This window comes from Ipomoea nil, unplaced genomic scaffold (assembly GCF_001879475.1).
Source record: "Ipomoea nil cultivar Tokyo-kokei standard unplaced genomic scaffold, Asagao_1.1 scaffold0465, whole genome shotgun sequence".
NCBI lineage: Eukaryota > Viridiplantae > Streptophyta > Magnoliopsida > Solanales > Convolvulaceae > Ipomoea > Ipomoea nil.
The window spans coordinates 1,296,966-1,424,346 of NW_017616893.1; the positions used below are offsets into that span (position 1 = coordinate 1,296,966).

Genomic DNA, 127,381 nt, shown 5'->3' on the forward strand with positions numbered 1-127,381 from the left:
AAAATGAGGTTATATAAAGAGAAGGCATTGAAGGGAGTGATAGTTTAATTTCTGACTGATCTTGCTTGACCAAAGTGTCCTCCCATCCCTGCACAACTAGCAAGAGTGAAACTACATATATATATAATAGCCAATGACTGATATTCAAACCATACAACCCAAGAGAAGAAAATGATATCAGTTTTTACAATTCCCTTTCTGAACTACTGGTGAAATTGTTTTAGCAGTATCCAGGTACATTTAGCCATTGGAATATGCATATTTGTGCATTAGGCAAGTAATGCAATGTGAAAAATCATCTCCCAAAACTCTAAAAGCGTGGACATCATGTATTAATTAAGGGAATTGTGTTTAGTTTGAGGCTGAATTCCATCTTTATATATATATATATATATATATATATATAGATCTTGGATCAGATGTGGCAGCATCCTCAGGTGCAGACAGATCTGCACCATTGGATGAGCTTAGATCAACGGCTGAAAATCAATGAAAATGGGAAAACACACGGTGGCATTTTTGTACTCAAAGCATTGGTGGAATGCTTGACAGTGCATTGGACTCAAAGCACCATCAACCATATCTAAATGCACCACTAATCATATCTAAATGCACCAGCATATCATTGAAATTACCAAAATGCCACTGCATTTTTCCCCTTTTTATTGATTTCCAGCCGTTGATCTAAATTCATCCAATGGTCCAAATCTGTACGCACCTAAGGAGGCTGCCGCACCAAAACCAAGCCCTATATATATAGGGGCAAGATCAAATGAGAACACGGTCCTCCTATAAAATGTGAGGACTGATCTCAACTGTCCATCAAGGTTCATTAATGGTTGAAGGTTTTAGTAAAAAACACAGGGTCAATTTTATAATTATTGAAAACTTTTAAGAGCGAGGTTCATTTTATAATTATTGCAAAATTAAAAGCTTAGTAATGGTAAGATCCTAGCTTTTGATTTCTCAAGATAGAGGGTGTGGATGTGTCCACACTTTTCATAGGGGGAGGTGTTCTCACCTATATATATATATATATATATAAAGTTCCTGTGCGGGTGAATGTTTCCCGTGCGGTTGTGCGGTTTTAAGGAGCGTGAGTTTTGTACTTAAGGTGCATGAGTTTTGTACTTAAGGTGTGTGAGTCTTGTGCTTAAGGTGCGTGGGTGTGTACTTAATGTGAGTAGTTGTTGAAACTTAAGGTGCATGAGTTTTGTGCTTATGGTGCGTGAGTTTTGTACTTAACGTGCGTGAGTCTTGTGCTTAAGGTGCGTGAATCTTGTGCTTAATGTGAGTAGTTGTTGAAACTTTAAGGTGCGTGTGTTTTGTGCTTAAGGTGCGTGAGTTTTGTGCTTAAGGTGCGTGAGGTTTGTGTTCTTAAGGTGTTTTGTTTGTGTGCTTAATGTGCGTGTGTTGTGTACTTAAAGTGCGTCAGTTTAATGCTTAATGTGCGTCCACCCGCACAACCGCATGGGAAGCCCTCCCCTCACCTGATCCCTTCCCTCTCTCTCTCTCTCTCTCTCTCTCTCTCTATATATATATATATATATATACATATACATATATATATATATATATGTGTGTGTGTGTGTGTGTGTGTGTGTGTGTGTGTGTGTGTGTGTGCATGTTCAACAATCTAATCAAATTTATTTTAGGAAATTTAGCCATCAAAGCAGAAGCATTGCATTGGCAACAACGGCATGTCATATTACTATCTCATTAATATTTTGTGCTATACTACCCGGTGCCCCAAAGTATGGCATATAGAGGTTATAAGAGGTATCAGTACTCTACTTATTACCAAAAGACGAAGAAAAAAAAATAAGTGTAAAGACTAAATCAGAATATTAATCTGCAGGTAAAAGAAAAAGAGGGTTGAATTATGCAATGCAGGGCACTTACTCTTAAGGGAGCAGTTGTGGATAGGGCATCATCTTGTTTGAGATTGCGAGATAAGATAACTTCAAGTTCACCAGAAACCCATGATATCCACATATTATGAGCTTTGATACAAAGTTCATGGGTTGTTTTACGTAACTCTTGAAGTTGTAGGCTTGAACTATCATCTGCTCCATACAAAGCTGAACTGGCCAATGAGCTGCGTCTTCTGGATGCAGGATCAGTGCTAGGGGAATCAAGAGTTGCCACTGAATGCCTAATTACAGTCAGTGGCTTGATTGATCCAGCAACCATAGACTCATTCACCCATGATCTTGGTGATCCAAGTACCAAAGGTATATGTTTAGAATGCTTCTGGAATGCAAACAAAAGGCGCCCAATAAACAAAGACCTCTTAACAAGTACAGCAGGTGGTGGCACCAATCCATCTCTAAAGTTTTTACTTTCTAGGTTAGTATTCAATACATCTAACTCATCCTTGAGCTCTATTAATATGGCTGACATGCTTTCATAGCATTTACTCTGTAAATATGGTGCAAGGTCCTTCAGCCTCAAGGATGCATTTGGGGATTCCAGGAAGCTTAATAGGTCTTTAAGTACAGCTTCACAGCAGCTGTCAACTGCATCCCTGATGCGACTGACTTCAGCTCCAAAATAAGCACCAAGACTGTAGTGAAAATCATCTTCATCAGCCTGCTGTGTTTTAGAAGCAAGGAGGGAACTAACTCTTTTGACATTTGGATCCATGAACCAAACCCCCCCACTATTTGGGGATCTATTCAAGTAAGCTTGAAAATCAAGCTGTTCTCCAGGAGTTCCCACAATAGACTGAACTGAATCTCTTACATTAACAACTCTACTCAAGTCATCAAATCCTTTGTCTACAATTGCCTTCATCCTCTGCACAAAAGCCTCTTCAAAAATTTCATCCCAAAGATCCGATTCACCACCCAACACAAGCTCATGTGTCCTTTTCCAAGGCATCTCAATTTCAGAACCAAAAACACTCTTAAGCCACTCCAGACTCCCTTCCAACACCTGTTTACTATCCATAGTATCCCGTATCAACTTCTCAGCCGCAGCAAGCTCTTGTCCACTGTTTATAACATCAATCAAGGACCTATTGTTGACCATGTTCATGATCTCCTTACCACAGTTTTTCAGCCAGTCAGAACACACTGTTGAAATATATTCCCTATCCAACAGTACCATCTTCAACTCCAACTCTGCCCTAGACAAGTTCCATAACCTCACTTCCTCATCAGGGTTTGGAATTCCTCCAAAGAACTGAGAAGCAGGAGGTGATCCTAGTATTGTTTTATACAATAAAGGCATATCATTCAACACTTGCAAGAAAAGCTCCCCTACTTGTCCTATAGTAACCTGAATTATCTTTATAGCTTGGCAGTAAACAGAAATCACATCAGAACTAATGGCATTAACATTTGAGATACAGCCAGCTAACTTTTGAGAAATACAAGATTTGCGCCTTTCAAGAAATAAGGTAAGAACCTGCTTGGGATCAAGGTCATCGATTACAGCCACTGCAGCAAGAGCATCAGCATAGGCATGAATGCCGAGTTCAACGGCTTGATCCAATAACCTATCACGACTCCGTTGCGAGATCTGAGCCTTGAAAGTCTCCACCATCTGCCATTGGTGCTGCAGCAGAGGGAAATTCGAGAGCACATTCTTGCTCTCCGTGTTGCTGATCACGCTGCGGTGGACGAGCTTCGCACGAATGTACCGAGCAGATGACTCGAGAAACATGGATTCATCGAGGCAGCCCCAGATATTCTCCGGCGTGTCCACCAGGTACTTGACTCGACACGCAATGCCGTACATTCGAGACTTTGCATGGTCAATTGACTTGGGGGAATCGGAGGCCGTGGCAGAGGAGAGGGAGTGAAGAATGCCGCGGTGGATGGCGGAGATGTTTGCGGAAATGGACTCGCACGAGGCCTTCATCAACACTATCGAGTCGGCGGAATCGATGAGATCGCGGTAGCGGTTGCCGACCAGCTGCCGGAGCTCTTCGCTCTTGTCCTGGATCTGCCTCCTCGTGGCGATCTCCACATTCCGGATTTCGGCAATAGGCTTCGTGCGAAAGAGCAATTCCGCGTCTTGCTGGTGGCTTCTCAATCCGCCTCCGGCACCACCGGACGACGATGGCGGTGGCGCCGATCCTACACTCATAATTGCTACAGTAGTGTTCAATGTAATTAAGCAGAGAAGTATCAGTCGCTACTCCCCTCTGATGCAGAAGAATCTGCTCTTGAATTAACAAGGGAGAAGGATATATCTATGGAGGATTTAGCTCTTTGTTTTTGTTCACTGTGCTGTTCTTGTGAAGATTAATGAATAATTACATTAACGCCCTCGGACTTTTTGTGAATGCACATTTTGTTCCCATATTTTAATCTCCCAGTTAAATTGGCCCCTCTAGTTTTAAAGCTGTCCGTTAAATGAATTAAACCCACACTTAGTCCCATAAACCCACATTTAGTCCTATAATTATACTGGTGTCTCTCCATATTGAATGCACAACTTTTAATTTGAGCAAATATAGCTCACAAAGTTATATATATATATATATATATATATATATATATATATATATATATATATATATATATATCATGGTTGCATTAGGCGCTAGGCGCTAGTCGGGCGCCCGGACAGCGCCTAGGCGGCGCTAGGTGGGCGCCAAAAAAACAGTGGTAGACTTGCAGTTTGACAATTTTAATTATGTTGTTTTCAACATTTAATCAAATAACACATCCAAATAAATAAATTAATGATAATTCATAAGTCATAACATCAAAACAATGGTTTTAAAATTAAAAAAAAAACATTAAAACAATATTAAAAATTAAAAATACTCAAATATGAAATACTCAAATACTTCAATCATCCAAAGATTCAAACTATCAAACTAGTCCACGAGTGTATATATGTCATATTATATATATGTATGCGCGCGCGCGCACACACACACACACATAATAAAAAAAATAGGGCGAGCCAATTGGGTTAACTCGACCGAAATGGACGAGTTAACTCGACTAACTTAGACGCTAGGCGGCCAAATCGGCAGAGTTAGGCGCTAGGTGGACGCCTAGGCGGCCGGTAACATAGGCGGGCGCCTAGACCGATTTTTACAACCATTATATATATATATATATATATATATATATATATATATATATATATATATATATATATATATAGTGAAAGGTTCCCGTGCGGTTGTGCGATTATTAATGTGCGTGAGATTTGTACTCAATGTGCGTGAGTGTTGTGTCTAATGTGCCTGAGATTTGTACTTAATGTGCGTGAATGTGTAAAATGCAGCAGAAAAGTTCAGTTACTCCTCAATAATGAAGATACATTGCTCTTACTTTCTCACTGCCATCTCTCCTTCTTAATTTCCCTCTTCAAGCTTCCCGTACCACAATTCATCATGGTATAGAGCGGCGGCACGGTAGCTACGCAGCCGCCGTCTCCGGCAGCGGAGAATCAAGCAAAAGACGCATCCGATGACGCCGATCAACCATTCTCCTGCTCGCACTACATCTGTGATCAGTCCACAAAAAGATTTGGCTTCAGAGAAGCAATAACCTGGAAAATATAGAAAACATCAGTCCACAGAAGAATTTGGCTTCGCAGAGAGGCAGTAACCTGGAAGATATAGAAAACATCAATCCACAGAAGAATTTGGTTTCGCAGAGAAGCAGCAACCTGGAACTACTCACGCACATTAAGCACAAATCTCACGCATATTAAGCACAACACTCACGCACATTAAGTACAAAACTCACGCATATTAACATCCCGCACATTAAGCACAAAGCTCACGCACATTAATCACAACACTCACGCACATTAAGTATAAACCTCACGCACAATAATCCACCGCACAACCGCACGGGAAGCAACAAATGCACCTGATCCCTTCCATATATATATATATATATGAAATTTCAATTTTGGTCCTATGACTATAGAGGTCTTGTTAATTTTAGTCCATGACTTTTAAAAGTGTCAATTTAGTACCTTCACTATGTAATTTTTGTCAATTTTGGTCACTCCGGTCAAATTACCAGCCAAATTTCGCCAAAAAATTTTAATTATTAAAATAGTTAGGGTATTTTGATCATTTCACGTCTCTTTTCTTCTTCCCAAGCGAGTCCATCCCTTCCTCTCCCGTTTCCGACAAATAAAATGAACTAAGTTGATGGAGAAAGGAGGCTTGATGATATTAAAGATAGGGTTTATAGGGAGAAAGAACGCCGGAAACAGGAGAGAAAGGGATAGACTTGCCGGAGAAGAAGAAAAGAGGCGTGAAACGACCAAAATACCCTTATTATTTTAATTATTAAAATTTTCCGGCGAAATTTGCCCGACAATTTGGCCGGAGTGACCAAAATTGACAAAAATTACATAATTAAGGTACTAAATTAACACTTTTAAAAGTCAGGGACTAAAATTAACAAGACTCCTATAGTCATAAGACCAAAATTGAAATTTCCTCTCTCTCTCTCTCTCTCTATATATATATATATATATATATATATATATATATATATATATATAAGTAAAAGTTCCGGTGTGAACTTCAATTATCATGTGAACTTGTGCATTTATACTGGCCGTGCATTTGAACTAATCAATGGTCATGAATTAATGTGCACGTCGACCAGGTGCACGGCATCCCATCTAGTAATTTGTACACAAGGGGTATTTTGGTCTTCTACTTAAATTGTTTTACCATTGGTCAATTTGGGAGGTGTATCCGTGTGCGGGTGAAATTAGTTTTACCCCTTTTCCTTCGCTCAGCGCCTCAGCCTTTGGGAGTGGTCTACTCGCCGGACGGTTCGCAGCCCTTATCGTCGGACGGCAGCCTCGCTATGGTGTCTGGTGCTCGCGATCGAGGGGAGAAACGGCGGCCTTCCTGGTCGTTACCTGGGGTTCGGGAGGTCCGTCTGGCGTTGCTACGGCTGATGGGGATGGTGGACGACTGACGAAGCGGCGGGTCGTAACGGTAGAAGTGGCGGAAGTCACGGCTAGAAGACGATCACAGACTGGTGGTCCATGGCCGTCATCTTGTCGGCGCCGCTCAGCTCGTCTTGCTGGTAGGGTTTCTGTGTTTGTCTGTAGTTTTTTTTTTTTATAAATATTTGAGTGTTTATTTGATCAGTTTTGCATACTCTGTGTTCCAATATTAACAATGGCATTAAATACCCTCCATGTGCAATACTACCAACATGCATATGAGAAAGATTTGTAGTTATATGACTTGTATCTTAGATACTGGCGCAATGCATTCTGTATTTTTAGGTTGCTCGAATTCAAATGCACCCCCTGCCCTTGATTCATCCAAGCCATTCATTTAGTGGGTTGGGTGTAGTATCCGTTGGTTGTCACGTTGTGCCCTCTAACATAGAATGCATTACAGTTGTGCATTCTAAATGGAATGCATTCTGTTTGTGGTATCAAATTTTAAATGATCTGTGTGTGCACTCTTCTGAAGGGTATAATCAATGCTATGGGTTGGTATTCACTGTTGGTTGTTCCGTTTGTGCAGTGTTACTTCAAATGCGGTACAGATGAGCATATACAAAGGGAATGCATTATGATTGTGCTACCCCGTTGTGCATTCTAGTTTTAAATGCATTGCAGTTGTGCATTTAGAAAACTAAAACACACTGATTATGCTATCTAATTTTAAATGCATAGTGTGTGCATTCACAAGTATGGTACATGTACTTTTGAGGGGTGGTAGTATCTATTGGCGAACCCGTTGAGCATACTTACTTCAAATGCATGACAAACTTCTCTCTATTTAGTATGAAATAATCCTATATTATGGTGATAATTGGGACATAGTAGAATTCAATATTCCACCAATTGAAAATTTTGTGGGTACAGTGTTTATAATTGGGTGTAGTGTATTACAAATGGAACAATACTCTTCCCTAATATAATTGACTGTAGTGTATTAGAAAAATGAGGACAGAGGCTCCTTCTGAAGCTCCCAAGAAACAGTGACGAAAGAAGCTCAAGGCTAATGCTTCCACTGCATCGAGGTCACCCCACACAACCAAAACAAAGTCAAAATTAGGCAACAATGAACGTATGTTCTAAACATGTTGCACTAACTTTGCAAAGATGGAAAGCAGTGAGGCGTAGAGTTAAATGTATCAATCTAGAGGGAGCAGGGAGCAGTTTGAATATGTGATTAAAGAGAGATACAGATATCACACAAAAAAAAAAAAAAAAAAAAAAAAACGACGTAGGTGCAGCGGACAGACTCCGACAGACCACAGATGACGTCAACAAGTGCGACACCAAAAAAGGAAAAGGGGGGAGGGAGGGGGGAAAGAAGGAAACCTGTGAACGCATGCGCCGCTGCTCGAACAGCCGGAAGCCCACCGCCGTGCGTATTACCCATTGCGACGAAGAAGCGACGTCCGGGAGCGTAGAGCCGTTATTATCGTAAAACAGTAAAACAAGCGCGGTAGAGTCATATCTGAAGTCCAATTCGTTCTAAAAAAATATATATATATTCTAAAAATGCCCTAAGTGCAACATGTGTGCCGGTGCATCGTAAGGGGATGCACCATTATGCAGGGTTGTCAGATGCACGAAATCAATGCACCAGATCAATGCACAAGTTCACACATTAATATGAGTGTGCACCTGAAAATTAGCACACACACACACACACACACATGTATATATATATATATATATATATATATATATATATATATATATATATATATATATTTGTGTGTGTGTGTTTAGGATCCAGTGCGAAGGCTTCTTTCTGTGCGAAAATGCGGTTAATCATGATCAATGTCTCTCTTAAAAGAAATTCTATACGAAATGTGCACTTGGATGTAAAAATTATGCACTCAAGGGTAAATAGATGTGCAATTGACGTAATTTATGGTACCAAAAGGGGAAGTTATTCAACTTAAGTGTTATTAAAATAATTACCCATACAAATCGTTTGTAAATCTCACAAATTTCATTAGAAATTTAGTTATATGTTATTGAAAAGAATGCACAAGATATAACAAATACTGTCTAGAATTGTGCACTTGAAGGCAAAAAAAAAATGCACTTGAAGGCTAGCTAAAAACATGCACTAGAAAGAAGAAGAAATAAAAAGGGTTCACTTGAATGCTAAGTATTTTTTTTTTTACACAATAGTAAGACATACATACACTTGTAGGCATGAAATTGAGCACTTGAAGGCATAAAGATGATCACTTGAAGGCAAGGGAGAAAAAAAAAAAGACACTAAAAGAGAAAATTCGAAGAAAATTAATTGTGCACTCTTAGAAAGGAAAACATGCACTTGAAGGTTACAAAATGTCCACTCGAAGGCTAAAAACTTACACTAGAAGGAAAAAAAAAAGGTTCAATGGAATGTTAAGTATTTTTTTTTTTTTTTTTTTTGTAATACAATAGTAAGTCACACATGCACTTGTAGGCATGAAATTGAGCACTTAGGGGTCGTTTGGTTCACGTAATGTTAGATTACCTTAGGGAATGTTAGATTGCTGGAATGTTAGATTACTGGGAATGTTAGATTACTGTGTTTGGTTAAAATTGGGGTATGTAATATAATCATGTTTGGTTTAGGGTTATCTTTTATCCACACACTATAATATCCTTAACATATTTTCATATATTTTAATAAATTTAAAAATTAATATAAATAAATAAGATAACGGTATCATATATAATTACATGATTTTAAAATATTAACTAAAATCTTGAACTTGAGAAACAAAATTATTTTATATGCTAACCTAACATAATAAAAATAAAAAATATATAATTACAAAAATAATTATATATATATCTGTGTGTGTGTGTGTATAATAAATTAACATAACCAAGGTTATCTTACATAACCTTAGAAATTGAAGGGAATCACATTCCCTTCAAAATCCTATGTGGAGGGAATGTGACATTCCATGGGAATGTTAGATTCCCTGAGATAATATGAACCAAACAGAGGAATGTTAGCTTTGGAATGTCACATTCCCTTGGTTATGTTATATAACCTGAACCAAACGCCCCCTTAAAAGCATAAAGAAGATTACTAGAAGGCAAGGAAAAAAAAAGGACACTAAACGGAAAAATTAGAAGAAAATTAATTGTGCACTCTTAGAAAGGAAAACATGCACTTGAAGGCTACAAAACGTGCACTTGAAGGTCAAGTTTTTGCACTCAAAGGAGAAACTAAGTACTGAAACAAAATAGATGCACTCGAAGAAGAGAAATATGCACTTGAAGAAGAAAAATGTGTACTCGAAGAAGAAAAATGTGCATTCAAATACAAAAAAAAATATGACTTACTCAAAATTACAATTATGCCACAGTATGATTTTTAATTAATATTCAATCTGGGCTGTTGATGTGGAATACATTTACACTTAGCAAGGAATATATCAAATGCAAAGCAGTTTCCATGTGAAAAATGCGCACATATCTTAACCGGTGGATCTCAACCCATATTTGATCACAGTCATTGGTTGAGAGGAGATGGGCGGTGACAAACTTGTAATTAAGTTAAACTTATAACCTGAACTAAAAAATGGCCGTCCAATTCGATGAAATGAATGTTTCAGATTATTTTGATTTTAGTATTTTTTTTACTTTACCCTCTATTATATTATTTTCTTCCCTTAAATACCCCCGCATCTCGTTAATATAAACTTTAGTTCCGTTAACTATTTATTATTCTTAACTTGTGGGTTCGAGCCTCAGTGGAGGCGGTATTGACTATTTGTGCTTCAGTATGTTGAGAAAGTAGTTATGAACATATACTACATTGTAACAGAGTTAGTAGTACTAAAAAAAACTTATTACTCATTGATTTCTATAAGAAAGGTCTTAGGTTCGAACACATCCCAATCAGAGTTGGCATAATTGCTGAACATATACTATGAATATGTTAAAGTGTATTAAAAAAAAGTACAATATAAAATTTAACATGAACTTTGGTCAAATAATTAGTCCGACTAAATACATACCATTCAAAGTTGAGCAAAAAAAATTACAAATAAGGAACATTGAAAATCATTTTCTTGCATTAAAAAAAAATTAGGTTAAGTTTTTTTTTCTTTATTTTTCGTTTAATTAATCTTCTTTTGATTATTTAGAACAAGAATCAATATTATTTCAACTATTCTTTTGTATTATTGGGAATGATTTAGGTCATTATTATTAATATTTTTTGTCCGTATTTCTATAATGGTACAATTGTACATTACTTTACAAATAGTGTACTATTTTTTTTTTATTGGACAAAATTGTTCTTACATCATTGTTAGACACTCAGACTTGCGCAACCTAACTATAAAGTTGTTGATTAGAAATATAGCTACACATAGACTCTAAACAGTATGACCATTGTCCAAAGAATTGACAATGTATGTTGACACCCAACTGGCTCTAATTGAACAAGTTTACACATCATTTTAAAAATTTTACCAATGCATGAAAACTTCTAAAGAAATTTGTAAGTTAATATTTACTATATCATTATAACAATATCTATTGTAGCCATATATTTCGAATTATTTATCCTCATTTTCTATTGGCAGCAATTGTTAATGACAAACTCCCAAAACAATTTGCCACAACAACGAATGGAAATAAAAATAAAAAATAAAAAATCAATGACTTCAATTCATTGTTGTAGATGAAAAGTAAGTACCCTACTCTATTAGTACCACTCTTGTTAAATTAAATAAATTATTAACTACAACAAAAAATAATGCATATGCATTTATTTAATTTATAATTAGATGTTTGCAATATATTTATTCAAATAAAAGAAATATGTTCATTATAAAAAATTAAATAAATTCATCATTCAATTACCTATGCATGAATACCTCCTATATAATCTTGCATTGATATATTTTAAAGTACTTATTTAAAAATAGATATTGAGCATTATCTCGCACAATACGCGTGCAAAACGTACTAGTTATATAAAATAGGCATCTATACTAAAAGCTAGTACAAATACCTACTAATTAAAAAAAAAAAAAAAAAAAACTTCACCAAAAACCCAAAAATACATCTACAAGAATGGATTTTTATGGTTAGTTTGAATAACTCATTTTTATGAATGCAATTCTTAGAAATATAAAATCAAATCAAACAACAGAATAAGTCTATTCTTAAAATATTATATTATTGGAATAATGGTCAAATAGGCCACTAAACTGCACACCAAAGTACAATATAATTAAGTCATCGAACTCAAAAATAATGCAATTGGGTTCCTGAACTATGCAATTGGGTTCCTGAACTACACAAAATCATGCAATTAGGTCCAAATTGACCTGTTTACCTGAAATGCAGGTTACCAATTTTAAAAATAATTTGTAAATATATTTTAAAATAGAATAATTAGTTAAAATTATATAATTAAAAAAAAAAAAAACTAAAACTAAAACTACCGGAGACGAATCGTCAGCAGTCTTTCGTCTCCATGGCCAGGAGACGAAGCTTCGTCTCCCTAGCCATGGAGACGAAGGTCTCTTCGTCTCCATGGCCGGAGATGAAAGCTTCGTCTCTGGCCATGGAGATGAAAGCTTCGTCTCCATGGTCAGGGAAATTGGTAACCGCCACGTCAGCACAATTTCAGGTCAACAGGTCATTTTAAACTTAATTGCATGATTTTGTGTAATTTAGAGACCCGATTACATTGTTTTTGAGTTCGATAGCCTAATTGCACTTTAATGTGCAGTTAGGTGGCCTATTTGACCCTTATTCCTATATTATTTAACTCAAGTAATTAAACTCAAGGATCAAATTCATGAGACATTGTCAAGTCATTAATCAATGTTACGTTATTCCTCAATTTTCAAACATACTGAATTCATATGACACAATCACATCGTCATGAACATTTACACAGTACAGTTAACTAGCATGAAACAATTTATTTATGTACAATAATTAATATTTATACATATGCAGCTTGTCAACACATTTACATGATCTTAGAAATTTAAACTTCAAATAGGAAAAAAAAAAACAAAACAAAACAAAAAAAAACCATAACAGTGTCTGATCCAGTTCATAAAAAGAAATACAACCAACATAAATTAAAGATTATTGAATATTCTTGCATGCTACTCCGCACCGTACATATGTAACGGTAGAAGATGCAAGTCCGGTAAGTATTATTGCAGATGGACATAATCTTGGTTTCAACCACCGTACCGAAGACATGGATAATTATACTCCTACTATATATACTAACGTACCTGCACTGTGACTCGATTCTGGATCGATCCCTATCTTGTAAAGTAATTTTTGGGGGAGAAAATTCTCCGGGGAGAGAACATCCCGTTGTATCTAGGCGAAGCCATTCCATCAATGGAACGATAATCCGGGATTGTGAAAGCGGCGACGCCATTACTGGGGCGATGATTCTTATCTCCACGGGGCATGTTGGCGCCACTGAAGGTGCTGCATTTGGCTAGCTTGCCAAACCAGGAGGACCAGGGCTTATTCCGTTGGGAGGGTGAAGAAGAAGAAGGATGGTTCATCCTCTGGCACAGGAACTCCTTGACGACGTGAAGGCCTTGGTCGAGCAGGTCGCTGGGCGGGGAAACCAGAGGGTTTCCTTCGAGCTCCAGCTTCTGGAGCTTCTTGAGGCAGCCGAGGGAGTCGGGCAAGACGGTGATGCTGTTGTAGCTGATATCCAGCTCCTGAAGTGACATGAGCATGCCGACGGAGTAGGGGAGCTTGGTGAGGTGCTGGAAGTTCTGGCTGACGTTCAACACCTGCAGGCTGACCATGTTCTCAAGATCTTCCGGGAGTTGGCGCAGGCAGTTGAGGCGGGCGTCTAGGACGCGGAGGTTGCTTAGGTGGGAGATGGAGTGTGGGAGGAAGGCTAGCTTGTTGGAGTTTATGGACAGTTTCCTCAGGGTCGTTAGCTCAAATCCGATGCTTTCTGGAAGATGGCTCAACATGTTGAAGTTTACGTTCAACTCCTCCAAACATCTGTACGCGCGTTCCAATAATAGTTATATTTTTGTTTAATTATTATAATTTAATTTCTTGTACTGTACTGTATATATTCAACCACAAAAATCTCTATTTTAATTTATTTTTTTTTATAAATTATAAAATAATCAAATAAATTAAGTGATGAAGTCTTAATTTAATTTTGAGCCTGCATGTCCGTCATCAAAAGAATATATGTCAAAATATGCCGTGTACAGTTATATAATAATAATAATAATAATAATAATAATAATAATAATAATAATAATAATAATAATAATAATAATAATAATCATAATAATAATAATAATAATAAAAGACTGGGAAATTTAATTTGTATTTTTTCATTGAGTTTTTTTTTTTAATATTCGTGATTTTTTATAAGGTAGTATTTTTTTTTATATACTTTCTCAAACATTTTCAGCTCAAAGAATCTAAGCCCTCACCATCAAGGTTGGAACCTATAATCATCCATCATTGGGATGTCAGCACACTACATGGTAGTAGTTGGATGTCCATTACTTTAAATATAAGCAAAATGTGTGTGAGATCGTCTCACGGATCATTGTTCGTGAAAAAAATTAGATCAAAATGAAAAAATGTAATAATTATACTGAAAAATGTAATACTAATTAGGAACAAATTGCTTGTTACCGAGTATTTATAAGGGAGACTATAATACTTTTACATTTTCCTTTATAATTGACACTTTATTCCTGATTAGTATTACATTTTTCAGTATAAGTATTACATTTCAATCTTGACTGGACTCGTCTTACGGATAAAAATCAGTGAGACAGTTTTACCTAGAGTCACTCTTAAATATATAGGGTGGTATGTTATATTTATAATTAATTAGTAACTTATCTTAATATCTCCCATGCATCTTTAGTCTACCAAAAGAGAGAATTAATAGCAAATAGCAAATAATATTATAACACAACTCATGCATATTGAAACCCCCAGAAAATGTAATTTTGGCATAATTAAATAAATCAAATAAATAGCATTCAAAAAAAAAAATCAAATAAATAAAGGGCATATATATACCTGCAGTTCTCAATGGTCTTAGGGAGAGATTGGAGGTTGTTTCCGGAGGCGTTCAAAATCTTGAGTCTGGACAAACAGCCGATGGAGTTGGGGAGAGACTTAAGCTGATTTGAGTGCATGTCTAATACTACTAGATTTAGCAGCCTCGCTGTCAACGACTCCGGTATTATCTGTGTCATTTTCCCACGCAACATAAATAAAAATACTAATCAATTAAAATATAATATGGTAATTTATAATTTGTGGTTATTTATTATTTCATCATCATCATAAGTCATATCCACTGCACCCCGTTTAAAATATATTAAAACAATGCGCTGCAATGAGATTTACACTTTATAAATTCAAATCTCACCCCATACATTAACTTTAAAAGTGAAGATGATTAAGATATTGATGATTAAAAATGCAATATACTGTAATATAATAATTAATTAAAAGCTATATTTAGGAATATGGATACCTAAATATCAAATATGCATTTAATTTCTCTCTGAGATAAACGGATAGAAAAAAAGAAAAGAAAAGAATAATAGTAATAGAAATATAATTTAATAGAAATTCAAATGCAAAACAGTGGAATTTGAAATTTTTTTTTTTTTAAAAAAAAAGAAAAAAAAAAAAACACAACAGATGAGATGAGATGAGATGAGAGACCTGAAGATTATTGCAGGAGAGGTCTAACTTGCTAATGGCTGCTAAGTTGAGAGAGATATCTACGGGGAGAGCCTCCAACGACAAGCCGCTAAGATCCACGATATCCAGCCTTTCTCCCTCTTCCTCGGTCGCCGAGATCGTCCTTCGCGATCGTCTCACCAATGACGACGATCTCCTCTCTCTTTCCGGCATCAATTGCAGCGATGACGATCTCCTCCCGAGCGGATCCACTGCTGCGCCCGGTCTCATGATTACTTCCGAGGCTTCGTACATCATCTCGATTGAATTGAATTGAATTATTGAAGCAAAGAGACAGAAACAAACCAAGCTAAGCTAGGGCATAAAAACAACTGAACGAGATTGGAATGATGAGGAGGAGAGAGGATGTACGATGGCGAATGATGAAAGCTAGGAATTGAAGAAAGGCGATCGATTTTGGATTTAAGCTAAGACCTCGCAACGTAACATACATATATAATATGATATGATGAAATTTGAGGTTGAGGAATCTGCTACATATACTGTTACAAATGGCTGGCGCTGCCTACACCCTATCTAGCTTAGTACACAATATAATATTATTGGTATTCATATTATAATTCAGACCAACCACTACCCACGCAACTATGGAGCTTCTTAATATTCAACACATCAAATATAAATATCCCTAGCCTCCCTCACAAAAATTACTTTTTAAATATATCTCTTATCATTTTTTGTTATTCTTGTGGGGTAAATACCTGTTAGTGGATAACTGTTAACTGATTGAGTTAGTGAGTTTGCCTAGTTGATTGTAGAAAAGTGTACGATAAATTAGCTGTTAGCGAATAGTTAATTACATGCAAAATGATTTTCTCAAAAAGTTGATAGGAAAAGCTAATTTGAACAGTTTTTGAATTCTAGCATTTAGGGCAATAAGTTGTTATAAAAAGACAAATTAATCAAACATTCATATTGATTGTTTAACCAAGTCAAATAGCTAATAGTGGTCAAATAAATCAAAATTGACTGATATGCTAGCTATGTTATCAAACATGGTCTTTATCTTTTTATTATTTAAATTTAATTATTTTGACGATAAACTCTCTTATAACATCTTTTTACGTACCTTAAAGTTTGTATAGAGTTTGATCAATTCACACATAACGAATGAAAATAAAAGTTTAATCTTTTTAAGTTTAACATAGTAAACACTATGGAGTAGTTTTAGAAAAAGAACATATCGTATCATTTTTCAAATATCAGAGAACAAAGTTCGAACCTCGGCGGCGACAGTGTGGGAATTATGTTCAAAGTGGACAGATTCTTTGTGCGCACCGACATTTGGCCATGTCTACAAACTCAATGAGTCATCTTCCCACCTGCTTTGTCAGGTCGGAGTGTGGGGGCCCTTAGGATTGGGAATTCAACCTTTTGGGGTAAGAAAAGAACATATCGTATCATTTTTCAAATATCAATAAATGTAGAGTTTATTCTACTTTTGTTTTTTTGAAAGAAAAATTCCAAATGCGTTAATCAAGACCGGAAACAAACTGAACTACGGCTCTGTATTTAAGTAAACTTACATAAATCATATCTTTTCTTATATTATTCAGTAGTAATACATTATATATTAGAGTAATATAATAAATAAATTTGATTTCATTTAAATTTTAATTAGTAAGAATTGTTAGTTATTTTCTAAAATATAAATATTAAATTTATAAAAATGATTACGTTATAATTATAAGTATTATTATTATTATATAATAATATAACTATTTAAAATTTAAATAAAAAAACATATAAGAGTAAACTAGTGTTATTATACACGATTTATATAAATATATATTTTTATACTTATTGAGTTGTATATTGCGCGATAAATATTGTACTACTCCGTATTATTTTTATCTAAAACTAGTATTTTCACTCGTGCAATGCACGGAATGAAATTGTTGTAATATATTAAGAATAATTAAATCGATATATAATTATTTAAGAGTTAATTTCACCCGAGCTCGCTTATTTTTCCTGACAATTTCAAATTTAATCCTAGACTATAATTATTAATTATTACGATTTATTCTATGTTATAATTCTTACGTTAATATTCATAGGGCATCTCCAAAAGGGGATTCTTTGCCAAATTTTGGAACAGTAAAAGTTTATTGGGTTAACTTTTAACAAATGGGAGTACCAGGTTTTATGGAGATTTTAATCCTGAAGAATAGAGATTTTGGCAGACATGGTGGGTCCCCCAACAAAGTGGAGAGTTGCGCCTCACGTTGCATGAGGCGCAACTCTCGCGCCCAGGCGGACGCGTAATTTATTTATTTTTTTTTGTTTTTTTTTTTTATTTCTAGATTTTTTTTTATTTTTTTCCTTTTCTTTTTTCTTCTCTCCCATTTTCTATTTCCTAACCACACCTGCAAAATCTCTCAAAATTTTCAACTATTGAGAATGCCCTTACTATTATTATTAACACTTAATTACTTTTAGATATTATTTTTACCACTATATATTATTATTATATTATTATTATTATTAGTTTCTTTTCAAGTTCTGTTAGTATATAATGGCCATGAGGCACAATAATAATATAACCATAATTAAATATTCTTGTATTGTATTCCGTGAGTCACAATAATAATATAACAATAATTAAATATTTTTCAATTCTATATTCTTCTAGTATTTCTATTACCATCATTAATTATTCCCTAATTTACCATAATTAAATAATTTGACCAATTATAAAGAGAGATTATTAAATAATGCACGGGATAATTTTTTAATTAAAAAATTTAAAAATTCATTAATAAAACATAAGGTTCTCATAGTTTTTTCTTAGAAATTATTTAATAAAGTATTTTTTTTAGAAATTGGTGGGCCAAACCGCCTACAGCAAGTGGATAGATCTCGAAAAAATACGCGATTTCAAAAAACATTTGTCCAAAACGGATAACCGAGTCAAAAGTTATGTCTTGCCGAACTTTTGACACTTTACAACTTTAAAAAAAAAAAATTTAATCACCGATTCCGGCCTTCCTCGCCTCGGCCAGCGGCACGATTTTTGCAACACTGATATATAGTATAGATATAGTAGGAATAGTATTACACAATTTTATAATATTAGAATAGAATTTTAACCCAAAATTATTGTACGAATTGGAAAGTAGAAATCAATATATTTTATTAAGAAAATAGATTTTTTAGGAATTGGGCGGGAAGTAAAAAGTTCAGGATTTTGTTTTTATAGATACTATAGATTACAATAGGAATTTTATTATACTATTTAATAATATTAGAATAGAATTTTAACCCAGAATTATTGTACGAATTGGGAAATAGAAATCAATATATTTTATTAGGAAGAGAGATTTTCTAGGAATTGGCGAGAAGTTAAAATTTCAGGATTTTGTTTTTATATATAGTATAGATAGTATAGATAGATATAGATTACAATAGGAATTATATTACCCTATTTTATAATATTAGAATAGAATTTTAACTCAAAATTATTGTACGAATGAGAAAGTAGAAATCAATATATTTTATTAGGAAAGAGATTTTTTAGGAATTGGGCGGGAAGTTAAAATTTAAGGATTTTGTTTTTATAGATAGTATAGATTACAATAGAATTGTATTACACTATTTTATAATATTAGAATAGAATTTTAACCCAGGATTATTGTATGAATTGGAAAGTAGAAATTAATATATTTTATTAGGAAGAGAGATTTTTTAAGAATTTGGCGGGAAGTTAAAATTTAAGGATTTTATTTTTATATATAGTACAGATATAGATTGAGTCAGGGCCGTTCGATAAAAAGTCATTCTCTACTTTTCTAATGTCAACCAGTGCTTCTGTCTAACTTGATTAATTGTGTGTTGGTTAGATTCAATTAATTATCGGAGTAATTAATTATAATTGTATGGTCAATTAAAAAGGAATAAAAGAAAAAAAACAGTACGGATAGACGTTGAATTCTAGGAAAATAATAAATAAAAGAATAGTCAGATAAGCAAAGTACAAATCCGTAACTAATTGCGTACTGGCATTACCAACTTTGCAAAAGTCAACCTTTGTCCTGTCAGTTTCAGCTGCCCCGCCCACCGCCGTGTTTTTCGCTTATTGTTTATTCCTTAACTAATTCGTGGTTTTTATATATGTTATTACATCTGACTAAATCCAATTTGCCGTTATATATTTCCTTGGGATATCTTTATTTATTATTATTATTATTTTTATTTTTAATTTAGGTCATTCCAATTTCGACAAATTAATCCTAAGCACACATAAACATGTTTTTAGAGTCACTACGAAGATAAATCGTAAGTAGTGCAATCAGTTCACCGGTTAGATCTTAACCTTTTTTATCATCATTGCGCCTTTTCCCATACATGTTTTTGTAGGATTTGAACCCCTACATTGCTGCCTCTGACCTTTAAGCAGTGGCGGAGGCATGATTAGATGTGCGGGAGGCCAATTATGATTTAAGAGTGAATAATTAAATATATTAATATTTATTTAACATATTTCAACATACACTATTATTGCATTATATTACAAATCTACTAAAACCGAGTAGTAGACTAATATTTTCTTCGTAATACTGCGCCTGCTCATAATGTATATATAATCACCATATACTTTAGCTAATCTTAATTAATTCTTTATTTGAAATTAATATTTATCTTAGCTTATATATCTAATTCTTTGTTTATGTAATCACCTTCTTCTTTGACATTGAAGACTGAAGCCGCCATTAATGCTGTTATTCATAGAATGCTGCTTGAAGAGAAATGAAAATATACAATACCAGTAATTCATCAAAAGATTCAAAGCTCCAAAGATATATGAAAAAATGACCAAGTTACTCATTGAAGAAGATAAGAATTGATATTGTGAAAAGCCAAACTTAGTCTGCAAGATTGATTGGGGGGAGTCAAATATTTTGAAAAGGGAGGACACCAAAAATAAGTATTATACTATTAAAAAATTTGGAGTGGGGAGGGGGGTGGGGGTGGCTCCTCTCCTGCCTTTAAGTCAGCCAACAAACCAACTACGCTAAACCACGGGGGTCTCCTTAGGATATCTTTATCTTGTGACAAAAGGTGGAATCGCCCACCCCATACACTCCCACACTCCGCCCCGACAGTTTATGGAGGGTTAAATCATATGCATGGTGACTCAATTGACCAACAGATGCTAGACTTTTGCTCATTGCGCACAAGGAGCCCCCCTCATTTTTTGAGAGGTTGCTCCCACACTGTCGCTGGTGAGACTCAATCATTGGTCTATTGTGACAAATTTCACCTCTGCAACTAGTTGAGTTGCTCATGCGGTCTAGGATATCTTTTGTTCACACCCTTTGTCGTGGGGTCGGATCGCATATATATATATATATATATATATATATATATATATATATATATATATATATATATATATATATATAGGTTCTATTGTTCATACTTGTAGAGCTGTTAGTAATTCCTTCTCGTCATGTGTTTTTAGTTACAGTTCATGTTCAGTAAACCAACCGGCTCAGACTCTAGCTAAGGCGGCTGGCTCTCGTGCTAGCCCTATGTATTGAGAGGCCATTCTTCCAGACTTTAATTATTATGAGTTTGTTAGAGAAAATTTCAATTTTGGTCCACTGACTATTGGTGTTGTGTTAATTGCAACACTTGACTTTCAAAAATGTTAATTAAGTACCTTGACTATGCAATTTCTTTCAATTTTGGTCACTCCGGCCAAATTACCGGTCAAATCTCACTGGAAATTTTTAATAGGTCAAATAATGAGGACTTTTTTGGTCATTTTACTTTTTCCCTTTCTTCCCCGGCGAGCAACTCCATTTCCGGCGAGCCATATGGTTGAACTCCTTAACACTAACAAGAGCAACGCCATGTTTTGCTTGCTGGTTTTAATGTGCTTTGGGGACAAGCTGGAAGAAGAGCATATTAGAAAAATCGGGGAAATACAGAGAAAATTCATTCTCAGTTTTTCCCGATTTAGTATCCTGAATTTCTGGCCCAAAGCAAGATAGATATATTATATTCATTTGAGCATGAAAATTAGAGAGCAGAAATGGTGTTCGTCTCAAGGAATGGTGAGGCCACTGTCATGGTTAAAGCCGAACTCTTCTTCGGCTTGGTGAAGCAAGGTCTAGAATTGATGGTGGGAGAGCCAAGAAATGGGGATAATATATCTGCTGCGGTGTTGTCCGACGTAGACGACGAAGTGGCCTTTTGGGACATCATTGTAGCCATCGCAAGGAATGGAGTTGCTCGCCGGAAATGGAGTTGCTCGCCGGAGAATAAAGGGAAAAAGTAAAATGACAAAAAAAACCCTCATTATTTGACCTATTAAAAATTTTCGGTGAGATTTGACCGGTAATTTGGCCGGAGTGACCAAAATTGAAAGAAATTGCATAGTCAAGGTACTTAATTAACATTTTTGAAAGTCAAGTGTTGCAATTAACACAACCCCAATAGTCAGTGGACAAAAATTGAAATTTTCTCGAGTTTGTTATAATAATAGTTTGATTTGGTGGCTTTCAAAAAAAAAAAAAAAAAAAAAAAAAACAATCATACTTTCACATCATCAAATTTATAATTTAGTAACTATTTTCTCTATATCCTTACAGTACTCTCTTACTCTCAAGAATAGTCTCACTTTCAAATCACATTATAATAGGAATAAGGTTCAAATTAGCCACTGAACATAACCTGAAAATACAATTAGGCCACTGAACGAAAAAAAAAAAGAAAGGTGCAGTTAGGCCACTGAACACTTCAAATGTATACAATTTCACCTGATAGCAAGTTACCATCAATTTTAGCAGGTTACTTGCTTACGTGACAGATGAGTTGGCATTTTTAATAATTTTTAAATAAATTTTAATAATAATTTAAAAATTAAAAAAAAAAAAAAAAACGACGGGGGGCCGCCGGCCACCCCGTCATTTTATTGTTTTTATTTTATTTATTTTTTTTCAAATTTTTTTAAATTTATTATTAAAATTTATTAAAAATGCTAACTCAACTGCCACATAAGCAGGTAACCTGCTAAAATTGATGGTAACCTGCTATCCGGTGAAATTGCATACATTTGGAGTGTTCAGTGGCGTAATTGCACGTTTCTGGAGTGTTCAGTCGCCTAATTATACTTTTTTTTTTTTTTTCGTTCAGTGGCCTAATTACATTTTTAAGTTACGTTCAGTGGCCAATTTGAACTTTTTTTTTTTTTTGAAAACCAACATCAAAGACGATATATTAAATCAACTCAGAAATAAAATGAGGGGGAACATCCTCCCAACTCATAGGACCAGGCTGAGAGCCAACCGCCTTTGCTAAAGCATGTGCGGCTTGGTTCGCTGATCTAGAAATGTAATGAAAAACGCAACGCGGTAAATCTTTAACAATCTGTTTACACTCATGAATAATGGAACCTAGATAGGTTCGATCCTCCTTTTCGCTTCGCAACACCTGTACTATATTAATGCAATCTGTCTGAACCTGCACCTCCATCACACCTCTCGTTCGAATCCAGATTAGAGCTTGTTTGCATGCCTCGGCTTCAACCATTACTGGATCCAAGACGCAATGCATGTCCCCATTTAGTGCTGCCACAAACCCTCCTACGGCATTAGTCAGAATCGCACCGAAGGTGGCCTTGTGAAAAGTAGTATCAATTCCTCCATCCACTTTGCATGTGAACATACTATAATATAATAATGTAATAATAAAAACAAATACAAGAAAAATAAAAAGTACAAAAGGCTACCAAATGGCAACCTTTTTTACCATTTGAAAGATTTCAAATTATGCAAGATTTTAAGCCATGTAGGATTAAAACAAAATTTAAAACTAAAATAAAAATTTCACATAAACTTACAATGAGAAAACTTACCGGGATAAATCTAGCCTTATGGGACGATTGATTGGGATTTTGGTGATGGCAATGACAATAACGTAATTGAATTGTTTGATGTTTGATTATATGAATTTGAATAGGATTTATGTATGATAATGTATTGAACGTTGAATTGATACATAAACGAATTTTAAAAATTGAGTCTAAAATACTAAAAAATTATTTAGTTTTTTTTTTTAGTGCCTCGATTAAAAAGGGCTTTTACACCATTTGGATAGTCTACGGAGCATTATGTTGTGTAATTGTGTGCATTATTTTTAGAGTTTTGATATTTTTTCAAGAGTAGTTAGGGAAGATTGTAGGCAGAGGGAGTCGCAACTGGAACTTATATAGAAAGTGGATTTCAAGATGACACAAAACAAGAAGTATATAAATTCCTTACTACCACCTCATCATGAAGGTCCATCCAGTCCATCGTAGCCACGGCTCTATCCAATCTTTCTTCCACCCAATCATCCGTACCCCGCCCCTTCACCCAGGTGAAACGGCCTCCAACCATTCCCAGATCTACCAAACCGCAGTCCCCCAGCGCATCATTGAAACCTTCAATGAGTGATGATGGATGGGAGTGATACCCTCTCTTCTCCGAAAGACACGCAATGTCGTTGAAATCCCCCACCGCAAGCCAAGGAAGTTGAGATTGACCCTTAAGCTGGCGTAGGAGGTCCCAAGTCACCTGTCTTCTCGATCTGTCCGGTTCCCCATAAAATCCCGTAAACCTCCACCTAGGCCGACCTGGAAGAGCAATCTCCATATCTATATGGTTTTTGGAAAAGCTCATCAAGGACGCCACTGGCTTGTCCCCCCAGTACAAAACCATGCCTCCTCCGAGGCCAACACGCTCCACACAAATTTTTCCATCGAAGCCTAGCTGTACACGAACCTGTTCCATCCGTTCTTCAGTCATCTTTGTCTCCATCAAGAAGACAAACTGGGGTCGTTGTTTGGACACAATGCCCAATAGATCCCTAACTGATCGGGTACCCCCAACGTTCCAGCTTAGTAGACTCATTTGGCGCGGCGAGCCTGGTCTGCCAGACCCGCCATCTCATTGCCTTTACCATTCCCGGACATCAAAACATCATCACCAGCCGTCTCATCCATAGTCCCGTGATCCTCTCTGTGTCTCTTCAAGTCTCCTTGCAGTCCTACCGTTTCCTCCATCTCCGCCAGTGTTGCCGGCGGCGGCCCTAATGTAGGAGTGGAGGCCAGCGCTGGATCGGATGAATGCGATAGGAGCCACTTTGCCCCGACTGGCCGGACCTGACGCTTCGGGCCAGCTCTCAGCCACGCACCGAACGGATAGTCCTCAGGCAAGATCCGTTTCTCATATGCGATCCTGCAGAATTTGTCAGAGTGACCAAGCTGGCCGCAGCAATAGCAGAAGGTGCTGAGCCTCTCATACTTGAAGGTGATCCACTGCGTAGTGCCATCACGTCGAAGCAGTTTCATGCGGCGCTTGATCGGATCTAGGATGCACAGCCGCACCCTGATCCTATAAAAGCTCTTCCATGCACCACCAAAATTGAATGGATCGGAGGTGACATAAGAGCCGATGTATTCTCCGATTTTGATGATGAAATCCAGAGAAGCATACATGGCAGGCAGACCGTGGACCTGCACCCAGAACGGAATGGAATTAAGCACGACGTCCTCTGGCCTGGATCCAGGTGGAACTGGTGCGCATAAGAGCAAATTATTTTCGAATGACCATGGCCCATCGTCCACCACCCTCTGCAGGTCCTTCGCGTGGGGGAGTTGAAAGAGAAAGAGATCGTCCGCCAAGGAGACCGCATACATACCCATCACCGGCCTCCATACCAATGCCAGGACGTGCTGCATGTGTTCAAACCGGATTGGTCGATCCGTGAGCAGGCGCCCAACCAGGTAGAGCCGTCGAAACGGTCTCGCGGGGCGGGACGGGCCGAAACACACTAAAGCCCGTCCTCGTAGCGGGACGGGCTAAAAAGCCCGCCTCTTAGCAGGCTTGGAATGTGGCCGGCCCGCCCCGCCATGCCAAAGCCCGCTGGCGGGGCGGGCTAGCCCGCCAATCAATTTTTTCACTTTGTTAATTTTTAAAAAAAAAAAATCAATGTACAATATCTTTAAAAAAAAAAAAAAAACTCATTGTACAGACGTACAGTACACTAACACAATAACACTACCTAGTATTGTATTCTTATAAATCTATAAACCTATAAGTTATAACACACTAACGCAATTACACAAACCAAAATAACATGTATTAAATACTAAATATATATAGAAAATATATATGTATTAGCAGGTCGCGGGCTAAACCCGTGACCCGCCTGACCCGCCCCGCCTGGACCCATGACCCAGGCGGGACGGGCTAAAAAGCCCGCCTCTTGGCGGATCAAAATTTGAAGAACCCGTCCCCTACCTACGGCGGTACGGGACGGGTCGACCCGGCGGGTAAAACCCATTTTTGACGGCTCTACAACCAGGTTGTTAGGGATCGTCGGATCTGGCATCGCCCTCGCCTCGGGTGCATCGAGTCCTCCAGTGTCTTCTTCAACCAAAGCCAGATTGGCGCAACGCTTCTCCAACTGTTGAATGTCCATTTGGATCCACACTGTATGCCAGAAAATAAAAATGAAAAACAGCTTTGCCAATAATCTACCCATCGGAACAAACAGAATATAAAAGCCCTAGATAGACTAGGGAGAGCACTCCTTCAGATCACGATCGAAGGAGGATTCCACGATCGGAAACAGTGATCGTAAGCACGATCGAAATCACCGAAGTTTGCGGAGCATTTTAGAGTAATTTTAACAATTATGTCTTTTTTAATTTCTTATAGGATTTATGTATGATTATGTATTGAACGTTGAATTGATACATTAACGAATTTTAAAAATTGAGTCTAAAATACTAAAAAATTATTTAGTTTTTTTTTTTAGTGCCTCCATTAAAAAGGCTTTTACACCATTTGGATAGTCGCATTATGCTGTGCAATTGTGTGCACTATTTTTAGAGTTTTGATATTTTTTCAAGAGTAGTTAGGGAAGATTGTAGGCAGTGGGAGTCGCAACTCCAACTTATATAGAAAGTGGATTTCAAGATGAAAAAAACAAGAATATGAATATGGAGTTTACCCCAGGTCCTCTTCACGTTCTCTTCAGAGTAGTAAGGAGTTGTTAAGAAAAAAAATATATATAGTGGAAAGTTGACTTCAATACGGTCTTAGATGCAGGCTTGTGATTTTATTTTCCTCTTCTTGTTCTCTTAAGAGCAGCAAGGAGTTTTTTTTTTTTTTTTTTTTTTTTTTTTTTTTTTTTTTATTGATGATTCAATCCATTTTTATTGTAACGAAAATATGAGTAGTGAAGGATAGAGGAAAATTACTGCGCATGTAATTTGAAGTGAATTTTTAAACATGTGGTTGTAGAGAGTTGATGAATTGATTAGAAAATGTCAAAGAATTTCTGATATTGAATTGTTGCAGAGATGATAAGTTCCCCTTTGAACCCAGAGCTTCATCAAGCATAATGTGTTTCCACAAGGTATAAATGCCACACCCTTGTGTCTGACCATACACACGCACGTAATAGTTGTCCAAGATGAACATTTTGTCGTTGGCAGCAAGGAGTTGTTCAGGGTAAAAATTATAGAGTGAAAAGTGGACTTCAATTTCGTCCCAAGTTAATACTCAAAATCGTCATTGACTATAGTGGTTTTTCTCAATTTCGTCCTAAACGACTTTGGTGACCTAATATCGTCCCAGACTTTTGTGTTTCGCGCAATTTAGTCCCAGACTTTTGTGTTTTTCCTCAATTTATTCCCTCATTTGTTATTCTGTCCATTTGGTGTTAAATAAATACACAATTAAGTAATTTTAATATTGGCATCTCTTTACTCATAGACATGTGAACTGCGAAATTCATTTTTTTTTTACGAATTACTCCCAGAATTACTCATAAAACTGCGAATATAAAATTTGATTTGCAGGTTCGGGAGTAATTCTGGGTGTAATTCGTACAAGAAAGAGGAATTTCGCACTTCACAAGTTGAAAATAAAGAGAGATCAATATTGACATTACTGAATTGTCCCTTTATTTAACACCAATTTGACGGAATAACAAATGGAAGACTAAATTGAGCGAAACACAAAAGTCTAGGACGATATTAGGTCACCAAAGTCGTTTAGGACGAAATTGAGAAAAACCACTATAGTCGAGGACGATTTTGGGTATTAACTCATTTGGTCCCTTTTCGATACAGGTTCGTTGTTTCATTTTCTTCTTCTTGTTCCTTTTAGAGCAGCAAGGAGTTGTTAAGAAAAAAAAATTACAGAATACTGTGTAGATAGAATTATGGAGTTAACGCCGTATGGATCCTCCGAGTATAGTGATTTTGTCACGTTTAATCCTAAATTTTCAAATTGATCATTCGTGGTTCTTCAACTTTTAAATTGTTACTATATGTGGTCCAAGTTAACCACCATTGGTCTTTCAACTATCAAAATTTAACAGCCATGAGAACCATGGAAAATCTGTATCGTTTGGTTGTGGGTTGTTGATCACAGAATATACTAACCCATTTGTATGATTATTTCAATCATGGTTAAATTGTATGTCAGGACACCATCTGAAAGTCATTATTACTGATCAGGCAATCCAAAATGCTATTGAAATTGTATTTCCAAATACAAAACATAGGTGGTGATTATGGCATACAAAGCCGGATTTTAGGTTTTTGTGGCCCTGTTCTGATAAATAACTGAGGCCCTCCAAAATCATAATTTTTAAAACTAACATATGCGAGTTTCGAACCTTTGACCTCCAAGTTAAAATATAATAAATACACATTACTACCATCTCTTCATAGAACCTTTTAAATTTAATTGAAAACTTTTAATTTTTATTTCTAAACTAGCTAGGTAAATATTAAATATTTGGCCTCTAAAATTTGGGGCCCCTCTAAAATTGGGGGCCCTGTGCGGTAGCCCTGCTTGCACAGCCTAAAATCCGGCCCTGATGGCATATCATGAAAAAGTTTCCTGAAAAGTTGAGGGGATATTCACTTCAATCAAGTTTATGATTCTTTAAATGAAAATGAGTTTGAAAATGGATGGTCACTAATGATGGGCACATATGATATCAATGAGAATGATTGGTTAGAGGGTTAAAGAAAAACAATGTTGGGTTCCAACATATATGAAATATACATTTTGGGTGGACATGTCTATGCCCAACGAAGTGAAAACATGAATGTTTTTTTTATAGATATGTCAACTCTAAAACAACTTTGAAGGTATGTATTTTTTGACAATATAAAAAAGCAATGGAAAGTAAAGTAGAGAAGAGAAAGAAACAGATTTTCATTCTTTTAACCCTAGGTATGAATGTCTTAGTAATTATAAGATATAAAAACAATTTAAAAGACTTTATACAATGAAAAATATTAAGAGTTCCAAGAGGAGTTAAAAGGAATAATTTTATTGCTATCATTCTCTAATAAAGGATGAAAATTCAAATTTTGTGTATGAAGTTGCAGAAAATGTAAAAGTTGGAGACAAAAGAAGAGATGTTAAGTTCATTGTTGATTTCAATGAAGTGTGAAGTCAAATGCATTTTACTGCTATTTTGCTATTGTAAATAGATCTATCTATTTTCTATTTTGTTGTTGTAAATAACAACATTCTATGTAACTTTTAAGAGAAACTAATTGTTGAAGTATACAAACAAATAACAAACAGGTGGCAGTACAAAATAGAAGCAAGGGCATTCCTGTATTTTGCTTTTTTCTTTTCTTTCCAATCTGTTATAACCGTTTTCTGCTCTTTGTCTCTTGTATATAATATGTTCTCTGCTATGTGTACAAGAGAGAATTCATAATGAAGAATATCCATTGTTTTCCCTTCCTTCCAAGTGATCAAGCTTCTTACCATACTGTTCAGAACTTGAATGCATGTTGAGGTGCTGATTTCATTATGGTATCAGAGCACCACCGCAGCTACGCCGCCGTAGTGAGTACGGATCGTGAAGCCGGAAACGAAGACTCCGTCAGAAACACAGCAGGAGCTTCAATTCCGGCCAGTCAGATCCATGCAAACCAGAGTCCGGTACATCGAATGGATGAAGTTGATGATTCGATGTATCTACACGTCACGGAGAATCCGAACATAGTGCTGGTCTCACCTCCCTTGTCAGAATTCAATTATGCTACATGGAGCAGGTCCATGAAGTTGGCGTTGGGGGTGAAGAACAAGTTTGGCTTCGTCAATGGCTCAATCCGAAGTCCAGGAGAGTCTGATCAAAGGTTTGCTGCCTGGAAGAGATCAAATGACATTGTATGCTCCTGGATATTAAGATCCTTAAACCCTACCATCGCTGAGAGTGTCTTATACTTCGAACAAGCAGAGGACATATGGAATGCTTTGAGGAAGAGGTACGCTCAGGCGGATTCTCACAAAATAGCAGAGATTCAAAACGAGATCTATAGAAGTCTACAAGGTAACATGTCTATTAATGAATACTTCACAAAATGTAATGCTCTTTGGGAAAAGTTGAATGCAGTAAGGCCATTACCTGTTTGTGAATGTGTACCTAGATGTGCATGTTCTCTCATGACTAAAATAAGAAAAGACAGAGAGGAGGATCAGGTCATTAGGTTTTTGGAGGGGCTAAATGATGAGTTTGAGACCATAAAGTCAGGTGTCCTGGTCATGGATCCTCTTCCAACTATGGAAAAGGTCTTAAACATGACTCTGAAGTTAGAAAGAAAGCTTAACAGTGTCAATGTTCATAAGAATAATGAAGTTACACAAGCCAATGTTGTCCAGAATCCTATAGCAGATGATGAGAATGTTGTGGTTATGGCATCAAGTAATAAGAAAAAGTTCAGCAATGTAGGAGGCAAAACTGTCCCAAAATGTACCTATTGTGGAATGAATGGCCATACTATAGATAAATGTTATAAGAAGCATGGATTTCCTCCTGGTTGGGTACAAGGATACAAATCTAAAAATAGGCAAAATCAAGGTCAAGAGACTCAACAGAATTTCAGTCAACAGAATTTCAATCCCTCTGTTAATCAAATTGGTGATGTAGGGCTCTCACCTGATCAGTTTAAGAGGTTGATATCCCTCCTGCAAGGCCAGAATCAAGGGAACCAGGCCTCCACTAGTGCTGCAGTAACAGTCACTGACACTGGAATGAAACCTAACTTCACCAAAATGTCAAATACTTCAAAGGAAGGCAAGTATTTCTGCAATTCATACATATATGCTATATTGAATTGTCCTACTGTGTGGATTTTGGATTCAGGAGCTACTGATCATATCACATACTCCTTGGATTATCTTGAAAGATGTCATGCTATCAATAATATCTCTGTAAAACTGCCAAATGGAGAAACTGTGCAGGTTACACATATGGGAGAAGTTAGGCTCTCTCCCAATCTCATATTGAAAAATGTCTTATACATACCTTCTTTCAGTTTCAACATAGTATCTGCCAGCAAGTTAATAAAGCAAAGTGGTTGTACTCTTGTCATGAGCACTGACTCTTGTGATATTCAGGGACTACATGGGATGATGGATGGTTTTGCTAAGGAAAAGGATGGGCTCTATCTTCTTAATCATCCACCTGTCAAGAGAAAGCAGTGCATTGAGCTTAGTAGTCAATGTAATAATCTGACAGTTCACATGTGGCATAATAGACTGGGGCATTATCCCATAGATAAGATTCACACTTTGAATGGAATAAAATGTGTTCAGTTTCAGAAATCTCAATCTTTTGCTTGTGACACTTGCCATTTTGCTAAACATAAGAAATCTGTGTTTCCTATCAGTGAAAATAGGGCTGCTAAATGCTTTGACCTAATTCATATGTATGTGTGGGGACCCTTTCCAGTGTCATCATTGAGAGGGGAACACTATTTTCTAACCATTGTTGATGATTGTAGCAGATTCACATGGTTACATTTGATGAAAACTAAGTCAGAAGTCAAAAGCCTATTTCAGAATTTCTATAACTATGTTGATGCACAATTTTCAACAAGGATTAAAATGATGAGATCTGACAATGGTACTAAGTTCTTTATGTCCTCTTTCTTTAATGAGAAGGGGATAGTCCACCAGAAGTCTTGTGTTAACACACCTCAACAAAATGGGGTGGCAGAAAGGAAGCATCAACACATCTTGAATGTTGCTAGGGCACTCAGGTTTCAATCTGGTGTTCCTTTGGAATTCTGGAATCATTGTGTGTTGCATGCTGTGTACCTTATTAACAGGCTACCTACTCCCATCAACAGTGGAAAATCACCCTTTGAGCTTGTGTATGGCCAGTCTGTGAACTACAACAACTTCAGGACCTTTGGTTGTTTGTGTTTTGGTGCATCAGCTTCACAAGGGAGGAATAAAATGATGCCCAGGGCTAGAAAGTGTATATTTTTGGGCTTCCCTGCTAATGTGAAGGGGTATGTACTATATGACTTGGCTGACAATTGTGTGTTCATTTCCAGGGATGTGCAGTTTTATGAAGACATATATCCTCTCAAGTCCACTCCTAGTCATGCTCCTTCTCAAGCTCAGTACTTTAATCCCACTTTACCTCTGGTTTCAATTGATGAGGACATGTTACCAATGAGGTCTCTGGACAAGTTCACAGGAAACAATAAGCCCAATGATTCACAACTCTCTAATGGTATGCCTCAGATAGCAGATTGCAGCCCCAATGCCTCAGTTCAGCCAGAAAGTCATACACCAGGACCTGATGGAGAACTTGGAAATAATAGTGAGTATGGTTTGAGTAATGAGTTGAATGATGAGAGTTCTCAAGAAGAACATTCCAGTCAGCAGGAAGAAAACACAAATCAACCACAAATTAGAAGGTCTGAAAGGCCTAGAAACATCCCTAAAAGATTGCAAGATTACTACTGTACACGTGAGGACTTCTCCACATACCCTGGACAAGGTCTTATCCTATGATTCTATGTCCCCAAATCAAAGGGTATGTGCTTCATCTATCTTAGCAGCACAAGAACCACAATCCTATGTAGAAGCAGTACAGAATGAGTCATGGAAGAGGGCAATGACTTCTGAGATTGAAGCATTAGTTGCCAACAACACTTGGACTCTAACAGATCTCCCAGCTGGCAAGATCCCAATTGGATGCAAGTGGGTGTTCAAAATCAAACATAGAGCTGATGGCTCCATAGAGAGATACAAGGCTAGACTAGTAACCAAAGGTTACACTCAGCAACTAGGAGTGGACTACACAGAGACCTTTTCACCTGTTGCTAGAATGACTACAATAAGGACCTTCTTGGCTGTGGCTGTCACCAAAGGGTGGGATGTGCAACAACTTGACATAAACAATGCATTCCTGCATGGTGATTTAGAAGAGGAAGTCTACATGCTTCCACCTCCAGGTTTTAGTACTGACAAACCAAAGCAAGTGTGCAGGTTGTTGAGATAGGCTAGCAGGCAATGGAATGCAAAATTGACTTCAGCCTTACAAAAGGTTGGCTTCCAACAATATATGGCTGATCCTTCATTGTTCACCAAGACCTCAGGAAGCTCTTTCACTGCACTTCTCATTTATGTGGATGACATTTTGATAGCTGGGAATTGTAAACCACAGATCAATGAGCTTAAAGAGTTTCTGGATAAATCCTTAAGGATTAAAGATCTTGGTCACCTGAATTTCTTCCTTGGAATAGAGGCAGTCAGAACAGCAGATGGCATTAGCTTGTTTCAGAGAAAGTACACTTTGGAAATTCTCAAAGAAAATGGGTTCCTAGAAGCTAAACCAGCAAGTACTCCAGCCACAACAGGTTTAAAGCTTGTCAGTTCAGAAGGGGTTCCTCTTGACAACCCTGAGATTTATAGAAGACTCATTGGGAAACTGTTGTACCTAACAAACACAAGGCCAGATATTTCACATGTTGTACAACAGTTAAGTCAATTTGTTGATATGCCTACCAATATTCATCTCACTGCTGCTCATAGAGTCCTTAGATATCTCAAAGGTTCCCCAGGGAAAGGTTTGTTCTACCATGCTAATTCCCATGTGCAACTGAAGAGATTTTCAGACTCTGATTGGGCTAATTGCATTGAGTCTAGAATGTCGATTACTGGCTTTTGCATATACCTTGGTGATAATTTGATCTCTTGGAAGACCAAGAAGCAGGCCACGGTTTCAAAAGTCCTCCTCAGAAGCTAAATACAGGGCCCTAGCCTCTACTGTCTGTGAAGTCCAATGGCTGCATTATCTACTAGCTGATTTGAGTGTGAAATTTGATGTTGCAACTCCTTTGTTTTGTGATAATCTATCAGCTATTGCTATTGGTGAGAATCATGTGTTCCATGAACGCACAAAACATATTGAAATTGACTGCCATATTGTCAAACAAAAGGTGCATGAAGGGCTGATCAAGCTGCTGCCAGTTTCTTCCCAAAAACAGATTGCTGATGGTTTCACTAAAGCCCTACCAAAACCTGCTTTTGAAACCTTTCACTCTAAGCTGGGCATTCATGATATTCATGTTCCAGCTTACGGGGGGTGTTGAAATAACAAACAAATAACAAACAGGTGGCAGTACAAAATAGAAGCAAGGGCATTCCTGTATTTTGCTTTCTTCTTTTCTTCCCAATCTGTTATAACCGTTTTCTGCTCTTTGTCTCTTGTATATAATATGTTCTCTGCTATCTTGTGTACAAGAGAGAATTCATAATGAAGAATATCCATTGTTTTCCCTTCCCTCCAAGTGATCAAGCTTCTTACCATACTGTTCAGAACTTGAATGCATGTTGAGGTGCTGATTTCATCACTAATAGCATCTTGAGGATTTTAGAAAGTTATATAAGTTATATTCTCTGTTGGATAATAGCAACCTATAAAGGAAGAAACAACATTCTATCTTATATAACTTTTAAAGGAAACTAATAGCATCTTGAGGACTTCAAAAAGTTATATAAGTTATATTCTCTATTATATAAGTTGTGAGAAAAAATAGCATCATGTAAAGAGAAAAAATAACATCCGGTAAAAAAAAATAGCATCTTGTAAAGGTCAAAAAAAGAACATCTGGTAAAGAAAGAAAGAAAAAATAGCATCATGTATTGGAAGAAAAGAACAACAAAGAAAAAATAGCATCATGTATAGGAAGAAAAGAACATCCTTTGTTGTATTAACATTAACTTTTTTTTTTTTTTAAACAATAACTTGTTGAGGCAAAGCCAAGTATTCACTTCAATCATCTCTTCAACCATTTCATTGAAAGACAAAATAAAATCTCTTATAATATACAAATACTCTAAAGCCAAATCTCTCCATCCATTGCAATGGAAGGCAAAGACAAAATAACATCTCTTATAACATACAAATACTCAAAATTCATACTCTTCAAGAGTTTTTCGCACTTTTGATCTCACGATTATAGTGACACTATCAGGTTTGCTCCACGACTTTCAAAACTTGCAATCTAGGTTCACGGCTATTATTTTTGTAGCAAAAATGGTCCTTTCGGTGCATTTTCCGTCAAGTTGTCACCGGAGATAAAATTAACCCCTTTACAATAGGGTTAAAATTGTCATTTTATCTGTTCATCCCGGCTGACCTGCTAAGAGAAATAGAAACAAATTGTGAACACTTTCATTTGTAAACCCTTATGGTCCATTGGTGTCAAGTTACTCTTCTATGTAGGACGTGGTGGATTCGAGCCTCGGTAGAGGCGATTATGGTAACATTTGACATTTGATGTAGTAGCTTGTACGTATGAGTATCTTCCTTCCTAATTTATAAATTTATTAATGCATATTATTATTATAAATTTAAATAAACTAAAAGAGTAAGAAACCCAATTTCGTATTTTAAGTATTTAATCTTTCTTCCCACCTCTCATTGAATTACCATTCTTAGGGGATCTTAAATTTTAATTCATCAAAATGGAAAAATTATAATTCGGTGAAAAAATAACTCCTAATCAAAGTATGAATTTTTTTGCTTTGTGAAATTTGTCCCTTACCAAACATGCCATTATATGAAATTTTGTCTAGTTTTTCCTCTTCTTTTAAAAAAAAAAAAAAAAAAAAAAAAAAAAAATTAATTATTGGTCGAATTGGATGGGGTTACGAAACTTACCCCATATTTGATTGAGTGGCCAGTGTGACGATGAATTGGGATCCAACGTCAATATCTTATTCCTTCTCCGCCCAAGGACATAGTTGCAGATGTTATCTCTTTGCAGTTGCAGATAGCAAATTTGAAATTTTGTTTTTTTTCTTCAAATTCTCTCAACAATGGAGGGTACCCTTTTCCCCAACAAACCAATATTGCCACTTCAATCAACAAAGCCGCCGAAACCGGCGCCTCCTCTGCCCTCCTCCAACCAGCAGCGCTTGAAATTAAACACCAACAACACAACACTTCCTCTCCCTCCTCTCCACCTCCACAACTTCCCTTCTCCTCAACCCTCCTTCCCTCTCGACTCTCTTCTCCAGCACCTTAACGCCACCTCACAAGATGCTCCTCATTCGCAGAAACGGATTGCAATTCCGAGAACCACTCAGGATCCCACGCTTTCGGATGATGATGATTTTCTCCCAGAGAATTGTAAGCCCATGCTCAATTCAATTCTCCAACAGCCCTTGTCCGCGTTGCGTGCATTTCTTGATTCCGTGAAATTTGAGTTGCTTGAAATGGATTTGATGAGTTTACTGAAAGGGTTGGACGTTTGGGGCAACTGGGAAAGGGCTATCTTGTTGTTTGAATGGGTTGTTATGAATTCCAATGCTGAAAGTGAAAAGCTAGATACTCAGGTTATTGAATATATGGTTAGGGTTTTGGGGAGAGAATCCCAGCACTTGTTAGCCTCCAATCTGTTTGATGTAATTCCACTTGAGGATCACTCACTGGATATTCGAGCTTGGACGACTGTTCTTCACGCTTACTCTCGTAGTGCCAAGTATGATAAGGCAATTGCATTGTATGAATATGTTAAGGAGAGAGGTTTATCCCCTAATTTAGTCATGTACAATGTTATGTTGGATGTTTATGGTAGGAAAGGGAGGTCTTGGGATAAGATATTGTGCCTTCTAGATGAGATGAGGAGCAATGGACATAAGTTTGATGAGTTCACTTGCAGCACGGTTATATCTGCGTGTGCTAGGGAAGGGTTGTTTGAAGAAGCGAAGAAGTTTTTTGATGGGTTGAAGTTGCAGGGCTATGTTCCAGGGACAGTTGCTTACAATTCCTTGCTTCAAGTTTACGGGAAGATGGGGGCGTACTCTGAGGCTATGAGTGTGCTTGAAGAAATGGAGGAAAACAATTGCCCTCCTGATTCGGTGACATATAATGAGCTTGTGGGCGCTTATGTGAGGGCGGGTTTCCATGAAGAAGGTGCTGCGCTTATAGAAACTATGTCTCAGAAGGGTTTAATGCCGAACGCCATCACTTATACCACGTTGATAGATGCTTACGGTAAAGCTGGGAAAGAGGGCAAGGCTTTTAGCTTACTGGAACAGATGAAACAGTCTGGCTGTGTTCCTAATGTGTGTACATATAATTCAATCATTGCAATGCTGGGGAAGAAATATCGGATAGAAGAGACGATGGAGGTAATCTCTGACATGAAGTTGAATGGATGTACCCCTAATCGGATTACTTGGAACACGGTGCTTGCAATGTGTGGGAATAGTGGAATGCAGAAGTATGTGAAGCGCGTTTTTCATGAGATGAAGAGATGCGGGTTTGAACCCGACAGGGACACGTTTAATGCTTTGATTTGTGCATATGCGAGGTGTGGATCAGACTTGGATGCAGGTAAAATGTATGATGAGATGATCAAAGCCGGGTTTACTCCATGTGTCAATACTTATAATGCATTTCTAAATGCCCTGGCTCATAGGGGTGATTGGAGAGCTGCTGAATCTGTTTTGTTGGACATGAAAAACAAAGGATTCAAGCCCAGTGAAACCACTTATTCTTTGATGCTCCATTGCTACTCAAAGGGAGGGAACGCAAGAGGCGTAGAAAGGATTGCAAAACAAGTTTACGACGGGCATATTTATCCTAGTTGGATGCTTATGAGAAACCTTGTTCTTTCAAATGTTAAGTGTAAATCACTGCAAGGCACAGAGAGAGCTTTTCAGGAATTGCAGAAGAATGGGTACAGACCTGATTTGGTGGTGTTCAATTCCATGCTTTCCATATTTGCGAGGAATGTGATGTATGATCGGGCAAATGAAATAATGCGATTGATTCGAGAGAATGGCCTGCAGCCAGATTTGTTAACCTATAATACCTTAATGGATATGTATGCAAGAGCTGGTGACTGTTGGAAAGCGGAAGATATCCTGAATGGAGTGGAGGAAGAAATCGGTGAAAAACCAGATCGCGTGTCGTACAACACTGTCATCAAAGGGTTTTGTAGACAAGGGCTTATGCAGGAAGCTGTGAAACATTTCTCCAACATGACAGCAGCCGGTATTCAACCTTGTATCATTACGTACAACACATTCGTTGCTGGTTATGCATCACAAGGCATGTTTTCACAAGTAAATGAACTGATCAGTTACATGATTCGGCACAACTGCAGACCGAATGAACTCACATACAAAACTGTTGTAAATGGCTACTGTAGAGCAAGAAGATATGAGGATGCTATTGATTTTGTTTCTGCAATTAGGGAAAAAGACACTTACTTTGATGAACAATCGCTGCAAAGACTTTCTGCTCTGGTAAGGGATTGTATGCAGTTCTGACTTCTTTCTGAAACTCCCACAAATACAACATGCTCAAATCCAGGTGCACCTGCTTTTTTTTTTTTTTTTAAATGTATGTAACATTTGTGCCTCTTCACAGCACAGGCTCATTCAACTTGTACGAGTTCAAACTTCCTTCAAGCTTTTTTCTTCAAAGCATTCAAATTGCTATGTCTAAGAAATAAAAGGTCCAGAAGAGTACTTGCAAATTGCAAATGCATGTTTTAGTTAAGCACTTCTCTATATTCCGGAGTCTCAGGCAGAGCATATCATGTTCAACAAATGGCTTCATGAAATGCATCAAATGATAACAACAATGTTAATGTGATATAGACAAAGGGCCTGTGACTCAAGGTAAGAAGTCAAGTTCAATTTTAAATCCTTTCAAATGTACCAACAAGAATAATTAAAAAAACAAAAAACAAAAAAAAAAAAAAAGGGGAGGGGGGGGGAGGGCGGGGAGCGCAAGACCTAGAATTACAACGAAACAAAATCATCATCTTCACCTAACCATCAAAACGTAATGCATGCTTCTGTTTCCATACTTTTTCTCTTTTCCCTTTACCTTTCACTTTGTTGCTTTGATATGCTGTCCCATGGACCTGAACCACTAACACCAGATGCCATACAGGATGAACTAAACCTAGAATTAGAAAATATTCATTCTACTCTATTGACTGTTGCTAGCTGAAAAGGGAAGATAATTCCAAGTGCAGGCATAAAAATCTATTTCAGGCAAGCCTTTTGGAGAATTATGCTCAGATGATCCACCACTTGTAATGTCCAGGAGCTGCTCAACAGTATAAATAAAAGAACAGCAACTAACCAATGGATACTGATATTCCATTTGAGGCAAGCAAAAAGGGTGTAGATAGGGTGCTTCGCTCAAAGATAATCTTTATTTCAAGCATATGGATATTGATCTCGCTTTTCTCTTCATTATATAGTAGAACTTGCTAAGGACAATTCATGCAGTTCACTTAGCATCCAGTCTTCTCCAGTCTGACCTCCTAGGACTATTGCTCTAGTTCCGCCAACTACACAAGTACTGTGTCCCCAAGCAAATCTTGGAGGTCGACCAGGCACATTCAAAATCCTCCATGTAGGCTTGTCTTCTACTGGATCTAGGATGTAGAGCTGTGAGGCCGAGTGAAGACCGGCAACAGACCCACCGAAGACCAGGATTCCACCACCAGGGAGGCTTACTGCCACATGATCAAGCCTGGGTGGAGGAGCAATGCCCCCAGGATTTCCAGCACCAGGCATTCCACTCCCTGTTACACATCTCCAACATGGTTGCTCCTCACTTAAATCCATTGTGAATACATCACTAGATCGAAAACGCAAAGGGCCACTCTTAGCAAGTCCCCCAAACATCAAAATTTTCCGGCCACCATAAACAGATAATGTGTGTCCCAAACGACAAGGTGGAGTCCATGCGACTGGTATCTCTCGCCACATAGGTTTCTCCATTGATAGATCAAGCAGGAAAGTGTCACTGAGAAGCACTCCAGAATCTGCACAACCTCCAGAAACTATCAACTTGGTCCCATCGAGTGTGCAGGAGCTATGCCAAGATCTTGGAAGTGGTGGGGCCAAACTAGAGATCTCACGCCAGGTGGGGTGTTTGGCATCCAAATCTAGCACAAAGACATCATTCAATAAGCCCTGTGTCCCACAGCCACCAAATACAACAAGATGAGATCCATTCACACATGAAAGTGTGTGACCCCATCGCCCAGGAGGAGGAGAGCTCACTTTGACATGCTTCCACTCTGGACTACTGGAATTCAAGTCCAAAACAAATGTATCATTCATGGGTTGCATATTGACCCCTTCTCCACCAAAAAGAACTACCCTATTTCCAACTGCACATGCACTGAAGTTGCAGCGTGAAGGTTCAACAGCACCTCCAACAGTTAACTTCTTCCAAGCCACTGCTTCAAGTGTAGTCAATTCCCTTGCCAATCTACCCCACCCTAATCTCTTTGCTCCAGGCACTGCCTCTAATACACAAGTTGTTTCACTACCCCATGCATTTTGACAAACCATACGCCAGAGATCTTCATTCTTTGTCATAGCATAGAGCCTTCTACATACAGAGCCAACAGATGCAATATCTCTTGGGGTCAATAGTGAAAGAATCTTGAGAGAAAGAACTTCATCACTCAGCTGTAGGATCCCACAAACTCCAGAAGCAATATTCAGGTTTCCATTAGAAATTGGCCCACAAGAGGAAAGACTAGAGCAGTGCCTAACAGATGATCTTGTAAACTCCTTGGCTGAAGACCCTGGCAGTGGGCCTAGATCAAGAATCACTTCTGTAAAAAACTGGATACCTATAACATGAGTAATTGTGTCATCATCTCCATATATAGGAGTCAAGCGCAGTCTATTCATCAACGGAGTTCCATCTTTTCTAAAATTTAATAATTCGCCTTGGAATTCAAGCCCCTCTTCAAGGCATCTTCTTATTTCAGCAACTACAGTTGAGTCCACTAATGGATGTCTTCTTTTAGCAAAAGGACCCCTACTTTGCAAAAACCGACTGCAGGAAGAAAAATTTTAAAAATAAAAAATATTGGGATTCTAGTAAAGCAGAATATGAAACAGGAAAAAGAAAAGATAGAGAAGAAAATGGAAATGATATCATTCCAAGCAAAGAAAGATTTAAACAGTAACAAACTAAAGAATTATTTAGAGCAATAAGCAAGCTCATTTAGCATTTCTAAGTAGTTGGTTAGGAAAGTTATGTATACTGTAAAATGTAAATCAGTAAATGGCATTATTCTGGACAGAAATAGTATCCAGAACATTGACTTTCGGTCTAACCACACGATGATCAACTAATGCATAGGCCATTCACAGCAGTATAATTCTATTAAGATGAGTAGGGAGTAGATAAGATATCTAGGATACAAAAAATAAGCAGGAAGAAAGAAGCAAAGAAAAGATTGACACATGAACATAAAGAAAGAGTGGTTAATGGGTTCTTCCAAGGTAGGGAGAAAGCATAAATAATCCAACAATAAATATTTAAACTGCCTATCAACAAGACTAAGGAGCTTTATAGTCCAACCTTAATATAAACCAAAGGACCAAAGATCATTAATGTCATATAACCCCCAATCAAATCATCTAAGAACTAAGAAACAACCAAAAAACATAACCCCATAATGATTCTTCATAACTATCTTCAATTCAGACACAACTAGACAAACATTAAAGGAACCTCTTAAATTCATTGTCAAGTGCTCAAATCTAAAGTCAGAACATGTTCATATAATGGGGAAAAAAAAGCCCCCAAAAAATAAAAAAACTTCAATTATATTTTGCTTTTCAATTTATTTATTTGGAGAAGTGAGAATCATGTAACTCCACAATCCTCCAATATGTCAATGTCTCATGTTGGTTTGGCCCAACTTATTTGGGAGCTCACCTGTTCGTAAAAGTAGGAGAAGGGCAAACAGCTAAAAAATTATTAAAAAAAAAAAAAAAAAAAAAAAAAAAAAAAAAAAAACAAACAAACAAACAAACAAACAAATTTAAGGCAAGACAAGGAAAAGAACTCTTGTTCAAGAAGTACAAGCTGGGACAAACACGTCCTAGAAAAACTCTGTTCTTAACAGAAGAGCTTCAAAGTGAGAGACAATGCATTTTTTGAGTAATCAAAAAAGGTCATTTGTAAGGTTAGCCCTAAACTAGGATAAGCAACATTTGTTGTAATGTTTGTTATGAATTCCTCAATCTCAGCCAAAAATGACCTCACCTCCAACTTTTGTGGTCCATCACCAGCCTTTAATCAGGTTGAAAAATTTTTGTAACAAAATTTCACTTTTTCATTTGATCTCTTTCTGTTTTGTGAAATTTTGTAAAGGGAATGAAACATAGACAGCAATTCTAGCCATAAATGATTTGTTACTGTATGTGTTACTATTTTCGGTTGTTATTGTGTTTATGTGAAAGTTTTCTCCTGTTCTTGGAGTGACAGTAGATCTACAGCATGGCCACATGGGTTTTAGTGAAGTTGGTATAGTGAGGTGGTGGGAAGTGAAAGGATAGCAAGCCTATGCCCACTTAAACTTGGGTTTCATGTTCTCAGAAGCAAAGCACATGTTAACACACAACTGTCACAAGTTCACTTATGCAAAGATACTAAGACCCAACAGTAAGATAGAAATGTTATATTCAATAATAATAACAATCAATACAGTGCATTGCAGGGCGCTATGAGGGAGGGTTTTAGACCCCCATTGAAGAAAACAAATTGGAAAGAAAAGAAGAAAAAAAATATGACAAGAAGAGATGAGGAAACAAAATATGGCATTACACCAAGTTGTTTCCTTCAGCACTTACTTCAAACCTTTGACTTCTATTTTTCATCTTTCTCATAATGATATAAAGATGTTCAACACATGGTGGAGATTCTTCTAGCAAAGAGAAGAGGAAGCAAAAGAAACACAGTAGAACCTCACAACTTTAATTGAGCCATGGGAGCCTGTAATAACCTAACAATCATATTTTCCACATCAATAATTCATAGGCATTGCACAACTTTAGAGTGTTTTACAACTCCAACAGTCCAACTTGACATGGGATAATAATAAGAATAATAATACGAGGCAAAAAAGAATGCATCCAACATAGCTGCATAATGATTTCTCCCAAACCACCTGAACAAAGTCTAGACTAAGACTCAATGAAGCAGAGAAAAAGTAAGCAGATACTGGGGGAAAGACGGAATATCTCATTTGCCATAGTGCCTAGAAAAGCCAGTGCCAATGGTGTCCTTTCCTTGAGATAAAATTAGAAACTAGCTACTCACCCTACACATATATCCTTGTGCTGCCGAGAGGGTTGAAGATTGGCTTACTTCCAATTTTATGGTCTCCCCTCAGCACCCCTCAGCATATACCTTGCAACTATCAAAAGCAAAACCTCTTCTTCCAGGTTAATTAAAAATCAACTTCACAATAAGAGTTTCCAATTTGTACAGTTAACCCCACTTCTTGGGGTAGTAATCAAAACCAACAAGAAAAAACGAACTGCAACAACACAGAAGACAGAATTCACTAGGTGAACCTTTAAATCCCCAAGGAGTTCATCAGATCATCCACAATTGACATCAAAGAAAACAGTATTCAACAAATGAAACGCATATCTTAGTGCATAGCATTTACCAGTTTCGGCCAAGGACCTCTTCGGCTCGGTAACCAGTGACCATCTCAAACACCGAATTTACATAAATAACGGGTTGATCCGGCTCGAGCATGTCGGCAACCACGAAGCCGCACGGCGCAGGCTGAAGAAGCGAATCAACCGGCAAGGGAAGTGGCGGACCGTCGCCATTGCTACTGAGCACAAACCCTAGCTTTTCTTCCTCTTCCTCCTCCAATCCCTCTTCGTCTCCGCTGAAATCCGAGTTGCTGTCCCACTCCATACCTGATCGGGATTGGGTTCACCAGTTCACCCCATAATTTGATCGAAATTTCTCCGAACTCAAAGGCAATGCGAGGAATTGTCCGAATTTCAATTCGGAAATAATTTTTCCTTTTTTCGGTTTGGGATATTTTAGCTAGAAGAGATTTCTGTTTGGGATTTTTCAGATAACGATGGTACGGACCATGTAGAAATTTTCCGGTTACAGTATAGTATTGTTATGGGGCAATTTATACCGCCTTTCTATAATTGACACAAAACACTTAACTGTAAGTACAAAATGTGTTAACTGAAAGTATATAATTTTTGTATCAGAAATCACAATACAATATGAAATCTAGTCCATAGTAAGAATTGTAGTTATGACGTATACATATATTTTGGGCTTGGGATGATGGGACAATGTTGTGGACTTGTGGTGCAAAATACGCGCACCTTAAATTTGAAAATAATTAATTTCAAATCATTGACTATTGACATTTATAAAATTTTACTAGCATTTTGTACGCGCGATGTGCGAAAACTTATGCTCAATATTAAAATATTTGTAAGTAACAAAATTTTAAAAATTAGTTAAAATTATGTTTTGCAATTTTTTAAACTGATGATACTTTTGAATTATCATATATTTGAATAATATAGTGATCAAAAAAAAAATTATACTTTTATATAATAATAATTTACAAATAATACTAAGCTAACACTCATATATATGATATATTGATATGGATACACAAATAATATACATACATATTATATATATATATATATATATATATATATATATATATAATTAATTTAACATTCATATAAATATTTAATTAAAATATAATTTATAATTAAATTAATTGTTATATGATCATTTTAATAAAATATAATGATAATTAAAAATAAGAAAAAGATATGATAGATGTAGGTGTATGGTAAGATTGGTAGATATATTAAAAACTAACGGTGTTATAACGGTGTAAGGGTGATTTTGTCCAATGCAAATGAATGTACAACAATTAAAGCACAATGTATACATTTATTAGCATATAAAAAAGGGACAAAAATCAAGGATATAACTTGTATTGACACTTATTATGTTTTTAGATATCCCCGATTTTCAATTGAATCATAATGGTCTCTTGACTATCAACTCATAATAAGTGTAAGTGTAAAAATTAAACAATAGAGCAATTAAAGTTATAAAAAAATTATACAATTCTTAATATTAATAAGTTACCACAAGTAAACATCAAATCATTTGATAATGTGGCATAAGATTAGTGTTGATGTAATATCTTTGTTTAATTCATTTTTTTTCCTTAATAATGTGACACTTATTCATTTTCCCATGCTATCCTAATTAAATACCCTGTTAATTTTAATAATAATTCGTAATAAAAATTTAAAAGTCTTATTCTTCGTTGTAATTTGACCTATCAACTAGCTCAGTTTTCGTGGCATAATTGCACGGTAGTTGTCCAGAGATTCGTGTATATGTAAAGAGTAAAGGGAGAAGAAGAAACACGAGAAATAGGGATCCACAATGTCAGTATCTCATTTCATTAGCCTTCACTCCAATATATAATGATTCATACAACCTTTCACATATTCAACAACTCAACATAAATAATGTAATAAGTAAGGCTAACAAAAGGTCACAAGATTAATGGTCATAATAATAAAATATTTATAACACTCCCCCTTGGCTATTAAATAACTATATTCATGCCTTGTTAAAAATCTCGCTAGAAAAACCATGTGGGGAAAACCTAGTAGAGGAAAAGAGTACATGTAGTATAAAGCATGTGTTGCATTGGTTGCCTCGTTAAAAACCTTAGCCTAAGGGGGTGTTTGGTTGGATGGAAAATATTTTTCATGGAAAATGTTTTCTTCAAAGTGAAGGAAAATGTTGGTTTATGTTGTTTGGTTGGATGGAAAACATTTTCCATTGAAAAATTAATTCTTTGCAAAGAGGCGAGATTTTGTTTTCCACAAGGATTTGGAAGAAAAATAACATGAATGTACCGTTTTACCCTTATAAAATTTTCTTAATTACATAGACACCTATTTATTCATTCATCTTTTTAAGGACATATTGGTCTTTATATTCATTATTCATTATCTTTCTAAACCCAACCAAACAATGGAATCCATATTCCTAGTAATTTCATTTCCACCAACCAAACAATTAATCAATTTTTCTGGATTTTATTTTTCATGGAATTTCAATTCCATTTCCCTTCAAATATTTTTCAGCAAACCAAACGAGCTTACCATAAGCCTTCCATGCATCATCTTCAAGATTTAAACGTCTCCTAGACCGTCAATTCATTTAAACTTTAGAGTTTATCGCTCCCCCTGAAGACAACAGTATTCCTAGCCTCTGCATCCCAGTTTTATAAACATACTTCTCAAAAGTGGATGTAGGCATGGATTTAGTGAATAAATCTGCTAGGTTTTTACTAGAGTAAACCTTTTCAATGAGTATCTCACAACTATTCTGGAGTTCATGTGGGTAAAAAAATTTAGGAGAAATATGTTTGGTAAGGTCTCCTTTAACATACCCATTACTCACCTGTGTAACACATGCCACATTGTCCTCATATAGGACAATAGGGGAAACAACGTTTCATTGTTCCGCATGAGTGATGGATATGATATATTAGTGATCTTAACCACACACATTCACGTGAGGTTTCATATAAAGCTATTATCTCCAAGTGATTAGATGAGGTAACAACTAAGGTCTGTTTAATAGACCTCCAAGATATATTTATACCTCCACAAAGGAAAACATAACCATTATGGGATCTAGCATTATGGGGGTCAGACATATAACCAGCGTCTGAATACCCAGTCAAGGTAATGTCCTGGTTGTTTTCAAAATAAAGACCAAGGTCTTTTGTCGCTTGGAGATATCTAAAGATATGCTTTACTCAACTCTAATGTATTCTGGTTGGAGAGACACTAAATCTAGTAAGTAAATTCACCGATAAATTTTAACAAAAAGTACTATTTATTTAGACTATCGTTTTTAGACTAAGTATTTAGACTGGAGTTATTACAAAGTTGCAAACATTTATTTTAGTAACAATTATACTCAATCTCTCATATATTATATTGCATTTATATACTTTGAATTACTGATTTAAATAAACAAATTCAACATTCAAGTATCTATGCATGAACATCTCCTATATAATCTTGCATTGATATACTTTAAAGTACTTATTTAAAAATAATCATTGGGCATTATCCCATTTGCGCAATGCGCGTGAAAAAATTAATATGTATGTGTGTGTGTGTGTGTGTATATATATATATATATATATATATATATAGTAGAGTTCCAATGAGAACACTTGCTTAGGTGAGAACGTGAGAACAAATCGTGTGCATCCATCTAATATTTTTTAATTGTCTAGATTAGATTAAGTGTGTGCGAACGCGAATTAAATGTGTGCAAACGGACTTAATCGGCCAGAAGAACCTCTTTGACCGAGAAGTGCGCCATTGGCTGTGTGACTGAGAAATAAACTTACCTTCAGCTCACAGACGAGAGTTTACTTTTCGGCTCAGTTGATAAGTTTACTGGAAAACTTACCTTTCGGTCCAACATTTTATTACATTTTGCACTCTTTGGGTGTCTAAACTAGATAAAAATAATAATGTTATTTTCAATGATAAAAATAATATTTAATGTGATACATAGTGATGGATTGTCTATTGAAATTTTAGTATATATATATATATATATATATATATATATATATATATATATATATATGAACATAAAAAGTATATGAGCATTATAATTATGAAACTTACGGAACTTATTGTAAAACTTGATAGGAATAGAGAATTTATTTATTTTTTTAATGTTTAGACATATGGAAAAAGTCTGTATAGAAAGTTTAAAAATTTGAGGTTGGATTGTGAGATTTTAACTATTTATATTTATAAGAAAAAAATTATAGAAATTCAAATTTGATAGTCTTAAAAAAATAAAAATAAATAAAAATGTAATAAATAAATGAGTTTTTTTTTTTTTTTTTCTAAAATAGTCCTTCGACTATTTTCAAAATGGTCCCTCGACTATTTCTCAGTGTATACTAGGCATATAATAGATAAATAGACAAAAATGTTCTTTATTTTACGAGTAGATGAAATTTCTAACAAATGATTTTCGGAGTAGATGAAATTTCTAACAAATGACTGAATTGGGTGAGTTTTTGAAGGTCGAAGAACTACATTTAATACAATTAAAAGTTAAAATGTAAAATTAAGAATGAGCAATAATGGAGGGACAAAAAACACTTTATAAGAGGAGCATCGATAGGATTGACTCTAGAGGGAGTATTTTGGTCAAATTTGAACACTCCACTAGCTTTTCAGCCTACGGTAGAGACTAGAGACGGATAAACTAATACACTCAAAAGCAGCAGCAGAATCCGCCGAAATTCCTCGTTACAGCCGGCGTTAGTTGCTCTTTCTTTTTCTCTCCTCCATTGATCAAATTACAAATTAATAATTCATCATTACAGCCTGCTTTAGCTGCTCTTTCTTTTTCTCTCCTCCGTTGATAAAATTACACAAATTAATAATTCATCATTACAGCCTGCTTTAGCTGCTCTTTCTTTTTCTCTCCTCCGTTGATACAATTACAAAACAACAATACTGCAGAACCTCTCTGCTGCTGTTCTCTTCCGCTTTGATACGATTCCAATCAAGTAGGATTGATTTTCAACTATCCTTCAATTTAATTTTTCTTTTCATGTATTGGTTGTTTAATTATGAAATTACATATATTGGCAGTAGTACGGTCTGTGTGGGAGTGAGGAGAAATGGGTAATCATTTGAAGGAATTATGGAGCAAGAAGACATTGTTGAGTTTGGGGTTGGGACAATTTCTGTCCCTTCTTATCACCTCCACCGGTTTCTCATCCTCTGAACTTGCCAGAAGAGGTTTTAGTGTTTTGCCCTTTAAATTACACTCTGATTCTGTGGTGGTAATATTAGTTGGGTATTAAGTTTTTACTCTGTATATATTTTCCAGGAATTAATGTCCCCACTTCTCAATCTTTCTTCAATTATGTGCTCTTGGCGTTGTTCTATGGAGCCATAATGATATACCGGAAGAAGCCGCTCAAGGTCTTCTTTCTTTCTTTAGGTTTTACTTGTTTGTATGGTGTATTTGTGTTTGTAAATATAACATTTGTTGACTCATCATCTGAGCTGAAATTAATGATTTTTAATTACACAATAAAAAGAAGAGGATCAATGATGAATTTGTGTAATTGTGTTACACTACAAAGGATGGATTAAGTTGCTTTGAAATCTCAAAAAAAAAAAAAAAAAAGCTATAGCACCATCAAATGCAAATGGCAAATCTGTTGTATAAGCGAAAGCTATGTGCTTCTCTAACTGGTTTCCTTTGGCCTTAGAGTTGTAGTTGAAAAGCAACTTGTTTGATGGACCTTTCTTGCTTTATACGTTGTTGTCTTTTCTGGTCCCCACTTTTGATTCTTGTGCTTTCAGCAACTTTTGCCTAGGGTCAAACCTTGCTCAAAACCAATGGCTCTATCTTTATGGGAGTCTAGAGGCTCCATTTTACACCTTCCAGAGAAATCTGACCAAGGCATCATTGTGTATTTGGATGATTGTGGAATATGCAGAACTGCAATTCTTTTGTTTAGATCATTACTGATCTACTCCTGTTTATCAGTTGCATCACCAAAACATTCTCTATAAGATAATCAACTTTCTCCAGTTAATCTTTGCCCACTACTTCCTCCAAACAGCCTCAAACTGGTAGAATTTCTCATATGGAAATTTGTAATCTTTTTCTTCTTTCTTTTGGTACATATGCAGTCAATCATCTTTAACTGATTTCCTTTCCGCCTTAGAATCCTCTTTGTTTGGCCACATAGTTCTGGTCATCTAATGCTTAGGGAAATAGGCAACCTGCTTTTATTTGTCTAAGATGTGCATTCATTTTAAATTCAGCTTGACATTGAATACCCATGATATATTCATTTCATTCTATTTTTATGCAGGCAAAGTGGTATTATTATGTCATTCTTGGGTTGATTGATGTGGAGGCTAATTATCTTGGTAACTAAATCCATGACCACCCTTTTTAAATATATGCTTCATGCCTTTACTCAAGTCTTATATTTTATAAAGTCTAATTTTATTAATGTTTATTTATTTTTGGGATTTCATCTGTGAATTAATTTCATTTTCTGTTTGTTAAAGTTCAGAATATGTAACTGTGCTTGATAAGTTAAAAATTTTAATGAAATATTTCTGGTACAAAGTTGTGAAATATTTCTGGTGCAACAATTGCTATAAGTTTTAGTATGTAGTCCGTAATTGATAAATGTTACTCCGTTTAATCTAAGATTGAGGGGTTAAAAATTTTAATGAAATATTTCTGGTACAAAAGTTGTGAAATATTTCTGGTGCAACAATTGCTATAAGTTTTAGTATGTACTCCGTAATTGATAAATGTTACTCCGTTTAATCTAAGATTGAGCTAGAGTCACTCAATTGGGCTATAATGCACATGTGCCAAACCACACTAAAAGATTGAATCCAACCAATTAGCTAGTCTAACCCATGGCCTTATAAACTCATATATTCTCTCTTATTTTATCAATGTGGGACTCTTAACACCGGTTGACCACTTAAAATTGGACCGGACCCTCCCTTTGAAACGAAAGCTTTGGACGCCACCAAAGTGGACCGAACAAGTGGGATTACGAAAGCTTGGATTCCACCCATACCCATAACCGGATGAACACAAAGTGGACCGAACTGGCTCTGTCATTTTGATACCATGTTATAATCTGAGATTGGGCCAAGTCACTCAACTGTGCTATAATGCACATGGGCCAAACCACACTAAAAGATTGAATCCAACCAATTAGCTAGTCTCACCCATGGCCTTATAAACCCATATATTGTCTCTTATTTTATTAATGTTGGACTCTTAACCAATGTTGAAAAAATCGCTAGAGGCGCCTAGAGACCGCCTAGGGCGCCTAGAGCGCCTAGGAGGCCGGGCGCCGATTAATCGGCGCCTAGGCGCGATTTTTGCAACAGTGCTCTTAACAATAAAAGATATTATTTGCATTGACAAAAGATCTTCACTGTTCCCAAGAAAATAATCTCCAAGTAGATTTTTATGTTGGAACTTTCCACTATTTGGAAGTCCTGCTATTTCCACTAAAAATGCATCTCCGTGACAAGGATAATACCTTTCCAATAAGCAGCAATACCGTGGCAAGTTCTAAGAACTTGGCACTAACTTATAACTGATCTTCTATACCTGTCTTTTATATCCACAAGTTCTGAACTTCAGATGTGACTCAGGCATGTGATTTCTATGGTGTCAACTCAAGTAATCATTATAAGAACTTTTCTTACTCATTGCACTAATTTAATATGTTGACTGTTGAGGTTTAGTTTCTTTATATAGTTGGGTTATCAGAATTATAGTTTTAATGAAATTAGTTGTGGCTCTACATCTATTTTTATATTCATCTATTTACATCTCTCTGTATGCTCTTTGCTCCAGCTAAATTAATTATAGTTTGATAGACCGAAAGGGAATGAAAATTTCTCAAATCTGTCATTTGCTATTTTGTCTAATCATTCAGTATGTTAACCTTATGCCTCTTATTTACAGTGGTGAAATCTTATCAGTACACATCCCTAACAAGTGTCATGCTACTGGATTGTTGGGCAATTCCTTGTGTTATGCTTTTTACCTGGATTTTCTTGAAGACAAAATACAAAATTGGAAAATTTTTTGGTGTTTTTATTTGTGTTGCTGGTCTTGTGCTGGTGATATTTTCAGATGTACATGCAGCAGACAGATCAAGTGAGTAATTTTAGTAGTACAAGTCAATGTCATTGTGCTTGTTCTCATTTTCCTTGCCAAAATAGTTTATTTCTGCATGCTCCTTACGTTTTTCCTCTCCATTTATATTAGTGTTCCTTGATTCAGCTGCTTATAATTACAGTCTCAAGTTCAGTAATTCCCAGAAGGGAAATCATATTCTTCTTCATGTCCCTTATAAACTCTTTTTTACATATTTTTTTTCTTTTCATCTTGTCTGCATCATTACTTGAGTTCTCAAAACTTCATTTCTGTGTCCATCTTCTTTTAAGAAATGTTTGAAAATTTCTTCCCATGTCTGGATGTAGGTGGGAGCAACCCCATCAAGGGAGATATACTTGTAATTGCTGGAGCCACATTATATGCTATATCTAATGTCAGTGAGGTAAGAAAAACTAGAGTATTTTCATAATGTCAGTTGTTTCAACCAGGTGAACACAAAGTGGACCTAACAGGCTATATGATACCATGTTATAATCAAGATTGGGTTAGGGAATGCACATGGGCCAAACCACACTAAAAGAATAAATCTAATCAATTAATTAGTCTAACTCATGGCCTTATAAACCCATATATTCTCTATTATTCTTTCAATGTGGGACTCTTAACAATCATGTTCAGTATCAAACCACAATAGCATTCTTTGCAGTTAAACAGCTTCTTTCTACCTTGTGAGTTGTGAAAAAGGACATGGTTGCTCAAATTCATTAAAGTACATTTGTTGTGTTAGGAACTCCTATTTTATAACTGGAACTTTTCATGATTAGTTAAAAGTTTTTTAGAACCTGTATGGTTTCTGTCTCATGTTCTTTACAACTAATAATTAGTCATATTCAGAGAAAACCCATTTAAAGTGTCAGCTATTACCTATTAAAGGACACTCGGAAATACGTTTCCTTCATTATTTTCTGTTAACAGCTTTGTTTTATTCTTTTTTAATACTCTGCCGAGTATCTTCTTTCTACCCTTTATCCCCTTATTCACATATACCTATTGTTGACCCAACTTTTCATTATACCTTCAGTCTTAACTATTGCTGTTTTCTTGTTTAATGATATATGCAGGAATTTTTTGTTAAAAGTGCTGATAGGGTTGAACTCATGGCATTTTTGGGACTCTTTGGTGCCATTATTAGTGCTTGCCAAATGTATCCTTGCTTGGTTTAATGACCTTATAGTTTTCATGTTCTATGCAACACGCTCAAAATTTTGGATTTTTGTTGCTTTCAATTTGTTCTATGCTATTGAAGATGATTTACATATAGCATATGCTATTCTAAAATGTTTGAACCTAATATTTATATTTATGCTGTTAAGTGGGTATAATGTTGTCATTGATGTAAGTTCTTTAACCAATGCTACAGAAGCATATTTGAGCGCAATGAATTGAAATCTATTCATTGGACAACGGGAGCGGTAAGTCTCTTGGTCATTCCTTCTGTCCTTGCCTTGTTCCCTGTAATTAGGTTTAGAGTGCTATACCTCTTGAGCAGCTCTCTCTCACTGTCTCTCACACCTTTAGGGAGGATTTCAGCTCTCTATAAATGCAGGGCTAGAGGACAACTGATATGGAAGTTTCCATATACCTCAAACTCTAATTTCTAGATTTCCTAATATATAGGATTCTCAATATCACAGAATATTCTATAACACTCCCCCTCAAGTTGGAGCAAAGATATTGATCATGCCCAACTTGTTACACAAATAACTGACTCGGGTTCCAGTAAGGGCCTTCGTGAATAAGTCCCCGAGTTGTTCTCCTGTCTTCACAAATCCTGTGGAGATTAACCCTTGTTGTATCTTCTCACGTACAAAATGACAGTCAATCTCTATGTGCTTAGTTCGTTCATGGAACACCGGGTTTGATGCAATATGAAGAGCAGCTTGGTTATCACACCATAGCTTTGCAGGAATTGGAGCTTTGAAACCAGACTCATACAAAAGGTTGTGTATCCACATCACTTCACTCGTTGATTGTGCCATCGCTCTATATTCAGACTCTGCACTCGAACGAGAGACTACATTCTGCTTCTTGCTCTTCCAGGAAACCAGATTACCTCCAAAGAACACACAATATCCAGTTGTTGATCTACGATCCTCTTTGGACCCTGCCCAATCAGCATCAGTAAAACACTCAATCCTAGTGTGACCATGATTCTTATACAAGATTCCATGTCCTGGGGCTCCCTTTAAGTAACTCAAAATGTGCTCTACAGCTGCCCAGTGATCAATAGTTGGGGATGTCATGTACTGACTCAAAACACTAACTGGGTATGCAATATCTGGACGAGTTACTGTCAAGTAGTTTAGCTTCCCAACTAGTCTTCTATACCTCTCAGGATCTTCAAACAACTCCCCCTCCTTTGACAATTGCAAGTTCGGTGTCATGGGAGTATTACATGGTTTAGTACCTAATTTTCCTGTTTCAGAGAGTAAGTCAAGTACATACTTCCGTTGAGATAGTAATATACCTGTTTTGTTTCTCATAACTTCAATACCCAGGAAGTACTTCAGTGGTCCCAAATCTTTAGTTTGAAATTGACTATGAAGAAATGACTTGAGAGATGAAATCCCTTTGGTGTCACTCCCTGTAATGACAATGTCATCTACGTAGACTACCAACCAGATGATACCTGTTTTGGACCACTTGTAAAACATGGAGTGATCCGATTTTCCTTTCACCATCCCAAAGCTCTCAACAACTTGATTAAATTTTCCAAACCATGCACGTGGGCTTTGTTTCAACCCATACAACGATCGCCGAAGTCGGCATACCTTTCCAGACTCCCCCTGAGCAACAAACCCAGGAGGTTGCTCCATATATACCTCTTCAAGAAGATCCCCATGCAGAAAAGCATTCTTGATATCAAGCTGATGTAAAGGCCAATCATTGATGGCAGCCATTGAAATGAGTAATCTGACAGAAGTAAGCTTAGCCACCGGAGAAAAAGTGTCAGAATAATCAACCCCATAAGTTTGGGCATATCCCTTAGCCACAAGGCGGGCTTTCAAACGAGCCACAGACCCATCAGAATTAACTTTGACGGTAAACACCCATTTACAACCAATAGGCTTCTTATTTGCAGGCTTAGTGACCAACTCCCAAGTACTATTGTGATCCAAAGCAGTCATCTCTTCAATCATGGCATTACGCCACCCAGGATGGGATAAGGCTTCCGTAACAGTTTTAGGGATTAGAATAGAATCAAGGGAAGCAATAAAAGAACACGAGGCAGATGACAGCCGATCATATTTCGCAAAAGAGGAAATAGGATAAGTACAACTACGTTTACCTTTCCGTTGAGCAATCGGAAGATCATCATCCAAGACTGGATCAAATGACACAGAGGTGGTTTCAGGGCATTGAGCTGGTACTGGATCCGGAAGGGAAGCAGGAGGTGGTGCCGGAACGGGTGCAGTAGGCCGAGGTCTACGAGAATACACCTGTAAGACAGGAGGAGTAGGAACAGAGATAGGAGCAGAGGACGTGACCGTATACATCAAGATATCATCTCTCTCCCCCTCACGGAGAACATCAGGAGATGCAGGAAAGAAAGGAACATCCTCATGAAAGGTGACATCAATGGAAACAAGGTACCTACCAAGCTCAGGAGAGTAACATTTGTAACCCTTTTGCACACGAGAATAACCAAGAAATACACACTTCAAAGACTTTGGATCTAACTTGGAGACATTGGGACGGACATCCCGAACAAAACACACGCAACCAAATATCCGTGGGTCAATATGAAACAAAGGTTTCGAAGGATACAGAGTATGACAAGGTATTTTCCCATCCAAAACCGCAGAGGGCATACGATTGATCAAGAAACAGGCTGTGGAAACAACATCAGCCCAGAACTGCTTGGGAACCCCCCTCTGAAACATCAAGGCCCTCGCAGTTTCAAGCAGATGCCGATTTTTTCGCTCAGCCACCCCGTTTTGGGAAGGTGTGTCAACACAAGAGGACTGATGTATCATACCTTTCCCACGCATATAAGAGGCAAAAGGATGTGAAAAATATTCTCTAGCATTGTCACTACGTAAAATTTTGACAGGAATACCAAATTGAGTTTCAATTTCAGAACAGAACCCACAAAACACATCAAACAATTGAGAACGAGACTGCAGTAGATATAACCATGTCATGCGGGAAAAATCATCAACAAAAGTAACAAAATACTTATAACCGAGTTTAGATGTCACAGAACATGGACCCCAAACATCAGAATGTACTAACTCAAAAGGAGCAGACGCTCGTTTGTGAACTCTAGGACTCAAATGCACACGATGGTGCTTAGAAAACTCACACGACTCACAATGTAAAAAAGACAAACTAGAAAACTGCGGACACAATTTCTTCAACAAGGGAAGGGAAGGATGCCCCAAACGACAATGTGCTTCAACTGGAGTGACAGCACCAGAACACGCAACAGACTCCGGCCTCGCTGTGTCAAGAACGTAGAGACCTCCAGACTCGCGCCCCTTACCAATAACCCTCTTCGTCATAAGATCCTGAAACACACAATGATCAGGGAAAAACGTAACGGAGCAATTCAAAACACGAGTAAGACGGCTGACTGAAATTAAATTGAACGAAAAATTAGGTAGGTGCAAGACAGATGACAAAGTCAGCGTGGGGATTGGCGTTATGGACCCAGACCCAAGTACACGAGAGGAGGATCCATCCGCTAAGGTGACAGGGGAACTATGTGGATGGGAAGAGAGCGTGGAAAATAGACTAGAGTTACCTGTCATATGATCTGTAGCACCCGAATCTATAACCCATTTGGATGAGGATGAGAGAAGGCATGTGGTTGTATTACCTGAGTCAGCAATAGCAGTGACCGAAGAGGATGAATGTTTCAAGGATTCTTGGTACTGAGAGAACTTGGCAAACTCATCCGCAGAGACCATGACCGTTTTGGAAGATGCCTCAGGTGTATATGCAATATTAGCAGCAGAATTTCCCCGCTCCCTCAACCACTTCCTACAATCCCTTTTTATATGCCCAGGCTTATGGCAATAATGACATACAATACCACCAGAACTGTACCCCTGAGAATTTCTACTATTCCCACTATGAGGCGGATTGGATGATTGCCCCTGGGAGTTCCCACTGCGAGGATGGCGGCCAACGAGAGGCTTGGTGGGATGGTTACACCGGAATGACTCAGTTGCAATTGCTTCGAACGAATCAAACGTGGGAATACAGCAGCCAGAGTAGGGACGTCTGAGGTAATCAGAATGGCAGACCTAGCTGTATCAAACTCAGAAGGGAGACCTGCCAAAAAACTCATAACAGCCAGTTGTTCACGTTGTTGTTGCTGTGTTTTAATGTCAGTAGTGAAAGGCATAAGCTTATTAAGCGCCTCATATGTTTTCTTAAATTCCATAAAGTATGCCATAAGAGATAAATCTCGTTTCTCAGCACGATAAAAAGACTTGCAAACATCATAAATACGAGTAATATTCTCTTTCCCAGAGTACAAATAATCCAAATACTCCATCAATTCCTTAACAGAACCACAATGACTAATGAAACCAACAATACTCTCATCAATAGAATTACGAATCTGCAGAAATAAACGTGCATCATCCCGCACCCAAGTAGGCTCTTGGTCAGCCAAAGATGATGTTAGGTGATCTGTCTTATCCAAACTAGTGAGATAAAGAGTAATGACTTGAGTCCATTCCAAGTAATTAGAGTCATTAAGCTTACAGTCCGTGATCTTAGAAGTCACAGGAACAATATCAGTGACAACAACAGATTTATTATCAGCCATACCCACCAAAACTTGAGCCCAAACAGATCAGAAACTACACCAAAAAGTGAGCCTAAGGGGTACGAAACAACCTAACCTTAGAACCGAAGTGGCAATGGTCCAAATTAAGTCCGGAACTGAGACGGCAGGACTTAGGCGACCCTGGTAGACCTGACCGGAGAAGTTTCCGGTCACCGGAGCAGCCGCACGCGCCGGCGCGTGACGGAGGAGGCGGCGGTAGTGGTGGCGCGTGAGGCCCACGCGCAGGGCAGAACACCGGGAAACGCTGCAGATGTGGTCGCCGGACACCGGCGGACCTTTCTGAGTGGGCGGTGACGAAAGGAGACCGCCGGAAAAAAAATTTATTAAAGGGGCTCCGATACCATGTAATTAGGTTTAGAGTGCTATACCTCTTGAGCAGCTCTCTCTCACTGTCTCTCACACCTTTAGGGAGGATTTCAGCTCTCTATAAATGCAGGGCTAGAGGACAACTGTTAGTAGGTTGTTAGAGGGATCCTCCTAACTACCCATTTGAATTTCGAAATGAGTGGTTAGGAGTATCCATTGCCTTGTATATAAGCAGAGGCTTTCTTTGTTCTCTACACAGTGTTAATGTTTCACAGTGCAATATACACACTTCACTTTAGAGCTTAACATGGTATCAGAGCCATAGATGTGGCCTGCGGGTGGTGGGCTTTGGTCGGAACAAGGAGGCGCCGCCGACGGGAGGATCGGAGCTGTCATCGGAAGGTCCACGCGCCGCCGCACTCCCGGAGCTCCGACGCCACGCGCCGGCGCGTGCGGTGTTCTCCGACGTCGCCTCCGGTCGCCGCTGACACGGCTGGGATCGTCTCCGTGCGCCCAACACTCCTATGTGGATATCTCCGTCCGGTGTTGAGGGGAGATTGAGTGGACTGGTTTCCAGGTTTCCAGATCTGCGTCAGGCTGTTTTTTCCAGATTTCCAGATCTGCTGCTTTGCTGAGTAAGAAGTGAAGCTGAGTTGTGTGTTTTTGTCGTCTACATAGAAGTCAAAAGCTGTGTTTCCAGGTTGGTGTTTTGTGTGTTTATTATGGCAGAAAATAGGATCGTTACCGTGGTGTCAACACAATCTAAATTGGTTGATTTGATGTTGGCACCCGATGGGTCTAATTTTGGGGAATGGAAGTTCTTAATTGAAGTGAACTTGAAGGGTATGGGTAAAGCTGGACATTTAACTGAGACATGTCCGGCAGACCCTACCGAAGCCCAAGCGTGGCAGAAAGATGATGACGCCCTGTTTTCACGTATAATAAATTGTATTGATAGGAAGATAATCCTATCTTTACAGCATTGTACGAGTGCAAAAGACGTGTGGGAGTTAGTGAATAAGTGGTTTAGCGGGGTGAATAATTTGAGGAAGTTATATCAGTTATCCCAGGATGTTCACCGACCGTCTCAAAAAGGGCGGGACATCAGGGATTACTATTATGACTTCAAGAATGTGAGTGAGGCATTATGTGCTGCTATGCCGATTACTGATAAGGTGGATCAAATGAAAAAACAACGTGATCAGTTGCATATTTTTAGTTGGATTTCTGGGTTGGATAAGGAGTATGATGTTTTGAAATCACAGTTGTTGGGGAATAAGGAATTAGACTCGCTCGACCAAGTGTTCTCTATGGTCCAAAATGCGTCGGTGAACCTTAGTACTGATAGTGCGTTGGAGAAACAAGTTTTCTTCTCACAGGGAAATAGTGGGACTGATGGTGCCAATAGTCGAGGAGGTCGGTCCAGGGGACGAGGTAGAGGGCGCGGAGGAGGTCGAGGGCAAAGGGCTTGCTATAATTGTGGTGATCCCGGCCATCTGCGTAATCAATGCCCACAGCTCTCCGACCATAGGAGGTTTGCTAATTCTGCCTCGAGACCGGAAGGGACGGTTGTGATAACTGAAGAAGAAATGGCTTTGTTTAATCAGTTAAAGCTGTCATCCTCGCAGTCTCCAGCCAGTCCAGGGTCATTGCCGTCCCCGTCAGCTACCTTTGTTCAAACAGGTAATCCTATTGCTTGTGTTTCCTCCTCGTCTCGACAGTGGGTCATTGATTCTGGAGCCAGTGACCACATGTCAGGTAATCTAAGTATGTTTTCCGAATATTGTTCCTTTAAATATGGCCCTACGGTTACCTTGGCAGATGGTTCATCCACCTCTGTTTTAGGTAAAGGTAGTGTGAGTGTTAGTTCGTCTTTCCCTCTCACATCCGTGTTATATCTCCCAAAGTTCCCATTCAATTTATTGTCAATTAGTCAAATTACCCGGGACCTAAATTGTTGTGTCATGTTCTTCCCTGGATATTGTCTTTTTCAGGATCTGTTGACGAAGAAGATTATTGGTAAAGGGAAGGAAGTCGGTGGGCTGTACGTGTTAGAACAGTTGTCCAAAGATTCTGGAAGTGTTCCGGTTGGTTTGTTGGGAAATATGTCTCCGCTGCAGCTGCACTTCCGGTATGGTCACCCGCCTTTGTCTGTCTTAAAGAAGTTGTGTCCGGGGTTAGAATCTCTGTCTGGCTTGCAATGTGAGTCATGTGAGCTTGCTAAGCATTGTCGGGTACCATACCCTCCTAGAGTCAATAATAGAGTCGAGTCTTTATTTCAATTAGTTCACTCAGATATATGGGGACCATGTCGAGTAGTGTCGAAATCTGGGTTTAAATATTTTGTAACGTTCGTAGATGATTTCTCTAGATACACTTGGCTATATCTCATGAAATCTAGAGATGAGTTGTTTGGGATCTTTTGTAATTTCTGTGCGATGGTCAAAACACAGTTCAATAAAATGATACGGGTTTTGCGGAGTGATAATGGGACTGAGTATTTTTCTCGTTCCTTCTCGAGTTATATGAGTCAGAATGGGATGGTACATCAGTCCTCTTGTGTCAGCACTCCCCAACAGAACGGTGTGGCAGAACGTAAGAACCGTCATCTGTTGGAGGTTGCTAGGGCCTTGCTGTTTCAAATGAAAGTCCCTAGGGCTTACTGGGCAGATGCTGTTCATACGGCGTGTTTCTTAATAAACCACCTACCTACAAGGGTCCTTGGGGGTCAGAGTCCTTGTCATTTCATCTATCCGTCCAAACCGTTGTTCTCCCTTCCTCCTAAAGTGTTTGGGTGTACGTGTTTTGTCCAGGATGTTCGTCCTCAAAGAGGGAAACTTGATCCTAAGTCATTAAAGTGTATCTTCCTGGGATATTCGAGTACTCAAAAAGGGTATCGATGTTACTCCCCGGATTTGGGGCGATACTTGGTTTCTGCAGATGTCTCGTTCTTCGAGAATACTTTGTTCAGTGAAGAGTCCCCTAGTTCGTCTGGTTGTAGTTCCGAGACAGATGAGTTTCTGACATATGTTGTTACTATCCCGGACTCCGTAGGAGTGGAGTCTAGGCCTCCTGTTACGCAGGTTTATCACAGGCGGCCCAGAGAAGTTGATGCGCTTGCAGCCCCACCGGTTCCACCAGTAAATCCTCCCTTACCAGAATCTTCGTCGACAGACCAAGATGTTCCTATCGCTGTTCGAAAAGGTACGCGTCGTTGTGTTCGTCCCGTTCCGGCCTTTGTGTCATATACCAATTTATCGGCGTCTTCACGTGCTTTTGTGTCCCAGTTAGAGTCTGTCCCTGTTCCAAAATCTCTGAGTCAGGCTATGTCCCATGACGGTTGGAGGCGTGCGATGGTAGAGGAGATAAACGCCCTTGAGGAGAACCAGACCTGGGATCTGGTGCAGCTTCCCCCTGGTAAGGTTGCTATTGGATGTAAATGGGTGTATGTGGTGAAAATGAACCCGGATGGGTCTGTGGCTAGGCTCAAAGCACGCTTGGTAGCCAAGGGGTACGCCCAGACGTATGGTATAGATTATACCGAGACGTTCTCTCCAGTGGCCAAGTTAACATCTGTACGGATATTTATCTCTTTGGCAGCCTCGAGTCGTTGGCCCTTGCATCAGCTCGATGTGAAGAATGCTTTCTTACATGGCTACTTGCGTGAGGAAGTTTATATGGAGCAACCACCAGGGTTTGTTGCTCAGGGGGAGTCTGGGAAGGTGTGCAAGCTGAAGAAGTCGTTATATGGGCTGAAGCAGTCTCCGCGTGCGTGGTTTGGGCGGTTTAGCAAGGCGGTCGTTGAGTTTGGAATGCAGAGAAGTGCATATGATCATACTGTCTTTTACAAACATACTAACTATGGGTGTGTTTTGTTGATAGTTTACGTAGATGATATTGTAATTACAGGCAGTGATACGAGTGGGATCGAGGCACTCAAGTCCTTTCTCGGCTCTGAGTTTCATACTAAAGACCTGGGGGTGTTGAAGTATTTTCTGGGAATTGAAGTTGCGCGCTCTAAGAAGGGCATATTCCTCTCACAGAGGAAATATGTGTTGGACTTGCTTGGGGACACGGGGCTGCTTGGGGCGAAACCGTGTGATACACCCATGGATCAAGGTGTGAAGTTATTGGCAGGAGAAGGGGAGCCGTTTGAAGACCCGGAGAGGTACAGGAGGTTAGTGGGAAAACTGAACTATCTCACGATCACCCGTCCAGATATTGCGTTTCCAGTGAGTGTGGTTAGTCAGTTCATGAGTGCACCGACCCAGACTCACTGGGAAGCGGCGGTTCGGATTGTGAAATATTTGAAAGGTGCTCCTGGAAAAGGAATTCTTTATGCTGACCACGGGTACATGCGTGTTGAGGCGTTCTCCGATGCAGACTGGGCTGGGTCACCAGGTGACAGGAAGTCTATGACAGGTTATTGTGTGTTTGTAGGAGGTAACTTGGTCTCGTGGAAGAGTAAGAAGCAGAATGTGGTGTCGCGCTCGAGTGCTGAATCAGAATACCGGGCTATGGCTCATGTGGCGAGCGAAATAGTCTGGGTGCGTAACATTCTAAAAGAAGTGGGTGTTGAAGTGAAGTTACTGGTAGATTTGTGGTGTGATAACTGTGCTGCCATACACATCGCAAATAATCCGGTCTTTCACGAGCGGACGAAGCATATTGAAGTGGACTGCCATTTTATACGGGAAAAAGTGGAGCAAGGACTAATATCACTTACACATGTTCGGAGCGGTGATCAACTGGCTGACATATTCACGAAAGGGTTGTGTAAGAATCGGGTTTCATATATATGTAACAAGTTGGGCATGTTTGATATCTATGCTCCAACTTGAGGGGGAGTGTTAGTAGGTTGTTAGAGGGATCCTCCTAACTACCCATTTGAATTTCGAAATGAGTGGTTAGGAGTATCCATTGCCTTGTATATAAGCAGAGGCTTTCTTTGTTCTCTACACAGTGGTAATGTTTCACAGTGCAATATACACACTTCACTTTAGAGCTTAACAACAACTGATATGGAAGTTTCCATATACCTCAAACTCTAATTTTTAGATTTCCTAATATATAGGATTCTCAATATCACAGAATATTCTATAACATTCCCCATACTTGGATTAGTGACCATCACTTCACTTTGCGAAAAGGAGTTTTAAAACGTGTGCCATATTTTTTAACCTATTTTCTATTATGTTCTTGAAAAATTTCATTGCTGAGCATGTGGAGTTCTAGCTTACTTGGTTTGTAAGCTCAAACATTCTCTGTATGGCCTAAAACAGTTCCACCACTGATACACTACAGATCCTGCTGCCCAACTAGTTCACACTACCTAAAGATCAAATTAGTTATATTGTTTCCTTTACTAGTTTAGTTATATTGTTTCCTTTACTAGTTTAGTTATATTTCCTTCATATTTAGTTTAGCAGTTTTAGAATATTATTATTATTTCCTTATATCTTTGGTTGTAACTCCTATATATATGGGAGAATATTAATTTGTCAAGTTAAGTTGGAAATTGAATAAAATCAAAAGGAAGTTTCTTCCTCCAACTTCTCCTCTCTTATTCTATATCAGCCACCATAGGTAGACCACTTGCTTCCTCCGTTAACCATAGACCTGTGACGCGCAGTGTATCTACTGAAACATATCATTTGGTTCCGGTTGCCGGCGTCATGGGTACTGATTTGAACATTGAATCAGCCATCAAAGCTTTGCAAAAATCTGTCAAAGCTTTGGAATTACAGCATGACAAAATTGAAAATTTGACAACTACTGTCGCCTCTTTATCCGCATCCTCTCACACCCAGGCAGCTTCTCTTGCCAGATTGGAGAATCTGGTCCAACAGCTACTCACCAGCCATGGTAAACAACCTGTCCAGGAGGAGAACTCTGTTTCTGCCCTTCAAAACGAAGGGACATCTACTGTGGCAGACATAGGGGATCACTCCTACCGTTTTTCCTAGTATCCCAAGGTCGAATTCCCTTTGTTTTCAGGCGAGGAAGACCCTATGGTTTGGCTACTTCGCTGTGAGTCTTCGTTTCGCCATGCTGACACACCAGGCCATGAACGTGTTCCTCTGGCAGCACACCACATGATTGGCGCGGCCCAATTGTGGTACCATTCTGAAACTGCGGTGTCACCATTTGCTTCCTGGGCATCGTTTAAGGAAGAGTGTTGTTTGAGTTTTGGGCCACCTCGAAGCATTAATCCACTAGGCGAATTAAAGCTGCTCTTTCAGACCGGCAGGCACGTTGATGATTATGTCAAGGACTTTCGAGCTCACCTTGCACGTGCAGGCACAGTACTCCCAGCCCAACGCGTTGATCTTTTTACCGGTGGTCTAGACGAGGTACTTCGGATTGATGTAGAAAGGACCAAGCCTAGTTCTCTAAACGAAGCCATTAATACAGCCCGTGACTTCTACCGGAAATGTCACATCTTAGGCCTTCTACCTGCCAAAACGGTAAACAATGACCCACACCCTGCCGCACCCCTTCCCTCTGCCCGTGTCTCACTACCCCCACAACAACCAACCAACCACACCAAATCACCTCGACCTCCGTATAAATTCCTATCTCCAGCGGAAAAGGCCGAGAGGGATGCCAAAAAATTGTGTTATAATTGCGATGAGCGATTTTTTCCGGGTCATAATTGTCGTCACCTTTTTATGTTGTGGACATTAGAGGATGGTGAAGAACCCCTTGCTTGGCTTGCATCCACGGAGTTGAACGCACGCGATGGAATCACCTGAATTCAACTTGAACGTTGTCACCTGCTTCAAGCTTGAGGACAAGCTTGATCTCCAGGAGGGGTGTAATGATACATTACAGATCCTACTGCCCAACTAGTTCACACTACCTAAAGATCAAATTAGTTATATTGTTTCCTTTACTAGTTTAGTTATATTTCCTTCATATTTAGTTTAGCAGTTTTAGAATATTATTTCTATATCTTTGGTTGTAACTCCTATATATATGGGAGAATATTAATTTGTCAAGTTAAGTTGGAAATTGAATAAAATCAAAAGGAAGTTTCTTCCTCCAACTTCTCCTCTCTTATTCTATATCCAGCCACCATAGGTAGACCACTTGCTTCCTCCGTTAACCATAGACCTGTGACGCGCAGTGTATCTACTGAAACATATCATTTGGTTCCGGTTGCCGGCGTCATGGGTACTGATTTGAACATTGAATCAGCCATCAAAGCTTTGCAAAAATCTGTCAAAGCTTTGGAATTACAGCATGACAAAATTGAAAATTTGACAACTACTGTCGCCTCTTTATCCGCATCCTCTCACACCCAGGCAGCTTCTCTTGCCAGATTGGAGAATCTGGTCCAACAGCTACTCACCAGCCATGGTAAACAACCTGTCCAGGAGGAGAACTCTGTTTCTGCCCTTCAAAACGAAGGGACATCTACTGTGGCAGACATAGGGGATCACTCCTACCGTTTTTCCTAGTATCCCAAGGTCGAATTCCCTTTGTTTTCAGGCGAGGAAGACCCTATGGTTTGGCTACTTCGCTGTGAGTCTTCGTTTCGCCATGCTGACACACCAGGCCATGAACGTGTTCCTCTGGCAGCACACCACATGATTGGCGCGGCCCAATTGTGGTACCATTCTGAAACTGCGGTGTCACCATTTGCTTCCTGGGCATCGTTTAAGGAAGAGTGTTGTTTGAGTTTTGGGCCACCTCGAAGCATTAATCCACTAGGCGAATTAAAGCTGCTCTTTCAGACCGGCAGGCACGTTGATGATTATGTCAAGGACTTTCGAGCTCACCTTGCACGTGCAGGCACAGTACTCCCAGCCCAACGCGTTGATCTTTTTACCGGTGGTCTAGACGAGGTACTTCGGATTGATGTAGAAAGGACCAAGCCTAGTTCTCTAAACGAAGCCATTAATACAGCCCGTGACTTCTACCGGAAATGTCACATCTTAGGCCTTCTACCTGCCAAAACGGTAAACAATGACCCACACCCTGCCGCACCCCTTCCCTCTGCCCGTGTCTCACTACCCCCACAACAACCAACCAACCACACCAAATCACCTCGACCTCCGTATAAATTCCTATCTCCAGCGGAAAAGGCCGAGAGGGATGCCAAAAAATTGTGTTATAATTGCGATGAGCGATTTTTTCCGGGTCATAATTGTCGTCACCTTTTTATGTTGTGGACATTAGAGGATGGTGAAGAACCCCTTGCTTGGCTTGCATCCACGGAGTTGAACGCACGCGATGGAATCACCTGAATTCAACTTGAACGTTGTCACCTGCTTCAAGCTTGAGGACAAGCTTGATCTCCAGGAGGGGTGTAATGATACATTACAGATCCTACTGCCCAACTAGTTCACACTACCTAAAGATCAAATTAGTTATATTGTTTCCTTTACTAGTTTAGTTATATTTCCTTCATATTTAGTTTAGCAGTTTTAGAATATTATTTCTATATCTTTGGTTGTAACTCCTATATATATGGGAGAATATTAATTTGTCAAGTTAAGTTGGAAATTGAATAAAATCAAAAGGAAGTTTCTTCCTCCAACTTCTCCTCTCTTATTCTATATCCAGCCACCATAGGTAGACCACCTGCTTCCTCCGTTAACCATAGACCTGTGACGCGTAGTGTATCTACTGAAACATATAAACCACCCCACCCCCCCCCCCCACCCCGGTTTGGAAGGTTTAACATAGTAGTGCAAAATTTTTGTTTAAATCAAAGAAAAGTTGACTATTCCGTCTTTTATTGGCATCAACAGAGTATGAGCATTTATCTTGTTGTATACGTTGATAATATTGTTATTACAAGAGATGATGCTTTCCCGTTTATATTTACTTGATTGATACTTCAAACTTACTTTTTTATTGGATTTGAATTTTCATATATTGCCTTTTACTGACAAATTAAAATTATTATTATTATTATTATTATTATTATTATTATTATTATTATTATTCATACCCCTTGTAATTTCTAATTTCAGACACTTCCTTTTTTTGGATTTTCACTGGCAATGTTTTTATTTTACTCAGGAGTTCCTGTCTTACTAAAGGTATGTGCCCTTAGTGTTTCTCCCATCCATAAAACAGTTTCTTTTATATATGTATACATGTGTTTATGTGTGTGCGTTAAAGCAAAATATTTGGGTTTCTTTTAACCTGTCCACATAGAGATGCATACTGTTTCTCAAAAGTAATATATAGTTGTTATAAATGGAGGCAGTCTGTATTTGCATGTATAACTAATTTTATTTGTTGCATATTTGTCATACTACTTTGCATAGCTGTTGTATCTAAAGTTGTGTTCTATTACAGTCTCACTTTCCTTTTGTAGTGATGATTTCGATTGCTACAAAGACTGGAATTTGAATGTTAAAAATGATCATCTTTTGTCAAATGCTTCTAATAAATGTGGACAAAATAAAATAATTAAATCATAGCTTAAAAGAGCATAGAGTTATCCTCTTTAAGTTAACATTTACAAGTTCATGATCTGACATAACATTGCTGCTTATTTGATTGTCCATATTAATTCTGATACAATAGATGGTTTTTCCAATTTTTTTGCTGATTTTCTTTACATTAGAAACGGTTACTTTGACCCTGAAATTTCATCTTGTGCAGATTAGTGGCTCCACTATGCTGAACCTGTCCTTGCTTACATCAGACATGTGGTCTGTTTTTATTCGTATTTTTGCATATCACGAAAAGGTTTGTTTGATCTATTAACATATAATAATATATGTTAGAAAGTAGAAACTATGATAGAATTACTGAACTAAATGTTTGTTGCTGAGAACTGTATTTTCTCCAGGTTGATTGGATGTACTATGTAGCTTTTGCTGCTGTTGTAGTTGGACTAATTGTTTATTCTGGGTAAGTAATATCAACTTGGATGATTGGTTTTGTTACTCTATTGTACATAGGGATGGCAATTTGTCCTGTTCCTGACAGGGATCCCCGATCCCCACCCTGACGGGAACGGGGATGTGGAAAATTTTCGGGAAACTGGGATAGGGATACCCCTCCCTGCCCCGTCCCCATCCCGGAATAATTATTATAACATTGTCCAGAGTACAAAATTTTGTTCCTTGATTAATGTACATTCGCTGGACAATCAAAAAAAGCATGAAACTGCAATCACAACACTAGTCAAAAAATAATGTGCAAGTTTGTTGTATTTCAGGGCTGATAAAGCAACTGAGGTTGCTCTTGAAGGTGTTGAACAAAGCAAGCGATTCGACGAGGAGGTTGGCTCGGACAACTTGATCCAGAAAGATGCCACTGGAGCTAGCTAGCAGTAGTAAGCATGATTTTGCTTCAACTAGCAGCAGGGTAACATTCGGCGCTAGAAGCAGTATAGAGATATCAGAAATGAAACAGAAGGCGGGAATTTTTAATTTTTTTTTCTTGGTTTAGCTTTTAGGCCTATTGATTAAATTTGGTTCACCCCTTCCCGTTTGAAGTAAAATAATGAAATCTTGTAAAGTAAAAGAAAGATAGTCATTGGCTCATTGCTGATGAGTTGAAATTGCATTTGCAAAGCTTCATAGTGTTATGTACAAGGATCCGAGTGCTTAGGGAAGAAATTTGCTAGAAAATTATTGTTTAAAAAAAAAAAAAAAGTTTATCTCACTGCATTCTCTCTGCTTCCTTTATAAAATTTCTTCCTAGTGTTAACTCATTTACACTAAGGCATCAGGCTCAGATTAGGCTCTGTTTGGAAACCCGGAAAATGACTTCTGGAAAATGAGTCATTTTTCAGAAGTCATTTTCCTTTCCTGTGTTTGGCTGCACAATTGAAAACTGTCTTTTGGTGTTTGGTTCATTTTTCAGAAAATGATGGAAAACTGTCTTTTGGTGTTTGGTTCATTTTCCAGAAAATGAACAGAATGACATACTTATTTTTATTAAACATTTTAATTATTATATACCGAATAATATATTTTTATTTTTCTTTGTAGAATATAACAATTTTTGTTACAAATTATATCCAACATAAATTTTGATTGTATTTAATTCTAATGCCATTGCTCTCTATCTTTCTAGTACTAAAACTATTGTCACAATATGACAATTTGAAATCACAATTACATGTTAGAAACAGCATAAACGCATCAAGTCTTGAAAATTAGTCCACAAAGTGTTAGGATCCAATATAACAAGTACTAAGATCCAACATAACCAATCCAAGTCTTAACATGCATGTTAACCAACAAAAAAGACATACATAATTTAATCCGTAGAAGAAATAAATTTCTCAATCCATTTCCTCTTCAAACTTGCATTCTTCGCATTGAAAATTCGCGCCTGAACATCATTTGTCATCAAGTATTCAAATACCTTACATAGGTCATCCTCATGAAAGCCATCACCTATGCTCATCACATCCGCAAACAACTGATTTTCATCAATACCGGTATTCAAAGATTTAATTGCCGTGGCAATGCTACCGAGCTGTTCAGCAATTTCATCCACCTTCAAGTCAAGTGTCTTTCTCTTCCGACCGGATCTTTGAGACGACGCAGTTATTATATAATCAGTAAAAAAAAATACCAGCAACAAGTACACGGTTTGGCATAAAAAAATAAAAACAAAAAAAAATTGCAACTGGTTTCAAAACCAATTGATTTCTGCATCGGAAACCAGTGAACACTGGTTTCCGATCGGAAACCAGTGAACACTGGTTTCCGATCCGATTGGAAACCAGTGACGCACTGGTTTCCAATCGGAAACCAGTGACTGGTTTTCCGCATCAGAAACCAGATCTGGATCCGATGCGGAAAACCAGACTCACTGGTTTCCCCAGCCATAATATTTGGAAAAAAAAATTAAAAAAAATAAAAATAATATACCTTGTAGTTGGAGGAGATGTGTTGGTAGTTCTTTGTTGAATGTTGAAGAAGCAATGAAGGGAGAAGAAGCGTGTCTACGGATGTTGATCGAAAGATGGAAAATGACTTCCGCCAAAAAAAAGGGGAAGTCATTTTCCAGATTTTAGCCCTCATTTTCCATTGACTAGAAGTTATTTTCCTTTGACTATTTCATTTTCAGCCTTCCCAAACACCAAAAACTTGGAAAATGACTTCCAGAAGTCATTTTCCGGGTTTCTAAACAGACCCTTGGTTGAAATCATGCAAAGAAAAGAGAGACAATTATACCATGGACCCGGATTCCTTGCAAGGTAGATCTACCTCCAAAATACACAATTTACTTACTGAATATTTGCAATTTACATACTAAATGTTCACAATTTAAATTGTGAACATTTAATGTGTAAATTGTGTATATAAATTATGAACTTTTAATATGTAAATTATGTATTTTGAACCAGGGTTCACAGAATAATTTGCCAAAAAGCAGCTCAAGTTTCCAACTTTGCCCTTCCAAAGCTTTGGACTAGTATATCCGTATCATAGCTATGCTTTTTGGAAAATTATTCTGTGAATCAATAAAATCTAGATCAACGACTCAAATCAATAAAAAAAAAAAAAAAAAAGTTCAAAGCAAATCAAAAAAAAAAAAAAAAGTGCATCCTCAAATGCATCCATCTTCATGTTTACTTCAAAGATAACTCCACTATTTGTTATTATATTGCCATTATATTTTATCCTTTCAAATTTGATAATTGAGAACACCAAAAGTTGAATCAGATCATTTTAAACTTGAGAACCAAAAATGAAAAATACCATTGTACTGTTGAGTAAAAAAAAAACTGTAAAAATGACGCAAAAAAAGAAAAAGAAAAAAAACTGTAAAAACAGCAAAACTTGGTTCAAATCAAGCTTGTGCTAATCCAAATTTAACAATATTAAAAAAGACGCTAGACGCCCAATTTTTTAAAATTTTTTTATTTTTTAGGAGGTTGTGTGAACCTCCGCGGCCTACAAATTTGTTATAGATGCTAATCAAGAAACCATTTTGATAATTAACATTACAGCTGTCTCGCACCACCACGTTATCGAGTTTGCGGAAAAGTTTAAGTGTGTTTGGCCCCATTTTTGTATTTGCAGTGAATGCGGAATTAACAAGCATTTATACTTGTATAATTCCCTCATTCTGCGCCCTACATTACCTTATACCGAATTTCTCATTTCCATCTTATCTAAATGTATTCTACTTTAATAAAAATTCCAAAATTTAGCAATTCAAAGTGTAAACGAAATTTAGCAATTCAAAGTGTAAACGATACATACAAGTACAAATTAAATTCAAATATACAGTAAAATATTAAGTAATATGTTATCTTTGACAAATATAAGAAATACCACATTCACAACCATGTTACGAGTTCGCCAGAACAGGAATAGAACTTTCAAACACCAAATTCAAATCCACGATGAGCGGGCATATCAGTAAGCCAGAGATCATCAATTAGTTGCAACCTATTATGTTGTTTGTATGTACATGTTTATAGACGGTTAGATTTGTATATTTCAAAGATACGGAGGCAGATGTGTTAGAAAACAAACTCTTGATGCCCGTAGCCGTAGAACCAACTCTTCGTGACCAATCAATCAATCTGAAGCATCAAAGTTGAACCATATTTATATGATGATGATGATGAAGGAATCTCTGAGAAACACGAATAGGTAGGTAGTCGGCCTATATACCTATCTTCGTGTGTGCCTTTTTCTTTTAAATGATTCTGTGAATGGCGTCTCAGGAACGGGTATCAACTTCCCAATCACAGCAAGAGGCCAGCTGTTTAATCAAAATCCAGAACAATGACAAATTGGTAAAGAAGAAGTATTAATACAAGTTAATAAAATACTCCGTAATAATAATAATAATATTGATAGGAAACTATAAATGGAATAAAAGAATATAATATGAATTTAACTCAATTATTTATGGGAAATCTTAAAATGCTCTGCTAACATGCATTATCCAAATTACATTGTGCTTTGTTGGGTTGTACCTTACTCTTAAAAGTACAACCCCCCAACACAAAAAGTATGATCCACTAATGCACTTATGCACATGCACAACATTTTAAATTTTCCTTCTTATTTGATATTTTATGAAAAGGGCATTTCCAAATTCCAATAATACAAAAACTTTGCTATTCCTGAAAACCTCAGGCGCAGCCAACGGCAACTAATAATACCATGCCCCTCAGAAATGACTATCCCCTTTGCAAGGGGAGGAATGATATTCTCATAAACAGAGTTAATGTTACTCTATTATTGATCTATTTTGTGAGCCAAACGCCAAACGTGCTAGTGCATAGGATGATGATAATCTAAACACAAAAACTAACCTGATAAAGCCAATAGCAATAGACACAAGCCAGAATTTCCAGCTAAGTCTAACTGTTGAAGTGAACTTTCCAAGGAACATGATAATTATAACCTGAGAAAAGGAAAATGTGTGATAAATTGACAATAATGAGGGATGTAAAATACAATTCTCATAATTCAAAGAGGAGAAAATCACCTGAATCACCAGAGTAAGGGAAACAATAAACACAAACAAGTGGTTTCTATGGACTCCGCTGAAAACATTAATCTCATCGGGTTTTCGAGCATTGAATTCATTGAATAACTATAAAAAACAAGATCATGCATCAGTAAGAACTATTTGGTTTAAAAAGTCAGTCAACAAATATATATCAATAAAATATAAAATATGTGGACAAACATGATAACCAGTGTTGCAAAAATAGCGCCGGCGTTTAAATTTTTTAATTTTTTTTTTTTTTTTTGCGTTGCTAAGTGTGAAAAGTTCGGAAAAGGCATAACTTTGGACTCGGTTGTCCGTTTTGAACAAATTTTTTTTTGAAACCGCGTATTTTTTCGAGATCTATCCACCGCAAACAGCCGGAGGCGGTTTGACCCTCTAATTTTTCCAAAAAATACTTCTTTTGCTCTTAATTTTAATTTTTTTTTATGTATTTAGATGGTTTCAACAATATTTTGAACGATTTTACAACCACTTACGTAAATAATTTGTAAGAAAAAACTAAAGGAACCTTATGTTTTATTGGTGAATTTTACAATTTTTAGTTTAAATTTTTTTTAATTTTTTAAAAAATAAAAAATAAAAAGCCGCGCGTTGAACGTATTTTGCAACATTGGTATTAACATTGAAACATGTTACAATTTGACATCCACTAAACAACCACTGCAACAGAAATTCATAAGTGAATTACAATCATCACAATTATAGACCACATGAAGGATGAAGAATAATAAATTTAACAAGAATTGACATAAACAAATAAAATATTCTCTCCTTATATTAGTTATATCCATGTGATCTTCAAACACATCCAGAACAACACAGTGTAGGGTATAGCAAAATATTGAAGCAAGAGCTTTGGTACTGTAAAGCATGTTCTTCCATGTCTATTGTTTTTATTTATTCTATTAATTACCTGGCTGAGAACAAATGCGTTGAAAATCACAGTGTTCTTCACATCAACAGCATCGTCCCTGTTGCCCAAGCTCAAAATACTTATACCGCGGAAGTTAAGTACTAAGAGAACTGTAACTTGATACAAAGCCTGTACTTATCAATGCAGACATAAATCATGATTCAAGAAATAGTACCCAAAAAATGAAATAGAATAAAGTAAGAAATGAATTTTTCAGACTGCACATAACTGGGAGGAAAAAAAAAAAAAAACTATACCTGTATTATAAGGTTCCTCCACATGATATTAGTTATGAGTGGTTCCCTGAGATAACATTTGATTAAGTAATTTGGTTCATGATATTCCACATTTAGTAAATGATGATACCAAAAGGAACAATGAACTACTAAAAAGCAACGATATGGGCATAAACGTGAAAATGTAACATTTTCAATATGCAAGTGATGGAGACAAAGACACACGCACAAAGATAGAAAATGGTTCTAATTAATGGTATATGTACATCAAGCAGCAATTGCACAACCACAGGACAATCTAAAAAGTACTGACCTTTATAGCATTAGTATAGTTCATAAAAAAAATGGATTTGTATATTGATCATCAAAAGCTAAATGACTTAAATCAATTTACAATTATGAACCCAAATTATATTAAAGCATAGACTATGCCCCAGATATTAGGGTGTGGGTGTCTCTTGGACCAGACATGCATATCCCATAACAAACAGTTCAAATGAATTTGAAACCATTCATCCAATTTCGGTTCTAATATTTTACTTCATGAAAATCATGCATGAGGATAAACCAGAAAATAATGACAGTATCATCTCTATATATACCAAGAATTCACAAATTCTCTTGACAAGAACAAGAAATGATGTGCATTCAACAAAAATGAACATTAAGGGTGTGTTTGGTTCGCACATAGGAATCGGAATCGGAATGGGTATCAAATACTTGGTAATGGTAATGGGTTTTGGTGAAAGTATTTAACATGTTTGGTAGTATGGTGGAATGGGAATGGTTACTAATAGTAGTGCTTGAAAATGAATAAGGGAATGAAACCCTTATTCTATTTGGGTATGGGTTTTTCAATTGATGGGGTATTCGAAACCCATAGTAGTGTTCTAAAAACCTATCAACCAAACAACAACAATCACTTTCATACCCATTCCTATGGGCAAAACCCACCAACCAAACACACCCTAAAAATACCATCAAATATTTAAGTTCTTGCAAAGATTAGTTGAAAGAATATTATCTGACAAAGCATTACTGATTAAACCAGAGTATTCACTTAACCTTGATAAAATCAACTACAATAAAAAAATAAAGAGCACGCAGGCATTCCACCTAGCTCAACAAGTCTAACCTTCGACCAACAGGAGGTCTTTCCATTAGATGATCTGTCGGTGGTTCTGTGGCAAGAGCAAGTGCACCTAATGTGTCCATGATAAGATTTACCCAAAGAAGCTGCATGGAAAACGCAAAAAGTACAAAATTGACAAGTCAGTGTATGGGTGTTAATACATACTCCAGCCGAACACCTAGAATAGAGATATCACAGACCTGTACAGCAGTTAACGGGACATCACCATTAGAAACTGCTGCTACCACATTAATTATAAGAGCTGCAACATTTACAGTAAGCTGAAATTGTATGAATTTCTGGATATTAGCATACACAGATCTGCCCCATCGAACAACCTATCATGATAAAAGAAAACAAAATTACTGTAGTAACCAGGAAGATTTTATGGATTGCACAAAAGCAGAAGCAAATCAATCCAACAAGAGACAGTATGGGTCATGAATTGCATGAATTCATGGACTACAAACTAAATTAATGGCCAACAACATTGACAGAAAAATACTAATTTCAAGAAATTTTTCTAGCATCCTATAAATTATAGATTATAGAATAAATGACCAACCCATGCTGAAATGCCAATGCCACTGTATTTTCATGTAAACTTTTATTCCATAAACATAGATCCCCGACTTTTGTCAAAGAAATGATTTCAGTATAGTTTCAAAAATGATATTAAGAAAGCTACATATAATTCCCTGTCGACAACCATAACAATAACAAGCAACTTGGATTTCAAGAAAAGAAAGGCTTAGCTAAAGTGTAATAACCTTCACAACAGATGAAAAATTGTCATCCAATATGATGATATCTGAACTTTCCTTGGCAACCTCAGTACCTTGAATGCCCATAGCAAGACCAATATCAGCCTACAGTAGTTGGAAGCAGTACAAAACTACATTAGATACTTAGGACAATACCTAAAACAATCAGTGAAGGTCACACTGCAACAAAACATAAAAAATAACAAAACAAAACCCCCAAGCACTTGTCACTCAATTTCAAGGTTTCAATGAACAGAGGATACATATGGAATATACTATACCATATTCCATAGAAGGTTTACAGAATTCAACAAACATGATGTATTTAGACAAACCTCATGTAGTGCGGGAGCATCATTAGTGCCATCTCCAGTTACAGCCACAACATGCCCATTCTTCCTCAATGCTTGCACAAGTAGGAGTTTGTCATTTGGCGATGATCTTCCCATGACCTGTACATCAAATACAGGATCAGACTACCATAACCAAAATGGGTTGCATACTATAACAGTGACAGGGTATTACAGATATCTTCTCTGCAACGTCTTGTCTATCAGACTCGGATAATGCACGGAAGGTTTTCCCCTCTATCAGGTTTGGCTCAGTAGCGTCAGCATCTGACTGAAGTATTCCACATTCCAAAGCTATAGCTTTTGCAGTCTGAATACTATCACCAGTGACCATCCTAACCTATTTAATTTGAAAAAAATAGACTATCCATATTAGTAGGCACAACATTGAGCCCAATCTCACTAGAAGCACTTCTGTAATTATGCAAACCAAGCAATCAAATCTCAATATTCACATTAACAGGTATAATATTGCATTTTTTTTCTGAACAACGCACTTTGAGCAACACTAACTATACATACCAAGCAATTTAATCTTGACAGGAACTTTAACAGGCACAACATTGCACATTTTCTGGAAAAGCAAGCTTGTTGCACAACAGACCCTTATACCTTCATTGCACCTTTCACTAAATATGTTTGGTGAGATGATATGTGCTAATTGGAGTGGTCAAATCTCTTTACTATTCTTAAAAATACATCCCCTACCATCGTTTACCATCCTTTCCAGGAGGCTTCAATCTCTAGTTCAACTCCATGGTCAATTACATTACATTCATCATTATGACCATCCCCTCCTTTACCATTCTTAAAAATACTGTCTCAAATTGTAATTCCTTATCTAGTTCACCATGTTAATCACACAAGTTTGCAAAACATCATGTGACCCGTTCTCCTAAAATCAACAAATGGTTGAGTCCTCATTGAGTTAGTTCTTACAAATTTGCAGAGTTCAAGTACCATTAGATCCACCGTAACATTTGTTGATGACTATTTAACAAGTATATGATTATACTTAATGATGTCTAGAATTGAGTTTTGATATTTTTTGTCCCTTTTGTGCTGAAATGGAATCCAAAATTTAACTCATTACGATCATACAAAGTGAAAATGCTAAAGAATACTTTTTCAGACCATTCAATTCATGTAATTCAATTCAATTCATGTAATGGTTCAAAATGGGATTATTTATCAATTTTCCTATTTCAACTACCCCAAGCCCAATACCAAACAGAATGGCATCACAGAAAGAAACTGCAATTGATGGACCTTGGGAGAGATTTGATGTTTTAAATGGTCTAAAGATTATATAGGCTGCCTTCAAGATCAAGCACCTCCATCTTTTGTCCTTCCCAAGCTCTATTCCGTGTACCTCCGAGGATATCGACAAGTTGGAACTTAAATCCCTAAAATGTACACTTGTTGATAGTATATGTTGAATATTAGGAAACCTTTATTGAATATTACGAAACTCCTAGTAGGAGTGGGCTTAGTTTCCTATTCCTTTTAGGATTGACTTAGAATATAATTATATATTATATATAGAGGTAAAAGAAACACAGAGAGCAATCTATTTGTAAGCTTTCATTATAATATATTCTTTCTATTCTCATTTTCTTTGGTTTCTCACATATTTTGCTTTTGCCTAACTGGCGGGTGGTGAGTTATTCTCCACCTGCCAGGCCTTTCAATCCCTCAATTTCAACATGATATCAGAGCCTACTTTCCTAGGCTATTTTTCTTCCAATATTTCTGGCAGCACCTATTTTTCCGTGTAAACATGAACCCGCGACTGTGTTCTCTTATTCCGATGTGTCTGGTGGTTGTTCTCCAAATCATTCGCCAAAGGACCCCTTGGAACCTTGTCGCGAGCCTTTGCTTGAAGACCCATCACCATTCGCCATCGCACGCGCTCTCACACGCCGCCACCGCCAACGGACGAGCTTTCAGTTTTCAAACTAGATCTCCTCTTCACCAGTGATTTTGTGATCTCACATTCTCACCTCCTACACCAATGGATTCCTCTCCCTCTTGCGACCTTATCTGGAAAATTTGGTTGCCTTCCTGCATCGCCGCCGGTGTCACGCGCCACCGTAGTCTTCACGCTCCGGCAAACTTTCCTCGCGTGCCGGCGCATGTAAAACCTCCGACGGGATTTTTCGGCGTAACTTTCAGGATATCCCCGTCAGTCCTCTGCTACTCCGTCTACGCTCGTGTTTCTCCTTTGATGTTTTTCCGGTGAACATTTTCCAGATTGTTGTTTTGCCATTCTTTGGACCTTTTCGGTGAAATTTGAAGACTTTTTGGGTTTATTGCCAAACTTCTTCCCATGGTGTTTTGGTATAACCGTGTTGTTTCTTTATCTCCGGTATGCCTAGTCCCAAGGGGGTTTAGTTTCAACACTACTATAAAGGCCTCTGATTATTTCCCATGTTTCAAGTAATGGGGAGTGACTATCTACAATCCGTGTGTTATCCGTGGTCAATAGGATGCCTTCGTCGGTACTCCGTGGTCAAAACCCGTACTCAGTTATATATCCCTCCAAACCTTTGTTTTCCTTGACTCCCAAGATTTTTGGCTGTACGTGTTTTGTACAGGATGTCCGTCCACTAAAAGGGAAGCTTGATCCTAAATCCCTTAAGTGCATCTTCCTGGGGTATTCTCGAACTCAAAAAGGGTATAGGTGTTACTCCCCGGATTTGGGGAGGTATCTGGTTTCGGCTGATGTCACTTTTTTTGAGGAGACTGTGTTCTCCGATAGCATTCTCCCGGTGATAGAGGAGGATTTTCTTACTTATACTATCACTATTCCTGTACCCACAGTGGAGTCTGCTTCAGTGCGAGTGTATTCAAGACGGCCCCAGGAGTCTTACATTTCTGTTTTGAATTATGTGGCCTAGTAGTCTTTAGCCTATGTATAAATAGGTTCTATCTTGTACAGTTTTTAGAGTGAGGTATATACACAGTTTCATAGTTCAACACTTAACAAATATTAGGAAACCTTTATTGAATATTAGGAAACTCCTAGTAGGAGTGGGCTTAGTTTCCTATTCCTATTAGGATTGATTTAGTATATATAGAGGTACATAGAATTGTGATCTTTCACTATAATATATCCTTTCTATTCTCTTTTTCTTTGGTTTCTCACATATTTTGATTCCGCCTAACTAGCGGGTGGTTGTTATTCTCCACCCGCCAGGCCTTCCAATCCTTCAATTTCAACCGTATATATTGATACTGTGACCATCAGCAAGATATGCAAAAGGAATTGATGCTCTTGGTCTTGTCTTCAAGCAAGATTTCACACAAAAGACTATATAGGCTGCCTTCAAGGTCAAGCACCTCCATTTTTTGTTCTTTCCAAGCTCTATTCCATGTACCTCCCAGGATATCAACAAGGTGGATCTTAAATCCCTAAAATTTGCACTTGTTGATACTATATATTGATATTTTGACCATCAGCAAGTGATGCAAAAGGAATTGATGCTCTTGGTCTTGTCTTCAAGCAAGATTTCACACAAAAGACTATATAGGCTGCCTTCAAGGTCAAGCACCTCCATTTTTTGTTCTTTCCAAGCTCTATTCCATGTACCTCCCAGGATATCAACAAGGTGGATCTTAAATCCCTAAAATTTGCACTTGTTGATACTATATATTGATATTTTGACCATCAGCAAGTGATGCAAAAGGAATTGATGCTCTTGGTCTTGTCCTCAAGCAAGATTTTACACAAAAGACTCTGTACATTTGAAGTATTTTTTTGGGAATTGAGGGCACTTACTTCAAGAGATCTTTCCCAAAGAAAGTGTGTCAGATCTACTTGAAGTCTTGAAGATAGTTGACTACCAGAATCAAGACCATATGGAACTCCTATAGACCAAGTGTCAAGCTCACTTATCTTAAAATCAGTCATCCTGATATCCCTTTTCTTGTAAGCATGGTATTGGAAATTCATGAAACCACTGTGCAAGAAGACTTTTTATATTTTCCATATAAAAATATTGAACACAGGTCCTATATTTATATATGTAAGCGTACAAGCATGAGTGAAGCACACTACAACTAGGTTTAGCATTAGGGTTTACCTACGTTCAACAAGCACCAAGAGCTACTCACCAAGATGTAGCTAGAATTGCGAAATGCCTAAAGAGTGCAGTAGGAAAAGAATTTTGTATGCAATCATGAACACAGGGCACTTGAGCATTGAAGCATTTTATTATATTAACTGGGCTGGATTACTAAGTGACAAGAAGTCCACTATGAGATATTGAGATTTTTAGAAGTGTGGCAAGATCGTTGTGCAGTATCAAGTTGGAGCATGCTTCTAGATATACTGTTAACTGATATTGCAAGAAGTCCACTTAAGTGACATGCTCCAACTTGATATTGCAACAAAAACATCATTATTCAATCACCAAGCCTTAAGTGATAAAAAGATGTTTACAACACAAAAACAATATATCAGTTATTGGGACTGAATAACAAAGACTAATTAATAAAATGAGTATTCCACTACGATATCATATATTCACATCATGCAACTAAAGAAAGTGAGGATAATAGAAATTGGCTGTTTGAATTACCTTAACACCAGACTTGATGCATAACTGAACTGCCTCTCTTACACCAGGTCGGCATGGATCCTGTAGCAGACTTAAAAATTAGTGACAAGCAAAAATAAAGAGGAAGAAGAAATTTCACATTGGAATGCTGATGAAATGCAAAATAAACAATGAATGGGACAAAGTCCCAAAGGAAACCCATTAAGAACTTGCTTCAATACTCACTAGTAGAGAAAGAAACAAAAAAAAAAAAAAAAAAAAAAAAAAAATGGCAGACACATCAAAGCAATCAAACTTAGGAATACTACAGATCAAAGAAATACCTTAATCCCAAGAATAGCAAGTAAAATCAAGTCTCCCTCTGGCAATTCCCATCGACTCAATTCTTCTTCACTTTTAGGAATTTTATCCATGTCATATGACACATAGGCAACAGCCACACAACGCAAACTCTCAGTAGCCATGTCTTCAATTGCCTTTTTGAAGGATATTGCCTGGTGACCAAAATAGATATACTGTTAACTGATATCCTCGTTAGCAAATATTCTCTATTAAAGTAAAAATAGACAAATATCTATCTCCCTTCTGCTTATATACTGCAAAAACTAAATTACATCATATCCGAGTATATAAATTTGAAGTACCCATTAATATTGAAACTTGTTGACTTCGTATAAAAGCACAAAACATCGAAGGAAGAACTCTGTGTATGTACATACATACACATGCATGTATGTATAGAAGGACATACAAATATAAGAGACCAGGCAAAGTGAACAGTATGCAGCTTGAAATCAGGAAAATAAGAGTTACTTTCAACTGCTTGAAGTAAAAATACAACAAAGAAAAACATAAAGCATAATTGCAAGCAAAAGAAAGAATCACTTCTCCAACCTCATTTTCATCCAGAGGCACCACATTATCATTTGCATCAATGTAGTGTGTACAGCAAGATAGGACAATCTCAGCAGCACCTTTCCAATGTATATGAACTTCAGAATCCTGCAAAAAAAAAAAAAAAAAAAAAAAAAAGGATTAAAAATAAATTTAAAAAAAAAACATATATAAAGTGAAAACCATCTGTGTATCTAATAATTTACAGACCGATCAAAAGAATATTCAAACCGTACGAGATAACTCAAATGAGACCTCAGAAAAATTTGCAATCCAAGATAAATTTCAGCAATAAAAAGCAAAGACAATGTCATGTTTCATTACAAGATACCCAATAACCACCAAAGCTAAATACTTCCGATGTGCAGCTGGCCCAACTGGAAATTTTTATCTTCTAACATGGTCCTGTTATCTGTTTTATACTGCACCAATTGAGCAATACACCTAACAATTGCTTCAACTACCTACTTGGTTTTTTTACTAAAACTCAAATAAATAAATAGAGAATTCAAAGGTCTGATGCTTTCAGACACTATCCGATTCCCCATTTCTTTAAGTACAAGATTTATTGAAGATGGAAGCTCTGAGATAATCCTAAACGATAAATAAACATAAACCCTGGCAGTTAAGCAATCTCAATCCTGAATGATAGAATAAACGTGAATGCGAGTGTACTGAACTGTAAAACATAAGATAAAAAGAGACTGCAAAATATTAAGCCAAGGTGAAAGAAAGGCAGTTGAACATGAAATGAAATAAGCAGATTACCAGTTTCACAGCAACACCACCTCGCTTCTTCTCTGAGTTGAATGGGAAGGCATGGATAATTGACGACTCAGATCGAATGGCATCAAAATTCAAACCAAGCTGTACAAGTCACAAATAAGAAGTTCAATCCAATAATTAAAAGAAAATATGATTAGAAAAAAGTAAAAATGCCATCAACTAACAGAATGAAGACAGCAATGTTACCTTGACTCCAAACTGGAGAATGGCCTTCTCTGTTGGTGATCCAGAAACCTCGGGTACTCCACCCTGTCAAAGTAAGGCACAGCATCAACATACAGCAGTAAAAAGCTGTTTACTGAACTAAATTGAATGCCACAGTATGTAAGATCATACTCAAAGCATGAATACCGGATAGACTATAGCCAAAGATTACAAAGAAATATAGAATAATTTTAACATTTGTCATATGCTTTAGCTCCTTCAATCCATAATCAACCAAAATAATAGCTCATTTTAGATTCTGATGATAGGACACATTAATACAGCCAGAATATTAACAAAACTGACTGCTATGAGTAAGCTTTTGATTCTGTTAATAAGGTTGCTGCTCACCGTGTATTTTCTCTTAGAAAACTGCAATGTAAATGCAGTCCAAAAAGAATCAGACAACTTTTACAGTTAGCTAGGTTTTCAAGAACCATAAGATCATTTGTAACAAAGCCAAATTCCGGAATGCACTAAAGGTCGAAATTGTAGTTGCTATTAAGTTTTTCATTCTTCTTCAGACAAATCTTGCACCAACATCTGTGATTTTGAATGACAATGTTATTAAGCATAAATTTGAATTCAAGAACAAACCCAGATCAAAATGAAGAGGATTATATGTCGGAAGTTGGTTGAGAAGCTTCTTTACTTAAAAAGTAGTCATCCAAATATCTCTTTTGCAGTAACTGTTGAGTTAGTTCTTAGCATCTCCATTTGAGAGTCACTGGGAAACAAACACTCAGATTTTGAGGTTTATCAAGAAGTCTCCAAATACCAGCTTTTTATACAGAGATTATGGAAACACAGATTGCTACACAGATGCAGATTGGGGTAGAATAGGAAATCAATATCGGGGTATCGTGTTCTGCTTGGTGGTAACCTAATATCATGGAAAAGTAAGAAACAAGATATGGTTGAACAATTGAGTGCAAAAGCAAGGTCAATGGCTCTTAAACATGTGAACTACTTTGGCTTAACACATCTTCTTACCGAGTTAAAGTTTTGTGAGTTGGGAACCAGAAAGCTCATTTGTGACAATTAAGCGGTTTTGCATATTGCATCCAATCCAGTCTTTCATGAAAAGAGTCGAAGGACAAAACATATTGAAGTTGATTCATGATTGTCATTTTGTTAGAGAGAGAAGGTCACCTTAAGAGAAGTTGCTACCTCATTTGTTGGTTTAAATAACCAGTTAGAAGATGTTTTCACAAAATCTTTAGGCCTAGAGTTCAAGATATTTACAAGCTTGGAGCCTCATACATATTCTGCATGTGTTTTATTTATTCTAGGAGCTCTTTAGTATTCTGTCTTTTGTATAAATAGAGGTGTACTTAGAACTATATATCATGAATAAATCTATTTTTCTACTGTCTCTACAATTTAATCAAGTAGGAAACAGGATATAATAAAAAGGAATTTGAACAATTGAATTAACATGGAGATGAGACTTAAAAGCAATGTGATTATAGGTTAAGGAGCACATTCAAATCTGAGGCGTTGAAATGTTGCCCTCGGTTCATGACTGAACTTTTATTCTTCACATGTAGTGCCACCACCCCCCCCCCCCCACTCCTCCCACAACCAAATATATCAATATTCTTAATGAATCCTGAAAACAAACAGAGGAGGTAAATACAAAGGTAGAAAAGAAATGAAAGCAGAAATTTGATCCTACCTCTGGAACAAACACACTGCCAGTTGTATTCTGTGCAATGCCTTCAAGGAGTAGAGGTATGACCTTCTGAGGCAATTGTGATTTATCATCTGGAGGATTGATTCGTTTTCCACCAATATATGCATCAACAACAGTCATCTTGTGGAGGAAAATAAAACAGACAAGTGAAAAGGAGTACTACACTATTGTTTTTGTAACCCACAAAAACAAAAAAATAAAACCAAAAAAAAAACAAAAAACAAAACAAAAAAAAAAAAAAACAAAAACAAAAAAAAAAAAAACAAAACAAAACAAAAGCAAAATCAAATACAAACAAAATCCCTCCCCTCCCCACAATGAAAAATTGAAAAATATGTAAACATAAAAGAAGAAAGAGGTCAGAGTAACTACGAGGTCCTTGTGCAATTTATGCAATTTAGTCCCTCTTAACTAAATTTTGTGCAATTTAATCCCTATACTTAATAATCAGTATAATCCAGGACAATTATAAAACCGTTAATAATTGTCCTAGATTACACAATTTTTAAGAACAGGAATTAAATTGCACAAAATTGAAGTAGAGACTACATTGCATAAAATAGCATAGTACAGGGACCTCTCAAAAATTTTGACCAAAGAGAGATGAAAACTGCTTACCTGATTCAGAGTCAGTGTTCCAGTTTTGTCACTGCAAATGGTGGTTGCAGAGCCCATAGTTTCACAGGCAGAGAGTCTCCTAACCTGCAGTTACAATTTTTTTACACTTTCACCACACATAAAAAAAAAATTTTTTTTAAATGTGACACAATAAAATATGTAACACATGAAGACCATCAAATTTAAAATATAGTGCAGATACCAATACATACCAAAGCCTTATCTGCCATCATTTTCCTCATTGAATATGCAAGCCTACAAATACAATTGTCCAGAAAGCAAGTCACAGTGATTACCAAGAAAAATAGACAACATAAATGTAACAAACCAGTACAGTGAATGAATAGTCTCAGTGATGTATTTAATGAATATATGACATAATAACAATAAAAACAGAATTGAAGTAGGCAAAAATTTCAGATTGAAACATGTTATACATTAGAAATTAAAATTAACGATGGCAGAAAATACAACTGGGAAGTGAAAGTGATAAATAGATACAACTGACCCTTCAAATGAAGCAGCTATGCAGAGAACTACTCAAACTTTTAACAGTATTAATGTCAAAATAGAATGAACTTACGTAAGAGTGACAGCTAAAGGAAGTCCTTCGGGTACTGCCACAACCACAATGGTAACCTGCAGATTTATACAACTTCTGTAACAGATTTAAAAGCAATCATACATGAAAAAACTAAAAAAGGTAATAAGCATACTGCTATAGTGAAGATTTTAATAGCCCCATCTATAGCATCGCCAACTTTAGTCTTCCCAGCTTTAAAATGGGGATCCTTGGTGTGCCCAGTGAAGAATCTGCACAATGCATACTCAACTTTAGGAGGAAAACATTCATTCAAACAGAAATAAGTGCCTGCCGAACTGCAATCTTAAAATACCTGATCATAAGGACAAGCAGAACAACTAAAGCTACTATAAGGCCAACCATACCAATGAATGTTGCCACACCATTTAAACGGACCTGATAACAAACACAGAAGTCACAATGGATAACTATATATGAAAGCATTATCTGTATTTTATAGACTACCAAACTTTGATAAGTGCAACCTGCAGTGGTGTTTCTTCCCCATTATCCTCTGCAATACTAGCCATCAGTAATCCCCATTCTGTATTTATCCCGACACTTAATACCTGGAAACAGATTAAAAAATAAAACATATAAGATAGGTTCACGAGTTCAGGGTTAAGAATTTTAACAAATAACTCAGCTTGTACAAGCTGCTTCTTGAAGACACAAAAATGTTTCAAACTCCGGATATGAACATAAATTGTGCATACATAATTACATATTAAAAGGTGCAAGCACCACAAGCAGCCTCAACACAAAAATCCATAATAGTCTATAAGCATGTTAATCTTAAAGCATTGTCAAATAAAAAATGATAAGAAATTTTATAAATCTTCCCAGTAAAAGGTGAAAGTAAGGTCCTTGAAGCAACGCCAAATTCATACTTCAAACAGTCATGTTTACCTAAGGTCTAAGGAAGAAGTATTTTTCTTAAACCTACATCCTTCTGCGACCAAAATTGTGAAAAATAAATAATAAAATGGCAAGACACCATCTACATAGTTTACCAGCATGGTACCATAGCCATCTGCAACTTTACACCCAGACATCAGAAATGGTGACTTTGAATCTTTATGAACCTTTCAGAAGCATAAAAGCCCAGTGAGCAGGAAGTTAAAGATCATAATTGAAAGATATTCAATCAGAGATCCACAGAATACTCACAATCTTGCTTTCCCCAGTCATACTTGATTCATCAATGGCAAGAGAGTGTCCAGATATTACAAGTCCATCAGCAGGCACCTGAAGGGAATTTAGCAAGCAAGAGAGTACTGATGAATGAAATTAAATCATAGAATTCAAGACCTCTGGTTGGAGGAGGGTGATAGATTTCACCTGATCACCAATCTTTAGAGGTACAATATCACCAACAACAATCTCAAATATCGAAATTGGAATTCTTCTCCCACCTCGGACAACCTGCACATTTTTACACAATTTAAGGTTAAGCAAGAATTAGAGAGAGAGAAAGTGCAGCTAACTTGTTCAACACACCTCAAGTTGTATGTTCTGCTTCTCATCATTTAAACTTTGGAACTGAAGGGACTGTTTGTAGTCACTTACAGCTGCAAACAACAGGCACCACATAAACATAAATTCTGAGAATACCTAGCTTGCATCCCAAATTACATTTGACAAAACAAATGTTCATAACAAAAGCTGCAGACATGTTTTGGAAGGACAAAGCTCCGTACCTCTGATAATATTCATAGTCTAAAAAATAAATACATAGAATTGAAAAAGCGGTTATCTATTAACAAGTGCCCAAACAATATTCCCAAAAAAACACCTTCAGTCTGATTCTTCGTATAAAACTAGAAAAATAAAAATAAAAATAACTAAACACTTCATCTATCCAATTTAAAGCTAGTTCTTATGGAAATAGAGAAAATAAGTTCTGATATAAGGAGCTGAGGTCTAACTGTATTAAACAGACCATATGTTACTAAAGTAGGATTGATCAATATGAAAAATGTTAGCAGTGTTTCCATGCTATTCCACCTAAGTGTTTCACAAGCAAATGAAACAGTCTGAATTGGCACCTATCAGTTCCCTCACTCTATAAGAATAACTGAATAACCTTTTCAATTTTCGTGGAAAAAGAACAACAACGGTAGAAGAATCTTTCACCTGTAAAAACTATGACAATGATTACTGCTAAGGCAATGCTCCCTCCATCATACCATCCTTCTTTTATACCCTTAATCACACAAGATAAAATAAGAGTAAATAATATAATCCAGATACTCAAATTCATCAGAAAAAACAGTCTAATGATGCATAAACATTCCCAAATATTCTTAATCCGTAAACTATGATCATAATCCCTTAACCCCACCTCAGTTTTAATGCCTAGTACCAAAGATGCTGCTGCAGCTACCATCAAAATAATCAAGGTTGTATCTCGACAAGCATCCCAAAGAAACCTCTAGAATAACAGAAAAAGAAAGAATACAGTTTGGTAATGACAAAATCAACAGAAGTAGTTTGCTTCAATCATCCATCTACAAATTGAAACAATACCCAAAAACTCCGTCCTTTCTTTCGTGGATATGTGTTAGATCCAAATTCACTTCTTCGCTTCAATATTTCTGCTTCATCACCAAGAATTCCCTTTTCTAAATTTGTTTTCAACTTTTCTGCCACACCTCTAACCTGATGTAAAACACAACAGAGAGATATATATAAATGTTGAATAAGAAGAATATAAAAAAGACAAGAGATGTGTTCTATTGATATATTGAACAAACATACAAGCCCCACATATATAGCAAAAAAAGAAAAGAAAAAAAGAGAGAGACCCTTGAACAACTCATCTGTCTCTTAGGAAGACTCTTAATCTAACCGGGACAGACTCTTGGGAAGTATCTACATCACTTGGGGAATATCAACACACCCCTCAAACTAGAGGGTGCATGTCATAAGCTCCAAGCTTGTTACAAATACACTCAATACTAGGCCCCCTTAGGGATTTAGTAAATAAATCTACTAACTGATCAATTAACAAAGTAAGAACTCCACAATGACAATCAGATTCAATATGTTTTGTCCTCTCATAAAAGACTAGGCCGGAAACAATATGAAATGCTACTAGATAGTCACAAATGAGTTTCAAGGGTCTCAACTCACAAAACTATAATTCAGTGAGATGATGTTTTAGCCCAATTAGTTCACACATTCAAGTGCCATAGATCAATATTCTGCTTCTGCACGTGATCATGCAACAACATCTTGTTACCTACTCCATGAGATTAAGTTACCACCCAAAAAAAAAACACAATACGTCAATACCCTTATGTGGACTTCCAATCCATAGTGGAACCTGGCCCAATCTGCATCTATGTAACCACTGATCTCTATATTTCCATGATCTTTGCATAGCAAACCAGTGCCGTGAGACTTCTTAATTACCTCAATATCTAAATAACTATATCCCAATATTGAAGGAACACAAATAGGTTCCCCCAAATATCACTATGAACTAATAAGAAAAGAGTTTCAGCTCTCTTATTGACACTACTAAGAAATGATGCCCTAGAGTGCTTCCTGAGTTGTGCACAATTCACACTCTATGGTAGACAACTTTGAAAGACTCGAAACAAACTGTTTGAGTTATTCAGGCTAGAATGTCCCAATCAATTATGAATACGAGAATGTTGAATGGAGGTGCAAGCAATGGTGGGTAGAGAAAGATACTATAGCCCATTCACATCCCATACCAATCATATTTCCCGTATGACGACCTTGCACAATAATAGAAAGGTACATTTACGTAGATAAAGAACAAAAGAGATAGGGGCAAGGATTCAAGGATTAGCTTCACCAACACCTAAAGCTATACCTTTTGATCCATTGACGCAAACAATAGGAGAAGAGTTCTTAGAGGCTGTTATTTGAGTAAAGACTAAACTCTAAAGAGTGAAAAACTACCAAAGATATGATCGGGAGTTGGATTGGGAGACAAGAATAATTGAATGCCCTTCAGTCTAAGCTACAAAGGCTTTTGCATTGCCATGAATTGCATCAATCCTCATACTCGGTGTAAGAAATAGTTCAAGATCCCAAAGTTTTTTATTTATTTTGGCCCACATTTACATAGATAGATTGTAGCTTTCAATGTAGCTTCTAGCAACTTTTTGTGTGTTCAATTTTATTGCAATAATCACAATATTGAGCCACCTTGTCCTCTACAATTTCCAACACACCCCTTAGCACAACTAACTCAGGAATAGGACATTAACAGCCCATTTGGTTCACAGGATTTTCCTCAACAATTCCTTATAACAGCCTATTTGGTTCACAAAAATGAATTTTGAGGAATAGAATTTAAGTTTTGTCGAAAAGAAATTACTCAGAATACTAATTCCACTGTTTGGTTCATGAGAATATTGATTTAAGGAATAATGTGTATGCAGACTAACATGCCCCTACACAATAATAATTAACAAAGATGTATAAGGGTATTTATGTCTCACAATGTTGAACAATTCGGATTTGTAATTGAAATACCAGAGGTAATGAACTTATTTTCACAAATTTGAGGAATTCAAATTCCATTGGAAACATTCTCCCATAAACCAAACAACATAAAATGCTTTTTCCTCAAATTTTAGGAATTCCAACTCAAAGGAATTCATTTTCCATCCAACCAAACACCCCCTAAAACTTTGAATTCCCATGTTTGAAAGGTGGGAGCATTTTAGTGTTTAAAAAACACATTCTCCATATTCCAATTTTGTTTTCCATTTTTTTAGAAAAATGGAAATTTTTCTACTTTTCTAGTTGTTGAACACATCCTACAGGCAATGGATGAAGACATTTCCCCAACCCCAAAGGACAGGCAGGATACATGAAAGAGTGAATATATTTGTTGTACTTGGAATTGAGTCACTTCCAAGAATCTATTCCTGAGTTTGTTCAAGCTCCAAGCGTAACTTTAAGAGGAAAAGCACCGCAAAGTATTTTTCACATTGAGCCATTTGTTCCACAATCAATCCGCCAATGAGGTTGGTAAATACTCCCTATTTATTCAACTTATTCAAGTCTTCAATGACAATGTATAACAATTATGCATGTTTCCAAAAGGAAAACATGTCTTGGGTAATCTAAAAGGGGGAACCAGCTCGGGGGGGAAATAACCGCCATAAATCCCAAATAGGCTACACAATTGAGCCTCACTCAACACTCCCACCCAAATGGATTGTCCATTAATCGGTATATCATTAGAAATAGACTCCTTTTCCATATGACCCCCACTCCTTGACTAGTAAACCACAATTGAACAAACATCTAACTAAGAAATGTAATTTTGTGACCCACATAACCTTTTGGAAATAATGACAGGATTACCAAACAATTTTCGAACAAAAATAAAGGTTAGTGGAATCTTTAACGATGCTTGCTTTTTCATTGTTGGATGACATAATTACTGGAATATTCTTCAATTCTTCCTAACTTCACCAATGGAGTCAAAAAGGTCCAAAAATGAAAATTGGAAATTTTCACCAAAAAGGTCATCGAAGCATGGCTTAGGTGCAACCGTATGAGGTTAGAGCTCTAACATAAAGCAATGTGCCAATGTGAGGCAGTGGCTACGGTGACCAAAGTTCTTAGGTTACGCTCATTGGAGAGGACTACGTTCCTTAGTGACTCCAATTTTGATAAAAACTGGCCAGCAAAAAAGATTAATTTGAAAAAGAAAGAGTTTGATAAAAAGTGCTTCACACTGCTCATGCAAAATCAGAGGGATTTTCACCACAAGGTGGCTTTGATGCCACGTTGAATAGAAGGAAAAAGAATTTATGGATATATTGAAGAAACATACAAGCACCCATATGTGGCAAGGAAAAAGAACTATCAACAAGACAACAACTCATCTAACTCTTAATCTAACCAAGACAGACTCTTAGGAAGTATCTACAACACTTGGGGAATATCAACAAGAGAGATATATAATGATTATAGTCATTACACACATGATATCAATATGTTACGAAAGTAAAAAACTTAAGTTATCACAGAGAACTTGCCCCTCCATATTGCTGCAGAGTAGAAAGATCATGCTCTCTAGATATTGATACCAGCTCCTCCATGCTGATATCAAATTCACTATTTGGGCTTGGAGCTGCTGGCAGTTTTTTGGGGGTTCCAGGACCTAAGATGACAAATACATAAGCAAAATTGTTGCAACTTTAAAAGCTGTGCAATCTCAATCAAGGGTAACTTGCATTAGCAGGCCAAAGAAGGGTGTAATTATTGCAAGAATTCATTAAATGTATTGATGTGGTCAACATATTATAATTTAGTATACCAAACTGCTCACATTGTTCTAAAATGGTTGGCAACAACAATGTAGTGTAATGAAAAGGAGAAATACCATTAACATTTCGCCCTGCTTCTTGAAAAAGTACAGCTGCCTGATAGAAGAAATATAGGCTAGAGAATCAGTAGAATGAAAAGCAAAAATATATCAAGACATACACATTAGGCACCAAAATTTACCCGTATGACTTGTGCATGCGTTCTAATCTTCGCTATCAATTGCTTTCTTTCTTCTTCTTTTTTCAAGTCCAAAGTATATCTAAATCTGCGGGAAGCATTCAGGACAAGTGCTGCTTGCTGAAAAGAAGCAACTTAGCTTAGTCATAACTTGTGCCTGTACTAGATAAATAATTTGAAACACCAAGAGTGCAGCGAAAAAGGTACGCATTTGTTTTTTCTAACAAGTAAATGCAGAAAATAGAAGTACTACATTAAGGAGTATGTTACTAGCCAAATTTACATGTAAAGACAAAAGAAAACCCAATAGTAGCTTTTGTGCTTTACTAGCATATATGGGTGGCTAATACATGTGAAATGCCTTAGAAATGGAGAAGAATAAATGGCAATATCTTTCGCTGATTCCTGCCCCCTTTTGCGAACTGATAGAATCAAATTATTAACATTGATTAAGAGATAACTATTGCACTCCTTATCATTTCCACTCCTTATCACACTGTCCTAATCAGTTTTTTAAGACAGCAATATCAGGGTAACATTGATTAAGAGATAACTATTGCACAGCATAGCAGAAGGCAATGTCTTCCATTGATTACTTTCCCCATATTTCATAGATATCACAAAGCATGTGTATCAAAGCCATCTGTGGCTAGGCAAATAGTGTAACACATTCAACGCCCAATAAGCCATAGATGATAAGTATGAACGGCACAGTGTGAAAGCTCAAAGCTACATCCTTCAACATAGCATCTGGAACATATGCCAGCACAGTGCTTGTAACATTCCTCAGCCACACTTCTAGTCAACATGTCACATTTACCTCCTAGACTAGATGCAATTATTCACAAAGAGAAGTGAACTTCAAATTCTACAAAGCAGCAAGTGAAAATGATAATGCAACCACTCTTGAATCTAGAATTAACACCCAACAATAGGTCAAGAGCATTTCAACTGAAGCTTCCCAAGGATACCACTCCTGAAGAGAAACACTGTGCACCAAATTGCAATGCGAAAATGTAAACAGTGTACACCTGAATAGACCAATTTTATTGCACTCGTAAGTTAAAACACAGTAAATGATAAATCAGAAAACTGACCCTCCATCGCTTCAAGCGGTCTACTGGGGCGCTCTTGGTTCGGAAAATATCAAAGGGGCTCCCATTCTCGTCCTCATCCTCTTCAGAATAGCCACCGCGGCGGCGGCCGGACTCCAAATCTTCGTCTCTTTGGCGGCGATAGGGCGAGCCTTTCACTTCATCGACGCTGCTATTCATCTTCTTGTGTACTGTCGCAGGAGAGATGACACCACTAAATTGATTCCAAGTTTTTTCTTTTACTTCAAAGACTTTCCCAACAACAACAACATTCAAAATTCAACAAATGCATATCCTCTTTCACACATTCACCAGCAAATTGCAACACAAAAACAAACAGAAAAAAGCAGGAGAAATGGAGAAAAGCATCTAAATACTAATACTGCTTCCTAGGGTTTCGACACACAAAAGGGCAAACCGACTAATACCTAGAATACCTACACATTCATATACGTGCGGACCACGTACATCATCAGTAAAAAGTACTCTAGAACATTAAACATACGATGCTCGTATGTATAAGCGCGTGTAGATTGAAGTATTTACCGGGATGAATGTGTGTATAGGGAACCAAGAAAGAGAAAAGCAGAAACCGACGCGGTTCGGTGGTTGGGTCGGCGATGGGAAAGAGAGAGAGAGTGAGAAATTTCTCAGAAAGGAGGAGGAAGTTGCCGCGAAGCTGCTCAAAAGCAACATGAAACAGCTCACTAGCTTAGGCTATACTTCAACAAATTGAAATTCGTTTGAAAAACATTAAAATAAATTTGTAGTTGAAGTGTCGCGTTTTGGAGAATGACAAGTGTATTTTCACAAATAAATGGATTATTTAACCCAAAAGAATTTTATAATTAGATCATTTAATTCAAACTATTGCAATTGAATGGATGAACAACATGTAATAAAATTTTTTAAAAAATATTAAATAAGTCCATAAATTTTATCTAAAAAGTTAATTAGATCATTGAATTTTTAAAAATTGCAATTAACCCCACAAATATGTTATTTTGAAGCAATGAAACTCAACAAACCTGTTGATGACATGTAATTGTTGGTCAACTAGGATTCTAGCCACCTCCGGTAAACGCCCGACCAAATTCCGACAATCCATGTCAAATACCGACGACCTTCAAACGGTCGCTGGTCTCGTTTGGAGGGTCGCCTTCTCCGGTAGTGGAGAAGGCGACCAAGATGGTCGCATTGTTCGGCAGTGGAGAACTTCTCCAAACACAACCGACAACCGTTTGATGTTCGCCAGTCGCTGGTATTTGGCATGAATTGTCGGAATTTGGTCGGAGGTTCGCCGGAACTCTAGCTGGCTTGCAATTACAGGTCACCAACAAGTTTTGTGGGTTTTATTGTTCCAAAATAAAATGATTGTGGATTTAATTGCAACTTTTGAAAGTTTAAAAGCATAATTGACTTATCGGGTAAAGTTTAGGGACTTATTTGACTATTTTTCTTCTTTAAAAAAAAAAATATGAGCTTTATATATCGTTGAATGCTTTTGCTTGGTGTATTAGTAATTTTTAGATAGTTTAGAAATATATATGTTGATTTATTATTGGAATAAGGGTTAAATAGGCCATCGAACTGCACAGCATAATTTAATTAGGCCACTGAACCTAAAAAAACAACCATTAGGTCCCTAAACTAACCAATTTCAAACAATTTTTCCAATTTGAAGACAGTACTTCGGCCGGTCTCCACGGCCGGAGACGAAGAGTTTCTTCGTCTCCGGCCATGGAGAAGGAGAGTTTCTTCTTCTCCATGGCTAGAGACGAAGAAACTCTTCGTCTCCGCCAGTGGAGACGAAGGGTTTCTTCGTCTCCAGGCTGGAGTCCAGTTTTTTTTTTTATTATTATTTAAAAATAATTAATTTTTAAAAAAATAATTAATTGGGGAGGATGACCTGTTGACCTGTTGGGAACCTTCAAATTGAAAAAATTGTTTGAAATTGATTAGTTTATGGACCTAATTGTTGATTTTTTAAGTTCAGTGACTTAATTACATTATTGTGTGCAGTTCAATGGCCTATTTGACCCTTATTCCTTTATTATTTAATGTCCTCATTTTAAACTATTCTTAAAACAATATTGCAATATTTCTCTTTAAATACTATGCTTTTGTGTTTCTTCAGTCCCTAACCACAGCTATTTAAGCATTCACATTCTTAAGCTGTAAATCTTACCATATGCAAGCCACTACTCTATCTGATCCTCCCAAAATTCTTGTTTCATCCCCTCTCATCAATATTCTTTACAATTTTATGCCTTTTCTTTTATATTTTTTAATACAATGTTGTGAGGTTAAAACTCACAATTGTGCAAAAGTGAAATAGTTTGCACAGACCAGGACTATGTGGTCTAATGGTATCCGGGGTGGACTTCCAAGTGGAAGGTTGTGATTTTGAGCCTCAGTGGAGGCGTTATTGGCTCTTTGTGTTTCAGTAGGTTGAGAAAGTATATGAACAGATACTACAATGTAATAGAGCATTGGCTCTTTGTGTTTCAGTAGGTTGAGAAAGTATATGAACAGATACTACAATGTAATAGAGCTAGTAGCATTCAAAAAAAAAAAAGAACAGATACTACAATGTAATAGAGCTAGTAGCATTCAAAAAAAAAAAAAGAAATAGTTTGCACAGATTTGGCAAGTGAGAAATGGGCGAGTAGGCATGCCTAACAGGTCTATTTCTTTTACTGTTTATGTTTGTTTATCACTGATCTCACTACCAATTTGTCTCTTTTTGTTTCCAAAAGCCCTAAGCACATCTCCAACCTACATTACACCAAAATATCAAATTTCTACGTCAAATATCACATCAAAACGAATATTTTCAACATATTATTACACCAAATTTCTCTCATCTTTCTCTCTTCCACTTCACATTTGGCCCCACAAAAGACAAACAAAAACCAATTAATGGGGATGCTCTTATGAGTTGTGAAAGGTAAAAAGTCTTTTTACTAACACTTAATACCTAAAAGTGTAGGGGTACTTTGTCAAAGTGTTAGTGCTAACACTCAATAAAATAATATTTTTACGGGTTACATTTGTGTGAGACCGTCTCATTGATCATTATTCGTGAGACGGATCATGTCGGGTCGGGTTAATATGGAAATGTAATATTAATTAGGAATAAAGTGTTTGTTATTTATGAATAAAAAATGTAATACTTTTAAATTTTGATGTAAAAATATTACATTTTTCATCAAAAGTATTAAGATTTTTCATTATAAGTAATGTTGGCAAGTGTTTATTACTTATAAGGGAAAATGTACTACTTTTGAGAAAGGGAAAATCACAATTTTGGCCTCTCAATTGTTTCCCAATTATCAATGTAGTCCCTAATTTTCAATTTCGACTAATTTCATTCTCGAATTGTTTAAAATTTCGTCAATTAAACTCTTTCGAGGGATCAAAATAGTTATTTCCTCATTTTTAAAATTTCGTCAATTTGATTCTCGAAGGGTTTAAATGACAAAATTTTACACAAGGAAAAATCGCATTTTTAGTCCCTCAATTGTTCCCCGATCTGCAATGGGTCCCTCACTGTGAATTTCATTCAATTGGGTCCTTCAAATCTTTAAATCATAGTCAATTTAGTCCTCCGGTCAAAGTTTTCTCAAACCAGGGTTAATATCATTGACATTTTAGTAATTTCACAATAGGCTTAGTTACCCTCATTCTCCTCCTACGCGTTTTACTCCCCAAATTTATTTCACCCCTAGCCCAAAGCTGTCACCGCCGACCGATCATCTGCAGAATCTTATTAAATTGAAATAAATTACCATATTTTGTAGGGTTTTGTACCATATCATCTATAGGTTTGTAGATATCAGCATAAACTATTCTCTTGCATTCATTTTTCATTGTATGGTTGTACTCTCTCGCCCAGAAGCTGCCATCATCGACCTCAAGCTGGTTATCGTCTGCACCATGGAAACACCGTGAATAGCCTTTAAAAAAACTGAAGATGCGAAGGGGAGCCGTGGGAAAAAAGTTGCGGGGATGAAGAGATGTGGCGGCGATAGCGGGGGTGGGGAGATAACTTGCCGCCAAGGAAACTGCCACGCCATGACACCGCTACTCTGCCTTCGCCGGAAACAAAGGGTGCCGCCGCTGACCGCCATCATCGTCGACCAAGAGAGAGGACAGTCGCCGCCGCTGCTTCTTCAACCGAGGAGAAGCTATGTTGCCGGGAAAGCTGGTAACCATCGCCTACTCTGCTCGCCAGGAAACAAGGGATGCTCGCTGCTGCTACTTCGCTGACCTGCTGCCGTTGACGAGATGGAACCATCGCCATCTACCATCGTTGCTGGTTGTCGATAAGAGGATAAACAGAAGCAGGATGGAGAGGGCGTCGCAGCTGCAGAAGGGGGGGGTGCAAAGATGATTGATGAGGAGACAAATCTTAATGGGTTGTGAAATTATTAAAATGTCCATGATATTAACCCTGGTTTGAGAGAAATGTGACCGGAGGACCAAATTAACTACGATTTAAAAATTTGAAGGACCCAATTGAATGAAATTGATAGTGAGGGACTACATTGTAGATTGAAAAACAATTGAGAGATCAAAAGTGCAATTTTCCCTTTAAACAATTTGAAGATAAAATTAGTTGAAATTGAAATTAGGGACTACATTGACGGGTGGAGAACAATTGAGAGACCAAAATGGTGACGTCCACTTTGAGGAAAAACGTACGGAGTAATACTTTTAGCGTCCGTTTAAAAACTTGAAACTGATTTTTTTTAATTTTTTTCGTGTTTGGGTACTCAAGGAAAATGAAGTCTGATCAACAGAGAAGGAAAAAAAAAAAAAAAAGAAAAAGAGAAGACCCAATTTGGTAGAAAGTGGATGTCCTCCTAGTTTTTTAGTCTGAAGACATTTTTCGATAATTTTACATATCTCTTACTTCTCATATTTTTTTTTTCGATAATTTCCATATTATTATATTATTACCACCACAATACAACACAACATCAACAGAAAAATAAAGAATATAAAAGATATCTTCCTACTAAAAAATTAGAAAGACATTTTCTGTCAAATTGGACCTTTTTTCCATTGATTAGAATGAATATTTTCCTTTGACTTAATTTTCTTTGATTATCCAAATACTGAAAAATACAAAAAAAGAACTTCCAAAAATCATTTTCCAAACAAGAAACCTTTTTTTTTTTTAAAGCTACTGACTCTATTACATTGTAATATCTGACACCGCCTCTACTGAGGCCATCTGAGCACAAAGTGCTTGACAACAAGAAACCCTTTGATGGGGTGTGGACCCAACGGGCTTAGGGCCCAAGAAGGGGAAAGGGTCAAAACCCAGGGAAGAAGAGGCCCAAAGATAGAATCAGGCCAACACGAGGCGCAAATTATGCCCTGGACCTGTGTCCACAATGCATTGTGGACACGAGTCCAAAACGACGTCGTTTTAAGGGAAAACGCGTCATTCCAGTTTAAAATTTTTTTTGATTTTGTCTCGTCGTTAACGGCGTTATTCGTTTGTGCCATTATCAATGTACAGTTATGGGATTATGAATGTACAGTTATGGAATTATGAATGTACAGTTATGGAATTATGAATGTAAGTTATAAAATTATGAACACAGAGCTCTGACATTATGAACTTACACTTATGAACATATAGTGATAAAATTATGAACATAGAGCTCTAAAATTGTGAACATGGAGCTTCGAAAATTATGAATTTACAGTTATTGAATTATGATTGTACAGTTACGGAATTATGAATGTACAGTTATGCAATTATGAATGTACAATTATGGAATTATGAATGTAAGTTATAAAATTATGAACACAGAGCTCTGACATTATGAACTTACAATATGAACATATAGTGATAAAATTATGAACATAAAGCTCTAAAATTGTGAACATAGAGTTTCGAAAATTATGATTTTACAGTTATTGAATTATGAATGTACAGTTACGGAATTATGAATGTACAGTTATGCAATTATGAATGTACAGTTATGCAATTATGAATGTACAGTTATGCAATTATGAACACAGAACTCTGACATTATGAACTTACAATTATGAACATATAGTGATAAAATTATGAACATATACTCCTATAACAAAGTGATCTGAAATTTTTTTTAAAAAAAAAAAAAAGTGGAAGAGAATGGTGCCACTAACGGCACCGTGCTGGACACAGGTCCATAGCATAACGATTGAACACGAGGAGTCAGCTCGACTCAGAAGTCGGCACAAGCGTGAGGTCGGCACGAGTAGGAGGTCGGCCTAAAGTAGTCGTTAGCATTTAAGATACCTATTAAATTACCAATTACCACCCAATTATTCAATCGTTATACCCTACACCACGGCGCGCGTAGCAATGTGCGCCGCGCGCCTCCCAAAACGACGTCGTTTTGGGATGCGCGGTAGGAAGTTGCTGTGATTATGTATATTTGTTCATACAATTATGTATATTTTTTATTATGTACATTTTTTATACAATTATGTACATTTTTTATACAATTATGTACATCCGAATCAGGAAATTTTTGTGTATTATGTTAAGAGTTGATGTGTATTATGTTAAAAGTTTGTGTTTATGTATTATGTTAGATTATGTGTATTATCTTTTAAAAAATAGTATGTATATTTTGTTATACAATTATGTACATTCATGTATACAGTTATGTACATTAATGTATAACATTATATACATTTTTGAACATGATATTTTTTTTAAGAAAAATTAACTGCCAAACACTGGATAGCGAAATTTAAAAATAAAAATAAAAAAAATCTGAAACGATATCGTTTTGCATCTAGACACACAATGCAACGCGCACCGTGGTGTAGGATATAAATTGCCCCCAATTATTACCCTACTCACTCACAAGGCCAAGTGGTAGCTGTCCTCATTACAATCTCATCAGTACCCAATTTAATATCCATAACCCCCAAAGTAAATATCCTAACTACCTCATCCTAATCCCCAACATAATTAATTATCCCATTAAATTACCCAACTTAATACCCATAAATTACCTACCCATAATTCCTACTAAATACCCCCAACGTCTCTAAACTTCTTTAGCTATAAAATGAGAGAAGGAGCAAGAGCAAGGGGACATCTTCATCATCATCATCATGATAAAAAGCACTACTCACTATTCTTTCTCTTCTAAGAAGACATATCACTCATCCTCACATGGAAGCACTCTTCTCACTATTTTCCCAAAGAAGACTCCATTCATCACACATGAAGAAGAATCCATTCAAGGTTAGAAAGAAGATATAGCTTTATTCTTACATTACTACATGTACAAAATAGTTCTACAATATGTACAAAGACACCTACAAAATACATAATAAATTTAGGCTTAAAAATGACCCGTGGTTTTCACCTTCCGATTTCCACATAAAAAATCATCGAGCTCATATTTTTAGCTACTTTGTTTGAAAAGTGAATCCACCAACCACGGTTGTGTTGGATCTCCCTGAGCCCAAAAACCCTAAAACCAACACCCTTAAATCAAAATATAAAAGCATTACAATTCTTTTTATATAAATAATACACACTTTATTTATGAATAAAAGCATTACAATTCTTTTTATATAAATAATACACACTTTATTTATGATTTAGTGTTAAATTTTCTAATATAAGTATTACCATTCATCTCGAGAAGGTCTCCTACACGTTTTTGTTTTTTGTTTGTTTTTTTTGGTTGTAAATGAGGCAAATTTATAGAGACGTGTGCTGGAGGATCACATCCTTCAAAGCAACCCCCACAAATTTTTAGAGACGTGTGCAGAAGGATCACATCCTTCAAAGCAACCCCCCTTCTCAATGATCCGTATCCTTTGGCATGCATTATGCATACATCTCAGATTTGATTATCATCAACTCCAAAAAATAAAATAAAAAATTGTAATTTTGCACTTTATTGTTTCAGCTTGTGCAAATGTAAATGTTTTACCTTCCCTATTCAACAGAGTTCACAATGGGACTACCAACCAGTCAACCACACACTAGGATTATTAATGAAGAAGAGTTGATTATAGGCGACTCCTTTTACTCAAAGCAGCAGCAGGAGGCTTAAAGCTTGCAATACCAGTGATTTCTCTGCCTGTTACTAGGGTGTTGATGTCGTAGGTTCCTTCGTACGTGTAGATTGGCTCCAAGTCGCAAAACGCCTAACAAAGTAGTAAAATTGTTAGGATCAAACGTTTACCCAAAAGCTATAACTAGTAGTGAAGACGCAACTTTTTTTTTTTTTTTTTTTTTTATTTAGACTGCCATCACATTTTCGAGAGCAAAAGCAGGATGCTGAACTTAGCCCTTCACCAGCCTCCCGCCCAACAAAAATTATATTTCTCAAGTACTCGTATACAAGAAACAAAGAAAGAACCCAAAGGTGAATGAAAAAACACATGGATATCGAGAAGTAGGTTTGGTTTGGTTTGGTTTCATCTTACAAACCTTTGCTACTAGAAAGTCAGTCAAGATGCCATTGCCTCCTAGTAATTCCCGGCCAAGTGAAACAGTCTCCCTTGCCTTCAGTGTAATCCAGGACTGAAATCAACAACATATATACACGTATTGATCAGAAGACTACAACGATAGATACACCAAGTTATAACACCACTGTAAATTAGAGGGATAACTTCTTTCTTACTTTCCCCATGCTCGCATGGCCAGGAGTCATTTTACCACTCTCGTACAGCTTGCAAAGCCGCCACCCAACAAGAAGCATTGCTTGAATGTTTGACAGCATCTGGACCAGTTTCTGTTGGTTGATCTGGAAAGCTGCCAGAGGAGCGCCAAACTGCTTCCTCTCTTTCAAGTACCTTTCGGTTTCACAATAATCACAAATATCAATTTTATATTCTAAGCGGGGAATGCAAGCAAACCAGTTGGTACATACCTGTGGCAAACATCATAAACACCCATCGAAATGCCAATAGGTTGCCAGGCCACCATAACACGTGAAACAGCAAGAACCTGTTTCCAATTAAAAGCCAATTCAATAAGTGATCAGTAGATGTAAGTCCACAACCGGTTAGCAAGTTGATGAAATGTAACCAATAAGCTAGAGGGGAAAATCAAGTCTCAAGGAAAATAGTTTGCTTTTAATTTTTAGACACTACACCGGAGAATACCAAAAGGCCGGCAATGCAGCAAAGGGTGGTTTTGCATGGAGGGAGTTTAGTTTGACTGAGAGAGAGTCAAATGGTCACACCTTACTCGTATCCTGGAAAGAATTAACGCCAGGTAACCTGTCCTCATCTGGTACAAAAACTTTGTTAAGGAGAATATCTCCATTCTGAACTATCCTCAGGCCAATTTTATTTTCCATTTTTGTAGCTTGCAATCCTGGTACGTTCTTCTTTACTATGAATCTGCAATAGAGGTACACGTCACAAAGATATATTTAGGAGGATAGACCTATGAGCAATTTGAAGTGTATAGTGCTTATAACCAGTTGCACATAATTCGGAAACTAAAACCTTGAAGGCACTTGCAAACAACTTCATATAAATATCTATAAAGAGAATGAATTAGCAAATTTCTTAAACTTGAAGCTAATAATGCAAGAATTCGAAGAACAGAAATACAGGAGAGTAAAAAACCAATTCATTCATGATGAATTAGAACATGAAAAGTTTCCCTTACAATTGATTCAATATGAACACTCTAATAACTAATAAGTGAATCGAACACAATGTACTTTCTCCATACCCATTTATCTGGTTTGTACTGGCATTTCTAGCAAAAATGACAAGTATATCTGCAAAAGTACTGTTTCCAATCCACCGTTTTTGGCCTTCAATGATCCAACCTCCTTCAACCTTGTCATTTGAAAACATAACACAAAGTTTTAATAGAATAAACTTCAGCACTACATTTCACTTACAATGAAGTGGAAATGCAATCAATAATATATATTATTTCAAGTGGTTGGGGAAATAAAATTGTAAAGCTCATAAATATACCTTTGTTGCAATTGTTTTCAATGAACTTGCATCACTCCCATACTCCGGTTCTGTAAGACCCTAAAAAGCAGAAGTACTTTGGATAATTCAAAACAAAACAAATATAAAAAAAAAAAAAAAAAAACCAAAAATGTAGTGAAAATCAGATTCAAGTATTTCTGCATGAACCTAGACAGCAAAGAATAGGATTTGCTCACCCAACAACCAATAGTGTCAAGCTTGGCCAATGATGGTAAATACTTTTGCTTTTGTATCTCTGACCCACAAAGTCCTATTATTGATAGTCCAAGCAATCATTAGAACTTCCTTGTCATTCTGCTTATGGTATCGTAGCATTATCAGATCTAACTCCACTCACCAATGGTTAGCATAGCTAATGAAGAATGAACCAGAATGAAAGTTGAGCAGCTGGCATCAACTCTAGAAACTTCTGCCGTAGCAATGGCACTTGCAGTCACAGAGAGTCCAGGACAGCCATACCCCTGAAGCCAGAATTAGTAAGACCCCACAACAATCCACCTCAAAGTGTAGAAAGGTAATATTAGAAATTTAAGTAGAATCACCTTGATGGTGCCACCAGCAACTCCTAAAGCACCAAGTTTTGGAATCACTTCAAATGGAAACTCAGCCTTTTCCCAATACTGGAACACAAATCAACAGGGTCAAGCTTAGTATCGAATTACTTGTTATTAGGAATATGCCTACAAGTTCAAATGTCCTTGGAAATAAATCACACTTCTAATAATTATGAAGAACAACCTTTGCCATTAAAGGTGCTACATCTCTTTCCATGCATTCTCTCACTCTCATTCTGACACTTTGCTCAGCGGGAGTGAGTAGATCATCAAACTGATAATAGTCAGATGCTGTAGAACATATCAAGAACATCTTAGCACAAGAGATTCTAACGTCACCAACAGATGGACGCTACATAAAGCAAAGTCAATCGAATAATGTTTTCATTCAAATCATGAGAGAAATTAAGGAACAGAAGGTCAAATGGTTGTAGCAGCGGAAACACTTAAATCAATAAGAGGATGAAATATGCATGCACTTGATCTTACAGACATATCAGGAGAATCAATTTTGGTATAAAAGAGTCAAGCATGAAACTTACTGCACGGAGGAAACTTTGAAGCTGGAGTTGCTTGGGGAAATGCAACAGAAACATCCAAAGCAGGTAAATCAAAATACGAGCTTTTTGCATCCTTGTGCTTTTGCTCTGTACCACATTTGATGTAAGAAGTCAATTGAAAAAGAAAAAAATTAGGAAGAAACAAACAAAGATATGAGCTTTTTTGCACTTTTATAACCAAAGATGAAATATTATATATATAGGAAACCATTTATGTACAAAAACGATGGAAAATCATAAGCACAAAGGAGTCATTGTTGTGTGTGGAGAATAAGTTTCAAAATACAGAATCTCCAAGTGATTTAAGTATGCCACCAAACTCGTTCCATTTTTCAAAAGTTGGTTCTTCTGCTTCTACACACACAGACACACAGACACACACACACACACACACACTCTCTCTCTCTCTCTCTCTCTCTCGATCGAGATTTTGCAGATTGATTAAAAAAAACATCTTAACCGCCCATAATACAATCGATTTCGAATGAAGAAACATCCAAATCCAATAAGCTAAAATAAGGTTATCACAAATTTGACAATACAAAATTAGATCATTAAGAAGCTCTATTAATTCGTAAACAACCATTCAGTAAAATACCTAAAAAAAAAGAAACGAACCTTGGGTTTCAGATGAAGGAACTTTCATGGTGATCTGTGAAGCAGAATGCAGAGAAAGACGCCGGACAAGGAGAAGAAAGAAGAATGCTAACGGAACTGTTTGCTTGTGAGATGTTCCAAAGAGAGCAGCAATAAAGATGAGATATAGATTAATTATATTGACACGTCAATTACATACGGGTGACGTTAGTTCTTATTTTATTTTATTTCTCATAAAATAATGATTTTTCATGTTTAATCTTAAATTTTTAAATTAATCACTCGTGATTTTCAATTTTTAAATTGTTGTCATCTGTGGTTCAAATTTATCATTTATGATCCTTTAACTTTTAAAATTTAACCTGTCATAATCTTCTAGAAAGATTATTTGTGATTAAAATTTGATAATTAAGATATCTTTCGTAACTTAGATCATAATAATAATAATTTAAAAGTTGAAAGATCATAATAATAAATTTAAAAAATTAGTACTTAATGTAACAAAATCACTATATTCAAATACTATACTCAAATACCCAAATAGTATTAATTCTTAAAATATCTATACAAAGATATTCATGGCAATATATATTGTGTGAAGACAGAAGAGGCAATAATGTCAGAAAAGGTAATCTTATTTTAATATTTAGGATAATGCTACATGTCACTTCACCGAAACGTTTTTAATACGGAGTAGAACTTTTAGTTTGGGTGGGTTCTAGTCCAATTCAATTATTTTTATTTTTTAAAAAAGAAAATAACTAATTCATTAAATCATAATGCAAAACATTTTTACAAGAAAGTTCAATAAAATGATAAGACATTTCTCACAATCTGACATATAAATAACTTTTTCAACTATGTTAAAAATTTTGAATCGTAGACTGTTTCACAAATTGGAATCTAGGTTCCTTGAAAAAACTTACAATATGTTTGGTTCACAGAATGAATTTTGAAGGAATAAGAAATATTATTCTATAAGGAATGAAATAGGTAAGTAATAGAAAATGAATTGTATTATATTGTTTGGTTCACTGAAAAAATAGACTATAGAAATTATATTTCAGTATTTGATTAGTTAAATGAATAGAAATAAAATAAGTTTTTAAAAGACATAAATACTCTTATACAAAATAGTATAATATATATATATATATATATATATATATATATTGATTCCAGCGAGAATAGGTCTTCCCGTGCAGTCAGTGCGACATACATCATTAGGTATGCATAAATGCACCATACAGTGTCCGAGAATACACCAGAATGAAATGCCAAAAAATGCACCACAAAAAAAAAAAAAAATACACCACACATAATGGTGTATTTTCGAACACCGTGTGGTGCATTTGTGCATACCTAATGGTGTATGCCGCACTGACCGCACGGGAAAACATGTTCTCACAGGAATATATATATAGTGAAAGGTTCCAGTGCGGTTGTGCGGTTGATTAATGTGCGTGAGCTTTGTACTTAATGTGCGTGAGTCTTGTTTTTAATGTGCCTGAACTTTGTACTTAATGTGCATGAGTGTGTAATGTTAATGTGCGTGGGTTTTGTACTTAATGTGCTGAGTCTTGTGTTTAATGTGCCTTAGATTTGTACTTAATGTGCGTGAGTGTGTAATGTTAATGTGCTCCTGTTGCTCCTGTACATATACGTCTTCGTCTTCGTCTTCGCTTCCTCTCTTTTCCCTTAATCCTCTCTTCATCTCTCGCTGTTCTTCTTCATATACGTCTTCGTCTTCTCTTCCTATTCCCTTAATCCTCTCTTCCCCTCTCTATGTTCTTCATCATATACGTCTTCGTCTTCTCTTCCTATTCCCTTAATCCTTTCTTCCCCTCTCTGTTCTTCATCATATACGTCTTCGTCTTCGTTTGACTTTTGTGTTTAAAGTGTGTGAGTTTGTGGTCTGAATGTATTTTGTTTATAGCTTCCCGTGCGATTGTGTTAAAAGTCACGCATATTAAGCACAAACCTCTCGCATATTAAGCACAATACTCAGGCACATTAAGTACAAAACTCACGCATATTAACATTACACACTCACGCACATTAAGTACAAATCTCAGGCACATTAAGTACAAAACTCACGCACATTAACATTACACACTCATGCACATTAAGTACAAATCTCAGGCACATTAAGCACAAGAGTCACACACATTAATCAACCGCACAACCGCACGGGAAGCCACAAATGCACCTGATCCCTTCAAATATATATATATATATATATATATATATATATATATATATATATAAAAGCATGTGCGTAAATAGTATTTTTGGTATTGTAATGCAAATGTTATTCCCAAAAACATGGAAATAACTTTTGTAAGTGTGTGTGAGTGAGAGAGTGAGATATAGAATAACAACAACAACAACAACAACAACAACAACAACAACAATAATAATAATAATAATAATAATAATAATAATTGTTAACTCAAAGTATTTTGTCAAAGTTATATGCAAACAGAATTCCAGTTCGGTCGGCGCGATAGTACCCTCGGTACGTGTTGCCGACCTTTCACCATAATTATTGCGACTAAGTTGTTTTCGAAGGTCTCCCACAGAGGCACGACTCCCAGTCGGTCGATCTCCTGCACTCACAATGACAGCGATGTGCCCATTAGTCGCGGGGCGCGGCAGCGACATGGCCAGCGTTCCCTGAACTCTTACTGCGTCTAGTTCATGTCATTATCAAAGTTTAGAGACATAACCTTTCGTATCGTTCCCCACAAATGGCGCCACTATTGGTTTTATTGCTTAGGGATAGCCAGCGACAATCCAACACTGCTGTAAAATGCTAAATGAAAGAGAGAATATATGAGAGAAAAATTGGAGCAGTGAAACGTTAAGTACATTGAAAGTCGAATCCCCTACAGTGTGACCCCGGGGGTATTTATACTAAGAATATGGCATTGAATGAAGGCAAGAAAAGAGAAATTAACTAAAATGAACTTAGGCAAGCTCCTAAAAATGTTGGAGTATCTTCTTAATGTGAGAAAAGTAAGTTACTTAGCGCACAAGGAAAGAATCTCCGCTGAATCTGCCTTTAACCGCATCTGAATTGCGCACTCGGTCGGGGACGCGCCGATTGTATAGCCTGGTCGCCCAACCGAGCCAACTAGTGAACTGCCTGAGTGCTCCGTGATCGTCAGACAAATAGGGGTCTCTTTCTCTTAACTGCTAAATGTCTTAGGTATCTCTACCCGACTGCCTACGTCGTGCTTGGCTGAGTGTCCGATTAGGTGGTGGTAGGGAATACCCCGATCGATATGCCACGTGTTTTCTTGTTGTTTATGCAGGTTTAAAGGTCCGATATTCCTGAAGGAAGCCGGTCGGGCCCGACTGGTATATCTCCCGACCGATATCTTCGACACCCGATTAATGGCCCTTGAACGAGAGATCCGAGAAGAAGCACGTTGCAACGTCACATGTTGCCAAGCAGGGCTCGCTGGGAGAAGACACGTGGGTTACATGCCGGCCGGCCGGAATTGTGTCTCCGGCCTAGCGGCTATAAATACCCGCGCCGGCTACAGTGTGAGAGACTTTTGAGACGATCGATAGGCTATTTACAGAGCTGCCCGACCGCAGTCAGTCGGCCCTCGGAATAGTCATGTAGATTGTATTAGGTCCTTTGCTGATTAATAAAAGTCTTTATTTGCTTTGATTTGATCTTCTTTAGTATCTTGACCGCCTTACGTGGAATTTATACTATCAGGTGGTATCTATCATTAATAATAATAATAATGATTATGATATTATTATTAACTAGTATTTGTCCGGTGCGATGCACAAAAAATATGTTATAAAAATATACCCTATATAAGGTTTATTCATATATAAAATTTTTGTTATTTAATTATTATCACCCGCGCGATGTACGGGGAAAAAATTATGTTATTATAAATATTAATAAAAAAAATAGAAAAAATAAAAATATTTTAAATTGTTTAATATAATAATATTTTTGAGTTTCCATAGGTCAAGTATTTATTATTTTTATAGAATACAAAATTACAATTAAAATTAAAATTAAAATTTGGTATGGTTAATATAATTTCTAATTATGTACATATTCAAATAAACTTATAGAGAGAATTTACATAATTACATTGATTTATTCTTAATTGTATTTCATCTGTATTATAATTTTCACAATACGAATAATAACTAAGATAATTACATTTAGAAAGTAAATTTCAAATTTTGTATGAGTAAATTTAAACTCTAATTGAACACATTTTTTTATATGATTATATAATATATTCTTTATGCACATGTCATTCCATAAACCCAAATGTCATTCTATAAGTCCAAGTCCACTTTTTGTGGAGATAATTCAAATGTATTTTTTTTCTTTTAAAAGTCCTAAGTTTAGAAATCCAGAAAAACATTAAAGACCCATACGATATAGACATTTATATATATATTTAAAATTTTATTTATGGCTCAAATGATTTTCTTTTTTATTCTGAAGTCCAATAATTGACCCACGACCCGCAACATTTGCTTTCTTCATCCCTTCTCGCTTCTGCCATTTCTTTGAAGCATTTGAGAGGGAGAAAAATTATATGTAGAGGCTTGCATTAATTGCACTGTTTTAGATATCGAATAGGCTTTCATCGAAAATTTAATTAATATTGTAATCCCAAGAAGAACCATATATAACAAAAGCATATCAAATAAACTTTCATTGTAAAGCCAGAGATTTAATTGATATTGCATCGTTTCATATTTCTATTAATCGGGAATCGGAATCCTTAATCCTAATATCATAACATTTAATAACTCTATTAGTTCAATAAATGTAATCCTTTGTTATGGGTGAGAAAAAAATAGCTATTTTATTTTTCAAATGTTGTGTTTTTTTTTTTTTTAATAGTAAAGGATGTTGTGGCTATTTTATATTTATAGCTAGTAATAATAATAATGTTGGTAATTAATTGTAACATTAATCTTAACTATATGGTTTGGGAAGTAACATTAATTGTAACATTAATTACTTCCCAACCATATAGCTTTATTATAGTTTAGATTAGATGTGTGTGTGTGTGTAAAATTAAGTTCCAGTGCGGGTAAGTGTCTCCCGTGCGGTTGTGCGGGTGATTAATGTGCGTGAGTTTTGTACTTAATGAGTGTGACTCTTGTGCTTAAGGTGCGTAAGATTTGTGCTTAATGTGTGTGAGTGTGTAATGCTTAATGTGCGTGAGTCTTGTGCCTAAGGTGCATGAGTTTTGTGCTTAATGTGCGTGAGTGTGTACTTAATGTGAGTTGTTGTTGAAACTTTAAAGTGCATGAGTTTTGTGCTGATGTGCGTGAGTTTTGTGCTTAAGGTGCGTGAGTCTTGTGCTTAAGGTGCGTGAGTTTTGTACTTAATGTGCGTGAGTGTGTACTTAATGTGAGTTGTTGTTAAAACTTAAGATGCGTGTGCTTTTGTGCTTAAGGTGCGTGAGGGTTGTGCTTAAGATGCGTGAATTTTGTGCTTAAGGTGTGTGAGTTTGTGTTCTAATGTATTTTGTTTGTGTGTTTAATGTGCGTGTGTTGTCTACTTAAAGTGCGCCGGTGTAATGCTTAAAGTAAAACATTTCTATAAATTTAATATTTATATTTTAAGAAATAACTAACATATAATATGTATATATTATTATTATTAGAAAATAATAAAATATATGGTGGATGCATGTGCATGGTTGCAATAGTAGAAAAGATAATGAAAGTTATAACGGTAGGGGTATGTTTGTCCAAAATATTGTATAGTACAACGTTTATAGCATAATGTATCATAAAACTTAACGGAAAAAACGTCATAAATGAAAGGTATAACCTTCATCCACACTTATTATGTTTTTAGAAAATATTGTATAGTAAAACGTTTATAGCATAATGTATCATAAAACTTAACGGAATAAACGGACATAAATGAAGGGTAAAACCTTCATCAATATATATATATATATATATATATATATATATATATATATATATATATATTGGATCATATGAGAACAAGTGCATAGGAGAAAACAAAGAACTAATCACACCCTTACATTTGAAAAAATTGAATGCACCAGATCAAATTTAAAAAAAAAAAAAAAAAACGCATTGACAGTTTCATAATTATCACCAACTTTACTATGCAAACGTGAACACTAAAATCTCCTATTTAGTATTAACGTTTTGAACATTTAGTGTTAACATTTTACATATTTAGTATTAAAAGTTTGCACTTGCAAAAATGCGAAAGTACAATTACACAATTGATAATAGACCAGATCTGACCATTGATCTAGCTTTTAATGGACCATATTTGTCCACACAGACTCGTGGAAAATGATGGACTCATTTGATCATGAGTATATATATAGTTATATTATTGTAATTTGTTAGAATTTTTTGAATTATTGTTTAATTGTTTAATGTTGTTTAATTTTTAAAAATTAATGTAAATTTTTATTAATTATTTGATATATTTTTGAATTATTGTTGCTTTTTGTGAGTTTTGTAAATTTTGTTGATTACATTGATTTTTTTCAAGTTCTTTTTTTTTTTTTGGAATTATTTTGTGAAATTTTAACTCGGCAAAAGTGGAGTCTAGTCTCAAATGGGATGGGTGTAGGTCAGACCATGTCTAGTCTCGAGACGTATGCTAAGAACCGAGTCAGAAATAATGTGCAATTGGGTTTTGTGATCAAAGGATGTGACAGGTGTTGGCCAGGCATATTGTGCAACTGGCTCTATGATCAAAGGTTGTGGTAAGTGTTGAGATGAGGATTGCTGGTAAGTGTACATTTTCCTTTTAACTATATAATTCTTAGTTAGACTCAATGTTAAATCGTTTTTTTATTTGATTTCAGGTTCAAAAGGATAATCATGTTAATTATAGTTAGGCCATGGCAAGGTGTTGGCACGATGCAGCATAACTTCTTTCATACTAGATGGCAATTGGGGGAGACCGGAGAGTTCAAAAGAAACCACCATGGTGACTGAATTGAGGGCTTCCAGAAAATTTTAGGTGAGTGCAGTGTGTATTAGGACTCTTATACTAGTAGTTCGTTAGGACTCTTTATCTACTCTCTATATCATTGTTGGTACAAACTCAGTTACGATTGATATTCAATAATCAAATCCTCATCTGGTATCAGTATCCAGGTTTATTCCATGGCAGCCTTGGGAGATGATAATAACGGTTCTGTTCGCGATTCTTCCGAACGGACTGTGTCCGAGGTTGCTCCCGTTCATCCCCACCCGGCTCCGAGCCTCTCTTCGGCGCATCATTTTGTCTCTCTTAAGCTTACCGTTCATAACTACCTTTTTTGGAGGACTCAAATGCTTCCGTTCTTGGAGGGGCAGGGTCTCCTTGGTTTTGTTGACGGTACGCATGCTTGTCCGACCGGAGCAGCGCTGGTGGAGTCCACGGCGGACAGCAGCGCTGTAGCGGCGTCCGGTTCGGCGTCTTCGACTTCGGAGCAGTGGCGCAGGCAAGACAAAGCCATCTTGTCTCTTTTGATTTCATCGCTGTCCGATGAGATGATGCATATGGCGGTTGGTCGGTCAACTTTGCGTGCGTTGTGGCTGGCTATTGAGCAGGAACTCGGGTCGGCAACGCGGTCTCGTGCCCTGCGGCTCCTTGGCGAGTTGCAAGCGCTATCTCAGGGGGAGTCTTCTGTCTCGGACTATCTCGGCCGAGCACGGATGCTTGTAGAAGACTTGGCGCTTGCCGGACGTCCGATCACGCTTGATGATCAGAACATCTATGTTTTTCGCGGGTTGCGGCCGGAGCTTCGTCCACTCGTTGCACCTTTGACGCGTGGCTCTCCGGTGACGTTGTCCGAGCTTTCGGACTACCTTACCTCTCAGGAGTGGATCTATGCGGCTGGCGGTGGTGGAGTTGGATCGCCGGCGGTTATGGCAGTGAACCGCGGCCGTGGTGGCGGTCGCATGCATGGCGGGCAGAATCGTGGTGGTTCGGGCAGTAGTGGCTCGGGCAGTGGTGGCTCGGGCGGTGGAGGCTCGGGTCGCGGTGGCTCGGGTGGTATCCGAGGTCGAGGAGGCCGAGGCCGAGGCCGGGGCCGGGTCCGGTCCGATGTGTGTTGTCAGATTTGTGATAAACAGGGACATTCTGCGTTGAATTGCTATCGCATGTATTCTGAGTCGCCCGGTCCTCAGGTTCACATGGCTTATTCCGGAGATGTGGGTGGCTCTGTTGATTCTCATCAGTGGTTCCCTGACACGGGTGCCACGAATCATGCGACTCCTGACTCCTCGGTGTTAACTTCCGCTGCTGGCTATGATGGTTCTGACATTCTACGGGTTGGCAATGGTACAGGTATGACTATACTTAGTGTTGGTTCTGCTTCGATAGCCTCTTCTAATAAGCTTTTTCGTTTAAATGATGTCTTGCATGTCCCTGGCTTGTCGTCATCTTTACTTTTTGTCCAGCGTTTTGCTAGGGATAATCGTGTCTTTTTTGAGTTTCATTCTGAGTATTTTCTTGTGAAGGATCTCTTGACCAAGGAGGTGCTTTTTAAGGGGGGCGCGTCGGGCGGTTTATATACTTGGCCTGTTTCCTGTCGTAGTCCGTCTGCTAATGTTGCTGCGCGTGTGTCGTCTTCTACTTGGCACCAGCGGCTTGGTCATCCACACACACGAGTTTTGCGTCAAATTTTACAGTTGTCTGGTGTTAGTCAATTTAATTCTAGTGAATTGTCAAATGTTTGTTCGTCTTGTCAATTAGGGAAATCTTCCCGTTTTCCATTACCTCGTGTTGCTACTTCGAGTACTCGTGTGTTAGAACTAGTTTATACTGATATTTGGGGCCCCTGCGCCAATAACATCTGTTAATGGTTTTCGTTACTTCGTTTTATTTGTGGATGACTTTACGCGTTTTGTTTGGTTTTATCCTATGCGTGCAAAAACCAATATCTATGCTATCTTTGAACGTTTTCGATCTCTTGTTGAGCGTTCATTCTCACATAAAATAATTGCCATTCAGTCTGATTTAGGGGGAGAGTACAAAAAGCTCCACTCTACGTTTGTGTCTCTTGGTATCCGTCACAGGCAGTCCTGTGCGTATACGCATGAGCAGAATGGTCGGGTAGAACGTCGCCATAGGCATATAGTTGAAACTGGGTTGGCCTTAATGGCTCAGGCTTCTGTTCCCTCTCGTTATTGGGATTTTGCGTTTGAAACGGCAGTCTACTTGATTAATAAGATGCCTACTCGGGTTTTGGATAATGAGTCTCCTCATTATCGTTTACATCGTTCTCCTCCATCTTACTCTTTTTTGCGTCTTTTTGGTTGTCTTTGTTTTCCTCTGCTGCGTCCATATAATCGTAATAAACTGCAGTATCGTTCGTCCCCGTGTGTTTTCTTGGGTTATCCTGACTCTTTCCGTGGTTATCGTTGTTTAGATACTGTCACTAATAAAGTGTTTATCTGTCGCCATGTGCGATTCGATGAGGCTGTTTTTCCATTTGCTAGTGGTGTTTCTACGCAGGTTGTTGCCAAGCCCCGGGCTGTCCCGTGAGGTGTTGCTCCCGTTGTTTCTATTCCTGCGCCAGTTCTGCCTGCTAGGGAGGCGCAGGCGGTTTCTACCCTCGTGGTCCCGGACTCGGATTCTAGTGAGCGGACAGTATCTGACTGTGGGCAGGTCGCTCGTCGTGGTCGGGCGCGTCGGGGTCGTGGTGCTAAGGTTGTTGGGCCGCGATCTTATGTGATGGGCACACGGAGTATGGGTCCTAAAGATCATGTTGCTTTATTAACTGCTGCTGATGAACTTGAGCCCACGTGTTATTCGCAGGCTGTGTGGCATCCTGAGTGGCGTGATGCCATGGATGTGGAGTTTAATGCTTTGCTACAGAACCATACGTGGCGTCTTGTTCCTTACACTCCGGGTATGAATGTTGTGGGGTGTAAGTGGGTGTTTCGGGTCAAGCGAAATGCTGATGGATCTGTTGAACGGCACAAGGCCCGGCTGGTGGCTAAGGGTTTTAATCAGGTTGCAGGGAAGGACTTTTTCGAGAACTTCAGTCCGGTTGTTAAGCCTACCACGGTTCGGCTTTTACTTTCCTTAGCTTATTCCCGCGGTTGGTCCATCCGGCAGTTGGATGTTCACAATGCGTTTCTGAATGGTTCCCTTGCTGAGACTGTGTATATGCGTCAGCCGCCTGGCTATGAGGACAAATCGAAACCTGATTATGTGTGCTTCCTGCAACGCTCTATCTATGGCTTGAAGCAGGCCCCTCGTGCTTGGTTCACTCGGTTACACGACTTTCTTTGTTCTGTTGGCTTTGTTCCTTCTAAGACTGATGTGTCATTGTTTATTTATTCTGATGGTGATGTGCAGTTGTATTTTTTGGTATATTCGATGACATTCTGGTCATGGGCTCGGATCCACAGCGGGTCTCAGGTATTGTGGCCAAGCTGGCTGCGAAGTTCAAGATTCGGGATATGGGGGCTCCGTCGTTTTTTCTTGGCATTGAGACCGTGCCACTCTCAGATGGCGTTCTGCTCTCCCAGAGGCGTTATATTCAGGATATTCTTAAGCGTGCCGGCATGGTGGATTGCAAGCCGGTCTCGACCCCGGTTTCAGTTGTTCGGTCTGATAATGTTGACACCACTCCTTATGCCGATCCCACTCACTATCGCAGTATCGCGGGTGCACTGCAGTACTTGACTGTGACTCGCCCTGATTTATCTTATGCAGTTAATAGGCTCTGTCAGCACATGCAGTCTCCTACCACGGCTGATTGGAGTCTGATGAAGCGGTTGTTACGGTATGTTAAGGGCACTCTTGGTCTTGGTCTCTGTATTTGCAGGTTTCTGTATTCTGCTGTTCATGCTTTTTCTGACTCGGATTGGGCTGGCAACCCGGACTATAGGAAGTCTACCAGTGGTTTTGCAGTCTATGTATGCAGCAATCTGGTTTCCTGGTCGTGTAGGAAGCAGCGCACGGTGGCGCGTTCTTCTACTGAAGCTGAATACAAGGCCTTAGCTGATGTCTCGGCTGAGGTTACGTGGCTCGTTTCACTGCTTAAAGAGATTGGTTTTCCGCCGGTTTCTGCGCCAACTCTGTGGTGTGACAACTTGGGTGCCACCTATCTGTGTTTGAACCCGGTGTTCCATGCCCGAACGAAGCATGTGGAGATTGATTATCACTTCGTTCGTGACAAGGTTGCCAAGAAGGAGATTCAGGTCCACTTTATTTCTACGAAGGATCACTGGCAGACGTTTTCACCAAGGTTCTTCCGTCTACTCGGTTTTCTTTCCTACGAGACAAACTCAATGTTGCAGCTGCCCCGTCTTGAGTTTGAGGGGGAGTATTAGGACTCTTATACCAGTAGTTCATTAGGACTCTTTATCTACTCTCTATATCATTGTTTGTACAGACTCAGTTACGATTGATATTCAATAATCAAATCCTCATCGTGTGGACATGGCTGAAGCCTGGGTTATCCTGCATGGTCTCACAGAGCAACTTGGCCAACTTGGTTCATTGGATAAATGATCTTGATTTCTTATAGGAGGGTGGTGGACCTTTATTTAATTTGATTCTCGAGTGCAAGCACTGAATGGTAAAAAACTGGACAGTCAAATACTGCTCTTCTTTGTGAACAAAACCAAGTCGCTGATTGGCTTGCCAGAAATTGCAGGCATTGGATGGGATATGTTCTTGCTTTCATCCTGCCCGTCAGGAGAGATTGCCGAGCGTGTCGTTGCGGACAAGTTGGCTGTGCTTCGTCTCCGCAGAGACTAGCGTTTCCTGAAAACTAGATGGCAATACAGCTTAAACAGAAATTTGAAACATTGGCATAAAGCAAATTGCTAAATCTTTGCATATTAAACCGGATGATTTTATGTTAATATACCCAAATGTAGGGCCAGAGTTAAAACTCTTCATCTGTCAATAGAGGGATTCCAGAAATCTGAGAAGCCAGGAATTATAGCAAACAGTTTCACTCCCCTCTGCGAAAATGAGAGCTTAAGATATAATGCTTGAGATAACATAAAGAGTATCAAGAGATTTATGTATAAAAGTAAAGGGAAACAGCCAATGTGTTCTAATGGCCATGTAGTATTTCCTCCGGCTCCAAATCCACCCCAATCTTACGATTAATAGAGGTTGATCCAGTCAGGGGTAACTTGCATTTCTTCTGCAGTTCCACAAACCTCTTGGTGTCAAAATTCTTCTTCATGATGAGCTTCCTCCTTCTCGAAAGGAAGAGCCTCTTCAAGATGTCTTGGTATGTTGGGTCTCTTGAAGTGAACAGGAAGTATGCATAGCCTATGACTATCCCAGATGTTGTAGTGAAAAACGCTATTGGCTCCATAACATCCCACGAGAATTCCCAGAATGTAAGACGAAAGAAAAGCCCAACCTGCAGAACAGCAGCCCCCAGACCTGCCCACAAAATGCGGCGCACTTGTCTATGTGCAAGCCTATCGATTTCCTCCTTCCTTTCCTGCAGTGTCTTCAGTTCATCCGTGGAGGGATCGTCTTCCGGTAAAAGCGCAATGGGCACTGCTTTCCTAACCAGATCAACCACCTGAAGGCATAAAGAGAAGTTTAAACTGTGAAACTCAATTGTAAGAAACTTTAAAAGGGGGAAGCTAATAAAGGAAATGGAAAATTCTATTCCATAATAGGCACTTGAATGTGAATCAGAAAACCATAATACCATATGCCAATATGGTCAAGATTCAAAACATGGCATTCATTCCTCTCTATGCTAAATTAAACAAACGAAGCAGCAACTAAGGACTAGAAAGACAAGAAGTAAATCCTTTTCCAGCTTATGTCTGATCTTGACCAAAGATCGGTATGTATTGCAGTTATTTCAGTATAACAAAGAATCATGTCCTGTGCAGGATTGTCAGCCATCAGTGCACAAGGAGAAACTACTATCTGATCCAGGCATGCAAGCTTTTCACACAATTGCAATAAGAATCTGCACATTCCAATCTTTAATTTCAACCCACAATAACTTAAAAAAGTTTTAGAAAACAGCAAAGTCAATATCGAGTAACATTATCTTGCACAAGATACACCAATGGAAGACACAATAGATTTAACCAAGGATAACACAACAAAGAAACCCAAATAATGTTTAAGAGGGTGAATTACTATCTGTGGCTTCCTTTTAGTCTTAGTTATCTTATGTGCATATGGCATATGGCCATCCATATGGGAATGAATAACCTTGGCACATTGAAAGCCCTAATATATGGTTTACTCCCTTTCTACCAAATGAATTACACATTCAGTATTACCAAAGAGTGAGTCACAAAAGATACCCTGATGCCAAAATATTGCCAGAAACATACATAAATCACTTTCCATAATTTGAGGATTTAGACATTCTTAATCCTTCTTCTGCTCTCTTAATTACTTTTTAGGTTTGACACATTATGAAGAGAATCAGGTCATTGTAAGCATCCAAACATTCAATATTACAGATATACATACTACATAGCAGCAGCACATATCTTTGCCTGTAAATATAGAGGAGTAGATAGCAAAGAAGAAAGAAGAGATGCAGAGATAGAGAATACAATACCTTATCAGGATGAAGATAAACTTTATCGCGGAACAGCAAGATGACCCCGGCTTCATCGAGAACACGAGAGAACGCAACCGCTTCATCGCGGGACTTAGCGACGCCCATGGTCTCGCACGCTCTTAGAAGCTCCGAGTACACAATCACCTCCTTGTTCTCCATACCTAGCTCATTCTTCAACGCCTCCACATTCACCAATCTCAACAGCCTTTTCGCCTCCTCCGCCGATATCCCTTTCCCTTTCCCGTCCTCCGTTCCTGCCGCAGAGCTACAATAACTCGCTCCGATCAATTTTATCCCCTCGTATCCATCCCCATTCAACCGCACGCTTAGCCACTTGCTCCTCGTCGTCTTCGGCGCCGCCGGCCTACACCGTGCCGCCGCCGTCGCCGCCGAGGCGCTGTGTCTCAGCAAATTAAACGAAGTCCTCCACATTTGTTAACAATTTTATAATTATTATTTATAAAAATAGTATTATATTTTCAGGTAACATACTATAACTTATTAGTCTTGAATTCATCATAAACACATGGTTATGGCGGCGGTTTGCGGCGGAACCGGTGGCGGTGCTAATACAAGTTCTCTTTAGGTCTGGTAGGGATGTTAGGTGGAAAAAAGAGAAGAAAAAGAGAGCGGAGATTACGATAATGACGGGACCGTTAAAGACCATTTACACGGAGTTAGTGTTAGGCAGTTACATTCCGGTAAATGATGGATGGCGAATGACTCGGTAGACAAAGCATCGGACACGATTTCTGTAACAGTGAATGTTGACGGTGTCGACCTCTTAGACGAAAAGACTACGAGGCCCTTTGTTGATTTCGCGTGAGAAGATTATAGGGGGCCCGCCGCCTGCAGGCTGCACCATGCAACAAATTCATACCACATATTAATGGCTAATGACCCACAAAACAAAGATTTGGTCAAATTTATTTATTTTTGTTTTGAATTGAATTATGAATAATTAATACGGACAAATATTATAACTTATTCTCACCTGAAAAAAAAAAAAAAAGCGCAAAAGGAATCAAATAGCATTCTCGGTTCAATTCACACATTGAACTAAAACAATATCTAATTGGATAAATTTATTTTTAAAATTTTGTTCATATAGTACTTTTTTTCGGGTAAACTATTCCACAATGCTGACATAGAATTTAAATAAAAATAATCTTATTGACTTGTTAATTTATCACATTGTTGACCTTTAGACCCATTCAAACCTAGAGAGAGAGAGAGAAAAAAAAAAACGAATTCTCTCTTTAAACTCCTTAGATGGTTCTGCTGTTATAGTGTTACCATCTTTCTTTTCGCAGCCGCAAACAACACCAGCTTGAAACTACCATGGTTAAGCGACTCCAAAGGACAATGAAACAGCTGCACAACCATGCTGGTCAATGTTGATAACTCCTCCATCGTGAATAACTCCACCGGTTCCGACGAAGTCATCAGCGTCTCTTCATCTGGTAATCAAGTAGCTCCTCCAAAAGCAACTAGCAAGACAAAGCGAAACCTTTCCGAAATGCCAAGTAATCTGTTTGACTGTAAAGCTAAGTATTCGATTTACTAAAATTAGAAAAATTAATTTTTGATTTTTTTTTCTGGGTTTTCAAGATCCTGATGCAAAAGTGATTACTTTATCACCCAAGACTGTATTAGTTGCAAATATATTTGTTTATGTTTGCCCTAAAACTACTTGCATTCACCCTATTCAATTCCTTCTTGAGCTCTCGAGGATTTGATGAGAACTTGTATTTCGGAATGAATCAGAATGTTCAAGGATACATTACAAATATATATACATAGAATAGTTACAATATAAGTAGAACTAATAGAGTCCTAATACTCCCCCTCAAGTTGATGGTAGTCAAACAACTTGAAGTTTGTCACGAAGAAACGAGAAACGGGATCGGAAGAGGCTTCGTAAAGATATCTGCAAGCTGATCCTTAGTGGAAATAAAATTCACTTGAATCTCACCTGAAGTCACATTGTCATGAACAAAGTGATAATCAATCTTAACATGCTTAGTACATGCATGAAAGACTGGATTGGCACACATGTATGTAACCTTAAGATCGTCACACCACAACTTAGGCATCGAAACACGACCAATATCAAGCTCATGCATCACTGAGACAAGCCACATGACCTCCACATAAATATCTGCTAGGGCCTTGTACTCCGCCTCCGTAAAAGATCGTGTCACCGTCTTCTGCTTCTTGCCAACCCACGAGATAAGATTGGAGCCAAGAAACACAACAAAATCACTCGTAAATTTATGATCGGTGGGACAATCGACCCAATCAGAATCAGAGAACGTATGCATATCAACAGATGAATATTTACGCAGACACAGGCCAAAATTCTTGTAGTAGATGTAATATATGTTGTAAATCCATCCATTTAACACTTTCAGGGATTTAAATTTTGATTGCACCGTAACTATAAGTAATTAAGTAAAATCATGTCATTCTAATTGCAGAATTATCAATATATCTTCTTTTTTTTTTTTTTTAAGACGTTCAATTTTTTGTAAATGGCATAAGAAATTAGTTTTGTCATTTGCATAACACTTGATAAGAAAGAGTTGTTAGTCTACACAAATAGTGTAATAAATATAAGATGTCATGATACTTTGACAAGAAAACCAATAGTTATGTTGATTCAATTCAAACAAATGCAAAGATTGTAATCATGATTTTACAGTCATAATATATTAGTTTGAACACATTCTGCTTATCTAGGCACAAAAGGTTTTAATAGCATATTTCACAATGAAAAAAGGTGCTCAAACAGAGCATTCTGATTTGGGATCATTTGAGTGAAAAAAAGATGCTCAATTTAGGCAACAGAGTAAAGGAAGAATTTTTCAGTCCAAATTTTAGTTGATAATGTTACAACTTAAGAGACTTTGAGGTTGTTTTTTGTCTCCAGAGTGCAAAGATGGAAACAAAACATTCTAAAACCTTTAGCCAAGAAAAGCAATGACAGCAATAATTTGTATTCATTTGGGATCTCATTGTAGAGAGCACTAACGAGTCAGAATGATCATTGCCGAAATATGAAGCTTTCTATCTCCTCCAAAATTTGATTGGGATTCAGCTCAATCAGTCAGTAAATCTATAGGCCTCGCCGGCATTCCAATTGTTTGGTGTTTTCTAATAATATCTGCCAAACAAAAAAGAAGCAATTCTTGATAAATACCCAATGAATATGCTAAATGGAAAATGGAGAAATTGGATTAGCAATTATATACTACAAATTTGGAGGAATAAAATTTTGCCATCCTTGCCTCACGGATATAGTTTGCCACTGCTTTGCAGCCCTCTATTGCTAGTTGCATAACGTTTTCAAAAGTATCCAATGATAATTTAGCATCCATCTGCACCAAACAAAATTGTATGCAACTATAAAACCCCAAAAACGTAATACATCTATCCTCTTAATCAAAGAAAATCAGCACCGTGACTTTGGGATTACAAAATATGTGATTTAGTGTCTTCATATTTAAGATAGCAACATACATTACATAACAGTATGCATTGTTTTTTGTTTTTTTTGGGAATTTTTGAAATAAATTATGTCTAGGTTAAAAACACCGGTAACCAAGTATTACTTCAAATTAATTTGATGTCCTTGGCATAGAAAGTCTTAGGAAAATAGGAATATATTGAACACTAGAAAATCCAGAATCACAATAATGCAAATAGGGTAACAAAGCACACGACAGGATTGACATGATGAACTGAATGTATACATTTCACAACTGACATGTTTGTTTAGTAAATAACCTGCAGAAGGGTAACTTTATCCAGCTTAGGTAGAAACCCAACAGTGACATCGGGCCCACCAGCACTGTCTTCGACATAGTTTAGATCTGTTCATTTAGAAGTTTCATTGTCAAACTATTAGTTGGATGTCAAAATCAGAATGACAGTCAACTAAAAAATACCCACTAAAAATTGGTTAACAAAAAGTTGTCAATTGGTTTACCAAGAAGAGGGGTACTATTTAGGTACCCAGCACTACAGGAAGTAACAATATCACGCATAGGAATCCCTGCATCAGCAAGTGCCAATGTGGCAGCATTTATGCATGCTGATCTTGTTCCTACAAATAATAATAACTCAAAAATAAAGAGATCAATCATACAAGAAAAATTAAATGCCTTCAGATGAATTGCATTCAAAAAATCAAAGATTTGAATTTTGAAAACAATTGGTCAATTTAAAATAATGCACAGAATTTTTTACAGCAGACTAATAAAATCATACCTCCATCAGCTTGGATAACTTGGACAAAAATGTCAATCTGTGAATACAAAATTATATAAACTCAAAATATTGTACACTACTATCAGTATTCAGTATTCTATTGGGTCTATTACATAGCTATAACACTAGAACCTGAGAACGAGGCATTAGATGCGTCAAAATGCAAGCTTCCATTGTTTGACGAATAACTAGTGATATCTCAGTGGATCTCCTGCAGAAAATAAGAAAGCAATTGTCCAGATAAAATGTTTTCCACTAGACTCAACATAATGTGCTCATTACAATTTAACCAATAGAATTGTGTAGAGAATGAAGTGTAGAATTAATTCCATGAAGAGTTTAGGCATTATGGCAGTATTAAATATATAATTATAAGTTGAGGCAAAATCAAATGCAAGATTACAAGATTCTTTAAGTCATGATACTGGAAAATAAAATAAAAAATTTAAAAAATGGCAAGGGATTATAAAGGCAAAACATCAATCACCTGTCACCCTTTGGTTTCCTCATCCTATCACCCGTACTAAAGTTTGCCATGCTATACTCACAGCGAACCTAAAAGATTTTTGAAGAATACACCATCACATCATCACTGGAACAAAGAAAAACATGAATATAAACATCTCAGTGCTGATGGTAGAAGTTAAGTACCAGAGCCTGGTCATTGATTTGTTGGCTCCTATTTTGAACCTGAATGACATAATCAAAGCAGATGTCAAAATTAGCTAAAGTTATTATAAACCATACAGATTTGGCACCTTAGAACACATTTTATGTAGACAAGACTTTCTAGACTTAATCAAGACCCATTTATCAAAAAGAAAGAGATAAGTTTGAATTAATCTGGAGAAGAAACAATTGATTTTGGTGCAATAAGTAGGAAAAGACGAGGTTTTTACCTCCCTAGGGCCATACACTGCAGCAATCACTTTGGTGTTACCCATTTCAAAGACAGCAGAGCTGCAGCATTACCATAAAATTTCAATTTAGCTACATATCGGTTTCTCAAAAACAGAAATAAGAATAGAAATACATATAGAAAGAGCAGTGCCTACCCGTCAGCTCTGGCAACTGCACCTATTTCGGCACGAAGCTGCCTCATCTGCAAACGAAAAATAAAATAAAATCATGCTTATATTTACATATAGAAACGTTGTATCTTATCCAAAAGAAAATAGGATCCTTTTGGCACAAATAATAAAAGACTAGAGAAACCTCGAGAGGTCGGCGACCGTCCAAGCGAAGACCTTCGGGGCTAACGTACTCCATCGCTGAGAAGAAACCTCTGCTCGCCGGAGAAGAAAATGAGAGCTCTAAAAGACTAAAACCCTCAGTACTCTGTAGCAATTAGAATTGAAACACAATTATAAATTTAACAATACTTTTTATCACCTAAATACATAATGCAGCTTCAACGATTTATAGAATTACAATTTACACCAGGCATGGCTTCTCTGGTTTTGCAATTAACAAATATTGATAAAGAATTAAACATTAAAAGTAGGGTACCGTGTTTAGTTGCTGGTCGCCGACAAATTCAACAATACAAGCACTGAGACAACTATACAAGAAAGGAGAATAAGAGATTACTAATTGTGAATTTGAGATTGCAGATTACAACAATTTATTTAGAACCCTAAATCCCTAAGTTTGCTACTTTGGGTATGCTCAAATTTAATATCTCAATTTTTAACCGTTGAGAATGGACTATTGCTGACTGATGTGCAGCGCAAATGGCTAATCTTGGAAATTCGAACCTTAGCTATGGCTGCGGCGTGGGCGAGACAGTCAGACAGCTTCGCTGCTTCGTGAGTTCGTCGTTGAGTTCGCACTTTCCGGCTTCGACTTCGAAGAACAAAGAAAACTTAATCTTGTTTTTTTTTTTTTTTTTTTTTTTTGGATACATTTTTTTTTTTAAATAGGAAAAATGGCGAGTTTGGTCCATCAGTTATAATGGTAGTGGCGTTTCAGTCCCTGAGTTATGACCGTATCAATTTTTAGTCACTCAGTTATGAGCGAAGTGACGCATTTGGTCTACCGTTAAAATTGACGAAAAAATTAAAAAATATTTAAAATTTTAGATGTAAAGTGTTGACTCAAAGACCTTGTCAAAGTTACGTGCAAAAAGGATTCCAGTTCTATGAAGGAATACTGTCCTAAAAGGAATAGATATTGAAGAATACTAGTTCTAAGAGGAATTGTTATTGAAGATCTTCTAGTTCTAGTTTGATTAGGAATAGCATTATTATTCACAAATCTGTTAGAAGTAATTACTATAAATAAAGGTTGTCCTTTATCATAGAAATCAAGCATTCAACATTAATCTTGTGAGGTACGAGAGTCTTTGAGAATAGGATACTAAATTCCCCTAGAAAGTAGTACATGTGTTTAGGTTTCAATAGTTTGGTAGGAAAGATTATTCTATTGTGTAATCTCAGGTTCCAAACAGTGTACTTTAAATATTGAGCTTTTAGTGGATTTAGGCAAGTTCTCAAATTGAGAAGTGCCTTGCAGATTAGGGTTGTTTACCCGAACTGCGTTACAGATCGTTTGTGTTACAACGTCAGTTTCAACATCACTGTGTGCTGCGCTTCTACAAATTTTCATAAAGTAACAAATTCACATTTTATTCACTTTCTTATATTGAAACAATTTTTGCAACATTATTTTTAACTTCCTAGTATTCTATTTCAAGGTTCTTCAATTCCAAAGCAATTCAATAATCTCCGTATCACTTGTTAGTAACCTGAATCTCGTATAAGAAATCTGTGACTCAGTACAAATAAGAGAACACTTGATCATTGTCTTCAAGCATGTAAAACATATCCTGAAAGTTTCTGATTTCTCTTACTAAACATAATGGTAATCAAACCATAATTTTTGAAATACAATAAGATATCAAATTTCTCAGGTTATTTTTATGACAAATTCACCAAGATTTTATGACAAATTCACCAAGGTAGTAACTTAGATTTTTAGTATATAAAATTCTTTCGTAAGCTCTACCAGTAACTTAATCAAGAATCGTATATCTCGACAATATATGAAAATTATATTATATATGTATCCATCACTTCCTCTGTTTTCTCAAAGACCAAAGTAATGAATGAGGAACCTTAGACGCGATTATAAAAATTTTATAAAAATTTGTAACTTCTAAAAACGATTATTGACTAAACTACTGCATATGACAAAATTTTACATACTAAAAATCTCAAATTATTCTGTTGGTGAATTTATCATAAAAGCAACCTGAGAAATTTGAGATCATTTTATATCTCAAAAGTTTGGTTTGATTACCTTTGTTGCTTAGTAAAGAAAATTGTAAATTGATAGGATAGTGTGTTTCACACGTATGAAGACAATGATCAAGTGTTAAAAAAAAAAAAAAAAAAAAAACAGATCAAGTTTCTTTGTTTATGCTAAGTCTTAAGTTTGTTATACGAGAGTCAGATTCAAAGTCATATTAAAGTTATCGAAATGCTTTTAGAATTGAACAATCTTAAAATAAGAGGTTAAGAAGTGAAAAATAATGTCCTGAGAGTAATTTTGATATAAGAAGGAGAATAAAATGTGAATTTCCTATTTTATCTCTCAATTTTTAAATATTTTTTAATTTTTTCGTCAGTTTTAACAGTTGGGGACCAAATGCGCCACTTCGTTCATAACTGAAAGACTAAAAATGGATACGACCATAACTCAGGGACTAAGTTGGAACTTGGGTATAGCTAAGAGATCATTGGATCAAAGATGCAATTTTCCTTTTTAAATATATATAAAAGAGGGGCCCATGATATATGTTACCCCTAGGGATGGCAATTCAACCCGTCCCCGATGGGAAAAATTGATCCCCGCCCCGACGGGAACGGGTTCGGAGAATTTTTTCGAGGAACAAGGGCGGGAATAGGGAGAATTTCCTCATCCCCGCCCCGTCCTCGATTCCCCGAATTATATTATATTATATATATCATATTTATATTATATTTATGTATAAAATTATGTAATAATTAAAATCTTAAAGATCAAAACCCTAGCAAACACATCCTTTAGAGTTATTGCAGTACTGCCTCAGTACTCTTCAATTTTCTTATACTCATTTCCATACATTTTCTTTCTCACCCAGACAAGTAAAAATAAAATATCTATCCCCCTATACAAACACATTATGAAAGTGAATGAAATCATCTACTATTTCATTCTTTTTACACTTCCTGGACGTCTTTACTGTAATGTGCAAAGCTAGAGATTTATTTTTTCATTCAAATTAAAAATGGAGTGGGGTATCTCCGTCCCCGAAAAATCCCTGCGGGGACGGGGATGGGGATAATTCTACATTCCCGATCGGGGAACGGGGCGGGGACGGGGACGGGGACCCCACTCCCGCCCCCGCCCCGCTGCGTTGCCATCCCTAGTTATCCCTCTTTGAGATGGGCCTAAGAGGCTAAGAGCATATGTGTTTGGTAGGATAGAATGTAATTTCATCGTTTGGTCGGATGGAGTTGTAATTTCACGAAATTACAATTCCTTCTAATAATGGAATTGCAATTCCACACTTTATATAATTATAATTTTCATGCTAAATTACCTTTTTATCTTTCTTATGATTATTATTATATTATTATATTATTATATAAGAACATTTTAGACTTTATTAACTTCTTTTCTGTCAATTCTCAATCGAACCCTAATATATGAGCTAAAGGTTAGGATCTCAAGCCATTGGACTATGGGGGATTGAGTGAACCAAGGGATGAAGTCTTTAGGAGTGAATAAATGTGCCTATTTAAGTATTTATAGTGTGGGGTATTGCGGATGGTTGACAAATGTACGACATCGGCTAGTCTTTAATCTTGGTCATACGTGTGTCCCTCCACTACCTAGATACTATCGATTTTCACACAGCTAAGTAGAATATCCTGCCTTTTTAGTACATGAAATCTAGCTTGAGTGGTTTGGTGATTGTGTTGTTAAATGGGAGGTTGTGAGTTTGCAATCATTATATCGTGCACCAGGGCGCACAAACAACGTCGTTTTTATAAATTGTGTGGGGAGTTGACGCGACGAACACCTTTCTGTCCGTCCAATCCCGTTACAATTTTTTTTTTAACACTTGTGTTTTTATGTGTATTATGTTAAGAGTTTATGTGTATTATGTTAAGAGTTTAAGCGTATTATGTATTATGTTAGGAGTTTATGTATATTCTACTATACAATTCTGTACATACGAAACATAATTTTTTTTTAGAAG

At 37.1% G+C, this 127,381-nt stretch overlaps 10 protein-coding genes and 2 long non-coding RNA genes across 25 annotated transcripts in view; 3 read left to right on the forward strand and 9 right to left on the reverse strand.

The window, feature by feature from the left end:
* LOC109173160 (conserved oligomeric Golgi complex subunit 1) overlaps window positions 1-4,223 on the reverse strand; it is a 10,973-nt gene extending 6,750 nt beyond the window's left edge. For 2 of the 3 annotated variants that reach the window (XR_002052861.1, XM_019322432.1), the window contains exons 1-2: window positions 1,903-4,223; window positions 1-88 (exon numbers count right to left, since the gene is read on the reverse strand). The exon at window positions 1-88 is cut by the window's left edge and continues 92 nt beyond it. Coding sequence is in view for 1 of the 3 variants with exons in the window: in XM_019322432.1 (XP_019177977.1) it covers window positions 1-88; window positions 1,903-4,095 (2,281 nt within the window). In the remaining 2 variants the exon portion in view is untranslated. The remainder of the gene's footprint in view (window positions 89-1,902) is intronic. The other variant, XR_002052860.1, reaches the window with a different exon arrangement.
* A 9,011-nt stretch (window positions 4,224-13,234) lies between these two features.
* LOC109173012 (plant intracellular Ras-group-related LRR protein 6-like) lies at window positions 13,235-16,124 on the reverse strand. Its single transcript, XM_019322262.1, has 3 exons — window positions 15,661-16,124; window positions 15,004-15,173; window positions 13,235-13,950 (listed from the first exon to the last, which is right to left on the reverse strand). Exons 1-3 carry the CDS (start codon window positions 15,934-15,936, stop codon window positions 13,239-13,241), a joined length of 1,158 nt encoding a protein of 385 aa, XP_019177807.1. The 5' UTR covers window positions 15,937-16,124; the 3' UTR covers window positions 13,235-13,238.
* A 16,972-nt stretch (window positions 16,125-33,096) lies between these two features.
* LOC109173060 (uncharacterized mitochondrial protein AtMg00810-like) lies at window positions 33,097-34,126 on the forward strand. The gene is made up of 2 exons (XM_019322319.1): window positions 33,097-33,712; window positions 33,837-34,126. Exons 1-2 carry the CDS (start codon window positions 33,097-33,099, stop codon window positions 34,124-34,126), a joined length of 906 nt encoding a protein of 301 aa, XP_019177864.1.
* A 1,565-nt stretch (window positions 34,127-35,691) lies between these two features.
* On the forward strand, window positions 35,692-38,747 carry LOC109173115 (pentatricopeptide repeat-containing protein At2g18940, chloroplastic). Its single transcript, XM_019322374.1, has one exon. It carries the CDS (start codon window positions 35,859-35,861, stop codon window positions 38,319-38,321), a length of 2,463 nt encoding a protein of 820 aa, XP_019177919.1. The 5' UTR covers window positions 35,692-35,858; the 3' UTR covers window positions 38,322-38,747.
* A 51-nt stretch (window positions 38,748-38,798) lies between these two features.
* On the reverse strand, window positions 38,799-43,955 carry LOC109173116 (adagio protein 1). The gene is made up of 2 exons (XM_019322375.1): window positions 43,502-43,955; window positions 38,799-40,869 (listed from the first exon to the last, which is right to left on the reverse strand). Exons 1-2 carry the CDS (start codon window positions 43,759-43,761, stop codon window positions 39,261-39,263), a joined length of 1,869 nt encoding a protein of 622 aa, XP_019177920.1. The 5' UTR covers window positions 43,762-43,955; the 3' UTR covers window positions 38,799-39,260.
* LOC109173118 lies at window positions 42,491-43,140 on the reverse strand. The gene is made up of 2 exons (XR_002052847.1): window positions 42,941-43,140; window positions 42,491-42,907 (listed from the first exon to the last, which is right to left on the reverse strand). It is a non-coding gene; the product is annotated as an uncharacterized LOC109173118 (long non-coding RNA).
* A 4,150-nt stretch (window positions 43,956-48,105) lies between the features above and the next one.
* On the forward strand, window positions 48,106-68,376 carry LOC109173117 (solute carrier family 35 member F1-like). Of its 4 annotated transcripts, none has more exons than XM_019322377.1 (13): window positions 48,106-48,229; window positions 48,435-48,481; window positions 48,567-48,716; window positions 48,808-48,902; window positions 49,808-49,865; window positions 51,445-51,639; window positions 51,966-52,042; window positions 52,722-52,804; window positions 53,021-53,072; window positions 66,754-66,822; window positions 67,394-67,480; window positions 67,584-67,645; window positions 67,956-68,376. In XM_019322377.1, the coding sequence occupies exons 3-13, from the start codon at window positions 48,596-48,598 to the stop codon at window positions 68,065-68,067; spliced, it is 1,011 nt and encodes a 336-aa protein (XP_019177922.1). In that variant the 5' UTR covers window positions 48,106-48,229; window positions 48,435-48,481; window positions 48,567-48,595; the 3' UTR covers window positions 68,068-68,376. The 4 variants fall into 4 exon arrangements, with proteins under 4 accessions (XP_019177922.1, XP_019177924.1, XP_019177921.1 ...); XM_019322379.1 differs by having other exon boundaries at window positions 48,129-48,229; window positions 48,570-48,716; XM_019322376.1 differs by lacking the exon at window positions 48,106-48,229 and having other exon boundaries at window positions 48,254-48,481.
* On the reverse strand, window positions 53,038-62,962 carry LOC109173119. Its single transcript, XR_002052848.1, has 3 exons — window positions 62,874-62,962; window positions 56,154-56,156; window positions 53,038-53,104 (listed from the first exon to the last, which is right to left on the reverse strand). It is a non-coding gene; the product is annotated as an uncharacterized LOC109173119 (long non-coding RNA).
* A 2,586-nt stretch (window positions 68,377-70,962) lies between the features above and the next one.
* LOC109173114 (calcium-transporting ATPase 10, plasma membrane-type-like) lies at window positions 70,963-93,283 on the reverse strand. Of its 5 annotated transcripts, none has more exons than XM_019322368.1 (34): window positions 92,575-93,263; window positions 91,481-91,597; window positions 91,356-91,395; window positions 91,009-91,133; window positions 87,503-87,634; window positions 87,318-87,407; window positions 87,110-87,179; window positions 86,474-86,544; window positions 86,315-86,398; window positions 86,144-86,221; window positions 85,987-86,058; window positions 85,459-85,542; window positions 85,287-85,369; window positions 85,107-85,203; window positions 84,974-85,029; window positions 84,603-84,645; window positions 84,391-84,474; window positions 83,755-83,892; window positions 82,059-82,121; window positions 81,855-81,953; window positions 81,087-81,197; window positions 80,516-80,686; window positions 80,214-80,273; window positions 75,806-75,970; window positions 75,616-75,732; window positions 75,287-75,385; window positions 74,717-74,854; window positions 74,520-74,620; window positions 73,406-73,451; window positions 73,149-73,277; window positions 72,209-72,316; window positions 72,033-72,124; window positions 71,383-71,473; window positions 70,963-71,291 (listed from the first exon to the last, which is right to left on the reverse strand). In XM_019322368.1, the coding sequence occupies exons 1-33, from the start codon at window positions 92,749-92,751 to the stop codon at window positions 71,383-71,385; spliced, it is 3,231 nt and encodes a 1,076-aa protein (XP_019177913.1). In that variant the 5' UTR covers window positions 92,752-93,263; the 3' UTR covers window positions 70,963-71,291. The 5 variants fall into 5 exon arrangements, with proteins under 5 accessions (XP_019177913.1, XP_019177917.1, XP_019177915.1 ...); XM_019322372.1 differs by having other exon boundaries at window positions 70,969-71,473; window positions 92,575-92,762; window positions 93,118-93,283; XM_019322370.1 differs by having other exon boundaries at window positions 71,008-71,287.
* A 7,188-nt stretch (window positions 93,284-100,471) lies between these two features.
* Window positions 100,472-104,435, reverse strand: LOC109173202 (acyl-coenzyme A oxidase 4, peroxisomal-like). Of its 2 annotated transcripts, XM_019322497.1 has the most exons (13): window positions 104,309-104,435; window positions 103,673-103,777; window positions 103,315-103,421; window positions 103,119-103,196; window positions 102,914-103,037; window positions 102,753-102,826; window positions 102,556-102,615; window positions 102,302-102,411; window positions 101,802-101,961; window positions 101,487-101,563; window positions 101,238-101,409; window positions 101,042-101,134; window positions 100,472-100,755 (listed from the first exon to the last, which is right to left on the reverse strand). In XM_019322497.1, the coding sequence occupies exons 1-13, from the start codon at window positions 104,334-104,336 to the stop codon at window positions 100,618-100,620; spliced, it is 1,326 nt and encodes a 441-aa protein (XP_019178042.1). In that variant the 5' UTR covers window positions 104,337-104,435; the 3' UTR covers window positions 100,472-100,617. The 2 variants fall into 2 exon arrangements, with proteins under 2 accessions (XP_019178042.1, XP_019178043.1); XM_019322498.1 differs by lacking the exon at window positions 103,315-103,421 and having other exon boundaries at window positions 104,309-104,433.
* An 11,697-nt stretch (window positions 104,436-116,132) lies between these two features.
* On the reverse strand, window positions 116,133-118,571 carry LOC109173005 (calcium uniporter protein 5, mitochondrial-like). The gene is made up of 2 exons (XM_019322250.1): window positions 117,859-118,571; window positions 116,133-116,847 (listed from the first exon to the last, which is right to left on the reverse strand). The coding sequence occupies exons 1-2, from the start codon at window positions 118,291-118,293 to the stop codon at window positions 116,362-116,364; spliced, it is 921 nt and encodes a 306-aa protein (XP_019177795.1). The 5' UTR covers window positions 118,294-118,571; the 3' UTR covers window positions 116,133-116,361.
* Window positions 118,572-120,713: 2,142 nt separating this feature from the next.
* Window positions 120,714-123,997, reverse strand: LOC109173014 (exosome complex component RRP41 homolog). 4 transcript variants are annotated; one of them, XM_019322265.1, is made up of 13 exons: window positions 123,891-123,997; window positions 123,643-123,694; window positions 123,349-123,446; window positions 123,189-123,235; window positions 123,033-123,093; window positions 122,785-122,823; window positions 122,621-122,688; window positions 122,266-122,344; window positions 122,134-122,170; window positions 121,853-121,969; window positions 121,651-121,736; window positions 121,152-121,241; window positions 120,714-121,027 (listed from the first exon to the last, which is right to left on the reverse strand). In XM_019322265.1, exons 3-13 carry the CDS (start codon window positions 123,400-123,402, stop codon window positions 120,980-120,982), a joined length of 726 nt encoding a protein of 241 aa, XP_019177810.1. In that variant the 5' UTR covers window positions 123,403-123,446; window positions 123,643-123,694; window positions 123,891-123,997; the 3' UTR covers window positions 120,714-120,979. The 4 variants fall into 4 exon arrangements, with proteins under 4 accessions (XP_019177810.1, XP_019177811.1, XP_019177812.1 ...); XM_019322266.1 differs by having other exon boundaries at window positions 123,349-123,454; XM_019322267.1 differs by having other exon boundaries at window positions 123,349-123,471.
* Window positions 123,998-127,381: the final 3,384 nt, after the last annotated feature.

What these genes read in the sequence shown, in the direction of transcription:
- LOC109173012 (XM_019322262.1), bottom strand. Translation starts at nt 15,936, where the DNA reads ATGATGTACGAAGCCTCGGAAGTAATCATGAGACCGGGCGCAGCAGTG. An exon ending in TCTCCTGCAATAATCTTCAG is followed by an intron (nt 15,174 to 15,660) that starts GTCTCTCATCTC and finishes AAAATGACACAG; the next exon opens with ATAATACCGGAGTCGTTGAC. An exon ending in AAGACCATTGAGAACTGCAG is followed by an intron (nt 13,951 to 15,003) that starts GTATATATATGC and finishes ACGCGCGTACAG; the next exon opens with ATGTTTGGAGGAGTTGAACG.
- LOC109173060 (XM_019322319.1), top strand. Translation starts at nt 33,097, where the DNA reads ATGGCTGATCCTTCATTGTTCACCAAGACCTCAGGAAGCTCTTTCACT. An exon ending in TGGCTTTTGCATATACCTTG is followed by an intron (nt 33,713 to 33,836) that starts GTGATAATTTGA and finishes ATTATCTACTAG; the next exon opens with CTGATTTGAGTGTGAAATTT.
- LOC109173115 (XM_019322374.1), top strand. Translation starts at nt 35,859, where the DNA reads ATGGAGGGTACCCTTTTCCCCAACAAACCAATATTGCCACTTCAATCA.
- LOC109173116 (XM_019322375.1), bottom strand. Translation starts at nt 43,761, where the DNA reads ATGGAGTGGGACAGCAACTCGGATTTCAGCGGAGACGAAGAGGGATTG. An exon ending in GAGGTCCTTGGCCGAAACTG is followed by an intron (nt 40,870 to 43,501) that starts GTAAATGCTATG and finishes TTCTTCCTGCAG; the next exon opens with TCGGTTTTTGCAAAGTAGGG.
- LOC109173117 (XM_019322377.1), top strand. Translation starts at nt 48,596, where the DNA reads ATGGGTAATCATTTGAAGGAATTATGGAGCAAGAAGACATTGTTGAGT. An exon ending in ATTATTAGTGCTTGCCAAAT is followed by an intron (nt 52,805 to 53,020) that starts GTATCCTTGCTT and finishes CCAATGCTACAG; the next exon opens with AAGCATATTTGAGCGCAATG. An exon ending in TTTTTGCATATCACGAAAAG is followed by an intron (nt 67,481 to 67,583) that starts GTTTGTTTGATC and finishes TATTTTCTCCAG; the next exon opens with GTTGATTGGATGTACTATGT.
- LOC109173114 (XM_019322368.1), bottom strand. Translation starts at nt 92,751, where the DNA reads ATGAATAGCAGCGTCGATGAAGTGAAAGGCTCGCCCTATCGCCGCCAA. An exon ending in CCCTTACTCTGGTGATTCAG is followed by an intron (nt 72,125 to 72,208) that starts GTGATTTTCTCC and finishes TCCTTTTCTCAG; the next exon opens with GTTATAATTATCATGTTCCT. An exon ending in ATTGCTATTGGCTTTATCAG is followed by an intron (nt 71,474 to 72,032) that starts GTTAGTTTTTGT and finishes TTGATTAAACAG; the next exon opens with CTGGCCTCTTGCTGTGATTG.
- LOC109173202 (XM_019322497.1), bottom strand. Translation starts at nt 104,336, where the DNA reads ATGAAAGTTCCTTCATCTGAAACCCAAG. An exon ending in GCCATGCGAGCATGGGGAAA is followed by an intron (nt 101,135 to 101,237) that starts GTAAGAAAGAAG and finishes TGTTGATTTCAG; the next exon opens with TCCTGGATTACACTGAAGGC. An exon ending in CTGACTTTCTAGTAGCAAAG is followed by an intron (nt 100,756 to 101,041) that starts GTTTGTAAGATG and finishes CTACTTTGTTAG; the next exon opens with GCGTTTTGCGACTTGGAGCC.
- LOC109173005 (XM_019322250.1), bottom strand. Translation starts at nt 118,293, where the DNA reads ATGTGGAGGACTTCGTTTAATTTGCTGAGACACAGCGCCTCGGCGGCG. An exon ending in TTTATCTTCATCCTGATAAG is followed by an intron (nt 116,848 to 117,858) that starts GTATTGTATTCT and finishes TTATGCCTTCAG; the next exon opens with GTGGTTGATCTGGTTAGGAA.
- LOC109173014 (XM_019322268.1), bottom strand. Translation starts at nt 123,402, where the DNA reads ATGGAGTACGTTAGCCCCGAAGGTCTTCGCTTGGACGGTCGCCGACCT. An exon ending in ACGGTCGCCGACCTCTCGAG is followed by an intron (nt 123,236 to 123,348) that starts GTTTCTCTAGTC and finishes TTTCGTTTGCAG; the next exon opens with ATGAGGCAGCTTCGTGCCGA. An exon ending in AAATCAATGACCAGGCTCTG is followed by an intron (nt 122,689 to 122,784) that starts GTACTTAACTTC and finishes AAAATCTTTTAG; the next exon opens with GTTCGCTGTGAGTATAGCAT.